The sequence below is a fragment of the Nicotiana sylvestris genome, chromosome 8 (genome assembly GCF_000393655.2).
Source record: "Nicotiana sylvestris chromosome 8, ASM39365v2, whole genome shotgun sequence".
Classification (NCBI taxonomy): Eukaryota; Viridiplantae; Streptophyta; class Magnoliopsida; order Solanales; family Solanaceae; genus Nicotiana; species Nicotiana sylvestris.
Genome location: NC_091064.1, coordinates 219,488,568 through 219,603,070, shown reverse-complemented (window position 1 = coordinate 219,603,070; position 114,503 = coordinate 219,488,568). Strand labels below are relative to the sequence as shown.

Here is a 114,503-nt window from a genome sequence, read left to right as displayed (position 1 = left end):
TTGGTCTAAGTAGGTTTCATCTTCCCTTTAACACTTCTTTTGTTTCATTAGGCACACACTCACTTGACTTTTTAAATCATTTTACTTCTTTCCAAGGGGTTAGAGAGACACACTGTCACTCTTTTTTGTTCATTTCAAATTTTTTCTCCTTTCTCAACTTTCCACACCTTTCATTCTTTGCTTTTATTGAATCCTCTTATTCATTTCTACATTGATCATTCTTTTTGTCTTTTTTTTTTGTTTTTCTTTCTTTTTCATTGCCTTTCCTTTTATTCCTTTTGTAAATTTTTACCACTTTGTTGTAATCCTCGTCTCTCCCCCCAAACTTATACTTTTGTCATATGCTAAGGAAAGATCGGGTGCTAAGAGAGGGTATCTTTAGAACGGGTAAAAGCTTGTATCATGGTTCTTAAAGGAAAAAGGTCTAAGGCTCAAAAGGGTTGACTAGGGATTTTATCATTGGTAGGCTATGAAAGTGTTCAATATATCATTTGGATCAAGGAGAGCCTACAATCATGTCTCAAGTCAAATTATACTTAGGATTTCGCCTAGACAAACATTCAGGCAAGCTCTAGACTAATGGCTCGGGACTTGGGCTTGCAATGCAATTTCTCACCACACAAGCTATGGGATCGCTAAAGACACAGAGTCGGGGGCCCACAACAACCTTAGATTAGATTTGAGCATACAATAGTCCCGAAAAACCACTTGATGATTATCGGCCAACACAAGAGTCTCAAGGTCACAACTTTCACCATCCTATACACAACGATTTGTTTTTTGACCATAGGATCAAAGGCAAATGTGTTAGGCCCAAGTGAAGCTTTGCTCGAGGTACCCTTACCACTAACCACTAAAAAGCAAAAAGAAAAGAAAAATGGACTCAAACCCTTAAGAAGGTTGTCATGCCATCCATCATTGGGAAGAGCCACTCGGTTCACACAAATTCCACCTTTGGAAAGAACCGTGACATTAAGAAAACCAAAGGCTTATTACAAAAACTCAAAACAAGAAGCTACGAGTATAAAATAAGAAGCTAAAAAAAGGAAAAATGCGGAAAGTAGAATGAATATGTACAAGAAGGGATTTAATCGAATATACAATAGGGGAGATGAATATATACAATGAAACGTAACTTTTATATACAGGCCCAAGGTAAAAAGTACGAAAATGTAATGAAATACTGAAATTATATACATACCAAAGATAAAAAGGAAAGAAAGAAATTATAAAATCTGTCATATATATATAGTCATCCAAATCCAAATAGGTCATACCCCCTCAAATGAAAGCTGGCATTATCCTCAATGCCAACTAAGCAAAATAAGCACAAAAATAGAGGAAAGAGGAAAAAGGAACTCCCTATGGGTTGTCCGTCTGCATGGGGTCCTCTCTCTGGGCCCTTGGGTCCTCTCTATGCTCGGGAACCTGAGACTGGCTCCCTGTGATCTGTGGCTCTGCTGCTGGGACTTGGGCTGCATCTTGAGGCTGACTGGAGGAAGTCTCTGGTGGGTCTGCCAACTGAATGACTACATCATCGGACTGAGGGATCACCCTCTTCCTCTTAGGAGGCCTCTCGGACTGCTCTGGCTGGGAATGGGCTGCTGGTGCTGGGTCATGGAGTAGCAAATCCAACGGCAGGTGATCCGCCTTCAATCTCTTAACCTCAACCCGTAACTCCTTCAACGACTCTTTGGAAGCTCGAGTCTTCCTCAACTTTTTTGCCTCCCTAGCAAGCTCCTTGAGAGTCTTTCCGTGTGAATCAAAAAAGTCCGTGAGCAATTTTTGGTTCTCAAGGATCTTCTTCTGGTTGTCCAGAAGATCCTTGAGAGTGTCCTCAATGGACTATGGGACCTGTGGAAGAGGAGGTGCTGACTGAGCTGCCACAGTAGAGATAATACAGATAGCTTAGAAGTAGCTGTCTGCATCCAGTTGTTGATGCCGGTGAGGGCCTAGCTCAAACAGTGGGAAGTCAATGGATAGGCAGTGGTGGAGGGTATCTCTGGATTTGTTGAAGTAGATGGGCCTGGGGTCATGTCTGCTAAAATAGAAGGGGGCTATGGAGTAGTCACTACCACTACTAGCTCGTCAGACTGGCCTGTTGAAGTAGTCGATTTTCCCTTGAAGTGTTTGTTCTTAGGGTTGTCATCACCCTGCAGGCTATACCACGAGAAAGGTACATTTGCCTTCACTTTCACGTCAAATCTGCGCTTCTCCACATTTTTGTCCTTCAGGTACATGGTTAGGAAGTTGGGGAATGGGTAAGACCTGTCACCCTCATTCACTACCCGTGTAATGACCCGAGACATCACATTCCTGACATTGATCGGGTACCCCGCCATGATGGATGCCACTAAGATTGCCCGATGAATTGGGAGTGAGTTGTCATGGGTGGTAGGATTTAGCCTGCTGCACACAAATGTATCCTACCCCTTCGCCTCAAAGTTCAATGTCCTCCTCAATATCTTCACCCCCCGCAGTCAACCACTCAGGGGTGGTACTTGGGATTGCCAAGTACTCCGCCAACCACGGACGAGCTTCTTCACCCAACTTCATTTTGTCCAAGTACAGGGACTCATCCTCCTCCGTGAAGCCCAAATAGTTATTGATGGTCTTTCCATCAAACTTCACTTTCAGATTCCGCACTTTGGTGACCGTGGTACCCTTTTTGATGTGGGCCACATTGGTGTAGAATTCTTTCACCAAGTGCTCATTGGCGTCATACAACTGCCCTATGAAGTAGTCTCGTCCAGCTTTTTCTCTGAATTGCCTCAGCACATTGGGATTGTGAGGCAAAAGATCTCGGGTGATAATTTTTCTCTCAAGTATTAACCTCTTTTCTGGCCACAATTCTCTGAATTTGTGGTAGACAATCTCACTGACGAACCGGTCCTCCCATGCCTTCGGGTTCCTAGTCCGCTCTACCTTACCAACTTGAGGCTCACCCCCTTCTGCTTCTTCCCCTTCTTCTATTATTGCACCCTATTCGGATAATGAAGCTGTAGGAGAGGTGGAGTACTCATCCCCACTACCTTCAACTAAGCCCTTAGATGACTCAGAAGATATATGAACTGAGGCTTGGGCAGTGGGGGATGCTGGAGGTGTATCTCTCAATCGGTTCCTCTCCGGCCAGTCAGGAACATACTTTGGAAAGGAGTCTGAAGATGCCTCCCAGGAGGGCTCATACTCACTCCGCGACTAATCAATTGCTATGTTTGCAACTTTAATGATTTTTCTTGTGTTTTAATGTTTTGTCGGGCTTGTGGGGTTAATTTTATCATTGCTTGCTTCTCACGGCCGGGAGGACTCTCCTCTTCCTGCTTGTTTACCACCTTTTCCTCTTGATCTACCATTGTCTGCAAACAACATTCATTCAGACTTTGTTAGTATCCAGAAAAACAATGAAGTTCACAGTTGCAGAAAAAATGTTGCAGATAGTATGAAAATTGCAGAGCACGGACCGCACAAAATGCAATGCGGCCATAAAGAGGCCATTGAGGACCGCACAAAATCCATTGCGGTCCGCACAGAGGTGGGGTTCAAACTACTCACTCTCTGAATCTATGCACCGCGGACCGCACAAAATTCCATTGCGGGCCGCACAAAAACCAATGCGGCCGCGGTCCTCAAATTTTCAACTTGCGGGACTTTGTCATTGCGGTCCGCACAAAATACCAGTGCAGACGGCACAAGGGAACCACAGACCGCACAAAATCCACCGCGGTCCGCACTGAACGCCCAACAACAATACCAACCTAGGGTTCATATTTTGATCAATTTTAGTCCAATTTTACATCTATTGATGTGTCCCTAGTATTGGTTCAGTGTTTTAACTACCTAATCCTAATTTAAAACAAAAAATTAACTAACCTAAGCTACAAACTTGAAAGAAATACAGACAGGGAAAGGAGAAGAACTAAGGAAAATAAAAATTCAAAGAAAATAAATAAATTAAACAACTAAGAAGAAGTTAATGTTACGAGAGATGAGATGAAATGCTGAGTAATGAACTTGAGCAGTTGATTTCGTGCAGATTAACAAGAGGAATAGTAACTTTTATGTTCTGAGAGTAAAGGAGTCGAAAATTTCGAATGTAGGGCCTCAGGTCCTACTTATAGAAAAAGGTCCTGGGGCCCAGTTTACCTACCCACCGCGGACTGCACAAAATGGCACCGTGGTCCGCGGTGCTGGAAACCAAAGGGAACTGACATATTGGCCACTGTGGACCGCACAAAATGTAATACGGCCACAGTGGACCATTGCGGTCTGCACAAAATGCAATGCGATCGCGGTGGTAAACTTTAAAGAACCCCCACTTTTGTCAAATCATCAGTGTGGTCCGCATTGATTTCTTGCCCCCGCACAATGGTCTTTGTGGTCGCACAAAATGAGTGTGGTCCGCATTGACAACTTTAGAGAATGGTCAGTTTCCAACTTTTTCCTGCACTGCATCAACACAATCCTACAGCATCTCACAACCAGTCAGTCCAAAAATAAGTCTTACACTACAATGAAAATCAAAGAAAAACACATAGTTTGCCTCCCAAGAAGCGCCTGATTTAACGTCGCGGCACGATGCATGTTACCATCAAATCATTTGAGGTGAGGAAGTGCCACTACGTGACTGTCATCAATCTTTCCCAAGTAATGCTTGACCCTGTGCCCATTCACTCTGAAAACTTCCCCATTTTTGTTCTTCAAGTCAAGTGCACCAAACGGGGTCACAAATACCACTTCAAAAGGTCCACTCCAATTTGACTTAAGCTTTCCCGGAAACAAACGTAATCGAGAGTTGAACAAGAGAACCAAATCACATACTTTGAACTCCTTGCTACGAGCATATTTATCATGAACGTACTTCATCTTGTCCTTGTACAAGGACTAACTGGAGTAGGCATGGAATCGAAATTCATCAAGTTCATTAAGCTGCTCCACACGAAGATTTGCTGCTACATCCCATTCAAGATTCAGCTTCCTCAAAGCCCACATGGCCTTGTGATCTAACTCAACTGGTAGATGGAAAGCTTTCCCAAACACTAACCAATACGGAGACATACCAATAGGAGTCTTGTAAGAAGTCCTATAAGCCCATAGAGCAGCATCCAACTTCTTTGACCAATCGGTCCTATTTGCATTGATCGTCTTTGACAATATACTCTTGATTTACTTGTTTGAGACTTCAACTTGGCCACTCGCTTGAGGATGATAAGGAGTAGAAACTTTGTGGTTGACACCATACTTTGCAAACAAAGTGTTAAAAGCTCTATTACAAAAACGAGACCTCACATCAATTATGATTGCACGAGGAGTGCCAACCTTGTAAAAATGCTCTTCTTGAGAAATGCAACAACACTCTGGGCCTCATTGTTGGGTAAAGCCACTGCCTCAATCCACTTTGAAACATAGTCAACCGCCACAAGAATGTATGTGTTCCCACATGAGCTAACAAACGGGCCCATAAAATCAATGTCCCACACATCAAAAATATCAACCTCAAGAATGGTATTGAGAGGCATCTCATCTTTCTTTGAAATTCCACCCGCTCTTTGACATTCGTCACATCTCTTCACAAGTTCACTTGCATCATTGTAAAAAGTTGGCCAATAAAACTCACAACTAAGAACTTTGGAAGCCATCCTCGCCCCGCCATGATGGCCACTATGGGGAGAGGAATGACAACCCTCCAAGATACTCAATTGCTCTTCCTCCGAGACACATCTTCGGATCACACCATCCGTGCAAATCTTGAATAAGTACGGCTCATCCCAATAGAAATCCAAACTATCCCATTTGAGCTTCTTCCTTTGGTTAGAAGAGAGCTCACACGGGATTATACCAGTCACAAGGAAATTAGCAACGTTCGCAAACCATGGCATACAATTCATCGACACTGAAGGGAGTTGTTCATCGGGAAATGAATCATTGATCTCTAGTCCATCACGAGGCCTCTCCTCCTCCTCCAAGCGGGACAAGTGGTCCGCCACTTGATTTTCACTACCCTTCCGGTCCACAATCTCCAAATCAAACTCTTGAAGTAACAAGACATAGTCATCAGTCTAGCTTTGGAATCCTTCTTCGTCATCAAGTACCGGAGTGCGGCATGATCGGTATGAACTATGACCTTGGCACCCATAAGATATGGCTGAAATTTTTCCATTACGAACACAATAGCCAAAAGTTCTTTCTCGTTCACCGTGTAGTTCACTTGAGCATCATTCATTGTCTTGCTTGCATAGTACACCAGATGAAACATTTTGTTCACTCTTTGACCTAAAACCGCCCCAACCGCAACATCGCTCGCATCTCACATGAACTCAAAGGGCAAGCTCCAATTAGGTGCGGTAATGATAGGAGTGGTGGTCAACTTATGCTTGAGAAGTTCAAAGGCTTGCATACATATCTTATCAAACACAAGCTTGACATCCTTTTTCAATAGCTTGCATAAGGGGTTCACTACCTTCGAAAGTCTTTGATAAATCTCCGGTAGAACCCCGCATGCCTAAGAAAACTTCTAACTCTCTTAACAGAGGTCGGGGGAGGGAGCCTTGAAATCACATCAATTTTTGCTTTGTCTACCTCAATACCATGCTTTGAAATTTTATGCCCAAGAATTATGTCTTCTTCCACCATGAAGTGGCATTTCTCCCAATTAAGAACAAGATTGGTTTCTTCACAACAGACCAAAACTCTATCAAGATTTTTCAAACACTCATCAAATAAATCACCCACAACACTGAAGTCGTCCATGAACACCTCTAAAATATCTTCCACCATATCAGTGAAAATGGCCATCATACACCGCTGAAATGTAGCCGGTGCATTACACAACCCAAAAGGCATCCGAGAAAAGGCAAAGGTGCCATATGGACAAGTGAATGTGGTCTTCTCCTAATATTTCGGAGCAATCAAGATTTGGTTTTACCCAGAATACCCATCCAAGAAACAGTAGAAGTCAATCCCAGCAAGTCGATTTAACATCTGGTCAAGAAAAGGCAATGGAAAGTTATCATTGCGGGTCATTTTATTCAACTTGCGGTAGTCCATGCACACCCTCCAACTGGTGATAGTTCTGGTAGAAATCAACTCATTTTGTGAATTTGCAACAACGGTCATGCCACCCTTCTTCAGTACACATTGCATCGGCGAAGTCCAAAAGCTATCAGAGATGGGGTACACAACCCCGACATCCAACCACTTGATCACCTCCTTTTTCACAACTTTTTGCATTGCTTCGTTCAACCTCCTATGATGTTCCAAGGAGGGCTTTGCATCATTTTCCAGAATAATCTTGTGCATACAGAATGCGGGGCTTATCCCCCGAATATCAGCTAAAGTCCATCCAATTGCCTTTTTCCGCTTTTGAAGCACCGTCAATGTGGTATCAACCTGCATGTTAGTAAGACAAGAGGAAAGAATAACTGGCAAAGTGGAACTAGGGCCTAAGAACTCATACCTGAGGTGTGGAGGAAACGACTTCAACTCCAACACCAAAGGCTCCTCAATTGAAGGTTTTGTTGGTGGAGTCTTCCAATTCTCAAGGTCCAAAGATAGTTTTCTAGGCTCATAAGAGTAAGAGCCCATCCCATGTAAAGCATTCACACACTCCACTAGTCCCTCATCATCATTGCCATCAAGATTCAACAATACAGCCTCCAGAGGGTCCTCTACATTGATCATTGCACTGGTATCATCAACTATCACTGCCGTGACAAGGTCCACAAAAGAGCACACCTAGAAACTGTTGGGCTGATTCATTGACTTGCACACATAAAAGACCACGTTTTCATCACCCACCTGGAAGGTGAGTTCTCCTGCTTCCACATCAACTAAGGCCTTCCCAGTAGCAAGGAAAGGTCTCCCCAAAATGATTGGAACTTCATAATCCACCTCACAATCCAAGATCACAAAGTCAGCTGGTAAGATAAATTTGTCCACCCGGACAAGGACATCATCAATAATACCCAATGGTCTCTTCATCGTTCTATCCGCCATTTGCAATCTCATAGAAGTCGGCCTCGGTTGCCCAATACCCAAGGTCTTGAAAACTAAGTATGGCATCAATTTGATACTTTCCCCCAAATCACATAAAGCCTTAGCAAAGTCCGCACTCCCAATGGTGCAAGGAATGGTGAAAGCACCAGGATCTTCAAGCTTTGGGGCCATTGAATGCACTATTGCACTAACTTGGTGGGTCATCTTTATAGTTTCACAATCCATAGATCGTTTCTTTGTCACCAAGTCCTTCATGAAGTTAGCATAGTCCGACATTTGTTCAAGAGCCTCCATCAAAGGCACATTAATGGATAAGCTCTTCATTATATCAATGAACTTTTTAAACTGATTCTTATTTTTCTGCTTCGCAAGCCTTTGAGGATAAGGTGGAGGTGGCTTTGGAAAAGGGGTTTTGGCTTTCGGCACAACTGGCTCTGGCATGTCTATTACGTGTTTCCTAGATGGGTTCACGTTATTTTGAGTTTCCACCTCGACATCTTGAATATCAATCCTCACTTCTTTATTCATATTCTCATCAATCACATTTTCAACCACCAAAGGAACTTCATCTTCTTGCAACTCAACTTCATCACTCAAAATCTGCTTTTGTTTGGAAGCATTCACATCACCACCTCGTCCACTCCTTGTAATTACTGCCATAACATGATTGTTCCCACCCTTCGGGTTTATTACCGTATCACTTGGTAGAGCACCCTTAGGGAAAATATTCAAGGACTGTGAGATTTGGCCTAACTGAACCTCCAAATTTCTAATTGAAGTATTGGGGGGAGACAACTGAGTATCAAAATCCGCACTCTTCTTTATCATCTGTTCGAACATCATTTTAATTCTCCCCATGTCAGGATTAGAAGAACTAGGACCTTGGGATAGAAATGGGGGCGGATTGTTTGGTTGTTGATACATTGGGGGCCTTTGAAAGCCTTGCCCCTGATTTCCTTGATTGCCATTGTTTCACTCACCTTGATTGTCGTTACCACCCCAGTTGTTGTTGTTCCCATTCGAATTACCCTGATTGTTCTGATTATTGTTCTGATTACCCCAGTTGAAGTTTTGGTTGTTGTTCCCCCAATTACCATTGCCTTGTTGTAGTTGATTTCCCCAATTCCCTTGGGGTCTCTATTGTTGTTGGTTGGAAGAATTGCCCCTTTGGCCTTGATAAATGTTCACGTATTGCACCTCTTCATTCTGCCTATCATAACTATCATCTTGGAATCCAACACAATCTTTGTCAAATTGCTCTGAATTCTCTTGGTTCTGTTGACCTCTTTGTCTTCTTTTGTTGACTAGCATGTTGACACCCTCTATGGCATTCACTTGGCGAGGATTTTGAACTTGTTGCAATTGTGTCTTTGCTAGTTCGTTCATTGTAGTTGTCAACTCAGCTATAGCCTGCCCATGATCATGTAACTCCTTGTGCAAATGAGTGACTGTGGGGTCACCCTGGGGCATATTGGCTCTACTTTGCCAAGCAGAAGAAGTGTTAGTCATATCATCAAGAATGTCACAAGCCTCATCATAAGACATCTTCATGAAGTTGCCCCCAGCAAGTTGGTTCACTATGCATTGGTTTGTTGTATTAATGCCCCGGTAGAAAGCTTTGTTGGATCATCGCCTCAATCCATCATTGTTGGGGCATTCCTTTACCATTGTTCTATAGAGCTCTCAAATCTCATGCAAAGGTTCAGTGGGCTCCTGCTTGAAAGCCAAGATCTCATCTCTCAATCCTGTCATATGTTCAGGTGAGAAAATATTTGCAATAAACTTGTCCGCCAACTCATCCCTTTGCAATCAATTGAGATCCCAAATCAATTGGTCTTTTCTTTATATAACTTGGCATTTTCATAAGCATGCAACCGAAACTCATCAAGTTCATTGAGTTGTAGCATTCTTTTTTCTCCAGCTAAGTCCATATTCATATTTAGCTTTTTGATAGCCCAATAAGCTTTATGTTCTATCTCAACAGGCAAATGACATGCTTTTCCATAAACCAACCTGTATGGAGAAGTACCTATTGGAGTCTTGTATGCAGTTCGGTAAGCCCACAATGCATCTTCTAACTTACCGGACCAATCTTTCCTATTTGCGCTCACAGTTTTCTCCAAAATCTGTTTTACCTCCCTGTTTGACACTTCAACTTGACCACTCGTTTGAGGGTGATATGCAGTAGCAACCTTGTGTCTTACACCATATTTTGCTAGAACATTTTTCAACAATTTGTTGCAAAAGTGTGTTCCTCCATCACTTATCAACACCCTTGGAGTTCCAAAGCGTGTGAAAATGTGCTTTTTCACAAAACTTACCACTACCTTCGCATCATTAGTAGGAAGAGCAATGGCCTCAACCCACTTAGACACATAATCCACTACAACCAAAATATATCTGTGCCTATTAGAATACGGAAATGGTCCCATAAAATCTATTCCCCAGACATCAAAGAGCTCTACTGCCAAAATATTTTGTAAAGGCATCTCGTGCTTCTTCGTGATCGTTCCGGTTCTTTGGCACCTGTCACAATTTTTAACAAAAGCATGTGCATCTTTAAATAATTTTGACCAGTAAAAACCTGATTGCAAAACCTTTTGTGCAGTTCTGTCTCCACCATGATGACCTCCATAAAGAGAAGAATGACAGTCATGCAATATTGCATTCATCTCCTCCTCAGGGACACACCTTCTTACCAATTGATCTGCGCATTGCTTGTCTAGAAAAGGCTCGTCCCACATGTAGAATATCACATCATGTAAGAACCTTATTCTATGGTCAGCTGTGAATTCTGGTGGAGCCACCCCACTTGCAATGAAATTCACATAATCCACATACCACGGGGTTTCATCCGAAGTGATGGCAAGCAAATGTTCGTCAGGGAATGTTTCTTTGATTGATTCTCCTTCAGTGACATGGCCTCTATTTTCCAGCCTGGATAAATGATCTGCAACCTGATTCTCTGTTCCCTTTCGATCTCGAATCTCCAAATCAAATTCCTGCAAAAGAAGAACCCATCGAATTAACCTTGGCTTGGCATCTTTCTTTGCAAATAAATACCTTATAGCTGAGTGATCTGTGTAAACTATGACTTTGGTCCCCACTAGATAGGACCTAAACTTATCAAATGCCCATACTACTGCGAGCAACTCTTTTTCAGTAACAGTGTAATTCATTTGAGATGGATTAAGAGTTCTACTCGCATAGTGAATGGAATAAAATATTTTCTCTTTCCGCTACCCCAAAACAGCTCCAATGGCTATATCACTTGCATCACACATCAATTCAAATGGAAGTTTCCAATCTAGAGCAGTGATAATTGGTGCAGTAACTAATCTTCGTTTCAGCTCATCAAATGCTTTCAGACAAGCATCATCAAACTTGAAAGATGTATCTTTCTCTAGAAGCCTGCACAAAGGAGATGAGATTTTTGAAAAATCCTTAATGAAATGACGGTAAAAACCCGCATGGCCTAAAAAACTGTGAATGCCTCTAACTGATGTCGGTGTAGGTAATTTTTCAATTGCTTCCACCTTTGCTTTATCCACCTGCAATCCATTCTTGGACACTTTATGCCCTAGGACTATGCCTTCTCGTACCATAAAATGGCATTTTTCCCAATTTAGTACCAAATTTGTTTCTTCACACCTAGCAAGGACCTTATCAAGATTAATTAAACATTCATCAAAAGAACATCCAAATACAGAAAAATCATCCATAAATACTTCCACAAATCTTTCAACCATATCAGTGAAAATAGCCATCATACACCTTTGAAAAGTCGCAAGTGCATTGCAAAGACCAAATGGCATTCTTTTAAATGCATATGTCCCATAGGGACATGTAAATGTGGTCTTCTCTTGGTCTTCTGGGGCTATAACAATTTGATTATATCCCGAGTAGCCATCCAAAAAACAGTAGTATTCCTGCCTGGCTAATCTATCAAGTATTTGGTCAATAAAGAGAAGGGAAAAATGGTCTTTTCGGGTGGCATTATTCAATTTTCTATAATCTACGCAAATCCTCCACCCAGTAACAGTTCTAATGGGAATCATATCATTGTTTTCATTTGTCACTACGGTCATTCCTCCTTTCTTTGGAACACATTGGATTGGACTTACCCATTTGCTATCAGATATTGGAAATACAATACCTGCATCAAGCCATTTAATCACTTCTTTTCTTACCACCTCTTTCATGTTTGGATTTAGGCGGCGTTATTGTTCTATGCTTGGCCTGTGCCCTTCCTCCATGAGAATTTTATGCATGCAAAAAACTGGACTAATACCGCTTATGTCAGACATTGTCCACCCAATTGCTCTTTTATGCTCACGTAGTACTCTTAACAATTTCTCCTCCTGCAATTCAGACAAGTCAGTAGAAATAATAACAGGTAACGTTTCAGAACTACCCAAATAAGCATAATGAAGGTGAGAAGGTAAAGGCTTTAATTCCAATTTGGGAGCTTCTTCAACTGAGGGCTTCAGAGGAGGACCATATGGCCTGTTCAAAGGTTCAAAGGGATTTAAACCTTTTATATATTCACATGTTGCACTCAAAGTATGTTTCATCTCCTCAACCTCAGCATTAATCTCCAAACTCTCAAACAACACAATTGTTTTTTCTAAAGAATCCTGCAAATATACACTTGGGGTAATAAGTTGTTCATCAATCTCCATGACATATATCATAGACAATTCTTCATAATGCCGAGGAAGTTGAATTGCTTTATATACATTAAAAACAGCTTCCTCGTTGTCAACTCTCATGATCATTTTTCCTTCTCTTACTTTAATTATAGCATCACCTGTAGCCAAGAGAGGTCTTCCCAATATAATAGGAACTTTTTCATCGGCCTGAAAATCCAAGATAATGAAATCAGCCGGGAAAATAAATTTTCCAATTTTCAGTAGCACATCTTCAATCACCCCTTCCGGGTAAGCTATGGACCTGTCTGCTAGTTGCAACATCACCGTGGTGGGTTTTGGAGCCCCCAAACCCAATTGTTTGTACAAAGACAATGGCATCAAATTTATGCTTGCTCCCAAATCACAAAGTGCATGGCCTACATCAACATTGCCTATTCTCACAGGGATAGTAAAGCTGCCAGGGTCCTTAAGCTTTTGAGGAAGCTTATTTTGGACCCTTGAAGTGCACTCTTTAGTAAGTGCAACTGTTTCAAATTCAGTCAGTCTCCTCTTGTTAGCCACAATGTCTTTTATGTATATGGCATATTTTGGAATATCACGAATCGCATCTACCAACGGAATATTCAATTGAATCTGACTCAACATAAAGAGAAATTTGTTGAACATGCGATCGTCATTCTTTTTCTGCAATCTTTGTGGAAAAGGTGGTGGTGGCCTTGGAACATTCGCAGGTGCTGAAATTGTATCATCTTTCTTTACTTCCTGTGTTGCTTTGGGAATCAATTCACCCTTAGGTACAGGCTTGTCTTTTCTCTTCTTTGGAACTTCTTCTAATTCCCTTCCAGTTCTAAGTGTAATTGCACTAACTTGCGGATTTTTCTCTGTATCACTTGGAAGAGCACCTGCAGGCCTAGTATTTTGATTTGCAGCTAGTTGTCCCAATTGTCTTTCAAGATTTCTAAAATCAGTTCTGAGTTGTTGGTTGTCTTGCAACAATTTCTTCAACAAATCATTTGTATTTTCTTCTACCTGCTGGGATGGCCTTTGTGGTTGATTAAAATTTCCTTGGGTTCTATATTGATTCTAATTTGATTGATTTCCACCCTAAGAGAAATTAGGATGATTCCTCCAATTTGCATTGTAAGTGTTCCCATATTGTGCTTGTTGGTTCATCGGACCTCTGCTTTGTTGCCCCACATAATAAATAGATTCAGGATTCGTTGGGCACATGTCACTTGCGTGATTATCGCCACACATTTCACAACAAATCGACATTTGTTGAACATGTTGCATTTGTTGTGTTTGGTTCATTGTCATTCTATTCATTTGATTCGCCAATTTTGCTATATCTGCTCTCATGGCGGAAAAGTCATCAAGTTCAAGTACCCCTACTGCTTTTTGTTTCATTGCTCTCCTTGGTTCTCCCTCACCTTGCCAATTATGATCATTGGCAGTGAAGTTGTTTAGCAAAAGTTGTATTTCACTATATGGCTTCGCCATGCAACTACATCCACAAGCTGAATCAAGATTCATTTTTGAAGTCTCATCTAATCCATCAACAAAAGTATGGCCCAATACCTCATCAGTTTGACAATGATGTGGGCAGTCTCGAGGTAATTTCTTGTATCTTTCCCAATCTTGGCGAAGAGTTTCACCATCTCGTTGTTGAAACCCAAGAATCTGACTCCGCAAAGACTTTGTCTTTTTAGTGGGGAAAAATTTGATTAAGAATTTCTTTGCTAAATCATCCCAAGTATGGATTGAATTAGCAGGCTCCTTCTGCAACCATTCTTTAGCTTCCCCCAGCAATGAAAACGGAAACAAGGTCAGCCTGACATAGTCCTTGGAAACATTTGGATAGTTGTAAGTATCGGTGATTTCCAAAAAATTCTGAATGTGCCTTTGCGGGCCTTTATGAGATAGACCTACATATTGCCCGGTGGACTGAATCAGCTGTACCATTTACTGTTTAAGCTCAAAGTGACCAGTGATATCAGGCTTCACAATAGCCTGAGTCATATTAGCAAGATTTGGCCTTGCAGCTTCTATCACTGGACGCCCTCCATTACCTGCCATCATTGTTGGTTGTGGTTGAACTAAGATATCCAACGCTCTTTCTGTTTTGTATTTAGCTTCCAACTCTTTCCTTGCCTTATGAAGTGTCCTTTCAATTTCAGGATCAAAGAGGGAAGAGATTGCTTGTGCTTCTACTCCTCCGCATTCAAGAGAAGAGCCTGCGTGACACAAACAAAGTGAACTGAAAATTAATGCTTAAACCAATAGCTGATAAAAGCTTAACTCAGTCAAGTAACTAATTTCCAAGTCCACAACAATGGCGCCAAAAACTTGTTGCGACCTAAACACTCACGCAAGTGTACGCGATCGACAAGTAATATAGTAACAAGTAAAGTATCGTTCCCACGAGGACTTGTGATTAACTTATCAACTGATGCAAACTCAAACAATTATCGATTTAAGCTAATTCATTACAAAATACATAAATAACCAACTTAAAACTTAACTGGTAATTTAACAATAATACTACACAAAATTACTACACCACTTATACAATTTTCTTTTAACAATTAAATAAGAGAGATATTCCGGGGTCATGGGCTTGCTAGAGATCATGCTACGCTTTTAGCTTAACAATAATTTATTGAATTATCTAGGTTATTTATTATAGGGTTAATAATACTCATAAGAATCTGTCAATTTCTTATGCGCCTATTCAAGTTAAATTAATACCTATATTTCTATGGTATTAATATTAACTCAAATGCATTTACAAATCCTATTTCTCAACCAAGCAAGGCAATTAAGTATAGTTCTATCTTAATTGCGAATCTTTCACCCGATGCCCAGGATCCGGATCTTGCTCTATTTGATTCTATATGCAATCAAGAATTTCCTTTTTCAAGTTTAACTCAAGATTCGTAAATAGTATTTTACTGTTAGCTACGCAGTAAAATAATTAACAGCAAAATCAAATAAACAACCCATAATGATAAATTCAAGATCATCAATTTAAGCTTCAAACAACATAATCATCTAACACCCATAACCCCAGAATACTTGAGTTTTTAGCTACTCATAATTATACAAATATCAACAATAAAACTCTTAAACATAATATAAATAAATACAAGAAGAAAGTTTAGAAAAACTCTTTTAGTTCTTGCTTCAAGATTGTAATCCCCTTCTTTTCTTCACTTCAAGATTGAGTCTTCTCTTTACTTTCTCTCTCTAAAATTATTTCTTCCTCTAAAATCTGATCAATCCAATAATGGAGTTTTTGCTTTATGTAAATTGAGTGGGATTAAGAAGGAATTCCAATTTTACCCCTAAATAAAGTTTCTCCGGATAGGACACGCGCGAACTATTGCGCGAAGTATGGAGTTCGCGCGATACTTCGCGCGCCTCTTCTGGATTCCAGGCAGAAAAGCTCGCGAACTATTGCGCGAAGTTTGAAAGTTAGCGCAATACTTAGCGCACTTCTTCTGGATTCCAGGCAGAAAAGCTCGTGAACTATTGCGCGAAGTTTGAAAGTTAGTGCAATACTTAGCACACTTCAGTAGCTCGATTTTGTCCATTTTTCCGTCTCGTCCTTGCGCACACTCGACTCCTAGGGGTTGTTCTTGCTCATAAATCATTCCAATCTCCTCTTGAAAGCATCATTTAGGCTCCTCATCCTCCAATGTATACATATCACAATTAGAGCCTATGTTTCATCAATTAACCATAATATGTCATCGGAATATAATCAAGCGGAAGCATAAACAATAGATAAATCACCTAGATTTCGCCTATTATTACAACTCATCCCAACTAGTGATGGAATGGTTGGAAAGTCGCTCAAGCCAATCCAATCCCTTCCCTCTAAGTGAAAATGGGAAGAGTCTCAACTGAAGTACATCCTCGGACACATTTGTTTGCTTTCTCCCCCAACAGGTATCCACGAATTCCTTGAGATGTTTGTAAGCATTTTGATTGGCAGAGCCCGTAAAATACCCACGCGGCTCTAGCAATGTCAGCATCACATTGGTAATTTGAAAATTGGCCGCCCAAATCTGGGGTGGGACAATTGCACTTGCATAGCCTTGGTTTGGAAGCACTCGAGGAGCCACTCTTGGAGGTGGCGGGGAGGGTCTGGAATATTATTATTAGCCTGGCGGCCTCCCCCTTATCCTTGATCGAGGCCAACTCTGCACTACTATTGAGTAGCGAGAGAGGGTCGAAGCAGCTTTTACCCGATTAAGGTCGGGATCGATTTCCACAGAAAGCTAGAAGTTAGAGTCGGGTGTCTATCTAAAGTATAGTTGTGTATGTGTTCCATATTGCACTTCTAAACAATTTTGGGTTTTTTTTACTTCTAATTTTATCAAACTACAATGCTAAATTAAACTAGAATAAGCCAAGAGTAAACTATTGCGAGTTGTTCAAATGATTAAAAGGCATTAGGGTAGTGACATTCGCCTAGGTGGTCAATTGACGGATACTTGAGTCTAAGACATGATTAACATATTTGGGGAGTATGATATAACCGTTGCACGATTTTACCCACTCTACACCTCTTGGTGGTTCGAGTGATTTTGCCCGAATTGACTTTCTCAAGACCAAGTGGGTATGCAAATTTGCACAAGCAATTAAGGTTCAAGTCGGGTATTACTATTTCTAGGTTTAACCCTTTAATTGGGGATATCAATCTCTTGAGTACGCCTCAATTTCTTGTTGGACCAATTTCAGAAACTTAGTCTCTCTTTCTCAAGAAGAACCAAAGTCAACTAAACACAAACTAGTGTTTGCAACCACCAATTCAGCAACTAAACACAAAATTAGCCCAAATATCAAACATTCATAGTCAATCTAGCCCTAAAGCACAAGACCCATCAATTACCCACACTAGGGTTGAGCCACAACCCTAGCTTGTGGGTCTAGATACTCATAATTAAAGAGGAAAACAAAGAAATAGATGAAGAAAAATTCATATTAATTAATTGTTAAGTTAAACTAGAAGATTCAATGTTGAAATGAAGCTAAAATTACTCAAAATAACTAAAATATTTGAAGTCACGAGCGCAGCCCAGTACCAAAACTATATGATGACCTAAAAATAGGAAAAGAAGCTATTTATACTAAGCTGAAAATCTGGACAAAAATATCCCTGCGGGGCTAGTACGGACCGCACAAAAGCATGTGCGGCCACACTAGGGCTCGGAACTTGAAAATCCAACTCTCTGAGCTCGGGCAATGCGGACCGCACAAAATCAAGTGCGGCTGCGGTAGCTTCTAGTGTGGTCCACATGAAATGGAGCGCAGACCGCATTGGGCTTCAAACTCCAAACTGGCACTTCTCTGATCCTTGGTTTTGTGGACCGCACTAAATCGAGTGCGGTCGCAGTGACTCCAATGCAGACTACATTAAATCTCATGTGGCTGCATTGCCTGTTGGCCTGGGAGTCCACCTCTCTGAACCTCACTTGTGCGGACTGCACAGAATGGTGTGCGGCCGCATTAAGCCTGCTTTGCCTGAGCTTGTCTTGTCTTGGTCCTTGTGCAAGTTTCACCCCTTTTGAGCCGATCTTTGAGATCTTGTCACTTTGTTGATCAAACCTGCAATCAAGCACAACTTGTGAGCCTTTTGAGACTATTTTATACAAATTTCTAATCAAAACATAAGCAAGAAGGAGTATAAAATGTATCAAAATCCCTAGTTATCAACTCCCCCAAACTTAATCTTTTGCGTGTCCTCAAGCAAACAAAATAAGACCCACCCTTTAAGAAAAATTCCCAGAAAATTCAGTTGTCCTAAAATGCCCTCATCTAGCATCAATTGGGACTAATAATTGCCCTCAATACAAATGAATCATTAACAAAATTTTACTCTGTGAAACACCATGGATTAAGTGCGACACAAGAGCATCAAGAGTTGACTCAACACATCAAAGAACTCTTTATATTACTTTGGTCATTGTGGAACCCAAACTCACATATTCTCAACTCTCTCTAAGCAAACCTCACCTTTAGAATAGTAGCACTCAGAACGAGGTTAATGGAAAATCACTTATCTCTCTCAAGGAAAAGTCACTAGTCCGGCTCTAAGTACCATATGCTTACCCCTTATGTGAATCACCACTAATGTAAGTTTCATTCAACTCAAGATCATATAGGGCTTTTGTGGAGACATAGTGAAGGCTTTTGGTTTAGGGTAGGTAATGTTTGGTCTAAGTAGGTTCCATCTTCCCTTAAGCACTTCTTTTGTTTCATTTTGGCTCAAATTCACTTGAGTTTTTGAGTCTTTTCACTTCTTTCTAAGGGGTTAGAGAGACACCCTGTCACTATTTCTTATACATTTCAAATCTTTTCTCCTTTCTCAACTTTCCACACCTTTCATTTTTTTTCTTTTCTTGAATCCTTTTTTATTCAATTCTACTTTGAGCATTCTTTTTGTCTTTTTACTTTTCTTTCTTTTTCATTGCCTTTCCTTTTCTTCATTTTGTACCTTTTTACCACTTTGTTGTCATCCTCGTCTCTCCCCCCAAACTTATACTTTTGTCATGTGCTAAAGGAAAGATCGGGTGCCAAGAGAGGGTATCTTTTAGAATGAGTAAAGGCTTGTATCATGGTTCTTTGAAGGAAAAAGGTCTAAGGCTCAAAAGGGTTGACTAGGGATCTTATCATTGGTAGGTTATAGAAGTGTTCAAGCTATCATTTGGACCAAGGAGAGCCTATAATCATGTCTCAAGTCAAAATTCACTTAGGATTTCGCCTCAACAAACATTCAGGGCAAGTTATAGACCAATGGCTCGGGACTTGGACTTACAATGCGATTTCTCACCACACAAGCTACGGGATCACTAAAGGCACAGAGCGGGGGCCCACAACCACCTTAGATAAGATTTGAGCGCACAATGGTCCCGAAAAACTACTTGATAATTATCGGTTAACACAAGAGTCTCAAGGTCACGACTTTCACCATCCTAAACACAACAATTTATTTTTTACCATGAGATCAAAGGCAAATGTGCTAGGCAAAAGTGAATCTTTGCTTGAGGTACCCTTAACCACTAACTACTAAAAGCGAAAAGAAAGACGGACTCAAACCCTTAAGAAGGTTGTCACGCCATCCATTATTGGGAAGAGCCACCCAGTTCACACAAACTTCACCTTTGGAAAGAACCGTGGCATTAAGAGAACCAAAGGCTTATTGAAACTGTTCAAAATAAGAAGCTACGAACATAAAGAAGGATCTACGGAAAAGAAAAGAAAAATGCGGAAAGTAAAATGAATATTTACAATAGGGGATTTAATCGAATATACAATAGATGGGATGAATATGTACAATGTAACATAGCTTTATATACAGACCCAAAGTAAAATAAAAGTATGAGAAATGTAACGAAATGTTAAAATTATATACAAAACAAAGATGAAAAATAAAGAAGGCATAAAAACTGTCAAATATATACAATAATCCAAATCCATAAAAGTAGGGCCTACCCTCTCAAATGAAAGCTGACACTGTCCCCAATGCCAACTAAACCAAATAAGTACCAAAAAGAAAAGGGGAAAAGGATATAGAGACACTCTATGGCCCGTCTGTCTGCATGGGCTTCTGAGTGGTCCCTGGGTCCTCACTATGCTCGGGAATCTCAGACTGGTTCCCTATGGCCTGCTGCTCTACTGCTGGGACCTGGGCCTGGACCTGGAGAGGCTCCTGAGGTGCATCTTGTAGCTGACTGGAGGAGGTCTCCGATGGGTCTGCCAACTAGATGACTGCATCATCTGCTCGGGGAATTATCCTCTTCCTCTTGGGAGGCCTCTAGGACTACTCAGGCTGGGGATGAGCTACTGGTACCGGGTCTTGTATCAATAAGTCCAAAGGTAGATGATATGCCTTCATCCTGTCAACCTCAACCCTCAGCTCCTTTACGGACTCCTTGGAAGCCCGCGTCTTCCTCAACTTCTTGTGCTCCTTAGTAAGCTCCTTGAGAGCCTTGCTGTGTGAATCAACAGCATCCGTGAGCACTTTATGGGTGTCAAGGATTTTCTTTTGGTTGGCCAGAATCTCCTTGAGGGTATTCTCGATAGACTACGAGACCTACGAAGGCGGAGGTGCTGACTGAGCTTTCACTATAGTAATGAGGATAGACAACTTGGATGAAGCTGTCTGCATCCAGTTGTTGATGTTGAGAAGAGCCTGGATCAGTCGGTGTGCAGTCACTGGATAGGATCGGGGAGAGGGTATCTCGGGATCTGCTGAAGTGGATGGACTAGGAGGAATGTCTGCGGAGGTGGAGGTAGGCTGAGTAGGATCCACTACCACAACTGGCTCTTCAGACTGGCCAGTTGGAGCAGTAGCCGTTCCCTTGAAGTTCTTGCTTTTTGGGTTGTCATCACCCTGCATACTGTACCATGAGAACCGGGCCTTCGCTTTTACCTTTATATCAAATGGCCTCTTTTCAACTTTGAGGTCCCTGAAGTACATGGTCAAAAAGCTGGGGAAGGGGTAGTTTCTGTCACCCTCACTGACTACCTGCGTAATTACCCAGGACATTACCTTCCCGATATTAATCGGGTACCCCGCCATGATCGATGCCACCAAAACTGCCCGATGAAGAGGGAGGGAGTTGTCATGAGTAGTGGGGTCCAATCTGCTGCACACAAATGTTTCCCACCCCTTGGCTTCGAAATTTAGACTTCTTCTCAAAATTTTCACTCTCGCATTTAGCCAGTCGGGGTGGTACCTGGGATTGCCAAATACTGTGCCAACCAGGGACGGACCTCCTCGCCCAATTCCATCTTTGCCATATACAGTTCCTCATCCTCCCCATCAAAGCCAAGTTAATCATTTATTGTTTTCCCGTTAAAAAGCACCTTCAGATTTCGCACATTGGTCACTTTTGTGCCCTTTTGATGTGGGCAACATTGGTATAGAATTCCTTGACCAGGTGCTTGTTTGCATCCTCACAGTTGTTTAAGAAATACTCCCAGCCAACTCTCTCCCTAAACTGCCTCCTCACATTGGGATTGTGAGGTAATAAGTCTCTATCTACAAAACTCCTCTCCGGGATCAACTTCCTCATCGGTCACCATTCCTTAAATTTGTGATAAGCTACCTCACTCACATACCGATCTTGCCACACCTCCGGGTTTCTAGTTCGTTCTACCCCACCAATCTGGGGCTCACCCCCTTCTCTTACTACCTCTTCTCCTACTGCATCCTCTCCGGATAATGAAGTTGTGGGAGAGGTGGAGTATTCATCCTCACTGCCTTCAACTGAGCCCTCCGACGACCCAAAAGATATATTTACTGACGCTTGGGCAGCGGGAGAAGGTGGAGGAGTGTCTCTTAGCCTGTTCCTCTCCGGCCAGTCAGGGATGTATTCTGGCACAGAGTCTAACGATATCTCCTGGGAGGGCTCGTACTCACTCCCAGACATGTCAATAGCCCTATAAGCAGCTTTAATCATCTTCCTCATGTTTTTAATGTTTTGTCGGGCTTGAGGAATCAGTCTTATCATTTTTTGTTTCCCTCCCCGGGAGAATTCTCCTTTGCCTGGTTGCTTAGAGCCCTTCCCTCTTTGTTTCACCATTTTCTGCAAACAACATCCATTAGTCTTGTTAGTATTAGTATAAGTAAGTAAGATCAAAGTCGCAGAAAATGTTACAGACAGTTGCAGAAATCACACAGTACGGACCGCACAAAATGGAGTGCAGCCACACAGAGGCCAATGTGGAAGGCATGAAATGGACATGCGATCTTTACAGAGGTAGGTTTCAGACTACCCACTCTTTGTATCCAGGCAATATGGACCACACAAAATGTAGTGGGGCTGCACAGGGACCAATGCGGACCGCACAAAATGTAGTGCGGCCGCAGTCCCTGAAGATTAGATTACAGACAGTCATCAATGCGGTCCGCACAAAATGCCATTGCGAACCACACAGAATCGACTGCGGTCCGCACTAAGTGCCCAGAAGCAACACTAACTTAGGGTTCAATGTATTTTGATTTCAAGTTCAATTTTACACCTATTAAAGGTCCCTAAGTGCTTGCTCAGTGATTTCAACTACCTAATTCTACTTTAATCAAGAAGTCAACTACCCTAACCTAACAATCGAAGAAAATACGGGAAGAACAAAATAATAGACAAGAAAAACAAAAGTAAAGGAGAATAACAAAATTAAAGCAATTAAAAAAGAAGACAAATTACCAGATGTGAGATTTAGTGATGATTTCTCATTCCTAGCAGCTAGTTACGAGCAAAAGGGATGATGAACAGTGTTTTTAGGGGTTCTGAGAGTAAATGATCGAAAAGTGTAACAGGAGGGCCTCAGACCCTATTTATAGAAAAGGACCTAGAGCCCAGCTTACCAACCCAGTGCGAACCGTACAAAATGGACTGTGGTCCGCACCACACAGCATGTTTCAAGTTTGAGAAGGCAACCCACTGCGGTCTGCACAAAATGCCATGGGGCCGCAGTGGTCCACCGCGGACCGCACAAAATGTAATGCGGCCGCGGTGGCAAACTTCAGAGAGTTGGACATTTCATCCTTTATCAGTGCGGTCCGCACTAAATGTAGTGCGCCCGCATTGAAAACTTCAGAGACTTGGACACTTTTTCCACTATGTCTTGCACTGCATCACACAATCCTGTAGCATCTCACAATCAATTAGTCCAAAAATAAATCCTATACTACCATGGAAATCAAAGAAAAACAAGAAGAAAAAACACATGGGTTACCTCCCAAGAAGCGTCTGATTTAGCGTCGCGGCACGACGCAGGTTACCATCAAATCATTTGAGATGAAGAAGTGTCACTACGTGGCTGTCATCAATTTTTCCCAAGTAATGCTTGACCTTATGCCCATCCACTCTAAAAACTTCCCCATTTTTGTTCCTCAAATCAAGAGCACCAAACGGGGTCACACACACCACTTCAAAAGGTCCACTCCATTTTGATTTAAGCTTTCCCGGAAATAGACGTAATCGAGAGTTGAACAAGAGAACCAAATCACCAACTTTGAACTCCTTGCTACAAGCATATTTATCATGAAGGTACTTCATCTTGTCCTTGTACAAGGACGAACTGGAGTAGGCATGTAATCGGAATTCATCAAGTTCATTAAGCTGCTCCACACGAAGATTTGTTGCAACATCCCATTCAAGATTTAGCTTCCTCAAAGCCCACATGACCTTGTGCTCTAACTCGACCGGTAGATGGCATGCTTTCCCAAACACCAACCGATACGGAGACATACCGATCGGAGTCTTGTAAGCAGTCCTATAAGCCCATAGAGCGTCATCCAACTTCTTTGACCAATCGGTGTTATTTGGATTGACCGTCTTTGACAATATGCTTTTGATTTCCCTGTTGGAGACTTCAACTTGATCACTTGCTTGAGGATGATAGGGAGTAGAAACTTTGTGATTGACACCATACTTTGAAAGCAAAGTGTCAAAAGCTCTATTGCAAAAATGAGACCCCCCCATCCATCACTTGTGATTGCACGAGGAGTACCAAACCTTGTAAAGATGTTCTTCTTGAAAAATGCAACAATACTCCGGGCTTCATTGTTGGGCAAATCCACGACATCAACCCACTTTGAAACATAGTCCACCACCACAAGAATGTATGTGTTCCCACACGAGCTAACAAACGGGCCCATAAAATCAATGCCCCACACATCAAAAATATAAACCTCAAGAATGGTATTGAGAGGCATCTCATGTTTTTTCGAAATTCCACCCGCTCTTTGACATTCATCACACCTCTTCACAAGTTCACTTGCATCTTTATACAAAGTTGGCCAATAAAACCCATAACTAAGAACTTTGGAAGCCATCCGCGCCCCTCCATGAAGGCTACCATAGGGAGAGGAATGACAAGCCTCAAAGATACTCAATTGCTCTTCCTCTCGGACACACCTTCGGATCACACCATCCGTGTAAATCTTGAACAAGTATGGCTCATCCCAATAGAAATCCAAACTATCCCGCTTGAGCTTCTTCCTTTGGTTAGAAGAGAGATCACACTGATTATACCAGTCACAAGAAAATTAGCAACATCGGCAAACCATGGCATATCATTCATCGACACCGAAGGAGTTGTTCGTCGGGAAATGAATCATTAATCTCTAGGCCGTCACGAGGCCTCCCCTCTTCCTCCAAGCGGGACAAGTGGTCCGCCACTTGGTTTTCACTACCCTTTCGGTCCACAATCTCCAAATCAAACTCTTGAAGTAACAAGACCCATCGCATCAGTCTAGCTTTGGAATCCTTCTTCGTCATCAAGTACCGGAGTGCGACATGGTCGGTATGAATAATAACCTTAGCACCCATAAGATACGGCCGGAATTTTTCCATTGCAAACACAATAGCCAAGAGTTCTTTCTCGGTCACCGTGCAGTTCACTTGAGCATCATTCATTGTCTTGCTCGCATAGTACACCGGATGAAACATTTTGTTCACTCTTTGACCCAAAACCTCCCCAACCGCAACATCGCTCGCATTACACATGAGCTCAAAGGGCAAGCTCGAATTAGGTGCGGTAATGATAGGAGTGGTGGTCAACTTATGCTTGAGAAGTTAAAAGGCTTGCATACATTTTTCATCAAATACGAACTTGGCATCTTTTTCCAACAACTTGCACAAGGGATTCACTACCTTCGAAAAGTATTTGATAAATCTCTGGTAGAACCCCGCATGCCCAAGAAAATTTCGAACTCCTTTGACAGATGTAGGGGGAGGGAGCCTTGAAATCACATCAATTTTTGCTTTGTCTACCTCAATACCATGCTTCAAAATTTTATGCCCAAGAAATATGCCCTCTTCCACCATAAAGTGGTATTTCTCCCAATTGAGAACAAGATTGGTTTCTTCACAACGGGACAAAACTCTATCAAGATTCTTCAAGCATTCATCAAATGAGTCTCCCACAACACTAAAGTCGTCCATGAATACCTCCAAAATGTCTTCCACCATATAAGTGAAAATGGCCATCATACACCGCTAAAATGTAGCCGGTGCATTACACAACCCAAAAGGCATCCTCGAAAAGGCAAAGGTGCCATATGGACAAGTGAATGTGGTCTTATCCTAATATTCCAGAGCAATCAAGATTTGGTTGTACCCAGAATACCCATCCAAGAAATAGTAGAAGGCACGCCCAGTAAGTCGGTCTAACATCTGATCAAACTTGCGGTAATCCATGCATACCTTCCAACCGGTGACGGTTTTGGTAGGAATCAACTTATTTTGTGAATTTGCAACCACGGTCATGCCACCCTTCTTTGGTACACATTGCACCGGTAAAGTCCAAGAGCTATCAGAGATGGGGTACACAACCCCGACATCCAACCACTTGATCACCTCCTTTTTCACAACTTCTTGCATTTCCTCGTTCAACCTCTTTTGATGCTCCAAGGAGGGCTTTGCATCATCATCCAGAATAATCTTGTGCATACAAAATGCGGGACTTATCCCCCAAATATTAGCTAAAGTCCATCCAATTGCCTTTTTCCGCTTTTGAAGCACCGCCAATTAGGCATCAACCTACATGTTAGTAAGACAAGAGGAAAGAATAACTGGCAAAGTAGAATTTGAGCCTAAGAACTCATACCTGAGGTGTGGAGGTAGTAGTTTCAACTCCAACACCGGAGGCTCCTCAATTGAAGGTTTTGTGGGTGGAGTTTTTTTCTATTCTCGAGGTCCAAAGATAATTTCCTAGGCTCATAAGATTAAGAGCCCATTCCATGTAAAGCATTCATGCACTCCACTCGTCTTGCATCCTCATTGACATCAAGATTCAATAATACGGCCTCCGATGAGTCCTCCACATTGATCATTGTATTGGTATCATCAATTATCACTGTTGTGATGAGGTCCACAAAAGAACACACCTCAGTACTGTTAGGCTGCTTCATTGATTTGCACACATAAAAGACTACTTTCTCGTCACCCACCCAGAAGGTGAGTTCCCCAGCTTCCACATCAACTAAGGCCTTCCGCGTAGCAAGGAAAGGTCTCCCCAAAATAATAGGAACTTCATAATCTACCTCACAATCTAAGATCACAAAGTCAGCTGGCAAGATAAATTTGTCCACCTGGACAAGCACATCATCAATAATATCCAATGGTCTCTTCATCATTCTATCTGCCATTTGTAATCTCATGGAAGTCGGCCTCGGCTGCCCCATACCCAAAGTTTTGAAAATGGAATAGTGCATCAAATTGATACTAGCCCCCAAATCATATAGAGCTTTAGCAAAATCCGCACTCCCAATGGTGCAAGGAATGGTGAAAGCATCGGGATCTTCAAGCTTCGGGGCTATTGAATGCACTATTTCTCTAACTTGGTGAGTCATATTTATAGTTTCACAATACATAGACCACTTCTTTGTTACCAAGTCCTTCATGAATTTAGCATAACCCGACATTTGTTCAAGAGCCTCCACCAAAGGAACATTGATGGATAAGCTCTTCATTATGTCAATGAGCTTTTTAAACTGATTTTCATTTTTCTGCTTCGTGAGCCTTTGAGGATAAGGTGGAGGTGGCCTTGGTAAAGGAGCCTTGGCTTTAGGCACAACCAGCTCTGACATGTCTATTATGTGTTCCCTAGATAGGTTCACATTAGTTTGAGTTTCCACCTCGACATCTTGAATATCAATCCTCACTTCCTCATTCACATTTTCATCAATCACATTTTTAAACACCAAAGGAACTTCATCTTCTTGCAACTCAACATCATCATCCACAATTTGCTTTTGTTTGGAGGCATGCACATCACCGCCTCTCCCACTTCCTGTTGTTACCTCCATAACATGATTGTTCCCACCCTTCAGGTTCACTACCGTATCACTTGGTAGAGCACCCTTAGGGCGAGTATTTAAAGACTGTGAGATTTGGCCTAACTGCACCTCCAAGTTTCTGATAGAGGTATTGTGGGAAGCCAACTAAGCATCCGAGTCCGTATTCTTCTTCATTATCTGTTCGAACATCAATTCAATTCTACCCATATCATTTCTAGAAGAACTAGGACCTTGATATGGAAATGGGGGTGGACTGTTCGGTTGTTGGTACATTGGGGGCCTTTGAAAGCCTTGCCCCAGTTTCCTTGGTTTCTATTGTTCCATCCACATTGATTATTATTTCCACCCCAATTGTTGTTATTACCATTCCAATTTTCTTGGTTGTTTTGATTGTTGTTCTGATTGCCCAGTTGTTGTTTTGGTTGTTGTTCCCCCAATTACCATTGCCTTGTTGTTGATTACCCCAATTGCCTTGGGGTCTCCATTGTTGTTGGTTGGAATAATTGCCTCTTTGGCCTTGATAATTATTCACGTATTGCACCTCTTCACTTTGTTCATCATAACCATCATTTTAAAATCCACCACAATCATTGACAAATTGCTCCAAATTACCTTGGTTCTGTTGACCTCTTATTCTTATTTTGTTGACAAACATGTTAACACCCTCCATGACATTCACTTGGCGAGGATTTTGAACTTGTTGCAATTGTGCCTTTGCTAGTTGGTTCATTGTAGTTATCAATTAAGCTATATCCTGCCCATGATCATGTAATTCCTTATGCAAATAAATAAACGTGGGGTCACCCTGGGGCACATTGGCTCTACTTTGCCAAGCGGAAGAAGTGTCAGCCATCTCATCAATAATGTCACAAACCTCATCATAAGGTAGCTTCATGAAGTTTCCCCCAGCAAGTTGGTTCACTATGCATTGGTTTGTGGTGTTAATACCCCGGTTGAAAGTCTGTTGTATCATCGCCTCGGTCATATCATTGTTGGGGAATTCCTTCACAATTGTTCTATAACGCTTCCAAATCTCATGTAAAGGTTCCGTGGGCACTTGCCTGAACGCCAAGATCTCATCTCTCAATGTAGCCATATGCCCCAGTGAGAAAAATTTTGCAATGAACTTGTCCGTCAACTCATCCCAAGTAGTGGTAGAATGGTTGGGAAGTCGCTCAAGCCAATCCAATGCCTTCCCTCTAAGTGAAAATGGGTAGAGTCTTAACCGAAGAGCATCCTAGGACACATTAGTTTGCTTGCTCCTCCAACATGTATCCACGAACCCCCTGAGATATTTGTAAGCATTTTGATTTGTAGCGCCCGTGAAATACCCACATTTCTCTATTAAAGTCAACATCACATTGGTTATTTGAAAATTGCCCGCCCAGATTCGGGGTGGGACAATAGAACTTGCTAGCCTTGGTTCGGAAGCACTCTAAGAGCCACTCTTGGAGGTGGCGGAGGAGGGTCTGGTATATTGTCATTAACATTAGCATTAGCCTAGCAGCCTCAACGTTGTCCTTGAGGTACAAGAGGCACCTCATCATCTCTGACATCATCTACCTCCTCCCCCGCAATCACATTTCCAAGAGGGTTATTGGCGTTGTTCACTGCCATTTGGTACCTGAGTTGTGACACAAACAAATTAGTAACAAAAAGGAAAGAAGAACAATACACAAAACTATTTAGATAAATAGCCACAACCGTTAGCTCCCCGGCAACGATGCCAAAAAGTGATCGAGGCCAACCCTGCACTACTATTGAGTAGCGAGAGAAGGTCGAAGCAGCTTTTACCCAATTAAGGTCGGGATCGATTTCCACAGGGAGCTAGAAGTTGGAGTCGGGTGCCTATCTAAAGTGGAGTTGTGTATGTGTTCCAAATTACACTTCTAAACATTTTTGGGTTTTTGTTTTACTTCTAATTTTATCAAACTACAATGCTAAATTAAACTAAAATAAGCCAAGAGTAAACTATTATGAGTTGTTCAAATGATTAAAAGGCACAAGGGTAGTGACTTTCGCCTAGGTGGTCAATTGACGGATACTTGAGTCTAAGGCATAATTAACATATTTGGGGAGTATGATATAATCGTTGCACAATTTTACTCACTCTACACCTCTCGGTGGTTCGAGTAATTTTGCACGAATTGATTTTCTCAAGACTAATTGGGTATGCAAATTTGCACAAGCAATTAAGGTTCAAGTTGGGTATTACTATTTCTAGGTTTAACCCTTTAATTGGGGCTATCAATCTCTTGAGTATGCCCTAATTCCTTGTTGGACCAATTTCAGAGACTTAGGTTCTCTTTCTCAAGAATAACCAAAGTCAACTAAATACAAACTAGTGTTTGCAACCACCAATTCAGCAATTAAATACGAAATTAGCCCAAATATCAAACACTCATAGTTAATATAGCCCTAAAACACAAGACCCATCAATTACCCACACTAGGGTTGAGCCACAACCTTAGCTTATGGGTCTAGCTACTCATAATTAGAGAAGAAAACAAAGAAATAGATGAAGAAAAACTCATATTAATTAATTGCTAAGAAAAACTGGAAGATTCAATGTTGAAATGAAGCTAAAATTACTCAAAATAGCTAAAATATTCGAAGTCACGAGCGCAGCCCAGTACCAAAACTATCTGATGACCTAAAAATGGGAAAAGAAACTATTTATACTAAGCTAAAAAATCTGGACAAAAATACCCCTGCGGGGCTAGTGCGGACCGCACAAAATCACGTGCTGCCGCACTAGGGCTTGGAACTTGAAAATTCAACTCTCTGAGCTCGGGCAATGCGGACCAAACAAAATCGAGTGAGGTCATGGTGGCTTCTAGTGCGGTCCGCATGAAATGGAGCGTGGACCGAATTGGGCTTCAAACTCCAACCTAGCACTTCTGTGATCCTTGGTTCTACGGACCACACTAAATCGAGTGCGGCTGCAGTGACTCCAATGCGGACCGCATTAAATCTCATGCGGCTGCATTGCCTGTTGGCCTGGAAGTCCACCTCTCTGAACCTCACTTGTGCGGACCGCACAGAATGGTGTGCGACCGCATTGACCATATTTTGCCTCAGCTTGTCTTGTCTTGGTACTTGTGCAAGTTTCACTCCTTTTTGAGTCGATCTTTGACATCTTGTCACTTTGTTGATCAAACCTGCAATCAAGCACAACGTGTGAGCCTTTTGGGACTATTTTGTACAAATTTATAATCAAAACATAATCAAGAAGGAGTATAAAATGTATCAAAATCCCTAGTTATCAATCCTTGAGGCACAATAGGGACCTCATCTTCAACATTGTCATCTACTTCCTCCCCCGGCGTAAGATCTCCAAGGTGCGTTGTTTAAGTTTGCTGCCATTTTGTACCTGAAGTTGTGACACACACAAATTAGTAATACGGAAGGAAAGAAGAGCAATACACAAAACTATTTAGATAGATAGCCAGAATCGTTAGCTCCTCGGCAACGGTGCCAAAAAGTGATCGAGGCCAACCCTGTACTACTATGAAGTAGCAAGAGAGGTCGAAGCAGCTTTTACCCGAGAATATTGGGATCGATTTCCACAGGGAGCTAGATATTGGAGTTGAATTTCTATCTAAATGAGAGTTGTGTAATTGAACCTAATTGCACTTCTAAATATTATTTGTTTTCATTTTACTTCTAATTTTATATTACTACGATGCTAAATCAAGCTAAGTAAAGCTAAGATTAAACTATTGAGAGTTGATCAAATAGATAAAAGGCACTAGGGTAGTGACTTTCTCCTAGGTGGTTAATTGACGGATTCTTAAGTCTAAGGCTAGATTGTCACATTTGGGGAATATGATATAACCATTGCACGATTTTACTCACTCTATACCTCTTGGTAGTTCGAGTGATTTTGCCCGAATTGACTTTCTCAAGACCAATTGGGTATGCAAATTTGTGCAAGCAATTGAGGTTCAAGTCGGGTATTACTATCTCTAGGTTTAACCCTTTAATTGGGGCTATCAATCTCTTGAATACGCCCCAATTCCTTGTTGGACCAATTTCATGGACTTAGGCTCTCTTTCTCAAGAAGAGCCAAAGTCTACTAGGCATAAACTAGTATTTGCAACCACTAAGTCAACATTAATCTTTGCGGACTGCACAAAATGGTGTGCGGACGCATTGGTCCTGTTTAATTGAGCTTGGTCTTGGTCTTGGTCTTGGTACTTGTGCAAGTTTTACTCCTTTTTAAGCTGGTTTTTGACACCTTATCACCCTGTTGATCAAACCTGCAATCAAATACAACTTGTGAGCCTTTGGGATTATTTTGTACACATTTCTAATCAAAATTCAAGCAAGAAGGAGTGTAAAATGCATCATAATCCCTAGTTATCACTGGCTGTTTTTTTGCACTAAAAAATAACATGTTTTTCTTCCTTGAATTTCGCCTACCCGAAGTTCTCTATTTCCGGTTTTTATTTGGGTAACACAGTAGAAGTCTATGGAAGGTTGTTGAGGTCTTGTAATTCTGGAATTGGAGAAGGATATCGATTTGCTTTGTTCACGCTTCAAGAGGTAACTCGTATAATCTCCGTATGTGCTAATTGTTTAATTTATACGTGAATATGATATTGTGATTGCTTCCGCTATGATATATAATTCAACAATTGGTATCAGAGCCTACTCACGTCTAATTAAATGATTAGGATGACAATAAAATTACTGTCATGATAATATGCAAGTTTTGAATTACCTGCAAAGATTGGTTTTGAATTCTGTAAAACTGCATTGTTCTTAACATGAATATTTGTTCTGAGTATTATGATTTTCTGAAAATTATGTAATATCACCTCAAAGTTTATGATATTTGATTAGAATAATCTGAAAATTACATTGTTCCATGAAAAACGCAAAAGTCACTATTTGGCCGAATTAGGTCAGAAAATCGGAGGTCAACATGTTGATGGACTCCGATTGACCTGAAACTTGGCAGGTCCATGAGAAACAACCCAGTGAGAAATACACATGAGCTTTGTCATGTTGTAAGTCGTTTTTTGGGCTTTCGGGGCCGTTTAGATGGTGTTTTGGACATTTTATTGATTTTCTGAAAAAAATTCAAAAACTTTTTTGAGTTGTTTTTAATCCAGTGGTGGTAGGGATCGTTTACTATGGACTACAAGGTTAAAATACTAGTGATAAAATGTTTTTACACGTTGACGTAGGTCTTCTTCCATATCAGATAAACTCATTATGGATAATCACTAGGTTATACTAGTTGTTGATTACTTGTATTCACTCTCCATCTGAGTATGCATGTTGGTTCAATGGAGCTAGTATATTTATTGAATGTTGATATTCACTTGACTTAAATTAACAGTTTACTCTCCATCTGAGTATGGCCTATCTAAATTCATGGAGTGAATAATCTGTCATTATATATGTATATTGCAAGAATAACCTTTTTCCCATTGAAATTTGTTGTTCAAGGTGCATAGATTATATATATGTAGTGTGTTTTGAGTTTTAGCATTCAAATAAACATGACTGATTTTGATCTATTTAATGAAATTGTCTCCTAGATTAACAATGACTGCTTTCAATCCCCTTACTGCTATTCTTACTCAAAACAAACTTGAGGGTCCGAATTATGTTGATTGAAAATGAAACTTAGACACTGTCCTAATTGATGAAGAGTACAAATTTGTACTCGATGGGGTGTGTCCAGAAAACCCTGGAGATGATGCTATGGATGATGAACAAAAGGTTTACCAGAAATGGGTCAAGGCTGATGAGATGGCGCGGTGTAACATTCTGGCATCTATGTCAAATGTTCTGCAATATCAGCATCAGTCAATGGAGTCTGCTTATGACATTCTGGAAAATCTCAAAGAAATGTTTGGAGATCAGAATCGTGGGGCTAAGCAGACTGCCATGAAAGCTCTTCTAAATACCAAAATGGTTGAAGTTCATCGGTTAGGGATCATGTTCTGAAGATGATGAGTCTTCTGAATGAACTGAAGGTCCTTGGAGCTAACATTGATAAGGATACGCAGGTTGAAATGATCATGCAGACTCTGTCTGCTAGTTTTCAGCAGTTTCGCATAAATTATAACATGAACAAAATGGATTTGTCACTTGCAAAATTGCTGAATGAGTTGCAGTCAGTAGAGACTATTATCAAGCAACAAGCTCCTCCTGTGGCATTGAATTTTGAGGCAGGTTCTGCTTCTAAGTTGAGTGGAGGTCAGAAGAAGAAAAAGACTCAAAAATCCTCTGTTGGTGGCGCAACTGCTGGTGTGAAAAAGGCTAAGGGCAAGTGCTATCACTGCAAGTAGCCTGGGCATCATAAAAAGCAGTGACCGACTTATTTGACCAAACTAAAAAATAAACCGGGGGTTTTAGGTAACGCGGCGGCTAAGTAGAGGAAAAATCAATGTTTATCAAGCAGATGGTTCATCAGCCCCAGCTTTAGCAATAGAAAACATTAGTATTTCGTTTGGTAGTGGTAGAGTTTTAGCTTTAAAAGACACATTATATGTACCTTCCATTAGAAGGAATTTAAATTCGGTTTCTAGCTCTATAAGAGATGGTTATGACATTAATTTTTATGATATTGATAAATGTGTTATTACTCATGATAAATGTTATCTCTCTTCGGCTACATTGATTAATGGTCTTTTGTTGTTGACTTTATTCCTAAACCGTTACAACCTAAAGAACTAGATTATGTTGATTTACCAAGTAAGAGAAAACGTTCTTCTGAATTGAGTGAAACATATTTATGGCACTTGCATTTGAGTCATATAAATCTAAACAGAATTTCAAGGTTGGTCAAGGATGGACCTTTAAGTTCATTGACATTGGAGGCACTACCAACTTGTGAATCTTGAAAAATGACAAAATGAAATTTCCCCTCAAAAGGAAATCGAGCAAGCGATAAATTAGAGTTAATTCATTCTGATTTGTGTGGTCCAATGAATGTCCAAGCAAGAGGTGGTTTTGAGTATTTTATGACTTTCACAGATGATTACTCAAAATATGGATATATTTATTTGTTGCGTCGAAAGTCTGAATGTTTTGAAAAGTTCAAAGAATTTAAGACTGAGACTGAAAAGTGACATAATAAATATATCAAGACACTACGATCTGATCATGGTGGGGAGTACCTCTGCGGATTTTCATTGGTTATTTATCAGAATATGGAATTACATATCAATTATCTGCACCTGGAACTCCACAACAAAATAGTGTAGCTGAAAGAAGAAATAGGACTCTTATGGAAATGGTTAGATCAATGATGAGTTATTCCGATTTGCCTTCGTTTTTTTGGGGACATGCCTTAGAAACAATGAATTACGTTCTAAACTTAGTTCCTTCAAAGTCAGTACCTTTGACACCTACAGAATTATGGACTGGGCGCAAGCCTAGTCTGCGGCATATTCGAGTTTAGGGTTGTCTGACACATGTGCTAAAAGGGAAAACGGATAAATTGGAGGCAAGAATGGATGTATGCGTGTTTGTAGGTTATCCAAAAGGGACGAAAGGTGGTTTATTCTATTGTCCTAAAGAGAAAAGGGTAGTAATTGCTAGCACAAATGCCAAGTTTCTTGAAGAGGATTATTTGATGAATCGTGTTCCTAGAAGTAAACTAGTCTTACCGGAACTTAGCAAAGGAATGGAAACTCAGTCATCTGAAAACAAAACGACAAGATCCAAACCCCAGAAGTTGATTTTGACATACCATTGCATTTTTGTAGTGGGAGAAATATCAATAGACTTAATGTCCCACAAGAACAAGTGCCCGAATTCATACTACCACAAAGTAGTGGGAGTCATGTGGAGTAGACTGCACAACAGGAAGAAGTAGTTGATATCAATGTGGATAGCATGGAGACTCAGGTTCCTGATGATGATGTGGTTCAACCACAAAATCAAAATGATGTAGTTGCAACTGATGTAGTGCGTAGTCATAGTGGGAGAGAAATTAGACAGCCAGTTTGTTATACGCTCTTGGGAGAATCATATGATAGGATCTCTGAGGAGCCTATCTCCGAACCTGTCAATTACAACCAAGCACTATATTATAAGGATGCTGATAAGTGGGTTGCTGCTATGAAATCAGATGTGGAGTCTATGTACTCTAATCAAGTCTGGGATTTTGTAGAACCAGCTGATGAGGTTAAACCCATTGGATGCAAGTCCATCTATAAGAAAAAGAGAGGTGTAGACGGAAAAGTACAAACTTTTAAGGTAATGCTTGTAGCGAAAGGGTTTACTCAGAAAGAAGGGATTGATTATGAGGAAACTTTCTCGATGGTAGCCATGCTTAAGTCTATAAGGATTCTCTTATCCATTGCTGCTCATTATGATGATGAGATTTGGCAAATGGATGTCAAGATAGTTTTCCTTAATGGAAGTCTTGATTAGTGTATCTATATGATGCAACCAGACGGTTTCATGGAAAGTGGCAAGGAACACATGTTGTGTAAGATTAAAAGGTCCATTTACGGACTAAAACAGGCATCTAGGGCATGGAACACTTGTTTTGACAAGGAGATCAAAACTTTTGGTTTTGATCAGTGTCTTAACGAGTCTTGTGTATACAAAAAATGGGATGGGGACAAAGTGGCATTTTTAATCTTGTATGTAGATGACATATTGCTCATAGGAAATAATGTGGGCATGGTGGATTCAGTTAAACAATGGTTGTCCATGCACTTCGATGTGAAAGATTTGGGAGAAGCGGCTCATATCCTTGGGATCAAGCTCTTGCGAGTTAGGCTTATCCCAGGCTCTTTATATTAAAACAATACTCTCCAAGTTTAGCATGCATGATTCCAAGAAAGGATTTCTCCCTTTCAGGCATGGAGTTTCTCTATCTAAAGATCAGTCTCTAAAACTGATGAAGAGATAGAAAAGATGAAGGTGGTCCCCTATGCATCTACTGTAGGGAGTCTGATGTATGCTATGCTATATACTAGACCTGATATCTGTTTTGACATTGGCGTTGTTAGCAGATTTCAGTCTAATCCTGGAAGAAAGCATTGGACAATGATTGAGCATATAATCAAGTACCTGAAAAGGACTAGGGATTACATGCTAGTCTACCATTCAGATGAATTTGTGCCTATTGGGTACACTGATTCAGATTTCCAATCAGATAAAGATTTTAGAAAGTCTACCTCAGGAAATGTGTTTACTCTGGGAGGTGGAGCCATAAGTTGGAGGAGCATCAAGCAAACTTGTGTTGCTGATTCCACCATGGAAGCCAAATATGTGGCTGCCTCTAAGGCAGCCAAAGAGGCGGTTTTGCTCGGGAACTTCCTAAGAGAGTTGAATGTGGTTTCCTCGATTCAAGCACCAATAACACTTTATTGTGATAATAGTGGTGCGGTTGCGAATTCAAAGGAGTCGCAAAGCCATAAAAGAATAAAGCACATTGAGCGTAAATATCATTTAATTCATGAGATAGTACAAAGAGGGGATGTAGTAGTCACCAAGATTGTGTCGGAGAACAACTTGGCGGACCCATTTACTAAGAGCTTACCACAGAAGACTTTTGATAGGCATGTAGACGGAATGGGTGTCAGAATTGTAGACGCATGGTTATGAGTCTAAGTGGGAGATTGTTAGGATATACTATAAACCATGCGTATTGTTATAGTATTCTTTATGGAACAATTGTTTATTTATTTATTCAATAAAGTTTTATTAGATAGATCATGTATTTGTTTGTGTGTCTGTTGCTTATATAGTAGATGATTTAGTGTATAGAGTTTAGCTCATACACAGAAGATTAAATCATCTGTAACGACCCGACTGGTCATTTTATTTTTTTAGAACCTCGTCCCCCTAAATAAAACTTCCCGCGCTTGTTTTAACTAATTTACGACCTGCGGAGATGGTTGGTTCGGGATTTAGAAGAGTTTGGGTTGAAATATGCTCATTTGATTCCTTAAGATTTTCTTAAAAGGCTAAGTTTGACTTTGGTCAATATTTTTAGCAAACGGACCCGGATTTGTGTTTTGATGGTCCCGGAGGGTCCGTAGAAAAATATATGACCTGGGCGTATGCCCGGAATCGAATTCCGAGGTCCCTAGCCCGAGTAATGAATTTTTATTAAAAATTGTTAAACTGAAATTCTAAAGATTTAAAGAAACTAAATAATGATTGATCATGTTGGTATCGGGCTCGTATGTTGGTTTCAGAGCCTAGTACAGGTCCAATACAACATTTAAGACTTGCCCGCAAAATTTGGTATCAATTCGAGTAGTATAAGTACGTTTCGGCACGTTGGAAGTGAATTGAATAATTTGAAGTTCATAAGTTTGATCCAATTGGTTTTAGGGGGTGAATCTCAGATTTAGCGTTGTTTCGGGCATTCCAAAGGTTCGAGCAGGTCCGTTTCATGATTTCAAACTTGTCAGTATGTTCGGGTGGGGCCCGGGATCCCCGAGCGTCAATCGGACGAGGCTCAAGTGAAGTTGAAAATTTTGGGAAGGAGCTGAAGCTCCAGTTATCTGTCATAACTACACCTGCGGTTGGTCAGCCACAGGTGCAAGACCGCAGAAGTGGTCAACCCCTCGCAGATGCAGCCAAGCCAGGCCAGGCCCAAAGCCGCAGAAGCGGAGCCGCAAATACAACTTGCCTCTGGCAGATGCGGCCCAGCGGCCCAGTTGAGATTCCGTAGAAGCGGGCTCCTTTCTGCAGATATGGTGGGCGCAGGTGCGGCCCAGGACCGCAGATGCGGAAATCACTAAAGCAGTGAGCTTCATTTAATATGGGCTCCAGCCATTTTTGCCCATTTTGCACTCGTGTATTGGGCGATTTTGGAGCTCTTGAGAGAAGATTTTCACATAGCACCTTGAGGTAAGTTCATCCCCCTTATTTCTAAGTTTAATACTCGAGTTTTGGGTAGACTAACACATAAAGATTAGGAAAAATCAAGGGGTTAGAGCAAAACGTAGGGTTTTGATAAAACTTAGATTTTACCACGGAATTGGTTATAAAGTGAGGTAGAAATCATATATTATTGATCCTTAGGTTATAAAGAACAACTTTCTTCAAAAAATTTCGGAATCCGGGCACGTGGGCCCGGGGGTCGGATTTTAGGAAACTTGTGTTTAAGGTTGGAAAATTGCTTTAATAGTTAGAATGCGATCTTGTGAGCTTGTATTGACTAGTTCATGACTAGTTCCTACCCCGTTTCACTAGTTTTGGATGGTTCGGCTCCAAATTGAGAGTTCGGGCTCGTTCTTTGTATTGGAAGTACGCTTTGGAGTAAGGTAACTCTCTTTTCTAACCTTGCAAAAGGGAATTGTCCCTATAAATGTAATAATTGAATAATTTGCTACTAAATGCGGGGGCTACATACGCACTAGGTGATGAGAGTCCGTCCGTAGCTACTATTATGTTAATTGTACGGGTAGTTTAGGACCCGTATCATGCCATAATTGCGAATGTCTATATTCTCTTGCTAATGTGATCACTTAGGATATGCTAGAGAATTGGAAAAGAATATAAGTGAACGTATATACTTGTTGAACACTTGTATGAATTTATTTGAATATAAATGCGCCTCCATGTGTTTTCCTGATGATAATTGATAGTTGTGGATCGGGCCGATCGCCTCGGTAAAAATAGATGCATCTATGGTTCACGTCATTCGACCCTCTGGCAGTGCATAGTTTCTTTTCTGTTGGATCGGGTCGTCGACCTCGGCATAATGTGCGCATGATATCTATATGAAACCTTATTCATGACTTGCTTGTTGAGTGTTTTGAAATGTAAATGGCTACTTGTGATATTGTTAAGGACATGAATTATTACTTCTTGCTACAACTGTTAATTATTTGTGACTTCCGTGCCTAGCATAACACCATATTATATTATTTGACCATAGTAAGTATCAAGTCGATCTTTTGTCTCTATTTCTTCGAGATTAGACGGGATACTTACTGGGTACATATTGTTTATTTACTCATACTACACTTCTATAATTAATTGTACAGGATCTGAGGTAGGTACATCTGGCTATCAGTTTGGTGCGCATCCTTAAGCACATTCCGAGATTTCCACAGTGATCTGCTCCCTTCCTGTGCCGTTCAGCAGCTTGATGAAGTCTCTTTTTATGTTTTTTTGCTGTCTATTCTATTTCGGACAGTAGGATAGTTTCATTCTTTTGTATATTCTACTAGTTGCCCACAACTTGTGACACCAGATTTTGGCATACACTTTAGTAGACTATTCTTTTGGGAATTGTATAATTATTTTTGGTACATTACTAGTTATTACTTGTTTTAACTTTAACTTAAGAAATTATTGCAATTATTTTGGTAAAAAGTAAAATGAGAACTTATTTATATTTCCGCGTTGGCTTGCCCAGCAATGGTGTTGGGCGCCATCATGACCTATAATAGAAATGGGTCGTGACAACATGGTATTAGAGTACTAGGTTCACGTAGGTCTCACAAGTCATGGGAAAACCTAATAGAGTCTTGCGGATCGGTAAAGAGACGTCTGTATTTATCTTCGAGAGGCTATTGTGTATTAGGAAAAATACTCTTTATTCATTTCCTATCGTGCAGTGGTTGGTATACTAAATTTCCCTCTTCTATTCTCTTACAGATGGTGAGGACACACACGACTGATGTTCCAGACCTGGGAGGAGCTGATCCCCCCATTGCTAGAGGCCGAGGGAGAGGCCGGGGGAGGGCACCGGCCCGAGTTAGGGGACGAGGGCATCCTAGAGCTGTCCCAGTAGCACCACCAACAGATCTTGCGGGAGATCCTATCGTTGAGGAGCAGGGCAAGGTGCCCACAGCTGAGCCTACCCCCTTCGGACTTTATGACATCACCGGGTTTTTAGGAGGTCATGGCCGTATGCTGCAGTTCATGGACACCATGACTCAGGCTGGTTCATTTCCAGCAGATCTAGCTACATCACATGTAGGAGGGGAAGCACAGACCCCTACTGCTCAGGCTCTTGGTCACGCAGCTGCAGTGTATCAGACTCCGGGTGTACCTCAACCAGTTGTTGTAGTAGTGCCCGAGCCCAGACCAGTTGCGGATGGTGACCCGCAGAAGTTATTGGATAGATGGACTAGACTTCACCCTCCTGTCTTCGGGGGTGAGCGTCATGAGGATGCCCAGGATTCCATCGATAGGTGCAGGGACAAAATGCATAACATGAGGATATTGGAGTCGCATGGGGTTGACTTCACTACTTTCCAGCTGGAGGGCAGGGCCCGTAGATGGTGGCAGTCCTATGTTCTTGGCAGGACAGCAGGTTCTCCTCCCATCACTTGGGGTCAGTTCACACAACTATTCTTGGATAGGTATATCCCACCCTCTAAGAGGGAAGAGTTGCGTACCGGTTTGAGCAGCTTGAGCAAGGTCAGATGTCTGTGACCGACTATGAGGCGAGATTTTTTGAGTTATCCCGCTATGCATTGATGATACTTCCTACTGATGCAGAGAGGGTGCAGAGGTTCGTTACAGGGTTGCATTCTGGCATCAGGGCCAGCATGGCCCGAGAGGTGGAGATGGGGACTCCTTATCAGCTAGTAGTAGAGATTGCTCGGAGGATCGAGGGTTACCGTCTGAGGGGTAGAGAGAAGATGCAGCAGGATAAGAGGGCTAGATTCTCCGGAGAGTTTAGAGGTGCCCCAGCTAGGGGTAGAGGTCAGTTTGGGAGGGGTCAGCCCAGCAGACCCCCATATTCAGCACCACCACCTACTCGGGGTGCTCCAGCGCGCCCCTATTTCAGTGCCATGCCAAAAAGTTCTTCCCGCCCGTCAGCTATTCAGGGTTCCTCCAGTGGGTATTCATGTCCCCAGGGTTCTTCTGGTTCCTATTTCAGTGCTATACCGGAGAGTTCATACCGCCCATCGGCTATCCAGGCTTCTTCCAGTGGGTCTACAGGCCATCAGGGTCAGCCACCATGGCAACAGGTTGCCGCACCGCGGGGTTGTTTTGAGTGCAGAGACCTTGGTCATATAAGGAGATACTGCCCCAGGCTTCGGGCAGGGCAGTACAGCAGGGTCAGCAACCCATGATTTCAGCACTGGTTGCCTAGCCGTCTAGAGGTGGGGGCAGACTGGTAGAGGTCGTCCTAGAGGTAGAGTCCAAACAGGGATAGGTCAGCCAGCTACTGCTCAGTTAAGTGAAAGTCTGAAGGAAGTAATCAATAAATTAAATTGTCAGTAATTTAATTTGATTGGTTAGCGTCTGAATCTTAACATTGGGGAGTTAAACAAGGTTTTATGGAAGAATTTCGAAATTGAACTAAATAGTGCAATTACGAATTTTTAGTGGAATAATTGGTAATTTATTATGTTAGAAATTAATTTCAAAATTTCGAAATTAATAGGAAGCCTTGTTAATTAAATTTTGTGGTCCCTATTGTACCTGAAAAATAGGAAATAAAGAAAACCTTTCCTTAGTGGAAGAAGAAAACCTAACAGGTTTTAGAAAAGGGGTTTTGACTTAAAAAAATGTAGCTATATATACATGGTATATAGCTGGGTTTTTTTTTTTTTTTGCACTGAAAAATAACACATTTTTATTCCTTGAATTTCGCCCACCCGAAGTTCTCTATTTTCGGTTTTTATTTGGGTAACACAGTAGAAGACCGTGGAAGGTTGCTGAGGTCTTGCAATTCTGGAACTGGAGAAGGATATCGATTTTCTTTGTTCACGCTTCAAGAGGTAACTCGTATAATCTCCGTATGTGCTAATTGTTTAATTTACATGTGAATAAGATACTGTGATTGCTTCCGCTGCGATATATAAACACACGCGCACGCACGTCATATTTATGATGAAACCATATTCATCACAAGTTGTAGGATTGGAACTATTAGTGGTACAGTCAGACCTCTTTATATAACAACATACATATATAACAATCATTTTATTATACAACAACAACAACAACAACAAGCTCGATAAGTTTCAACAAGTGAGGTTTGGGGAGGGTAAAATGTAACCTGAAAGGGCAGAGATGATGTTTTCGATATAACAGTCATTTATTATAAAAATCAAATTTTTTTCAGAACTAATTTTTATGTTATATTGTAGTATATATCCTCTGTAACAACATTTCACTATAACAATCAAAATAAATATCGGATCAAACAAGACCGTTATAGAAAGATTTGGCTGTAAATAAATAATTTCTGGAACTTTCTTCTTTTTTTCTAGAATTAAGTGGTAATATAGAATGTAAAGAGAAGACGGACATTTATGTCTCTTTCAAAATTAAGAGCGAAGAATTTCTCTTTTGCCTAAAACCTTTGATAATTTGGTTTCATGTGCTGTGAGTATGGCCATTGAAAGAAACGAATACTGAAAATGTGCCAACATTGGGTGGTTCAAACGTGAAGGGCATAAAAGAATAAAATGGAAGGGGTTGGTCTTCTTTCTGAATTTATGATTATATACACCATAGTATAAAATAAATTCAATTTTAGAATAATTATATAGCATATGATTTGTTCTCTGTTTCAGATACTGCACGGATTGATTTTCTTCTTATCTATATTTTGCACCACTCTTCCCAAAAGGTCCCTTTTTTTCCACGTTCTTCTCCTTTCTGTTTAGACAAAGAACCGACAAATATTACTTTTAGCTCGCATAAAAAGTTATTTGTATTCGTCAACCAAAAAATTATATAAAATTTATATAACTATTGTGTATAACACTCAGAAATATATATATATATATATATATACAACAACAAGAATATAATTTTTGGCTATTATTTTGAGAGCAGCTATACAATGTTATTTTTCCAAAAGAGTTTAAGTACAACATATTTTTATAAATGCATTGGCATACAACAACAACCTAGTAAAATCTCACATGTGGAGTCTGAGCAGGGTAGATTGTACGTTAACTTTACCCCTACCCCAGAGGGGTAGAGAAACTGTTTCCAAGAGACCCTCAAGAAGACGACAATAGACAATAGAATTTGTGACAGCAACAAAAAATCAAAAAAATAATATAAGCATCGTAGGAAACAGAAAATAAATAGAAAAGTAATAACAACAATAAGCGATAACGCCACAGTACTATTAAAAAAACAAAAACAAAAATGAAAAAAATAGTGTGGATACAACATGCACTATTAATATATATGCATTGACATGTAAAAAATATTTAAACAATCAAGTCGCTTGTTAGATAATTACATGCAAATACTTTGATAAGCACTAATTGGTAAGTAACCTACTATCACAGTTAAAATTCACCGACCGTCTTTACACGGTGTATATAACTTAAATCGTAAAAGTAGCTCTTGTTTTTCAATTTCCTAAATATGGTTTCAAAAAGAATATCCGAAAAGGATTGAGGAAATGGACGTCTCCTTGGATATTTTCTTGGCATCGATCTTTTTATTTTCTTTTTAAAGATAGATTTGGTGTTTATATGTCCTCCATATGTTTTGATACTACTAGTATCTATAAACGTGCGTTGCACGTTAATAGTAGCACATGATGGTTTAAATATTTATTTTTTATGAAGGAACAATAGAATTTAATTAATGAGAGAAATTTTATATATAATATTACAACAATCGTCTAAATGCCGAAAAATATTGTTACATTAGCATAAAATGTGAATTCAAAATGAAAGGATATCATCAGAACTTACATAAATGATCAATTTTAGTGATGTTAAGTAGATAAATATGTATTGCGGTATAAAGTTATCTAATGTGATAGTATCTTACCGAACACTTCTTTATATTGATATCTCTCTTGAAAGTGCAAAATATAGTTATTCATGTAAGAAAACATATTGTGGTAAATATAGTTCAATATTTAGGATGTTTGTCCTTGTGCTTTATTTATTATAACTACAAAACATAAACATACTGAAAATTATTTTCAAATAAATTTAAAAGGATATTCTTTAGTTTCGAAAGACGAAAGTTGAATTTCGGGAATAAATACATACTTAGAAGCACATTGACCAGTATCATAAGTTCTGCATGTATGACGTTATTGTAAAACTTCTATATACCATATGTGTACTATTATATAAGCTATTCAGTGAATCTAAGTTTTCAGTAGCATGACAGGCATATTTTTCTTCAAAATCAACCTATATGCAATGGAAGATCAATTTTAACTTAGTCTATTATAGATATGGAGACACTAACATACGTAAGAAATAATGAATTTGATAACAAACATGTATAGTAGAAGGCCATTTAGTATTAAAGTATTTAAGTATTCTTTTTTGTAGTTATTGTTGGTATCATCTTCTCCTAAGTCAGAACTGAAAAATATTTTATTTTTACTATAAAACTTAGCAATCAACATTTTATTTAGTTAATCAACATATTCATTTCTGCTAGCTAAGAAAGCTCTTTAATTTCTATCATGTAATTTGCACAAATTGCATTTTAATCTAATGATGAAAATATTTTCCTTATTAAATGCACTACTATTACCATTGAGGTTGATAACCAAGTGTTCTAGAAGAATCAAATTATATTTTATTGGATGTTCTTCTTCGTTTCCTACACGAAGCAAAAAGTCACTGAATGTTGGATTTGTTCTTACTATTATATTTCTTGTCATTTGAATACTTTTCATTTGAGGTCATAAGTATAATTTTGGCAAGCTAGCTTTACAAATTTTGCTTTGGTCACTTTTCGAACTAGTGATCTTACTTGATAGAAATCACCTCCCAAACTATTATTTTTCCACCAAACGGTTCATCGATATCCATCATATCTCTAAAACTGTGGATGATTGTTTCAATCGTATGACGCTTAACCAAAAGCGCTTCATCCCATATTATCACTTTTGTCTTCCTTATAAATTTAGTATTATTGCTCTGATTTGATATTTATGATGATTAATTCAGTTATTTGAAGAAGTATATCAAATTTGAAGTGAGTTGTACGACCTCATAATAAAATCGTTGTTGGTACACCGCTTGTTCTTATTGCTAACAATATCATGCCTCTTGATCTGGCATTTGCAAGTAATGCATGACATAAAAATATTATTTCGATTCTACTGGAGACATCTACAAAGGATAATCCTACTATACCAGAGTCAATTTTTTATAATATAATCTTGAAAGCTTATACTTGTTTAGGATTTAGCTTAAGTTGTGCTTCCTCAAACACTTGTATGACCTTCTTAATATTATATTAATCTCTTTCACTTTGTGATCTATTTTTTTAATCTCTAATACACTTTTTATGGAAAAAATTTATGTACCCTAAGATTTTTTTAACTTAAAAATTATTTTACTCATATGATGATTTATTAAACAATTTAATTGAATTCTCTTGCTAAATAATTAATTGAAAGATTTGATTGTTTGGTTTTAACATAAAATATAATTTATTTTCTGTTTATTTAGATTTTTAATATTAGTTCATTTCATGTTTGAATATTTAAGCGTGATTATAATTTTATCCACCATAAGTTTTATTTTCAAATAGTAAAAAGATCGATGTCATTCTATGTTTAGATCTTTATGTTTGTAAAATCATTAGTGGTATGAATTCTTACCAACCTTTTTCTTTCTTTTCTCACACATTTATGTTCTTAAAAATTTTCGTAGTTGTTCTTTAATAATTGGGTATATTTTTCTATATTACACGAAAAATTAATAATAAAAATTATTATTTGAGTAGGAAACCATTCAGATATACTATAATAATATATTATCTTGGGAATTTTTTTCTCAATTTCAATGCTTTATGCAGTCCGTTTAGCATTACTTTTTTTTTGGTATTGAATATTAAGAGTGGTAATGTATTATCAATATGGAGGATTCTTATGAATTTGATTTTATTAAACCTTCCTACATATTTTAAATAAGAAGTTAAAAGACAAGATTGTATTAATTTTAAAATCTTAAATATTAAAAAAATTAACATAGAAGTTATTGTAGTCCAAAAAAAAGTTATTACAACTCTGTTTTTCCTTATGAGTTCTTCTGTTTAATAATCGGCCTTTATAATAAAATATACTATCTTGTTTCTACATGGATTTTGGCAATATAACCTTTTTTACTCTTTAAAAATAAAGTTTACATTGGACAAAATTGTAATTTAGTCATTCTCTTAATATTTTGGATTTAGCAATCAACTAAAATTTTATTCATTAAATCTTTCCTTATTTGAACTATGTAATAAATCCTAATATTTAGGACTTTAAAGTTGATTAAGATTTTAACCTTATAAAATTACATCCTTATTAGAACTATGTACGTAATATATAACTATAGTATGTTTCATCTTAACTTGGAAAATCAAACGTGTATATATGCATGTATCTATGTCATTATATAGAATAACTGAAGTCACAAGTCTCTCTCCTAAAGCTACAAAACTACGGAGAAAGTAATTTATGAATTGCAACAATAATTATATTTCGCTAGGACGCACATCTATTTTAATATCTAATATCTATGTCCGAAAATAATTATAATAGTAGGATTCCTAAATGTAATCATGTAAAATTCCTAATGTATATTATTATGTCCTAAAATTAATATGATTACAAGGTTAATGTCTAGAATTTCGATTATATCATTTTATTGTGAGTTATTATGCTTAATATTAAAAGGTTATTTTTGTAATCCAACTTTTTATTCATGTTTTTATAATAATATAGATATAGATATAGAGATAGATAGAGAAAAGTCAATATTTATTATGATAAAAATTAAAGGAGTCAGACCCCACTTCACTTTCATTAGTCACATGCTTTCATCAGTGTTTAGCTCACCCAACAAATTTAGAATATTTTAAAATTTAAAATTATTTAATCATATCCCTTTCTTTTTAATCAATCTTGAAATAATTAAAGACTAAGGTGAAGCAGTCGAGATGCGAGCAATCTTATCGGACAATATTATTCGGATTTCAATTACATATTTCTTCAAAATTGTTAGTACTTATATTATTATTTCAGCATGGGGATTGAATAATTTTAAGTGATAGTGCTTTAATAATGTTAGGTTCATGCAAATATGAATCACTGCATGTCCTGAAAAATAAGTAGATATAAAAAAAATTAAGGTGATATAATAAGAATCAAATTCAATCGAAGTATATTAATGAGTCTTAAACGAGTATGTTGAATTCAAAAATCATAATAAGAGCGGATAAAAAAAAAAGTATTTTAGCTAATCCAAGTGCATGGCCATCTATAGCTTAAAAATTTTCATAATCAATGGCTTAAAACTTTTACTAGTATATTAGAGGCCAAATGTCACTTTAGCTCACGCCAAAAATTATTTATATTCGGTAGTAAAAAAAGTGTATAAATTTTTTAATTTTTGTATATAACATACAGAATGTGTATATATACAAAAAATATACTTTTTTGTTATTATTTTGAGAGCGACTATACAGTATCATTTTCCCTATATTATAGTACCGGTAATGATAAAGTTATCTTCGTGTGACCTATAATGTTACGAGTTTGAGTCGTAGAAGCATCTACTAATGCTTGCAATCAGCAGAGGCGGATCCAAGATTTCAAGAGGATGAATGCACTATTGTGAAGAGGTGAATCTATAATTTACATTGACGGGACCATGAACCCACTACGCTTGTAAAATTATATTCTTTTTGAAATTTTAGTAATTTCACACACACACACACACATATATATATAATCTGTGCCGAAAACAAGACCATTCAGAGTTTTGACCTGCCAATTTCATTTATAGAGGTGCACACAATAATAATTGCACCAGAGGAGTCTTTGAGCATAAGTTCACACACATATATTTAAGTAATTTTGAAGAAATATAATATTATTTTACATGGTTTACAGAGAGAAGTTTGGATTCACGTGAACTCATATTCCTTATCCTAGATCTGTCCTCGTGCATCAAGATATCTTATTTACATCACATCCCTTGAGTTACAACTCATCTCAGAATCCTGTGTGAATACGAGATACTTTACTAATCGAGCTACCCAATCATAGTGCGGGGTCCAAAGGGTGTCATAATTGGAGGCTGTGGGGTCCATGAAAGGCAAAAAAAAAAAAGAGAGAGAGAAAAAAGATGGCAAGGGCACTATGAACGGTCTCGAGATGCTGCCGACTAATGAATGAATGAAATAGAAAAATTTAATAAAGTAATGACACATTAAGGGTTTATTGTTGTACGTTACGTTGTAACATTTGTACGTGTGCGTCAGTGCACCTGCCCTTTCCCTTCGCCGAAGGTAACAGCTAACAGCTATGACCCAACCGCTGCTGTTTCAGCCCACCCTTTTTTTTCTCTTCATTTTTATTCTTTATTTAAAAAATAAATTTGTTGGACTTTTTATTACATGGACCACTTATTTTTCCACGATAAAAGTTGTCAAGCTATGCTATTCTTGATTTTTATCACTATGTGGTTTTTTCTTCGGTTATATTATTTTTCTACTTATTAAATTTTTCGTACTTTTATGTCATAATTGTTTTATTTATATTTTGAGTCGAGGGTCTATCGGAAACAGTCTCTTTACGTTCACAAGGTAAAAGTAATGTCTGTGTATATACTAACTTTCTTATATCTCATTAGTAAAAATATACTGGGTATATTATTATTGTTGAAAAGCTACAAAACTATGCTTGTCATTCATTAGGAGTTGCATGAATATACCAAAATTTTTATAGGTAGAGCTAATGGTTAATTCTCAATTGTAAGATGAATCAAATCCTTTAAGTAAAACTGACTCGTGAATAATAACACATAAAATAATTTTTTAAGTGGAATCTACTCGTGAATAATAACATAAAAAGTAATTTTTAAATGGAATTGACTCGTGAATAATAACAAACAAAATAATTTTTTAAGTGGAATCTACTTGTAAATAATAACAGATAAAATAATCTTTAAGTGGAATCGACTCATGAATAACGAACAGAATAATCTTTTACCAGTAATTTATTTCGAGCTTTAAATTTGAGTGGTATGCTATTACTACTCAATTTCAAGTACTTCCTTTTCCAAATTTCAATTAAGTAAATTTTTTAAATGCTTACTCACTATTTACCAATTAAAATTATTTATTTATGGTTATAAAAAACCTACACCATCAATGGCTGTCTTAATTTCCATTTTCCACACGCAGTTTCCTTTCCCCGCAAAAACACACACACACACACTAACACACGTACCTATACACACATAGCAGCCACATACACAATCACTATATGTCCCTACACACACAGTATTATATATTACACACACATGTTCCCTTTTCTCTCTCTTTTCCTCATCATTTTCCTCATTTTCATTGCCGGCGCACACAATCAGAAAAAAAAAGCCCTAACTCTAACCTCCCCTTTTCTCTCTCTAAAAAAATATAAAATTCCTATCTGGGTTTTGCTCAAAATCCAATCTTTTAAGGTATTTTCTTGGATCTATCATCTCTTTTTTGCACGTTGGATTCTCTTTGATTTTAAGGTTTTTGTAGCTTTTATTGTACAGGATTTAGTTTTTATTGTATGTTCATGATTGCTTATATGTGTTCTTAATTAAGCCCTGTTATCAATTTTTTTTTTGTAAAAGAAAAGGGTGTAAATTACACTAAATTCAATCCTGAAAGGTATTTTCTTTGATATGTTGCATCTCTTTCAGCTGGGTTTTTTATTTTTATATAAGAGTTTGCAATTTGATTTTTCTTTTATGCTTATGATTGTTTTACTTAATACAATGGTTTGTTAATTGAGCACTGTAATCACCAGTCTTTGTAAAAAAAGTTGGAATTGTGGCCCTAAATTCCTTACTTTTTTACTCTCTCTATTAAAATCTGTTGTGGCTTTTGCAAAAAATAATACCTTTAAGGTTTTTTGGTGGATCTATCATTTCTGTTTCTAGATGGGCTCTGTCTGGTTTAAGGTTTTGCAAAAAATTTATTCAAGTTTTGATTTTTATTGTATGTTTTTTTTTGTAGAAGGATTTTTTTATTGTATGTTCATGACTGCTTTACTTAATAGTAGAATGTTTTGTTAGTTGAGCCATGTATTCACCATCTTTTGTGAAAGAAAAAGGTGGGAATTTAGCTTTAGGTTCCCTTCTCCGTCTATCTCTCTAAAAATCCAATCTTGGAATGTATTTTTTTGGATCTTTTAAGGTGGGTTCTTTCTGGTGTTTAAGGTTTGTTTTTTTCTGTTTGCTCATTGATTGCTTGACTTAGTACTATGATTTGTTAATTGAGCCCTGTAATCACCACTTTTTCTAGAAAGAAAAAAGGTGGAAATTTTAGCTGAGTCTGTAATAATTGAATTGAATTCTTGATGATGCAGTTTAAAGCTAGTTCTATTAGTTGCTGGTTTTTAGTTGGATGTAGACATCTTTCAGACTTTCACAGGTTGGGCCTTGAAACATTTTACTGATTACAATGATTTCTTAGTAACACCCTGTAATCACCATTTTTTTATTGTGAAATAAGGAGACAGGAGTTGTGGTTGAATCTGTAATTATCGAATTGAGTTCTTGATGTATAGTTAAAAGCTAGTATCTTTGTTATTACTAGATTTATTATTTTTAGCTAGATTGGACATCCTTGTAAAGTTGGGTGTTGCAAAATTGATGTTTATGTTGCAAATATTTCTTTCTGATATTTGTTATAAAATTGTATCTTCATTAGGTCTAGTTTGGTTGATATCTAATCTGTATATGAGTTGAGTTGTCTGATTCATTTACTCCCTTTTTTGGCCTCGTCATAAGCTCTTATCAAGTCTCTTTCTGTTGTCTTGTTTAGTCAATTAGGAAGGGTGCGCAGAAGGGAATTGTACGTCAAGTATTCTGGTCAGATCTATGATCTCAAAGAAAATTGGATTCACATAATGGATTAACTGAAAGGTACATTTAGCTACATCTCGTTTTAGCTGTATCTTCGAAGAAAATTGACCTTCTTTGAGATTCTACCTGCGGATGTAGATGTTTCATGCTTATTTTTCACTTCTTAGTCAATATCCTTGTACTTCTGTTATCTCTGATGAAAAAGTATCAATCTTTATATGCGAGTCTTAAACCCATGTATTCTTGGTCCTTCATTTCCTTGGTCTATTTCTAGTTTCCGCCAGCTTCAGGTGTTCTTGCCCACTGAAAACTGAAAAGAAAGGCTTACAAATAACCTGGTACCCTGACAAACAAAAAAACTATAGTATTTCAAAAATTAAGTATGGTTAAAGGGGTAATTTTTATGTTCTAGCTTTAATTATGATAAAGATGTAGGTTGTTTCGATGAAAATTATTGAATGGTTAAGAAAACTAACAAAAAAAGAATATCTGCAGCACCTCCAAGAATGAAAATGAACTACAGTACATTTTAGGACGAGCTAAAAAGAAAAGTGAAATAATTTCTAGGAAGATCAGCTTATAAAAACTCATTTATTTTTTTTATAGAAAACCAAAAAGAATTCCATCGACCTTAATGTAAGAAACACCTTCTAGTGGAAGGAATCATTGATTATTAAAGCTACCCTTCTCTCTCTCTCTCTCTCTCTCTCTCTCTCTCTCTCTCTCTCTCTCTCTGTTGGTGTATTCTTTTTTCCCTTTGACATCTGATGTTGAACTAAATTGTTGGACATATAGGCTTAGTGCGGTGAAAAAAAAATTATAGGTTGGTGAAAGAAAAACTTTTTCCGTCTTTTGTAAAGTTCAGCTACTTATTCGCAAAGAAGAAAAATGTTTAGCTTCTAGTGTGTAGCTAAAATAAACATTTCTTTGGAGCTGTTCAAAGCTTTCTCCTACATATATAAGGACAATATAGACCATTTTACAGAAGTTTTAGCTACAAAAATAGAAGAGAGGAAATTTTGAAATTATGAAAATTCGAGAACAGTACCCTGCAAGCTTATAGAGGAAAAAGTTACCTTGAGTGCGGTTAAAATTGTGTACTATTCGAACTGTGCCCCATTAAATCTCGTGGATTTCTCGGTTATAAGAAAAATATCGTGTACTATTTTCAAATAGCTTATTCTTCTGCCCAATAAAATTATTTGGCTTTTTTTTGGGTCTGTTCTGCTCTTGACGTGATCATATCTTCTGTTTGGAAGGAGAGAGACGTACTATTTTGCTTATTATTGTGACTCGATCTGGTGCAGGATGTTGGTCTGTCATGATTTTGCAGTGGTGATTTTGATGTTGCACAAAGTTTTACTTCCTCTCTGCTGATTACAAGAACTTGGAGTAAAATTTGATTGCTAATGGATCGAAAGGATACTTCAGGATTCGTAAGCGGGGGTGCGATGTGCTCTTGTAGACACATCTAACCCTAGTTAAGACTAACTTTTCTTAAGCCCGGAAGTCAGGCGACTGTTCTTTTTCAGTTGAGATTTTGTTCAAATAGGAGTTTTTGTATCAGCTATTAGCTTATGGATCCTAGATTCCGCTATGTGGGGTTTACTGTGAACCCTCAGTTAAATGCATTCAAGAATCTTGGCAAATCCGTCACAGTTGGTGGAGCTGGAGTTGGAGGTGGTCATTGTGCTGATACCACCTTACGGCTTGATTCGATTGGCTCTTCAATTCCTTCTACCCCTGCCACAAAAGGAATCAAGCGGAAATGGAGCTCAATTGGTGGATCTGCTGATCAGCAAATTGGTTCATCTTTGTGCCTACGCTTAGGCCACTCGTCAAGTTCCTCTGATAGTAAGGGGAGCTCAGGCGCTGCGTGCACTTCAATGTCTTCAGCAAGAGAAAATGATGAAGGGTCTTCGATGGACCTGGACTTGGACTTTAGTCTCCATCTTGGTAATGAGAAGATCCCAAGCTCAAAAAAGTCTGCTCACCCCAATTCAAGTAAACTTGACAAAGGGCTTGCAGTTGATCTGGAACTAAGTCTTTCTAGTTGTGCTGCTGAATCTGATGTTACTACTGTTCATTTGCTCTCCACCTCACCACAAAGTATCATGAAGGCGCCACAGGCTATAGCTGGAGCTTTTCACACTGATGAAGTATCAACAGCTACACATTGGAAGGCCAGCAACATTGTCCATCAATTACAAACTCCAAAGGAAGCTGATTCTAGTTACTTCTTGAACCAGACTGCAGCACTAATCAAGCAAGCTCCAGTCTCTCCTGATCTCTCGTCAAGTTTAATCACAAATTCAAAAAGCTCAGTCACCTGTACTTCCGGGTTAACACAACAGCAGCAGCAGCAACAACGTAGCAGTAGTACCAAACAGTGTCAGTTCAAGGGATGTGTAAAAGGAGCAAGAGGTGCTTCTGGCCTTTGCATTGCTCATGGTGGGGGCCGTAGGTGTCAGAAACCAGGCTGCCACAAAGGAGCCGAGGGTCGGACTGCATTTTGCAAAGCCCACGGGGGTGGTCGTCGGTGTGAGTTCCTAGGTTGCACCAAGAGTGCAGAAGGACGCACTGACTTTTGCATTGCTCATGGGGGTGGACGCCGTTGCAGTCAAGATGGGTGCACTCGTGCTGCCAGAGGGAAGTCTGGATTATGCATTCGACATGGCGGTGGCAAAAGATGCCAGAACGAGGGCTGCACCAAAAGCGCAGAAGGTCTCTCTGGCCTCTGCATTTCACATGGAGGTGGCCGGCGCTGTCAGTACCCCCAGTGCACTAAAGGAGCGCAAGGAAGCACCATGTTCTGCAAGGCACATGGTGGTGGTAAACGTTGCACCTTTGAAGGGTGCAACAAGGGTGCAGAGGGGAGCACGCCTTTTTGTAAGGGTCATGGTGGTGGGAAAAGATGTTCATTCCAAGGAGGTGGGGTCTGCCCGAAGAGTGTTCATGGGGGGACACTCTTCTGCGTGGCGCATGGTGGTGGCAAGAGATGTGCCGTGCCGGAGTGTACCAAGAGTGCAAGGGGAAGAACTGATTTTTGTGTACGCCATGGTGGTGGAAGAAGATGCAAAGTCGAAGACTGTGGAAAAAGTGCTCAGGGAAGCACTGATTTCTGCAAGGCCCACGGCGGAGGGAAGAGATGCTCTTGGGGTCAGCCCGATTCTGAATTTGGCCAAGGTGACGGTCCTTGCAACTCATTTGCTAGAGGGAAGACTGGACTTTGTGCATCTCATGGTGCTCTTGTGCAAGACAAACGCGTTCATGGTGGTGCTACTCTAGGGGCTATGGTCCTGGATTCAGCGCCAAACCAGCCCGAGAAGATGAAGGGAATTGTCAACCTAGAAGACATCTGTTTTGATGCCATGAAAATGCAGAGTAATGGTATGACATCCGCCAACGGTTCTGATGTGGAATATTTTGGATTTAAGCAAAATACTAATATGCAAGTTGGAGGCAGCTCATCATCAGTTTCTGAAGGAAGGGTGCATGGAGGAAGTTTGATGGCATTGCTGGCAAGTGGTTCTGGCCGTACCTCAAACAGCAGCAAGGGAACAGTTACTGCATCAGAGCCCGGGAATTCTTTCCTAGTTTCCAAGAACTGGATGTAAGATGTATAGCCACTCTGTATTCTCAAGTTGATTGTAAGACTACAGCGTTTCCACCGCTATGTTATGTCATTTTCGTTTTAGCTTCTTCACTGTTACAGTGACTGTGAAGCTTTTCTTTCTTGTGTTTAGTGGGTCTGAACTAGAACTTCTTACTGTTAAATGTATGTGTTTCAATAAGGGGAACCCACTAGGGTCAAAATTAGCCTTGTGAGGTTGGTCATTGGTATTTGTTCTATGTACATAGCTTTTTTCATGTAACATTTGGTCTTTGTGAATATTCAGTGGAGTATGAGAACTTGTAATAGTAAACCTTCTAGCAGCTTTTTATCCTGACCTTTCATATTTTCCATTTGATTATTGAATATTATGAAGGTTCCAATAGTCATCATCGCGTTGTATTAATTCATACAGTTGAATGCAAGTTTTCATTCATTTCATAGTTTGGTATGAGGAGATATGAATGCATGCATGTCTGTAGCTCTTTGTAATCGTTCCGCTGAGCAGTGAACCTCAGTCAAAGAGATGTTTTTTAGGCTTTGTTGCATGCTGGATACATCTTTGCCCAAAGATCTAACTAGCTCTGCAGCTTGGCTTGTTGCTTCCTCAATCTCTCTGAAATGTTATCCTCAGATTATATGGTGCCTAAAAGTAATCAAGGTGATGAGATGAATGTCCGCCATATATTTCAAGAGTTTTAACTTATGTGCACTGACATTGTACAACTCTTTTATACCATCAAGTTAAGATTACCTAATGCAACAGCTGACTAATATTGTAATTTTGATTTATCACAAATCAGCAAGACATCCTCACTAATTAGGGTTGTGTGTTGACAGGTAATTGAGAGTCTCTTCTGGTCGTGCTAGTCGTATTAGTACTAGTCTTGTATTCTCCTATTCCGAGTTCCTTGTTGTTAGACGACGTGGCATTATTACGAGTAGTTTTCGCACTTATCGTGTAGCTTCGTATTCCTAGATCTTTGCTATTACATGCTGTGATATTTATTTCCGTTATCTTATTTCCTTGCCATTGTTATTGTTTGTCTATTGTGTTCTTTTCATTATTCTTGAGCCGAGGGTCTATCGGAAACAACCTCTAGATAGGGGTAATTACCCTCTCCAGACTCCACGTGTGGGATTTCACTGGGTTTGTTGTTGTTGTTGCTGTGAGACATCCTCAGAAGTGAAAGTCCACCAAATGTTATAGTGTGAACCTCTAGATAGGGGTAATTACCCTCCCCAGACCCCACGTGTGAGATTTCACTGGGTTTGTTGTTGTTGCTGCTGAGAGACATCCTCAGAAGTGAAAGTCCACCAAATGTTACAGTGTGAATCTATAATGAAATAACATAGTTTTGTTTACTACTGTTAAGTAAAACTGAGTACACTTAATATTCTAGATGCTTCTGTTTTTTTCATTATAAACAAGAAGTAGCAATGCAGAAAACATGACTAACAAATGGACCAACTTACTTCCAAACAACAACTGAATCACAAACATTGTGTGTCACTTCCTCCTATAACTCTATGAAATCATACAATTCCAGTTTGATTAATAGCTTAAACATGGAGAAGAGGATCCAACTGATAAGAAGTCAGCTTTTTGTACAACGTCCATACTTGTTTCTTCTTTCAGTAGCCTTTGCTTTCCTTGTTACAGATCCATTCGGTTTAAGTCCAGTCGGAGAAAATGACTTTAGGCCAGTGAAGAATGACATTGCACCATATGAACAAGTCATGGAAAGTTGGCATGGAGACAAGAAAAGCCGGTTAAGCCGCGGAAATTTGGAGTTTGTTAATGAAATTTATGGTCCTGAATCACTAGAATTTGATATTTCAGGCCGTGGACCATATGCTGGACTAGCTGATGGACGCATTGTAAGGTGGCTCGGGGAAGACATTGGCTGGGAAACATTTGCACTTGTCACTCATAACTGGTAAGCATATATTATAATCTTCAAACCATATTTTTGTTTATCCATTGATGTATGTGTACTTTATAAGGTCGGAGAAGCTGTGTGCAAAAGGGAAAGATTCAACGACGTCTAAGCAATGGAAAGTGGAACCACAATGTGGGAGGCCGCTTGGCCTGAGGTTCAACAAGCAGAGCGGCGATTTGTACATAGCAGATGCTTACCATGGACTCCTGGTTGTTGGTCCTGAAGGAGGCGTCGCGACGCCCTTGGCTACACATGTCGAGGGGAAGCCCATACTCTTCGCCAACGACCTTGATATCCATACAAATGGCTCCATCTTCTTCACTGATACTAGCAAGAAATACAACAGAGTGTAAGTTTACGTTAAAAAAGTTATAATCTTTCGAATTTTCCAAATAGTAGTACTAATTCTTTATTATGTGAATGTAGGAACCATTTTCTCATAATGTTAGAAGGAGAAGACAGTGGTAGGATTCTTAGGTATGATATTGCTACAAGAAGTACTCATGTTGTTTTGGATGGATTGGCTTTCCCTAATGGTGTACAATTATCAAAGGATCAATCTTTTCTTCTCTTCACTGAAACAACCAATTGTCGGTATGTATCCCTCTTTTCTACCCTCCGCTCCCCCCCCCCAACCCCCCCCAAAAAAGAAGGGGAAAATAAAGAAGGGTCGCACCTCAAGAGGTGTGACGTAAGCCTACTGTAATAACCCAGCCCACAAGTGATATTATCAGTTTTGAGCCTAGGGCCGCACGACTTTTAAAATGCGTCATTAGAGTCGAATTCCTGTTTACTTATATACCCAGCATTTCTCCTATATTTTGTCGATGTGGGATTCGCCTGGGGTATCACATAGTGGCTCTGATACCATATGTAACAGCTCAACTCACTAGTGAAATTGTCCGCTTTGGGTCTAGGCCCGCACGGCTTTTAAAACGCGCCACTAGAGATTAAGGGCTGTTTACTTATATACTTGGCATCTCTCGTGTTTTATCGATATGAGATTCGCCTAGGGTGTCACACCTACCCTAATACAAGCATTAGTGGCTGCTTCCATAGCTCGAACCTATGACCTACAGGTCACAGGGAAACAATTTTAACGTCGCTTCCAGGCTTCCCTTCTTTAATTCAGAATAGATCGCCTAAATGTTATCTGCTGTTGTTGTCAGGCTAATGAAATTGTGGCTAGAGGGTCAAAAAGCAGGCAATGTTGAGGTTATCGCGAACTTGCCAGGATTTCCCGACAATGTAAGGGCGAACGAGAAAGGTGAGTTTTGGGTGGCGATTGATTGTTGTCGAACAAGATCACAAGAAGTTCTAATTCATAATCCATGGATGAGAAGCATATATTTTAGATTGCCAGTTCAAATGCGTTACTTAGCAAGATTGATGGGAATGAGAATGTACACTGTTATCTCACTCTTCAATGAAAATGGAGAAATTATTGATGTTCTTGAAGATAAGAAAGGTGTAGTTATGAAGTTAGTAAGTGAAGTTAGAGAAATCAATGGGAAGCTATGGATTGGAACTGTTGCTCATAACCATATTGCTACCCTTCATTACCCTTAATTAGAGATTAAATTGGTGTATTTGTAATAATTAGCAAATTCACTTGTTCTTTACTTTATTTAATATAAATCCTTTTTTTCATGCTTTGAGTTATTTTTGTGGAAATAAATGAGACATGCATGTTGCTATCTTATTGTTTGAACAATCCTTTGCTCTTGACTAGAGGCGTACCTATATATAAAATTTTGGGCTCATCGTACTGAGAGAAAAGCCTTGACTTCCCCTTGTTCTGTCCTTCAAATTCGGAGATTGAAGAAGATCACTCTATGCAGCAACAGAGGCAAGATCTCTATATGTTGACAGATATCTGAGAGGCTGAATTCTATAGTCTCACTTATTAAGAAGTATATAAATGACTAATCAGAAGCGCATAGACGAAGAGAGAGGCTTTTTCGAAAGGCTAGAACTTTTACGGACCCCGCAAACTTAGGCAGAAATCTTGTATATGTAATTGTATACTTTGAAGATGATTATATAAATAACTTGATATCATGAATACTAATAACCTTTAGGGGGCACTAGTTCAGCAGAATAGTGTTGGTCTCGTCGCGTTAAAATCTTGGGTTCGCCTGTGGTCTTAGCAAAATGCCAAAGAATATGTGGCATCCAAGATCCTCATCCAACAAGCCTTTGAAGTGTTACCCTTTGCCTTAACTTGCCTTATACAAGTCTACAAGGTACATAACTATTAACTAATGGTATTGATCTCACACGAGACATAGTATAATTGATCATATTTATAAATGGGGTTGAAGAATTTCATGTTTAATTATGGTATCAAACTTTGTAGATACATAAAGGAAAAGACTTCATTATAAAAAATTTCGCGCTTTTATGATTGCAGAGCATTATTCTGCGACCCTGCATTATAATTGCATTGAAGCTAGAGGTCGGTATGGTACGGTACGGTATTTAGACATTTCGATTCGATATTTTCGGTATTCGATTTCTTAAAATGCTATACCAATACCGCACCTAATTAAATTCGGTATGGTTCGGTTTTTCTCCTTTCGGTTTCGGTTTATTCGGTTCGATGACTTCGGTTTATTCGGTTTGAACACTAACTAATGTATAGAGTCATAGACTGTAATATTTTAAATTAAAGTACTCAATAGTACAAAACTAAAAACGTTTGTTGACAAAAGTTTTGTCCAAAACTAGCGAATATCAACCCAGAGAGAAAAAACTATACATAAAGGAATAAATTGATCATTAGAAATGTCTTGTTATGTGCTTAGAGTTAATTGATGAACTTAGAGAATAAAGGAGAGTAAAATTTTAGATTTTTATATTTATGTTATAATAATAATATACGTATTGTGTAATATAATATATATTCGGTACGGTATCGGTATTTCGGTATTTCATTTTAAAATATCAAATACCATACCTAATACTAATATTTTTTTAAAATTTAAACCAAATACCATACCGAATACCAAAATATCGAAAACTAAATACTAAAATTTTTGATTTCCGTACGATAATTCGGTATTTATCAAATTATACACAGCCTTAATTGAAGCAATAAACTTAACCACAATGTTTTCACCTTTTACCCCAATATTTACGTATATGGTTTAATCGACTTTATATTAGCCATATATTAATTGACTTATTAATTATAATCTTTACGTATTTAGTAATAATACCAAAAATGCTACAAAATGTACAAACAATTTTTTTTTTCCAAAAGTACTGCTTCAATAATCTGGTCTAGGTTCATTTTCTCGACTTTTGGCTAGCAAAAAAGCCGAACAATTACGACAAAATGGAGTACCGAAGTGTGAAGATTCTTGGATTTTGGACTACTCTTTTTTTCTTTTGGTACATGGATTTTGGACTACTCACCCTTAAAGCACGGAGAAATTCAAAAATAACCAAATTTACAACCGGTCGTTCAAAAATAGCTCAGTTTCAAAAGTAGTCGAAATTTAGTCACTTTTTATGTAAAGATAAATTTGAGCGAAAACATTATTCAAAAACCGAAAAATACGCCAGTATATTATGCTGGAGTTCCAACATAAGTATACTTGAACTCCATCATATTATACTAGAGTTCCAGGATAAGTATGCTGGAACTCCAGCATAATATGATGGAGTTCCAGTATAAGTACACTAGAGCTCCAGCATAATATACTGGAGTTCCAGCAAGTATACCGGTCCAGCATAATATACTGGAGTTTGGAGCACCGGTGCTCCAGTCTTCAGTATATTATACTGCAGCCAGCAAAGTATACCGGTCCAGCATAATATGCTGGAGTTCATACACATGTGCACCGAACTCCAGTATATTATGCTGGATCGGTCTCTGTTGCAGCAAAATTGTGTCTATTTTTCATTGACTTGGTAAACGCTGGCTATTTTTGAATGACCACTCCGAAAATTGGCTATACCGTGCTATTTTTACCTTAAAGCAAGACAACTCTATATTTATGTACTTTTTTTAAAGGAAAAATGATATTGTATAGCCGCTGTAAAAATAATGTCCAAAAAAATATATAAAATTTGTATATTTTTTGTATGTATATATATATATATATATTCTGTATGTTATATACAAAAATTATACAAGTTTTATACACTTTTTCGGCTTCCCGATATAAATAGTTTCTGGCACGGGCTAAAAGTGATAATAACGTTTTTGTATGTAGGTAACTTGTCATTTTTTTTAGTAATGTTTGATGTGAAACTATACCATTTATATATACAATTCTATAATAATGAATTTATTTGTATGTGTATCACTCACTCCACCAATAGATCCACGTGAATAATATTTTCCTCTTGTCTCAAATATTCCTCATTTACTTATTTCAAAATATTTGACGTTTTAAAAAAAATAAACTATTACTTTTAAACAAATACTTTTATGATTAAAATTATTAAAATATTTTCTTAAGCAATTTAGAACTTTTAAAAGACAAATAATGCGAATAACATGATGTATCAACAAATTACATAAATAGAAATAAGGAAAAGAAGTTCTATAAGCAAACAACAAGCCAGCTTATGCATTAGTTGTTATTAGCAAACAAATTGTGGTCGGTTGCGAATTAAATAACGGGCAAACATCCCTCTTAACCTACGATCGAAATTATTTTACATTCAATAGCCGCAAAAATATATAAAATTTATATATCTTTTGTAATATACAAAAATATTTATTTTCTTGTTGTTGTTGTAAGAAAATATCTATTTTTAATTATTATTTTCGAAACGGCTAAATAATAATTATTTTTCCTTAAATAACATAAAACACTATATTTGTTTTATTAAAAAAAAAAGGAAATACGGAAAGGGACAATATTCCCTACTGTACCAAACGATAATAGAATCCAATAGATTCTCTTCCTCACGTCAACCGTCAAAAACGTCAACTTGCATACCAGACATATCATTTTTTTTTTAAAAAGAAAAATTTACAATCTCAAAATTAATTGAAAACCAACCACTAGGGTTTTTTTTTTTGGTGCTTCGAGGAAGAAGCAAAGTAGATGAAAAATGCACAAATCCAATGTATTCAATTCCTCCATTTGCTAACAAAATTAGAGCTTCATATCTTTACCATAATCAAATTGGTCTCATGCTGAGCTCCAATTATACTCACTCTTTTCCTCAACGCCCTCTTCTTTCAACTTCAGCTCCTAAATTTAGGGTTTCCACATTTTCCCCCAAATCTCTACCCACACTTCCACATAGAATCAAAATCTCTGAACCCCATCACCGGATTTCTACCAAGGTAACATTTTTTGTAGCAATTCAATCTTTTTTTGCCATAAAGTTTCAATCTTTATTATTATTTTGTATCATTGGAGCTCAATTTATTGAATCTTTGTGTTTTTAGTTGTGGGCTTTGGTAATATAGGTAGTGGGCTTATGTTTTTTTCTGTAAATTTCATATTTACTAGCTGTAAAGTTCCAATCTTTATGATTATTATGTATATTTAGAGCTTAATTTACTGTTTGTGTTTTAGTTGTGGGATTTAGTAGTATAGGTAGTTTATGGCTATTATGTATCTTTAGAGTTTAATTTGTTGAATCTTTGTGTTTATAATTGTGGGCGTTGGTAGTAAGGTACTGGGTTTGTATTTTCTGAATCTTTTTTGTACAATTCAATCTTTGCTGGGAATAAGTTTGATTCTTTGCTCATTGTTCTGTATTTCTGGAGTTCAGTTTGTTGATTCTTTGTGTTTGTGGTTATGGGTGTAGGTAATATCGTAGTAGGTAGTGTTTTTTTGTTTGGTAAATCTGGTTTTGTAACATTTGATCTTTACTCGCCATAAAGTTCCGATATTTACTCGTTTTTTTGGGTATTTCTAGAGTTTAGTTATTGATTCTTAGTGTTTATAGTTGTGGCATTAGGTAATATAAGTAGTGGATTTATGATTGGTAGGTCATCCAAGGTAACATACCACACAGTTTCTACCTGTAGGTGTTAATTCTGTATATGAACTTAAATAGTTATCTTCTTGTAACATTTCAGTCTATATGCTTCATACGTTTCAATCTGTACTCATTTGTAGATTTTATTTTGTTAATGCATTGTTTTTATAGTTTTGGGGTAAGGTGAAATAGGTAGTGCGTTTGTTGTCTTACAGGATATCCAAGGTTACCTACCTCAAAGTGTCAACCTTTACTAGTGATTCTATATCTGAACCCAGATAATGATCTTCTTGAACATTCTTTATTCCCCGTAAAGTTCCAACTTTTGTTCATTATTCTGTATTTCCAATGTGTATTTTGTTAATTCTTTGTGCTTTTAGTTGTGGGGAGGGTTTATGTTTACTGGGATGCCCAAGGTTGCCTACCACAAAATTTCAACCTTTACTAACGATTCCGTTCTGCGCGCATTTGGGTGTTTCATCGATAGAGAGTTCATTTCCATTGGACAGATCAGCTGCCACAATTGTTTTTGGATGTTAATAGAGTTGTGCTTTGGTTTCTTGTTCTTATACCGTGATGGTGCTTCAATTTAAGCGAGTTAGGTTGTTGTTTTTGGTTTGTGATGTGGTGTACATGTTCAGCTGTTAAATTACTGCAGTTATCTGTAGTAATTTTTTTGAAGTAATGTGGTACTATGAGTACATTGAATGTAACTTATTTTAAGTATTTATCCAGTACATTCAATGTCTTCTAATGATTTCTTATGCTACTTGGTTATGTACATTTCTAGATTTTAGATACTTAACAATTTTGCAGAGGTGGAAAATTTCATGCTTTAGGAATGAAGAACCGTCTCCAGGTGCCTCCAACCCTGAGTTTATTGATGAAGTTTTACATGAGGAATTGAAGAAGCCAGAAATTGATAAACCAAGCGTTGAGAAAAGAAACTGGATTTCGCGACTTAGAGAGGTAACAAAGGCATCTTCTTCTATTTGCTAGTTTTAGTCTTTTGTCTTTGTCCTTGTAGTCTGCTGAAAAAGGAAAGAGAAAAACATATATTTTTTAATCCCATCTTTTGACAAGCATGCTATCCAAATCCCTTCTGTCCGATGGATAACTGTATGCCATTTTCACCGGAGTGTTGAGTCCATGTGCTGTGCATTAGTTAATTTGGACATAAGGGCCTTCAAGAAGTCAAGTACTATTCTTTTATACTCCCTCTGTTTCAATTTATGTGAATCCATTTGATTGGGCACTGAATTTAAGAAAAGAGAGAAGACTTTTGAACTTGTGGTGTAAAATGAAGTACATATATATTGTGTGGCTATAAGTCATTGCATAAAGGTAAATTATTTCCAAATGGGGAAAATTGTCATTCTTTTTGCCACGGACTAAAAAGGAAATAGGTTCACATAAAATGAAACGGAGGGAATATACTTTAGGCTCATTGCTCCACATCCTTTCAGGAAGACTTTTCTTTGATGAGTATTTGTTAATTATTGACACAGATGATTAATTACTAAAAACAATCTTTTCTCACGTTTAATGAGAGCTTCATGCTTTTCAGGCTGCAGATGTAGTATTTAAGCTGATCGGAAAACCATGGACTGTTCCATGGACAGCTGAGACCATCCTTCAGGTAAAGGGTCTTCCTTCTTAACGATGAGGCCTAACCAAGACTCAGTGTACAATTTTTTCCCTCATCGTGCCGAAGTTATCGTGTCTAAGTTACTGGTGGAGAAGGCATGACTGTAGTTTGTTCATTTGTCAAGTTACTTTGTACCAACGGTTCCCCCCCCCCCCCCCCAAAAAAAAGAAAAGAAAGAGGTTGCCTTATTCAATGATGTGTCAGGAGATCACCTCAGTGGAGGTCATACTCATGATAGTTGCACTTATTTACAAGGAAAAAAAATAACGGAAATCAGAATTATCTATAATTAAAAAAAATAGTTTCGAGTAGTTGTCCAATTTCTGCACAGGCTCTGTGTGTAGGTCTTAAGTAGTCTATCTACCAATGAAACTGGTACATAAAATGCTTATTTCCCTCTTTAAGTTAACTAGGTCGCCTTATCAAAAAAAGTTAACTAGTTCTACTACTTAACCATCCTCAATTTTCTGTTTTCCTACCTTGTTGTCCCCGACTTTGTAAAGCTCGACATAGTTTATACACCTTCAGTGATTGCTAATCATGACTTGAATGTTATATGAGAGACATTGTGCTTCCTTATACATGTTGTTATAAATCATACCTGTTGTTATTTTTCGACCTGCCTATGTTATGTGTATCACGTGGTAACCTCTTACGGACCAGAGCTATGGTTGTGCAGGTTATGCTTCTTTGGATTGTTTCATTTTGGTTTATAGGTTCTTGGATGATTCCCTTTGGAGCCTATATGGTAGGTATTAGCAAAGAATCACTCACATTCAGAGGACAGGCTTTGTTCAGCCTTTTGACCGATGTCACTGAAGGGCTTGCTGGAATTCTAATTCTTAAACGCTGCCTATCCCGTTTTCGTCCCCTTCCATCAGATTGGTTTAAGTTTAGCCTGAAAGGGAACTGGCTCTTCGACGTTCTTCTCGGATGTCTCATGTTCCCATTAGTGAACCGTCTCTCACAGTTCAACCTGGACCTATTGCCCGTTCTCCCTTCAACTCCCGTAACTCTCTCTAGTGTAGAGCAGTCTATATTGGCACGGGATCCAGTGGCGATGGCGCTGTACGCATTGGTACTTGTTGTATGCGCCCCTCTTTGGGAGGAGATTGTATTTAGGGGATTCCTCCTTCCTTCACTGACAAAATACATGCCTGTATGGTGTTCAATTCTTATGAGTTCGGTTGCATTTGCTTTAGCACATTTTAATGTACAAAGGTTGTTACCACTAATTTTTCTAGGGGTTGTAATGGGTGTAATATATGGACGTTCAAGGAATTTATTGCCATCCATCCTCTTGCATAGTCTGTGGAATGGCTTTGTATTCTTAGATTTAATGAAATGAAATAAAACTTATTTCAATTCATGTGATTTAATGAATTTATCTTCATAATATTGTGTTTTATTGTACTGGAAATTTTCATTATTTTGTGCATGCAAGTGTTTCTGATTTTACTACAACAATAAACTCAATGGAATTTTACAAGTGAGGTATGGGGAGGATAGTGTGTATGCAGACATTACCCCCACATCATGAAGATAGAGAGGCTGTTTCTGGTAGACTTCTGCTCAAGAAAAGAAAAGGGAGCGAAAAACAATCAATAGTATCAACAAAGTAATATGACAATGAAAGTAACACAATATGTAATATCAAAGATCTAGTAATATGAAAATACAAGAATAATGCCCAACTACCAGTAAGAATGACACACCATGTAATAACAAGGAACTGAGAATAGTAAAATATAAGACTAGTCCTAACATTGCTGGTTAGATTGGGAGAAATTCTCGACTATCTATCAACACACAATCCTAATACTCGACCTCCACGCCTTCCTATCGAGAGTAAAAAATGATTAGGCGATTTCTTCTCATTTATTTAAATTTTGGTGGGCCGAGTTTCTCGATTTATGCCGAGGAAAGATAATTACTACGTAATGAAATAATTGAGATGAAGGCAAGCCAGTCGGAGATGTGCATGTGTTTGGTTGCAGATGACAAGTTAATTCTAGAACCATAGAACAACAAACATATGTGATGCTTTTACTAAAAACAAGAAATAGTGCAATCATGGAGATATCAATGGTAATTAGTGATGATAAAGAAAGCAAATGTGACACTTACAACTGAGGTACAAATTATTAAAAGGACATAGGACTAAGAGGAGCCACTTGGTCAATGGTTTACTGTCAAGTGGCAAATGGCAGCAATAGAAAGGAAAAGTGATTTAAAAGAAGAAAAATCTATGGGTGGAAATAAAGTGGTATTTGAGCTTAGACCTCCAGTTGTCAACACATTGTGAATTGGGAATTCAATTTTAAATGCTACAAATACGTCTCTATACATTTAATAGGCAAATAAGCATTAGTTTAAATAACAACATCCAATATAATCCCACAAGTGAGGTCTGGGGAGGATAGTATGTACGCAGACCTTACCCCTAACCGACGGGCAGAGGCTGTTTCCAGGCAAATAGGCATTAGTTTGAAGGTGAAAAATAAAATAAGCATCAGAAAATTGTTAAAAAGGAATGTCAGAAGTGGGATTTGAACCCACGCCCTCTCTCGAAGACCAGAACTTGAGTCTGGCGCCTTAGACCACTCGGCCATCCTGACTTATTGGTCAAGATGCTACATTAAATTAATTAGTCCATTTGATAATTCATGTATGGAATTAAATAAAATTAAAAAACGCAAGTTTCCCTATTGTCCCAGACCCCACTTGTAAAAAATTATTAGGCTTGTTGTTATGAGTTTCCCTATTGTGCTAAGAGTGGTATATATAATACAGTAGTATTTTTGCTCCCATTAACTTAAAATTTCAGAATACCATCCGAGGTTCCTGCTCATTATCCATTTTATATTTAACTCTAATAAAGTGTACGTACGTACTATCCTCCCAAGATTCTACTTATAAAATTGCATTGAATTTATTGTTGTTATTGCGTTTGTATTTAACTATGATGCAAACAACTAGGCAATGGGCGTTTTACATTTATAAAATATTTGAACTTATTAAAAAAATAGTCTCCTTTAATTTTGTGGATTAATATCTATACTCATTACAATAAATTTGTAAAAGAACCCAAAGAAAGTTAATACTCTCTCCGTCTCATAATATGTGTCGCGATTCTTTTATGCACACCTCTTAAGAAAGAATAGTTTTTGATTACTTTACCCTTATTAAATATTTTTTCAATTTATGTGTCATCTCTATCAATGACATTATGCATATTTTTACTAAATGTGAATGCAATTGATTATTAAGGGTAAAAAAGAAAAAAATATAATTAATTTTGTCGTGAACTTCTAAAATGACAAATAATTTGAGACAAACATTTTTAGTAACCACGACACATATTATGAGACGAAGGGAGTACTCAGGGGCGGAGCCAGAATTTTCATCAAGGGGTGTCAATATAAATAATTAGATACATCAAAAAGTTAAGGGGAGTCAGCGTATAGTAAATACACATAAAATAAAATAAAAATTATCTAGCAATATAGTGTAACTAGTAAATTAAATATCATTTAATTAATGAATGATACTTTTGTAAAAAAGTAATTTTGCAATAACTATAAACACTTTTAAATTCTCTGTCAAAAAAATAATAATCAACACTAACAACTTTATAACTTCAACTATGTATATTTGCAAAACTTCAATAAAGTAAGCAAAAACTCAAGGAAACTTCACCTAAATTTTGTTATAAATAAAAGAACAAATAAACGGAGAGAGTCGCCACAGTCCAACAACAAAATGCCTAAAGTAACATGGAACTTATATCAGTTTCACAAAATACATTCTGGAGCTTCATGTCATAAAAGTGTATATGCCCAATATTCTTGACATTTTGAAGAATTAGAATAACATGGATTACTTAATTAGTCATAAATCTCTAACCAAAAGTTACTTATGATAAACAAATAAATGTAACTATAATAATTAAGCTTCAATCTCAAGATCGTCCATTTATATTGTTGTTCTATTGTAAGCAAATGCTTCTCTTATTATACTTATATTATAGGGAGAAGGTATGACTTTTTGAGATTTGTTTTCTTCCCACACTAATTTGAATATATCTGTAGGGAAGTTGATCTTAGTATGTTGTTCTATTTTAGTTTTTTTTTTTTTTACCATCCAAATAAAAAACTATTCTACTGCACTAAATGTCACACCAAGAAAACTATTCCTTGTTATCCCAAAATAAAGTAAAAAAGTTATTTTTACTTAGATTTTGATAAATTATAGCATCTAATATTGTTCAAGCTTGGGGATAACCCCACATAGAGCTTTAGATTTGCTTATTAAAAAAAGGTTACTCCTTGCATACAATTTGTTAAAACTAAAGAGGAAGGTTGTAGACTGAATGAAAGGGAGTTGATTTTATTAATGAAGTAGTAGCTCTTTATATAGAGCAAAATTACAACAATGAATCTTCTGAAAGATACAGATACATAAAACCTAGCAAACTCCTAAAGAAAAAGCTAACAAAAAGATACGAATAAGGGTTATGTTAATGGATAAGGTTGAATCAGTTAAGAGTCCTTTACAAAAACTAATCGTAGTTTTAATCTCGACACTAAATAAATGTCAAATCTAAAAAATAAAGTTCCTTCTTTTTATTATATTGCAAAAATATTAGCACCGAAATTGGAAAACAACATGAAACGATCGAGCCAACCCAAAAAAAAAAAAATACCTCGAGAGAACAAAGCCTTTCAAAGTGATTTGATGATCACATGTATCTTTATCCATATTACATCAAGGCAAGGATAACATGCAAATCAGAAAACAGGAAATTATAATTATAATTGAATTATAATAGACAAAGTCAATATTGTTGATGCCTACAACATAGAAAATCAAGAGAATTTTCAGATTGTCAGAGTTGATGAAAAGGCTGAAGGTTAGTAAATCAGTCTTTTTGAATGATTTGTAATTAAGTGATTAGTGTCTTTTATTTCTCCGCATGGAAAAGTTGTAACCCAAAAAAATTATTTAGTCACTATTCGATGTAAAATAAATACTACTAAACTTTTTTCCAACTAAATATATTCCACTTGATATTGCTAAGCATACTTCATTTAAACTTCTTCGGGAGGAAAAATGAGGTTTAAGAGTACATACCTCAAACTTTTCTCTTATTTTTTGATATACCAACCGCATTAACGTCCCAGAACCTGTTTGTTTCAATTGCATCAAATAAATCAATATTTATTCAACTAAAGTTGAATAAAATTGGAGATTATCATCGTATTTCAATGAAAGGAAGACATACTCAGATGTTGTCGTAGATTTGTACATCCTCAAAGGCAGACATCTTTCATCATTATAGTATAAAACAAATTTAAAAGCCTTAATTTCCTAACAGAAATACCAGAGGCATAAAGTACCGAAAGGTTTCAGACAACAAAGGCGAAGAAGTGACAATATCTTCTATAAAGTTGTTAAATATTTTGGTGTATTGTATCCCTCTGCTTATTTCTCATGAATCCATGTCACTACTCCATTGTTCACCATCACATGTAAAACATAGAAAATAAAGATATTGGGAGGAAATTATATATTATAAACAACCAAAGTGAAAAGTTATAAAATTGAAGAATTTTAGATGATTGACGTTACCTAGTCATTTGAACAATTAACCTGGATGAGTGATCTTATGTGAGGGAATTATATAGTTACCACTGCTCTTTAATTAACATGGAATATTAGAAGGCCTGGAAAGAAAAAAAGGAACTAAAACATTACTGTAAATGCTCTTCGACAAATATTTTCCGTCAGAAAACAAAACAGCTTGGAGAAGTTGTAACCGAAAGAATATGTTCAGTTACTTATTTAGAAACGGTGCAAAAGGATAGGAGTATTACTTAACAAAAGAATAAGGCAAAATAAGTGGAAAAGTAGGAAAAATATCAAAAAAATGAGAAAAAAGACAAATGGCAATCCTAGTCTAGGAGAAGTGCCAAGTCATCTCTTTCATTCCCTCTTATATATATATATATATATATATATTATATATATAGATAGATAGATTTTGCAAAGGGGTCTCGCTTGACACCCATTTGTTCCATGTGACTTCGCCACCGGGAGTACTATATAACCGATTATATTCTATTCAGGTAATATATGTTGTTTGCTTTGTGGTTTGAACAAGTTTGTTGTCAGCAACTTGCACAAAAATCGTATGATATACTCATGCTAGAAATTTCTTCAAGGGTATTCAAATTTAAAAGAAGTGAAAAAAATTTCGATAAAAAATGTTAAATATATGTTATATACTTCGAAAACGTAATATTTTACTTATGTAAACAGTGTAATTTTTCGACGTATGTGGCTTCGCCACTGGCTACATGCATGCAAGTAGCTTGAATCCTACCTTCTCTGCAAGTCCCAATGCTTCCCATTTCTCTGTGTTCCCCCAACTAAATTAAGTACTAATTGATGGTTTACTACTCCATCGTCTCAAATTATCTGTTGTGATTTCTAAAAATAATTATCTCAAATTATTTATTATTTTATAAATTTAAAAATAAATTAATTATTTTTGAAAAGTTCAAATATCTTAATTATGAGTAAGCATTAAATGAAAAGAGATTATATCTTTAAATATAAATGAGGATAAAATAGTCAAAAAAAAATTTATGTTTAGTATTTTCTTAACGGGCGTGTAAATAAGAAATATGACAGATAAGTTGAAACGGTGGAGTATCAGCCAAAATATATTAATTTCTTTCTTCTGTTTCTTTTCCTTTAAATTATTTTTCCATGTTTTGCATGTAAGTTTATGGAACAGTCATCAGAGAATCAATCTTTCTCGAAAGATGAAAGATCCTTTTCTTAAAATAAAAATAAAAACTTTATCCCCAACCTTCTTTTTCATTTTGGAAAATTAAAAAAATAAGACGCCGTTCCAAATTACATGACATATTTTTTTAGTTTAGTTTTAAAAAAGAATATATTATTTTTATTTAAAATAATTTGATTTTAAATATTTCATGTTATTTTTAGTTAGATATTTTATAGTCATACAAATATATTACTTGTTCTATATTACAAATAAAAAAGAACAGTCCGACGCACTAAGTTCCTGTTATGTGTGGGATCCGGGAAAGGGCCGGACCATAAAGGTCTATCGTACGCAACATTAACCTATATTTTTATAAGAGGCTGTTCTTACGACTTGAATTCTTGACCTTCTGATCACATAACAACAACTTTACGAGTTACGCCAAAGCTCAACTCCCTTTATCTGTGTTACAAATATTGTTAGTATGTAAATTGAGATGGAGAAGTACCAACATATAGACAAAGTAAAACCACCTGATTCCACAAAGTTGTCCCAAATTCAACGTATACTTGCCAAAAATAGAGTTGTCTCTTATCTTCTTTTTTTTCCCCGTAAGATATTTGTCAATCCACTTGCTCCGATATATACAAAGATAAGGGGCAATCACGCCATTTCATATAAATCCAAGGCTCTTTTTGTAAAATTATTCCTGCTAATCTTTTCGTAACTGAAATTTGACTGGCTAACAATTTCGGCAACATCAGGCACAGCCACGGTTGAATTTAATTTTGTTGCATAGTACCAAGTACAGCGTTCTGACCATTTTATCACAAAGTCCAGAATAAAACTAATAAAAGATTCTCTGTATCGCATCCCTACCATAATCACCTGAGACCCAATGCACCCATCGGGTCACAGAAGGTCATATATCAATTACACAGTTATTTAATACTTTGGTATCTTGATATAATTTTTAGAATTCTGCTTATTTGTTGATGCAGGGCTACATGTTGACACGAAGAAGGCAATAGTTAGTTTATAACTGTTGTTTTTTCTATGCTCGTGGATTCTCGATTTAATTCGTAGAGAAAAGTATAATTGCTTAAACATTTCTAATAGAATAACTGTAGAAAATACGATTTACAATGTCTGTAATAAAAATATATATTCTTTTTTCTGCGAAAGACGGACAAGTTAACAAAAACCTAAAAACAGTTTGAGAAGTGGATATAAAACATGAAGATAATTAACACGTCTTTTGATTTAGATCAAATTATTTTTGTAAATTATATTATAAATAATGTAGTACATTCTTTTGGTTATATTATATCCTTAATGAATTAATAGAAGTTTGTTTTGTGGAGAAAATTATTAAGACAATATTAAAAAAAAAAATAGCAAAATGCGCTGTTATGGCAACGGTCTGAATCGTAGATAATTCCTGCCTTATATTTATCTACAAATACTCACACGTCAGGACCCGAAGCCTGAAAAAGCGGGAACGGAAAATACAGACTTCAGTCTCTCTAACCACCTTTATCTCCTTTCTCATTTCTTTCCTCGTTTATTCTCCGCCGTGAACCACCGCTACTCCGCCACCGGTAATCTACAAAATCTTCACTGTTTCGAGATCCGTCCGTATTGTTCACCATATTATACAGTTAACACGTTATATGCAGTGTATAGGAGAAATATAGGAGATTTTTTTTAATCAGGCAAACACGTTATATTCAGTGTGAGGAATTTGCGCGGACGTAGCAAAAAACAGAGTGCGAGAAAAGTTGATCGTAACGCGTTCTGTTATGAGTGATCTTTGAGAAGAAAACTGATCTATATTCATACTGAGAAAAGTGTTGAATATTTGAATTTCTGTTTGTTTTATCAAACCTTACGGTAAAGTTTGTGTCGATTTCAACGATTTTAAGCACTTTCGGTTCCAAATCTGAGTTTGATATAAGTCCTCTGCTTTTAATCCATTGAAAAGTCGTGATGATTTGCTTCATATTTTGAGAAACGAGTTGTTTCGTTGGCGGTGCTCAACGTACTCTGTTTTGCAAATTTACCAAAGCTACGGTAAAATTTGTGTCGATTTCAGCGATTATAAGTGCTTTCGGCTCCAAATCTGAGTTTAATAAATATCCTCTGCTTTTTATCCATTGAAAAATCGTGATTTACTCTTCATTTGTTTGGTAATTTGAGTCTGGAGAAAAGTTTATTTTGACTATAAAGCGCGATGGAACAGAAGAATATGTTGTTGTCGGCGTTGGGTGTGGGGATAGGAGTTGGAGTTGGGATTGGATTGGCTTCAGGGCAGACGGTTAGCAGATGGACTGGTGGATCCGCCGCCAATGTTATTACACCTCTGATAATGGAGCAAGAGATGCTCAACCTCATTGCTAATGGCAAAGATAGTAAAGTCACCTTCGATGAGTTTCCATACTACTTAAGGTAATCACAACAAGGGAAAACAAACAATGCATGCAACCTTTTCTTTCTATGCCTTCTTTGCTTCATTTATATCTGTTACTCTTTAATGTTATATCTGAAAAATAGTAAGTAGGAATTTTTTTCGAGTTTAAGTTCGGACGTGTAATAAATATTTATACAATTTGGTCATTTGTTAGATAATTATAAATAATGATAAACATTAGTAATAGGTAATCTAGTAAAGATGGTAACGGACTTGCTACCACATGTTACAACTGACTGATAGTGTGAAAAAAAAAAAATTGCACTGTCAGTTTATAGACAACTTTTTTAATAAGCATTAATTGGTAATCTAAGAAAGATGGTAACTGACTTGCTATCACAAGTTAAAACTCACTGATAGTGTAAAAATTTTATACTATTAGTTTATATAACATGAATCCATTTTCTTCTGGAAATGTATTATTGAAGACATTTATTCTTGTGTTTTGAGTGAGTGCAAAGGTGTGGACTTGTTCGAAGGTTAGCAAAGTAGTACTATGTGGCACTTTTAGTGGCCTTTGAGACTAATACAGTCAGGTGCGGATTTAGGGTGGCGGAAGAGTGTTCACCCGAACCCCCTTCGCCGAAAAATTATATTGTATATGTAAGGTAAAATTTGTTTTTTACCTCTATATATTATGTTTTGATTCCCCTTGACATGGCCCAAAAGCATAGCTTAGTAGTCAAGGGAGTTCAAAACCTTTGTATGGTCATTAGTTCTATTCCCATCAGCTACAACCTTTTTAACTTTTTCCTTTTTTTGAACCACTTGGCGGTAATCTTGCATGGCAGACACTGAAGTAGTAGCCCTACTTGTTAGTACCTTCAGGCTATCAGAATTCATAGAGAATGTTCGCCTTGGGAGTTTAAACTGCATGCTGGCTTTCTTCTCAGTATGTTATCATCATGATCAAAGAAAGGAAATTTGAAGACTGTTTCTTGGTATTACACCCTTAATGATTTGAATTTTGGACCGAGATTTGCTTGTGAAAGAGGTCCATTGTTTAGTTAGATTAATGACATGTGTTTTAGACATTGAGAAATAAGCTGAATTGTATAGTGTTTCATATGTTATGCATCCCTTTTATGTACAAGAGCAGCTTGGTTCAAGAACTTATTTTTTCCCCATGAAATCAGTGCTAATGTTAAATTAAGAAATGAAAGAGTTTATACTTACTGATTTTTAAAAATACATCGTATGACAGTGAGCAAACAAGGGTGTTGCTGACAAGTGCTTCTTTTGTTCATTTGACAAATGCCGACTTTGCTAAGCATACTCGCAACCTCTCCCCTGCTAGTCGGACAATTTTGCTGTCAGGGCCTGCTGGTTAGTTTTTTGCATACCAAATGTTGGATTCTGGCTTCAAATTTTCGTTTGTTACCCATTCATTTTCTATTTAGTTGTGATAATTCACATTTTCCAGAACTTTATCAACAAATGCTTGCCAAGGCATTGGCTCATTACTTTAATGCCAAGTTGTTGCTACTGGATGTAACTGATTTTTCGCTGAAGGTATGTGATTAAACAGCTTGGATTTTTGAGATTGTTACACAAATAACTGGTCAGATTCAATGTTTACTTTTTCTAGCCGGTCTACATAGATTATACATTATTTATACACAGTTATACATGTGTTATACACAAATTATACGTATATTATACATTCATCGGCTATTTTTAGTTGAAGAGATTAGGTAGGCGGATATTTGGGTTAATTCTTCTGGATTTTTTCCCCCATATGCAAAGTATTCTGATGACGAGTCTTTTACAGATGCAAAGCAAATACGGAGGAGCATGCAAAGAATATGTAAGTCAAAGCTCTACATCTTCTTCCTATTGCTAACTTTCCTCTAGCACAAGTCCTTCTGTTTGCAGAAATTAATTTTTCTTATAGAAAGATGTTGATGCATAAAGTAAAATCTGTATTGAATGTTGATAACTTCGATTGTTGCAGTCTTTTAAAAGGTCTATATCGGAGACAACGTTGGGACGAATGTCTGGAATGTTTGGATCCTTTTCCATGCTTCAGCCTAAGGAGGAAAACAAAGGTATGAACTAGATTACCCCTGCAGAGAAAAATACCAAGTTCCTAGGAAGCTGGGAGTTCTGTGCAATGAAGATACAAAATAAACTAGATTATAAGTTCTCTTTTCTTCCCACAAAACAACCAAGTCTTCTAAGAAGCTGAGTCTCTGTAATGTTGATACAAAATAAAGTACAGATTATAAGTTTCTGATAACGAATTTTTACTCACCGAGTAAAACTTCTTCTTATTTTATAGAGTCTGAAGCATTGCATGATTCTTTGTACTGCATGTGCAAGTGGGTTGAGATTCAAATGTTGACTAATATTAACTTTGTAGGCATTGAAGCTTTTAGTTTGTTTGCGCTTATTATTGTTGGTGTGGATTATTTTGGTTTACCTGCTTAGATTTTGCAACTTGATGCTACATACTTGATTCTTCATTTCATGTTTTTGTTACAAATGCGTGTAAATCCATTGCTGCAGGCACATTGCGTAGACAAAGCAGTGGAGTAGATATTGGATCAAAGTATGACATCTCTTTATCCTTTGAATATATTAGACTCACTTATTTTTTCTTCCCTTTTTTTTTTCTCAGTCATGATCTGATTGTTCTTTCCTGATATGTTTGCAGAGATGGGTTGTTAAAAGCTACAAATTTGCGTAGGAATGCATCTGCCTCGGCCAATTTGGATAATTTAACTTCATATGGCACATCGGGAAATCCAGGTTTTGACTTGCATCAGTCATGAGATTGCTCTTCTTGAAGCTTACTGAACTAGTTTAATTGCCTTGATCCTTTGAATTGTGGCCTAAGCATTAAGAGATAGTGTTATACATAGCTAATGTTTCATCATATGTCTACTACGGTGTCCTTTTTGCTTCTCTTTTTCCCTTTTTCTGGGGTGAGGAGGTGTACTTTGCTTAAAAAGCAGTTTGACTGTGATTGATTCCCCAACTCTCTCTTCTCCAAGCTGGCTTAAATTCTTCTAAATTTTGTTTAAATGGCGACATCCCAGGGGTAGATTAATTTTCTTAGGTGCTGAGACCTTGTGTGTGGCTAATTATAGTTCTTAAGGGCAAGTATAAGCCAATGAAACAATTCTGTATTTTTCTCTTAATTTACACATGAGATTCTTTAGAGAACTATGAAGTGCTTATTCTTACCTTGAAGTAGGCAGAGATGCTAGCCGGCTTGTCAGCTGGGACTCGACTTGCCGATCAGTGATTGAATGTGCTTCATTATTTTCCTTTGAGAGTCTGCCTAGACTGGATTTATGCTCCACCTGAATGGACAGAAATGTGGTCTTTCATGGAAGAGTTTGTAGGATTCTTTTTGAGATAGAATTTATAGATCCACTTAAGCTTTAACTACTTTATTCTTTCACAGCTCCACTTACGCGCAACAGTAGCTGGTCTTTTGATGAGAAGCTTCTTATACAAACCTTATACAAGGTATTCATTCGAGTTCTATACATTCCAAATTTTTTTGTTTATAATCAGCTTTTGATAATCAAGTATAGGTTGTCCATTATAGCTGTTGCCTGATTTTTCTCTAATATAGTTGTCGGACTAACATTGCTAACTCCACTTACAGGTTCTTGTCAAAGTATCAAAAACCAGTCCCATAGTTCTTTATCTAAGGGATGTCGAGAAGGTCCTTTGTAGATCAGAAAAGATATATGTGTTGTTCCAGAAAATGCTGAAGAAATTGTCTGGAGCTGTTCTGATCCTTGGTTCAAGAATTGTGGACCCTGGAAATGATTATAGGGAAATAGATGAAAGGCTTTCCTCAATATTTCCCTATAACCTTGAAATTAAACCCCCAGAAGATGAAACTCATCTTGTTAGTTGGAAGTCTCAACTAGAAGAGGATATGAAGATGATCCAGTTTCAGGACAACAGAAATCACATAATGGAAGTGCTTTCTGCTAATGATATTGAATGTGAAGATCTAGGTTCAATTTGCATGTCAGACACGATGGTTCTAAGTAACTATATAGAAGAAATTGTGGTATCAGCAATCTCGTACCATCTAATGAACACAAAGGACCCTGAATACAGAAATGGGAAGCTTGTTATTTCATCTTCAAGGTCCTTCTTACGCTCCTCTTTCTCCCTTTTTATGATGATAAGTGTAAAATTTTGCTGAATTCCTGCTTTGAAAAACAACAGCTTGTCCCGTGGATTGGGCGTATTTCAGGAAGGAAAATCTTCTGGGAAGGATACCTTAAAGCTCGAAGCACAAGCTGAAACATCGAAGGTAGGATAAATTTGGTTTCTGTTTCAGAAGTTTGACGGAATTTTGAAATAGTAGGGTTAAGAGTTTGAGTTATTTTCACTCGTTGTAGGATGCTCAGGGCCGAGAAACTAGTATTACAAAACCAGAAGCCAAAGCTGAAGGTATCCTACCAGAAAGCAAAGGTGAAGCTGAAGCTCCTGCTCTACCGGTGAAGGATGGCAACATTTCAACCTCAACGCCTAAAGCTCCTGTGAGTTGGCATTCTGATTGTTTCGCTCTGCGAGAAAATAAGAGAAGCAATATATTTTACTAATAATTTATGATTTGATGAATACAACGTATACCTATTTATAGGTGTTAATCACAAGAAGCATCTGATATTTGCTAATGTGGGAGAATATGTTACGTACTTTCCTACTTTTTTTTTAAACTTCTGTAATATGGGAGCCTGAAGATTTTGATTATACCAGGAAGTTCCTCCGGACAATGAATTTGAGAAGCGCATAAGGCCTGAAGTTATACCAGCAAGTGAAATTGGTGTGACATTTGCTGATATTGGTGCCTTGGATGAACTCAAAGAATCTCTTCAGGAATTGGTGATGTTGCCTCTGAGGAGGCCGGACCTATTCAAAGGTGGACTTTTGAAGCCATGCAGAGGAATACTTCTATTTGGGCCCCCCGGCACAGGGAAGACTATGTTGGCTAAGGCCATTGCCAGTGAAGCTGGAGCAAGTTTCATCAATGTCTCTATGTCTACAATTACTTCAAAATGGTTTGGAGAAGATGAGAAAAATGTCCGTGCCTTGTTCACTCTTGCAGCTAAGGTCTCTCCCACTATTATATTTGTGGACGAAGTTGATAGCATGCTTGGACAGAGATCTCGAGCCGGGGAGCATGAAGCTATGCGGAAAATAAAGAATGAGTTCATGACCCACTGGGATGGGTTACTGACAAAAGCAGGTGAAAGAATTCTTGTTCTTGCTGCTACCAATAGGCCATTTGACCTCGATGAAGCAATTATTAGGCGTTTTGAAAGAAGGTAACATCTGATCTGCCTCTGATGTACTTTAATTTTCTTCGAAACTTGAAGTAGGATGAATATCACTCTGTGGCAAATCCAGCTTCCATGAGCTTATAAACAGTTGAGCTTAGTTAAAAACCGGAATCATAGATATTCCAGGAGCATATAAATTAGATATCTCCTATATTGTTTTTGACATTGGGATAGTTTTTAGTGTTAGAGTACTAAATGTTGGGAATAAACCCCTTGCCAAAATAATATTCACGGTAATAAAGCGGAATAATAATGTAGCACCGAGATACGGTAATTAACAATAATAAAAGAGTAATAATGACACCAAGATTTTTACGTGGAAAACCCTTCTGAATAAGGGAAAAAACCACGACCCCGAGAGGAGCAACTGATATCACTATAGTAAGGAATTTTACACTTTGTAGGTCGGAGATAAATACTCCAAAGACCACTACAACACTCAAAAGAAATAACCCTCTTTTGATATTCCCACCTCACTACAATATCGCTCACTCTCTATTTTCCTCACAGACTATTTTCTTATACCTTGTCTGTGAAACCTCACTCTTTCTTTCTCTCTTTGTTGGTGTGAAGAAATGAGAGTTGAAGCTCTCCTTTTATAGCCAAAGCTTCACCCTCTAAAGCCTACAATATTTGACAATTTACACACACTTTTCACAATTCAACAAAGTTGGCTACCAAACCAAAGAAATTCAACAAGGTTGGCTACCAACCAAACCAAGTCAACAAGGTTGGCTACCAAACCAAAGAAAACTCTTATTAGGCACATGCCTAATACTTCTTCAATGAGATGGACATCATCAATCTCCCCCTCCAGTCTCATTCATCCAGAGGAGGTAGCACTGTCTTCTAGTTTGAATGCATGCCGACAAGTTCTTTGCATAGCTCGAACTTGTTCCTTGGTACCACCTTGGTCAGCATATCTGCGGGATTCTCATTTGTAGAAATCTTCAAGACTTTTAGAGATTCATCATCTACCATTTCTCGAATCCAATGATATCTCACATCAATGTGTTTGGTCCTTGCATGGTACATAGAGTTCTTGCTAAGGTCTATTGCACTTTGACTGTCACAATAGACGACATACTCCTTCTGATGCAATCCAAGCTCTTGAAGGAATCGCTTGAGCCATATCATCTCCTTGCCAGTTTCTGTAGCAGCAATGTACTCTGCTTCAGTTGTTGAAAGTGCAACGCACTTTTGCAACTTAGACTGCCATGATATAGCTCCCCCTGAAAATGTAAACAAATATCCAGTAGTGGATTTTCTGTTGTCAATGTCACCCGCCATATCAGCATCTGTATAGCCCTTCAAGATTGGATCAGATCCTCCAAAGCACAAACAATCTCCCGTGGTACCTCTCAGGTACCTGAGTATCCACTTGACTGCTTCCCAATGTTCCTTTCCAGGATTTTCAAGAAACCTGCTGACAACACCAACTGCGTGAGCAATATCAGGTCTAGTACATACCATTGCATACATCAAGCTTCCGACTGCTGAAGAATAAGGAACTTTAGCCATGTTCCCTTTCTCCTCCACTGTTGTAGGACACATCTTTTTACTCAACTTTAGATGACCAGCAAGAGGTGTGCTGACTGGCTTAGCATTCTTCATGTTGAAGCGTTCTAGTACACGTTCAATGTACTTCTCCTGAGATAGCCACAACTTTCTACTTGTTCTCTCTCGAACTATCTTCATCCCTAGAATTTGTTGTGCTGGGCCCAAGTCCTTCATATCAAATGACTTGGACAGATCTCCTTTCAACTTTGCTATCAACCCCTTGTCTTTTCCTACAATTAACATGTCATCCACATACAACAACAATATAATAAAGTTATTCTCAGAAAATCTTTTGAAGTATACACATGGATCAGAATAGGTCTTTAGGTATGTTTGACTTTTCATGAATGAGTCAAACTTCATGTACCACTGCCTTGGTGCCTGCTTCAATCCATAAAGACTCTTATTCAATTTGCACACCATGTGTTTCTTTCCAGCTACTTCAAATCCTTCTGGCTGCTCCATATAAATCTCCTCTTCCAAATCTCCATGAAGAAATGCAGTTTTCACATCCAACTGCTCCACTTCAAGATCTAGGCTAGTTGCTAAGCTCAAAATTGTTCGAATAGAAGTCATTTTGACAACAGGTGAGAAAATTTCGTCAAAATCAATACCTTTCTTTTGTTCGAAGCCTTTAACCACCAATCGAGCTTTGTATCTGACCAGCTTGCCATTTCCATCTTTCTTGAGTTTAAAGACCCATTTGCATTTGAGTGGTCTTTTACCCTTTGGAAGTTCAACCAGCTTGTATGTGCCATTTTTCTGTAGAGATTCCATCTCTTCTTGCATAGCTTTCATCCACTGGTTCTTTTCTGGATGGGACAACACCTCCTTAAGACTTTCTGGCTCCCCCTCATCACTGATGAGGACATACTCTGTGGAAGGGTACCTGCATGACTCTACCCTTGGCCTCTCTGATCTCCTCAGAGGTTGAGGTTGTCCTTCTCCCTGAGTGGGGTGCTCCACTTCCTCGACACCTTCATCAAGTTGCTCCCCCTGCTCAATAACCTCACCAGGTTGCTCCACCTGCTCGGCAACCTCGTCGGTTGTACTTTCTGCACTTGTGGGATTGTTAGAAGTAGAAGGAATAGTAACAAAGTTAGGAATTATACCATTCTTCGCCTTTTCTAACATATCAGCAGCAGTTCCAACTTCACTTTCTCGGAAGACTACATCTTTGCTTCTGATGACCTTCTTCTTTACAGGATCCCACAGTCTGTACCCGAACTCTTCATCTCCATATCCGATAAATATGCAGGGAACAGATTTATCATCCAGCTTTGTTCTCTGCTCTTTTGGTACATGTGCAAAAGCTCTGCAACCGAACACCTTCAGATGCGAGTAGGACACCTCCTTGTTGGTCCAAACTCTCTCTGGGATTTCAAACGCCAACGGAACTGATGGACTCCTATTGATCAGGTAACAGGCTGTCTGAACTGCTTCACCCCAGAATGACTTAGGCAGTTTAGCCATTCTGAGCATGCTTCTCACCTTCTCCACAATGGTGCGGTTCATCCTCTCGGCTACGCCATTGTGCTGTGGGGTTCCAGGAACTGTCTTTTCATGTCTGATCCCATGACTTGAACAATACTCTTCAAATTCCCTTGAAGTGTACTCACCTCCATTGTCACTTCGGAGGCGCTTTAGCTTTCGACCCGTCTCCCTTTCTACTAGAGCATGAAATTTCTGGAAAACTTGAAACACCTGATCTTTGGTTTTCAAAATATAAACCCATAATTTTCGTGAAGCATCATCAATAAAAGTAACAAAATATTTGTTACCGCCCATTGATTCAATTTCCATTGGGCCGCAAACATCAGAATATACTAAATCAAGTATATTCAATTTTCTTTCAGACGATGTCTGAAATGAGACTCTATGCTGCTTACCAAATAAACAGTAGTCACAAGGTTTTACAGTTGTACCTTTGGCATAAGAAATGAGTGATTTCTTGGCAAGAATCTGCAATCCCTTCTCGCTCATATGACCCATTCTTTTGTGCCATAAATCTACAGAAATCTCATCTTGTGCCGCGTTCAATTCACCTTGGCATATTTCTGCATTTGTCCTGTACAACGTGCCACGAGCAACTCCCTTTGCAATCACCAATGATCCCTTAGTGAGTCTCCACTTTTGATTTGCAAAATAACTCTCGTATCCATCTCGGTCTAAAGCAATTCCCGAGATCAAGTTCATCCGCAAATCAGGTACATGCCGCACATCCTTTAGAACCAATGTGCATCCGACATTTGTCTTGATACAAATGTCACCAATCCCCGCAATCTTTGAGTAACTTGTGTTACCCATTTTCACTGTGCCGAAATCACCTGCTACATATCTGCAAAAAAGATCTCTTACCGGTGTGGCATGGTGAGATGCCGCTGTGTCAACCACCCATTCCGACTCTGGACCTGACAGGTGCATGCATTCCTCTTCCTCATTTATAAAGAGGACAACATTATCATTATTTTGCACCATGGCGGCTGTGTTGTCGTCATTCTTCTGGCCACTGGTTTCACCTTTGCCCTTCCTTGGATTTGGGCAATCTCTTTTGAAGTGACCTGGTTGATTACAGTTGTAGCAATTTCTGACTCTTGATTTGGATCGGTTCTTTGACTTCCCACGAGCTCCGGATCTACCATAGTTGTTCGAACTCCTTTGATAACTCCTGCCTCTACCTTCTGTGATGAGAGCCTGTCCTTGATTTTCAGGCTTCTTTCTCATCTTCTCATTGAGTAGAAGAGCCGATGTGACATCTTTCAACTCAATAGTAGTCTTACCGTGCAGGATGGTTGTTGCCAAATTATCGTACGAAGATGGCAACGAGTTCAATAGCAAGATGGCTTTATCTTCTTCCTCGATTTTCACTCCGAGGTTGGCAAGCTGTGTGATTAGTCCGTTAAACACATTTAAATGTGACAAAAAATTCGTACCTTCACTCATGTGTAGGGCGTATAACTGCTTCTTCAGGTACAATTTATTTGTCAGCGTTTTGGACATGTATAGGCTTTCCAACCTTGTCCAAATTCCACGTGCAGTGTCTTCATCAATGATGTTATTTACCACATCATCTGATAAGTGCAACCTAATTGCACTAGCAGCTCTTTCATCTAAGTCAGCCCAATCCTCAGTTTTCATGGTATCAGGCTTTTTGGAATCAACATCTAGAACCTTGTGTAATCCTTGTTGGATGAGCAGATCTCTCATCCTTCTTTGCCATGTTGAGAAACCGTTATCTCCGTTGAATTTTGCTACCTCGTACTTTACTCCGGACATTTTTATTTTTCACCAAGTATAGTACTACCGACAGTGAATAGTATTTCAGTGAACGAGCAGAACCTGTGCTCTGATACCAGTTGTTGGGAATAAACCCCTTACCAAAATAATATTCACGGTAATAAAGCGGAATAATAATGTAGCACCGAGATACGGTAATTAACAATAATAAAAGAGTAATAATGACACCAAGATTTTTACGTGGAAAACCCTTCTGAATAAGGGAAAAAACCACGACCCCGAGAGGAGCAACTGATATCACTATAGTAAGGAATTTTACACTTTGTAGGTCGGAGATAAATACTCCAAAGACCACTACAACACTCAAAAGAAATAACCCTCTTTTGATATTCCCACCTCACTACAATATCGCTCACTCTCTATTTTCCTCACAGACTATTTTCTTATACCTTGTCTGTGAAACCTCACTCTTTCTTTCTCTCTTTGTTGGTGTGAAGAAATGAGAGTTGAAGCTCTCCTTTTATAGCCAAAGCTTCACCCTCTAAAGCCTACAATATTTGACAATTTACACACACTTTTCACAATTCAACAAAGTTGGCTACCAAACCAAAGAAATTCAACAAGGTTGGCTACCAACCAAACCAAGTCAACAAGGTTGGCTACCAAACCAAAGAAAACTCTTATTAGGCACATGCCTAATACTTCTTCGATGAGATGGACATCATCACTAAACACTACATTCTTTTTCTGTTTTAGATGTCGAATAGTAATCATCCTCTCTCTTAAATGCAGAATTATGGTTGGTTTACCATCAACAGAGAATAGGGAGTTGATCTTGAAGACATTGTTGGCCAAAGAGAAAGTTGATGACGGATTGGACTTCAAGGAGCTGGCAACAATGACTGAAGGATACTCTGGAAGTGATCTCAAGGTTGTATATCTTGTTTCTGATTTTCATATTCCTTAAATCCCACCAACTAAGAAATATTTGGCAATGCTTGGGACAGAATCTGTGCACTACTGCTGCATACCGGCCAGTTAGAGAGTTGATACAGCAAGAAAGACTCAAAGACCTTGTATGTGCCTTGTCTTCCTTAACCAGTTTATATTTCTAACTGATTCTTGCTTGTTCCTGCATTTACTGTTTCCCTCTTATTAATGAACTTCCACTTCTGCAGGAGAAGAAGCGGAGAGCTGAGGAAGCTAAGAGAGCTGGAGTTGCTCCGCCTGCAGATGAAGATACAGAGGATAAGGTGATCACTATCCGGCCTTTGAATATGGAAGACTTCAAACAAGCCAAAAATCAGGTAAAAAGAAATTTCTCAAAATCAGCTTAAGCTTATGAATAGATGGTGAAGTTTCATACAGAATCAATTAATGTTTACTAAGATGAACGACAGAGCAAGAAGGATACAACTCTGACTAGGTAAAGATTGGAGAACTTGAAGTACATAACCTGAGTAACCAAATAGGTAAAACTATAGCACCAACTTGCCAATGACGAGTAATTATCAATTAAGATACTTATTGAACTCCAGGTGTTATAAATTGAAAAATTGCCAATTTCTAAACAACAAACTACCACAATGAGAGCTCGTGGGGAGGGAGAGTTAAAATTGGATCTTGAGTTCAAGGATCTGATTTTTGAGCCAAACGGATTGTTAGAATAAGGTCAATTTCAGCAGGTGTAGAAGCTTCTGAAGTATACATTTATTAGATCAGTTACAAATGGTTCTCAATAGGCATCTGCAAAAATGAATTCTTATTGATGGTTATTACGTCAAAGATGAGTATATTAGTAAGCAGTTCCACCAATGATAACCTAAAGAAACACAATATTTAAAAATAAGGAAAATATGCATGAGAGACTAGTCATTACAGTAAAAGCGTCCAGATTTCTCTGTGAAAATGGAAATTATATATAGTTCAAACAAGAACTCAAGGAGTGCTCTTCTTAATAAGGTCCGACTTTACCCTTTAACTTTGTGTGTCCTTTTATTCAATCAGTTTCATAGTATATTCATGACTGCAACTTCCGTGGACAACTTATTATTAGCAGAACTTGATTTCATTGCGTCTTTTTTGTTTGATGTAACAGGTTGCAGCTAGCTTTGCGGCTGGAGGATCAATAATGAGTGAACTAAAGCAATGGAATGAGTTATACGGGGAAGGAGGATCAAGGAAAAAGGAGCAGTTATCTTACTTCCTGTAGGATAGATTTAATTTCCTCTTCCTGCACCCTTCTCGACGTGCCAAACATTTGGTTTCTTCAGAAACTCGAAATGCTAACACAAGAAAGTTGATGTTAAGAGGTGATGGTAGTAACTTAGTCTAGCTGACCCTGCTTGCTTTGGATTTAATTGTTGTTGTAGGTTTGAAATTGTTGTTTTGTTGCTTCTGTAATATTAACCTGTACACGTCTAAAGGTACTGTATTGGTTGTTTCCTTTTTAACACCAAAGGAAAAGTAGGAGGAAGAGACTTTTTCTTCCGATATTGGTTAGTCTAGTAGTCTTTTTCTTTCCCTTATTTGTAAGGAAACCAACCGCTCGTACCTTTTATTTACAATGTAATGATACCAGAAATGGATTTGATGTGTGGATTGAAGGAATTCTTTAGATAGCTTCCTTTCTGTGCCATGTATTTTCTGCAATTATTTGCTGATAGAAGACGTAAAATCACCCCCCCCCCCCCCACACACATTCATCAGTTGTGAACTGAGTAATCTCTAATTGCACAAGAAAGTTGAACTTGTTTATGTTCAGATAATTAGCTCATGACATTTTTTTCCCGCTTTATGTTTTCTCCAATACAAGAATTAGATCATGCCTTCCATATACCACATTAACTACCTTGTCAAAATAAAATTCGCAGATGGCGAAGAATCCGATAGACAGGTGTGATCCGATTCTTCCCCGAACCCCGCACATATCAGGAACTTAGTACGCGGTGCTGCCCTTAATTTATGGCGCTGACAAACGTCTAAGTCCAAGCACCAATTTGAAACTGTTTAAACTCATCCAAAACCCTAAGAGCTTTTCAACACTAGGAGGAATAGATGTATCACATAATTGTGCCCCCGTTGACAAATGCAAACAAAACACACAACTGCAATATAGCCAGTTAATTATTAACACAAACTCTCTGAAATGAAACTTTAAAGAACTACCTTTGAAATATGGAGTTAAGACATCAAAACTAATAATCTCCTGCGGTGGTTCAAACAAAAATCAATTTCAAAAGAAATGGAACAAATATTGTCGGCATTGGCCCAGTAGCAAGTCCTTATCAGCTTAAGATATTCAGCCCTCATAAATCGTTTTCAATCTATTTGCCCCACCTCTACGATCTTTACCGATTAGAAGAAAAAAAAGGAAGATTAACTCAAACGAATAATTAACAAAATAAAAATAGAAACAGCCAAATAAACAACCATTTAACGAGCATTCCCATGTCATATTATACATCAACATCAATTCCATGGTCTTAAACACAAATCCGTGCAAATATAATCCATGATCAGACGATATAGCTGTAAAAAGATCAATTCAACCACCTCGACACTTGGGATCAGTCAACAGGGTTCCACCATCTTGTATCAAAATTCACGAGGACAATCACAAAATGCATCTACTGTTAACACAACACGTCCCCTTTTCTTCTTCCAAACATAGTGAGAGCCTAAGCTTTCTTCTTATCTCTCAACGGCCCTCGAGGAATTTTACTCAATACCTTTGCATCAAAGACGGCATACTGTTTCTTGAGCTCATGCAAGGCCTTCTCAGCAAAAGAATCGATCTGGTCCTCATATTTCTCATACAGAACAGGCACCGTGTGGAGCACCACAACAACTGTTTCAAGAAGTTGCACAAATCAATATCGAATCACCAAAACTTGCGTCTAAAAATTAAGGCCAACTAATCAAGGGTGAAGAATTTACTTATGTAGAATAGGCTCAAGAAATCACAGCAACTGCCCAAGACTGACAAGATCCACAAGCCACCAATGACCTGGTAAGTTTACAAGATTAACATTGGATATCACACCAAAAAATCCTAGATGTAATGACTAGAAATGAGGTTTTGTAACCAAACAAGTCATTCAGATGAAAGTATCTTAGAACTTAGCATATAAAACAAGACACGCACCATAAGGAACGTCTTTAGATCCCTTCCAGCTGCAATTTCCCTCAGAACTGCAAAGGCACGATTGATCTCATTCCTAAGACCAGTGGCAAACTCCAATACAGGTTTCTCAGGGATGTGAACTTCCGGAATGTGTGGTGCAGATCTAAGTAGGACAAAGAAACCATCAATCAATCAAAAAATCAACCAACTAAGCCTCAATCCCAAACTTGTAAGAGTCTGCTATACCAATCCTCTAATATACATTCCTCTTAAAAGTTGTATATCACTTAAGTATAACAGCAAGATAACTTACTTGTGAATGAAGGCGCTAGCGTTGCTCCACAAAAATAACCCAGCCAGAGCAACTATCAAACCATGACAGAGCAGGGTAAGGAAATGGTATTCTACTACCTCAAAGAGAACCCAGATAGCTGTGGCTCCACCAAGAAATCCTGCAGATATCTTCTTGTTTCTCCACAAGAACACATCAGCAGCTGCACCACCGAACAATACATCGTGTGAATTATGAATTTCCACATCAATCAACTATGCCTAAAAAATACTAATTGGATCAGCTATATAATTATAGAAGCGGATTCAAGATTTGAACTTTATGGTTGAGAGTTCGAAATTCTTTATTTTATTTTTTTTGGTTTAGTTTTGAGAAAGGTTTGAGTTTGGAATTCTACCACAACCAATTTGATTAACTAGGTTCAGAGTCCATTGTGTGTACTTAATTTATCAAATGTTAATGTATATAAAGGTTTAGCGTCAAAGTTATTGGTTGCAATGAACCTTTAACTTCTAAGCTAGGTCTGCTCAATATATGAATTCTCTACATCCAATCCGCTCCATTTGGACTAGATTAAAATGCTATCTGAATGCAATAACAATAACAACTATGCAACAACAACAACTAAGTCTCAATCCCAAAAAAGTTGGGGTCTCACCAACAATGTTATAAACTCGTTTCAGGCTAATATTATACAAAATAAACATAATAATACTAATATTTAAAATATTTCCTCCCCAAAATGTTGATCTAAATACCTCAAAAATATTTTTGCCCTTAAGCTAAAATATCGCAAGGCTTACCGTACACTTGACCAATCCCCCCCCCCCCCCCCAACCACAAAAAAGAATTTTAAAATAAATTATGCTAGTAATTAATCCAAGCAGAAGGGCAAACACCATAATCATCTCAAAGGTAAAAAGGCAACACTCATGCCTAATATTTTGAGCAAAGTGATCCATCAATAGTCACAAGCTATCTGAACCCATTAAACTAAACAAAAAGCCAAAAACTTTTACAATCTTTTTAAAGTTATAATTACACTAATATACAGATCCAGATCTAAAAAACAGCGAACAAGTATATACAATTAAAACCCACAAAAAAAGAATATCTAAAGCGCAAATAGCGTAGCAATCCAAATATGAATCCTTAATCAAATAAAAGTTCCACTCTGTTATTAGTCAACTAAATTAGATTTTTTTTCCTTTTTTTTAAAACAAAGAGCTGAAAAAATTTAGAGTAATTGAAAAAAGCAAAAAAGAGACTCACGTTTACCACCGCCGAAGACTTTGTGAACAGGACGTTCCCTACCAAAAAGCCGACGAACTTTAGACTTAAACGACGACGTTACGGGAGGAGATGACGTCGTTTTCTTATCGTCATCAGAATCAGAAGAAGACGAAGAAGAGTGATGGTTATTATTACTGAGATGAAGTGTTTCAGTGATTTTTTCCATTACAGACTCCTCATGCTCATCCGATTTCTCCACTTTACGCTCCTCGTGTTCCGCCATTATCAGTAAAGTAAAACCCTAATCCTTCAAATTCGGTGAATTTACTGTATCTGAGAAAAAGTTGCAGAGATTCTGAGAGAGAAAAGATGAATCTGTAGCTGCCTTTATACTGGTATGATTTTGCTTTTAGTCCTTCAATTATTAGTCAATTTAATGTTTGATCCTATATACTCTTTCATTATCAAATTTAGCTACCTCTTTTTAATAATGTTGTGTTTGGATATGTTTGTGCACGCTTCGACTAATCTTTCTTATTCTTTCTTGTCAACATAGTAATTTTATCAATAAATACGTAGACATAAATGATGAAATCACATGCTTTTTTACCTCTACCTAAATTTGTATCTAATCTAGCATGATATATTCTTACTTCGTTAACAAGGCATTTTTACGTTTGAATATGCAAACTTTTTAACCTCCAATTGATAAGTTACCATTTTTTATCCTTTACTTAACTTCAACAAACTCAATATAATATTAACGTAAAATAGAAAGTTATATTATTATCCGTCTTTTAGTTTATGTGACTCCTATTTTATAACCTTACATTGTGACTTAGTTTAACAATAATAGTATTCATTTATAAAGTACAATTTTAAAATAACATGCTATTTTAATTATCAAATTGAATTTTCAATTATTATTTTAATTCATTTCAAAGCATAAACATTTTATGCATGTTAGTTGAGTAGTACTTTCTTTCTCTTCATACTAAGTCAAGTGTCATTGCATGAAGGGAAAGGGAAGTAATAATTATATCCTTTTTAAAGGCTAAAGATGAGAAATCACATGTAAATAAATAAATATTAGTTAAATATATGAAAATTTACTTCTCAAACGATAGAAATGAAATAATTTTATGAATTAAAAATCCACTATTTAGTCAAAAACTATAGGGATCAACATTGCTATTTTTACAATACTTGAGGGACTAAAGAAAATTTCCCTTTTTAATTTGTGGAGAATAGAGTGGTGGCGAGATTCTGGTCCTATGTGAAAGCGAGAATCTGAGCCGTTAATTTAATCGGCGTGGCAGCTGATGTATATTGAGCTAAATGGAAGGTACTAGAAGAACGAAAATGTGAAGACAAACGGGGGCGTGATCGTACTGTACCAGATTTGATTTTTTCGAGGTAAATATCTAGCTTCTAGGTAATGTCTTTTACCATTCAATTTACCCTATTTAATTCCACTGTAATTACTGATTTTACTGTTTAAATACAATACTCCAATACAAAGAACAATCAAGAAATTAGTTGTTGGTATTAGTCTACCTCTTGTCCTAAATAATATAAACACTAATATAAGATATAAAACAAAATACTAGTATTCAAATTTGATATAGTTTACAGTCTTGAATTAACACAACGATTTACTATATTAATTCGAATTTAAAGTTATAAAACTTTTTTAAAATACTAATCAAGGAAGTGGTCTAGCAATCTAACAAACATATTTATTCGTAAGAAATAACGGCACTACGTTGAAGACTACTATAAAAGGTAGAGGCGAAGTTAAGATTTGAACTTTATGTGTTCGGGATTATAACTCTTCTAAGTTAATTACTGAGTTTTGAATTAATAATTTGTATATATTTATTAGATTTCTTAATACAAATATAGGGTTTGAACAAAAACTACTGGATCTGACCGAACCCGTAACCAATACTATGACTCTGCCCCTGATAAAAGTAGATTATTTTTGTATGTTAAGAAAGATAATAAATAAAAAAACATACTCTATAATTTCCCTATATTAAGAAAAATATTGAATCGAAACGGATTTGATTGCTTACTTACTAAGGCTTGAAAGAGGAAATTCTTTAAAGATCTCTAAAAATCAGACATAAAGGTCTATATTTAAGTATAACCACGTAGCACTTTTGTGCATCTTAAAAATGCTCCTATTTTTGTGGGCTTTTGGACATAAAAATTGTAAAATTCCAAATAAGGGAGAAAAAAAAATTTCAAGTGAAAATGGTATTTGAAATTTAGTGGGCATTTGGATATAAGAATTGTAAAATTTCAAAACAAAAAAAGTGAAAAAAATTCAAGTGAAAATGGTATTTAAAAATTAGAGTTATGTTTGAACACGAATATAATTTTGAATTATTTTTTAAGTTTCGTGAGTGATCTGAATAAAAAAACTGTTTTTTTGGAGTTTTTTCAAATTTTCAAAAAATTCAAAACTAGTAAGCAAGTAAGAAGAATTGAACTTTATCGATAATTAAATTCAAAAATTCAAAACTAGGAGTTAACTTCAAAACTTTTTTTCACTCTAGTTGGCTATCAGAAATTACATCTATCGATCTTCAACTGTTTAATCACATCACAAATAAAATAAGATAAATTTAAATCTATTTTTGTGGATACCAGATAGCTTGACATGTAAGTAAGAAGAATTGAACTTTATCGATAATTAAATATAGTGGCTTCTAGAACTAATTTGTTTTCTTAATGGAGGAGGTCAAGTTATCAACCTTCCACTCGTAATCATCTAATTCTTAATCAGCTAACTTTTAGGTTATAATTAACTAATCAGGTGCTTTAGAATAATTAATATGAAATTCCATTTGAACATGACATCTCTATTTAGAGAAGACTTCAAATTTATAATTTTATATATCTCAAAAATATAAAATTTTTAGGAGCCATGATCATACAGTGTTTTTTTTCTGAAATACTCTCTCTAATTCACTTAATTGATTTTTTTTGTTGTTTTTACATATATGAAATAATTCACCTTTTAACATTAATTAACAAGAAAATTCATCATATTAATCTTAACCATCTCTTTAATTTGTTCATTGTAAATATAACATATACTCCGAGACTCTTTAATCCAAGCGCAACTTTTAAAAAAAAATTCCTTCTCGGTACCAGGAAAAATCAAATATTATACACATAGTATTAATTACTTATTTCTAATCCTTTTCTCAGATTCAAAAAAAATGTGCATCAAATAATATGGGTATCATGGTAAATTATGCACTTCATTTATTATTTCTTAAGGAGCATGAAAAGTCAAAACGTGCTAAGTAAAAGTGAACGGAGGGAGTATATGAGCTCGTTTGGCCAAGCTGCTAAAATCTGTTTATTTTGAAAAGTACATTTTTTTCATAAGTACTTTTTTCAGAAGTACTTTTGAAAAAAAAAACTGTTTGTGTTTGGCCAATTTACTTAAGAAGTACTTTTTGCAACATTTGGTGAACAAATTGTGTTTAGCCAATCTTTCTAAAAAGTGCTTTTGAGTGTCAAATTACCAAAAAGGATAGTACCAAGGTCTTATAATTCTTTTAAAGAGAAAAATAAACTTAAATATTCATCATAAGATACTTTTATTATTTTTTATTTTTTTTTAATTAAAATATAAAACATAAAGCACAAACGTATTAAAGATTTAAATCAATTTTACATATATAGTTATACCAAAGCATATAATATTATCTAGTATAATTACTAATTGTTACATGATAATTCGAATAATCATAATACATCATTCAGCATAAATTAGAAGTCTTATTTCACAAATTACTATATATTGATAATCCACTATGAAATAATAAATAAAGTTACTTACATATGATAATATTTCTCAACAATTTTATCTCTACTTCTATTGCACAACGCTTCCATATTAGTAGAAGACTTGTCTTGCATTTCTAAAGGAATATTAGAAGGCTTATCTTCTTCCCCAATCTCTGCAGTAATATGTAATACCCTATTTTTTAATAAGGATGTATTGATCATTAGCAAAATAATAATAATACTAAACTATCTATAAAAAATAAACAAATAAACAAAAAAAAGTAAGGAATTTAAAACAAGGGCCAAAGCCCATTAGAAATAAGTGAAAAGGGTTAAAAAGCTTCAAACCCTTTCTCAAAGGAAACAAAGCAGAAGTAAACGGCGAAAAGAAAAAGAAACGAGCAGAGAGAGGGGGGGTGGGGGAGGAAGAGAAGAAGAAGAAGAAAGCTTTGGACAAAGGCCTTAAGAAAAATTGGGAGTTGAAATTGAAAGTATTAAAGCTTTCATTCGATTCAAGAGGTTAACCTTCTTATCCTCATCTGTTGAATTATTTCACTGTATCTATGCAATTTCATGTAATACAAAAGAATTCAATATCAACTTTCTCTTATATAAAAAGAAATATACAATAACTATGGAGATAATAAGGCTATAAAGGTTTGGTTTAAGCATTGATAGGTCTAATTTTAGAGGAATAAATTATACTAAATAGTTTGAAATTGATAGAATTATGGACTAGTTCTATGATTAAATATAAATCCGCAAACTAAGACTCAAACATGAACTCTGATGATTGTGTATTCTAAATTAATGATGGATTTAGCCTAAATGAGGCAATTAACATGAGATCAATATTATATAATTATAGATTGATTTGAGGAATTTGTACGAATTGCTCGAGGTGAAGCATTTGGTATTTCAACACGAGTACTATGAGTAGTAATCTTACCGCAATTTGTGTTTTCATAACTTGCATGATTTACACATAATTTTTAAGATGAATATGTTACCGATTATTTTGAGTTGCATGTGGGACAAGTTTTTTACTCAATATGATACCGAAATAGTTATTTGAGATGGTTACCGTGGTTTTAAATATTTTCGTTGTCACTAGATCTGTTTTACTGTTACTTGAATTTACTGTTATCGAAATGAAATTATATGATTTGATAAGAACTGAAATGCCCTATATTGATTTAAAAGACTTTCTACGAGTATATACGGATTACAAAGACAAGTATAAATTGGAGTAGACATTGAAGAATCCCGTAGCTAACGACGGGTTCGTTAGACCTGGTGCACTTTGTAATTACGGAGTACCATTATAGCCTTCGCTAGTGGGAATGTAGAACTAGCATACCGTTACTGATTTCCCTCGAGTAGGGACTACCGCTATATTTGACTTCTTGCGAAGAACTCCACAGTTATACCGATTACATGATCCGTTCATTGAAACCTCCCAAAATATGAATATTGATATTATACAGTGGTTACCGAGCTTATTACGGAATTGTCAATTGTATTATACTACAAGAAAAACATGATGAGACTGAAAATTGTTTATTGTTTCTGAAAGGGGCATTTTTATGATAATTTCTGTTTAATATACTAGCATGTTCTCTGACTTGTCCCCAAATAAAAACGGTTGTGGTTAAGTGTTATTACTCACTGAGCTAGCGACTCATTCCCCGCTAATTTTTTTTACAGAGATAGCAGTTGACGCGGATGAGAATTTCGTTAATTAGAGCGCACAGGTTGATAGTTCTTGGTGAACCTCGCACTTGTTCGCGTGGGCGGAGATTTTATTTATTGTTATAATTTTTTCTTTGAACTTTAAGAGTCGCTTCATAGTCATTATTTTAATGTCGTGAGTATTCTTTTATTATTATAGTCTTATGTTGAGTATCGTTCTCATTTATCAAAGTTGGAGATAAATTAGTATTTCTAGTGGTTAGTTGGTTGGTTTAGTTATGGTGGAGACTAGTATTGGTTAATTAACAAGTTGTCAATTGTTTGGTATGATATTAGGATGTTTGGTTGTTGATTTGAGACAGGAAAATTTTTGGGATGGTCCAAAAATTGGGGAAACTCTGTCCGATTTTCTATAAAATTTCCGATGAGGCTTACTTGGGAGCACTTACTCCTAAGTGTCGGTCACAATCCTAAATTGGGTCGTGACAAAGTTGGTATCAGAGCTTAGGCTTTAAGTCTTGAGTCATGGAGAAATGTTTAGTAGAGTCTTGTTCATGGGTATGTAGGCGCCCATACTTATGATTTTGAGGCTACTGAACATCTAGGAATGTTTTCCCTTCTTTCATTCTTTGATCGTGCGTTGAGATAACTTGAGATTGACTTTGGAATATTTCTTTCGCAGATGGCTAGGACACGCACACCCTCATATGCTGAACGTGGTGCTGGACGTGGTACTACCTGAGGTGGCGATCAAGTTGGGGTTCATCAAACTAGAAGACAGACTGCTCCTCAACCTGAAGTTGGGAACATGGGTCAACCCTAAGCTACTATGCCAGATCAAGTGCAAGGGCAGGGAGTTCAAGACGCTCCACCACCAATGCCAACTGTTGTACCTATTGTTGCCTTACCTACAGATGTAGTGGCAAGGTTATTGAATGTGTTAAAGGCATTGGTGCCTGCTCAGGGTGGAAGTTCAGCTCCTTAGGCTACTTTACATGCACAAGCACCTGCCCAGACTCAGACTTTCGGAAATAAGGAAGTATCCCTGCGAGAGTTTCTTAAATTGAAATCACCAAAATTCACAGGTTCCGATAATTCAGTAGATCCTCAAATTTTCTTGGATGGGACACTCAAGGCATTATGTGCTTTTGGATGTTCTAGTGAGAGAGTCGTGGAGCTCACAGCATACAAACTAGAGGATATGACCAACACATGGCATGAAACTATATTGCTAGGAAGGACAGCAGGAGTAGCACCACTGACATGAGACAAATTTACTAAGTTGTTCAAGAATCATTTCCTTCCAGACAGCTTGATGCAAAAATATGCTAGATACTTTGAGAGATTGGTTCAGACTCCAGATATGGATGTGTCAAAATATAACGCTAAGTTTTGTAAGCTGGCTATATATGCTCCTTACTTAATGCCTACCGAAGAAGCTCGAGTTCAGAGGTTTGTTGATGGATTGGTTGGTCGTCTATACACTGCAGTAGCCCCACAGATGAAGACTTTATCCTACTCTGATGTAGTCGACCTTGCTAGAAAGATTGAAAACAAGGGAAGTGATGAGCGTGCAGCTAGTGATTTACGTAAGAAGGCCAAGATAGGAGGGGCTTTTAGTGGCAGTTTTAGTGAAAATCAAAGAGAAGGAAATCAGGGACAACAACAATAACATGGTTCTCAGACAGGGACATACATGTCTTCACATTCCACATACATACCACATTACAGATAAGGTAATAGGGGACCATCATCTTTTGGATATCGTAATTCTGGGCAGATATATGCAACTACTCCAGTCTGCTAGACTTGTGGTAGATCACATTTGGGCCAATGTCATGTTCTAACCGGAGAGTGCTTTCGGTGTGGCCAGTTGAGACATCACTTGAGGGATTTCCCTCAGCCTACGAGAAATTTCAATCAAGTTTCTCTTCAGTCAGTTGTACCGACTCAGACTACTCGCAATACTTCAGGTCCTACAGGTACAGGAAATAGAGGTCGAGGTACTGGAGACCGTGCTACTGTGAATCAAGGACAAGGCAATGCTGGTAGAGGTCAGGCGAGAGCTTTTGCATTTACTTGACAGGATGTCCAGGCCTCGAATGTTGTGGTTAAAGGTATTCTTTCTGTCTGTTCATTTGATGCACTTACATTGATTGATCCGGGATCTACTCACTTCTATGTGTCCTCGTACTTTACTTTGAGGTTTAGTAGACAGCCTGAGCTATTGAATGATCCTTTTCTAGTTGCTACTCCTATTGGAGAGTCTCTATTAGCTGAATACGTGTATCATGCTTATCAGATTCGGGTTGAGGGTAGAGATACTCTAGCTGACCTTATTGTACTTGATATGATTGACTTTGACATGCTGATGGAAATGGATTGGTTATCTTCTTGCTATGCTATAGTTGATTGCCATGCAAAGATAGTTAAGTTTGAGATACCAAATGAACCCAGTTTTATTCTAAGAGGGAGTCAGATTACAGAGACTTGCAAAATTATATCTTTTATGAAGGCTCAACGACTTCTGAAGAAAGGTTGCTTGGGTCTCTTAGCTATTGTAAATGACACAAGAAAGGAAACAGTTAGTATAGAAAATGTACGAGTAGTGAGAGAATTTTCTTATGTATTTCCTGAGGATTTACCAGGATTGCCTCAAGTACGAGAAATAGACTTTGGTATTGATTTGCTATCTGATACACAGCCAATATCGGTACCCTCATATCGAGTGGCACCAGCTGAGTTGAGGGAGCTAAAGCAATAGTTACAGAAGGGTTTTATTAGATCTAGTGTATCCTCATGGGGTGCACCAGTACTGTTCGTAAAGAAAAAAGACGGATCCCTGAGAATGTGCATTGACTACAGGTAGTTGAACAAGATAACAATACATAATAAATATCCTTTGCCTCTTATAGATGACATGTTTGATTAGTTACAAGGAGTTGCCCACTTTTCAAAGATTGACCTCCGTTCTACTTATCATCAACTGAGAATCAAAGATGAAGATATTTCTAAGACTGCTTTCAGAACTCGATAAGGGCACTATGAGTTCCTTGTGATGCCTTTCGGACTGACTAATGCTCCAGCTGCATTCATGGATTTAATGAATAGCGTGTTCAAGCCGTTTCTGGATAGATTTGTAATAGTATTTATTGATGATATCCTGATATATTCTCGTAGCCAGGGAGAACAAGAGAATCATCTCAGGACTGTGTTGCAGACATTGCGAGAACATCGGCTTTATGCTAAGTTCTCAAAGTGTGAATTTTGGCTAGACTCAGTAATCATTTCTGGGGCATGTTGTATCCAAAGATGGAATTATGGTAGATCCTAAGAAGGCAAAAGTTGTGTAGAAATGGCCCAGACCTACTTCTCTTACAGAGATTCGTAGCTTTTTAGGCTTAGTAGGCTATTACAGGCGTTTTGTGCAGGATTTCTCTAGAATAGCAACGCCACTAACCAAGCTAACACAGAAAAATGCAAAGTTTTAGTGGACGGAGGAATGTGAGCAAAGCTTTCAAAAACTCAAAACATGTTTGATAACTGCACCAATATTAACCTTACCATCAGGTTCCAGAGCATTTACAGTATTCTGTGACGCCTCGAGGGTGGGATTAGGATGTGTTCTCATGCAAAATGGTTGCGTTATTGCTTATGCTTTGAGACAATTGAAAAAGCACGAGCAAAACTATCCTACACATGATTTGGAGATGGCTGCAGTGGTATTTGCTCTAAAAATTTGGAGACATTATCTATACGGCGAAACTTGTGAGATTTATACTGACCATAAAAGTCTGAAGTATATCTTTCAACAAAGAGATCTAAATCCTCGGCAACGTGGTTGGATGGAACTACTCAAAGACTATGATTGTTCTATTTTATATCATCATGGAAAAGCCAATGTGGTGGCTGATGCATTGAGCAGAAAATCTATGGGGAGTTTGGCACATATAGCTCCGACAAAGAGACTTTTGTCCAAGGATATTCAGAGACTAGAAGATACAAGCATCAAATTTAGTATCGGAAATTCAGAGGCATTGTTGGCTTTTGCTCAAGCTAAGTCTTCATTAGTTGAGCGCGTTAAGGCAACACAATATGAGGATGAGCGATTATGCAAATACAGAGATGAGGCCTTAGCTGGTAAAAGCAAGGATATGATTGTTGAAAGTGATGGTGTGCTTCGAATGGGGGACAAGCTATGTGTAGCAGACGTAGATGGGTTGAGACATTCTATTCTTGAAGAAGCCCACAACTCTAAATACACCATACATTCTGGATCCACAAACATGTACCATGACCTGAAGCAATTTTATTGATGGGAAGGTATGAAGAAAGATATTGCTAACTTTGTTTCTAGTTGTTTGACTTGTCAGCAGGTCAAGGCTGAGCATCAGCGACCCGCATGATTGTTACAACAAATTGAGATTTCAGAGTGGAAATTGGAAAGAATTATTATGGATTTTGTCATAGGGCTACCACGAACCCTTAGAGGTTATGACTCTGTATGGGTGATTGTAGATCGATTGACAAAATCAGCACACTTTTGACCAGTGAAGACTACATATGGTGGAGTGAGGTATGCACAGATATTTATGAACGAAATTGTCCGACTTCACGGAGTTCCAGTATCCATCATCTCTAATAGAGGATCACAGTTCACTTCACGCTTTTGGAAATCTTTTCAAGAAGCATTGGGTACACAAGTAGATCTTAGTACTGTATTTCATCCACAGACAGATGGGTAGTCTGAACATACTATACAGATCTTGGAGGATATGTTGAGAGCTTGCATTCTTGATTTTGCATGTAGCTGGGATGCTTATCTACCTTTAGCTGAATTTTCTTATAACAATAGCTTCCACTCCAGTATTCAAATGGCACCATACGAAGCATTATATGGTAGAAGATGTCGTTCTCTTATTGGATGGTTTGAAGTTGGTGAGACTAACTTATTGGAACCCGACCTAGTACAAAAAGTTGTGGACAAAGTCCAGTTGATCGGACAGAGATTGCTTACAGCTCAAAGCAGACAAAAGTCTTATACGAATAAGAGAAAAAGAGATTTAGTGTCCACAATTGGGACAAAATGTTCCTATGAGTCTCTCCTATGAAAGGGGTGACGCAGTTTGGGAAAAGAGGCAAGCTGAGCCCCAGGTTTATAGGACCGTATGAGATATTAGACCGAGTGGAAACGGTGGCTTATCGTTTGGCACTTCCTCCTGAATTGTCCTTTATTCATCCAGTTTTTCATGCCTCAATGCTAAGAAAATGTATATCAGACTCATCTTAGGTGCTTGAAGCACCTGCTATACCGCTTGATGAAAAGATGTCTTACAAGGAGGAGCCGATGACAATTGTTGATAGACAAGTAAGAAAGCTACGGTCAAAAGAAATTGTGTTCGTTAAAGTTTTAAGGAGAAATCATACCGTTGAAGAAGCTACTTGGGAAATGGAAAAAGATATGCAAACGAAGTATCCCTATTTGTTTCAGTCTACACGTACGAACTTAAGTTAAATTCGGGGACCGAATTTCATAAGGAGGAGAGGATATAATACCCTATATTTTAATAAGAGTGTATTGGTCATTAGCAAAATAATAATAATAATAATAAACTATCTATAAAAAAAAAAGAACTAAACTAATAAACAAAACAAAAAAAAGATAAGGAATTTAAAACAATGGCCAAAGCCCATTAGAAATAAGTGAAAAGGGTTAAAAAGCTTCAAACCCCTTTTTGGAGGAAATAAAGCAGAAGTAAACGGCAAAAAGAAAAAGAAATGAGTTGAGAGAAGAGAAGAAGAAGAAGAAGAAGAAGAAGAAGAAGAAGAAGAAGAAGAAGAAGAAGAAGAAGAAAGCTTTGGACAAAGGCCTTTAGAAGAATTGAGAGTTCAAATTGAAAGTATTAAAGCTTTCCTTCGACTCAAGAGGTTAACCTTCTTCTCCTCATCTGTTGAATTATTTCACTGTATCTATGCAATTTCATGTAATACAAAAGAATTCAATATCAACTTTCTCTTATATAAAAGAAATATACAATTACTATAAAGATAATAAGGCTATAAAGGTTTGGTTTAAGCATTGATAGGTCTAATTTTAGAGGAATAAATTATACTAAATAGTTTGAAATTGATAGAATTATGGACTAGTTCTATGATTAAATATAAATCCGCAAACTAAGACTCAAACATGAACCCTGATGATTGTGTATTCTAAATTAATGATGGATTTAGCCTAAATGAGGCAATTAACATGAGATCAATATTATATAATTATAGATTGATTTGAGGAATTTGTACGAATTGCTCGAGGTGAAGCATTTGGTATTTCAACACGAGTACTATGAGTAGTAATCTTACCGCAATTTGTGTTTTCATAACTTGCATGATTTATACATGATTTTTAAGATGAATACGTTACCGATTTTTTTGAGTTGCATGTGGGACAAGTCTTTTACTCAATATGATAGCGAAATAGTTATTTGAGATGGTTACCGTGGTTTTAAATATTTTCGTTGTCACTAGATCAGTTTTACTGTTACTTGAATTTACTGTTATCGAAATGAAATTATATGATTTGATAAGAACTGAAATGCCCTATATTGATTTAAAAGATTTTCTACGAGTATATACGGATTACAAAGACAAGTATAAATAGGAGTAGACATTGAAGAATCTCGCAGCTAACGACGGGTTCGTTAGACCTGGTGCACTTTGTAATTACGGAGTACCATTATAGCCTTCGCTAGTGGGAAGGTAGAACTAGCATACCGTTACTGATTTCCCTCGAGTAGGGACTACCGTTATATTTGACTTCTTGAGAAGAACTCCACAGTTATACCGATTACATGATCCGTTCATTGAAACCTCCCAAAATATGAATATTGATATTATACAGTGGTTACCGAGCTTATTATGGAATTATCAATCGTATTATACTACAAGAAAAACATCATGAGACTGAATTTTTTTTATTGTTTTTGAAATGGGCATTTTTATGATAATTTCTGTTTAATATACTAGCATGTTTTCTGACTTGTCTCCAAATAAAAACAGTTGTGGTTAAGTGTTATTACTCACTGAGCTAGCGACTCATTCCCCGCTAATTTTTTTTACATAGATAGCAATTGACGCGGACGAGAATTTCGTTAATTAGAGCGCATAGGTTGATAGTTCTTGGTGAACCTCGCACTTGTTCGCGTGGGCGGAGATTTTATTTATTGTTATAATCTTTTCTTTGAACTCTTAGAGTCGCTCCATAGTTATTATTTTAGTGTCATGAGTATTCTTTTGTTATTATAGTCTTATGTTGGTTAGAGATAAATTAGTATTTCTAGTGGTTAGTTGGTGGTTTAGTTATGGTGGAGACTTGTATTGGTTAATTGACAAGTTGTCAATTGTTTGGTATGATAATAGGATGTTTGGTTGTTGATTTGAGACAGAAAATTTTTTGGGATGGTCCAAAAATTGGGGAAACTCTGTCCGATTTTCTGTAAAATTACTGATGAGGCTTACTTGGGAGCACTTGCTCCTAAACACCGGTCACAATCCTAAATTGGGATGTGACATAATATCTTCATTAGCATAAGAGTTGAATTCCAATGTTGTCTGATGAAATTATGTATAGCCATTGTTGTTGTAACTAGATGATTCTGAGTATCAAACTTGAAAGATGGCATTGAGCGTAAATTAATAATAATTTTAAATATATATAAAGATTCGTAAAAAATAGTTAAGTATGTTTAAATTTAAATCCAAAAAGTGTAGCTAATTATTAATAACACACAATGTATAATTTTTTTTTTAAAATTTAAATTCAAAAAGAAACTAATGATTGCATAACCTTACTAACTTTGTCCTAAATTGCCAAGTGACCTATTGTGAGGCCACCGCTTGGCTTAATGGATGTTTTTTCTTCTTCTTTTGATAATATTTAGGGATAATGCATAAAATCCTCCCCGACCTATGACCATATTACCAACTACACACCTTTTCTTTTCGGGGGTCCTATTACCCCCCTGAACTTTTTTTAAGTAATATTATTTACCCCTTAAAAAGCAACAACCAGATGCGTGCAAGGTGGTGAAATACACGCGCCTAAAATGTGTATTTCTTACTTAAAAACTTTTTTTCACCGTTTTCTTCTTCTTCTTCTTCTTCCTTATTTTCTATTTGCAGGCCTTCATTACCATATCCTGCCAAAAGGCAAAAACCTCATTTAATGAGTTTTATATAATACTTGTTTGATATTGTCAGATCTGGCCGGAGAACGAAACTCCGACGAAGACCCTTGCTCCAACGAAACTCCAGTGAACGAAATCGTTTTGACTGTTCGTAGGTTCTTACTGAATCATGCTCGTTGCTCCCTCTAGTTGTAGCTCTGTTTCTATTATTAAACATATCTGCTTTTGATTTCTGGTTTAATTTTGCGTTGTATTAGATTTTTGCTCCGACATTTCACCGTTGAAACGATGTCCCCCTTGTTCGTGCGAGAAAAGGTTTAGAAGCGAAGGAAACTAATTAATTTGATGTAATTAATTCTGTAATGTCCCATCAAAAGATGACACTTGTACTTGTTAATCAATTTTAAAATTATTTTTGTAACTTTCACTTGCCTTTAAGAGAGTGTGCACACTCTCTATGCCATGTCAGCACTTAAGGTGGTGTTTATTATACTTTAAAATAGTTCAGGGGGTAATAGGACCCCGAAAAGAAAAGGTGTGTAGTTGGTAATATGGTCATAGGCCGGGGAGGATTTTATGCATTATCCCTAATATTTAGATGGATTATGCGATGCAATTGCAAATTTATTACCGGTTTATACATAATTTTCAGAAATTAGATTTGATGACTGTTTTGAAGATTCAGGAACTAATAATATATAATAGAAGAAATTATAAATAGTTATTTGTAGAAAAAGAATTGATATCAAAAGAAGGGTGCAAATAATTTGCTTTAGTATGAAAAAAGAAGAAGATAATTTGTAAAGTTACAAGACATTACACCAAGAAAAAATCAAAAATAAGAAAAGTCAATAAAGAATTTGGAAAGTTACAATATGATTCATGTATAATAATTTTAAAAGAATGGTAAAAGCTAAAAACAAAAATGAAAAGAAAAAAAACTTAAATTAGTAAGGGTACGGTGAGGATAGTTATGTCTTGAATAAATTAATTTTCTACATTTTTGCTTCTGCTTCTTGGAAGAAGCTAAAATTTTTTGTTTCTTCCCAAAAGTAGAAAAATTACTTCTGCTGCTGATCAAAAGTACTTCTCTGTATTAGCCAAACAGTTTAAATTTTTTAAAAAGTACTTTTTTGAAAAAAAAAATATTTTTGACCTCGGAGAAGCTTGGACAAACATGCTCTATATTTTAGTTACATCTACATATGCGCAAATACTTAATGCTTCTCGGAAACCTGAAAAAGAGAGAGAAATACGCCCATTTTAAAAAAATAAAAAAAAATAAATCCTTTTCCTTGTTTGATTCGAGGGGAGAAACTAAAAAGAGATATACATTTACGGTTCAATAAATATTTATGGTGAGATTACCCATCAATTCCTTAATTGATAAATATTAATTTCATAGGAAGTAATACAAATCGTAATAATTTTCTTAGGCGTACTTTAAAATATTTGAAAATTTGTGATATTAAGCGGTTGAATTTACTTCCAACATGATAATATATAGTAGTATTTTTTTTAAGGACAATTTCGAACTCACAATTATCTATTCAGATTTGCATATCTGGAATTTTCTTTTCTTTCTTTACTTTAGCATATTGTAGGTTCAATAAATAAATTGGAAATGTAGTACTACCATTTATTTCCGTCCAAACCGACCATAGGAAGATGATAAAAGTGGGAGAATCAAAGCTTCGTAATTAAGAAAGAGAAAGAGAGATTGCTTAAGGTACTTCATTGTTCCTTTTCCACCCGGTGTTCGGTATCCGTATTGAAGTTTAACTATATTCGGATTCGCACCACATAAGGTTCCATTTGGAAAAAACGCTCTCTACCAAGAATTTTTTCATACTCAGGGTTCGAACCCAAAACCTCTAATTAAGAAAAATATCCAAAACCTCTGATTAAGGAAAGATCAATCTCATCCACTGCACCACATTCTTTGGTGGTAGGTACTTCATTGTCCCACCACTAATATTTCGAAATTTAGAGCCTCACATTCTCATAAGAATCTCATTGGCTATGAGTTATGACATGCCATTTTAAGAGAAAAAATAATACTATTCCCTCCAATTCACAATAAGTGTCCAATTTGCTTTTTCATTTTGGTTCAAAATAAGTGTCCAGTTATGTAATCAAGAAAGAATTCAATTTGTTTTTACAAAATAACCCCTATGTATATATCCCTAAAAAAGTTTCTTACTCCTCACATTAAATGTTTAATTAGGGGTAGTTTAGTCATACTAGGTATTTTTGTATAGAATTTAATATTTTCTTAATGGACGTGCTAAAAGCAAATTGGTCACTTATTGTGAACTGAAAGGAGTAATAATTTCAGGTCTATTTTTAGACATAAGGTTCTATATTTCAGCTATTCATAATAAAAATACAAAATTCAGGGCTCAAAGAAAACCTGTCTAACAAATATGCTGTTTATTTTTTAAATTCTACAAAAATACGAAACTAAAGAGTGAAATTATTAAAAATTGTTATATACACTTCAAATATAGTTTTATATAGGGGTGTAAGTAGGTCGGGTTCGTTCGGGTTTTGCAATTACCAAATCAAACTAATTGTGTCAGGTTATTAAATCTAAAGATCAAATCAAACCAATAAAACTCGGTTTTTCAATTTTGATTTTTCTCAGGTTTTCGGGTTATTTGGGTTTTTTCGGATTTTTCCCAGTAAAATCTTCGTAGCACAAAAACATAAAATTTGTGATTAAAATATTTCTTTAATTCTAGTCAGATACAACTATATAAGGTATTTTCAAGAAAATAATACAAAATATGTGTCATGCATTATCCTAAAATATTCAACAATATAAAGACAATAAAATTATGTAATGTAAATATTGTTAATTAAAAAGTCATAATAAAAATAAACATAATCTAAAAGTACTAAGTCATGCTAAAATAGTAGACTAATAAGGAAGTATTAATTACATGACTAAACGCTAAAGAAAAAATAAAAATAAGTTATGCATTTTTATCTAAATCATTGCAAAACAAAAATAGATATTCAATACATTGTTTTAATTTTGGTTTGGGCTTTTGCTAGCATTATTTAAGTTACTAATATTAATCGCTATAAAACTTATTGGAATATTCAAAAGTTCTAAGTCCAACCTTAAAATAATAATGTCTTAAGAGATAAAATTATAAAAAAGTTTAAGAAATATTTATAAATTACATCACAATAAGTATATTTGTATATTAAATATATCTAAAATTTCTATATATGTAATGTCGGGTTGGTTTGATTTCGGTTTGACTTTCTTTAGTTAAAACCAAACCAAACCAAACCAATTATGGTCGGGTTTTTTTTCTAACACCAAATCATAGTTGGATTTTTTTCCCCGATTTGACTCGGATTATCGGGTTGATATGATTTGTCGGTTTTCTTTGTACATCCCTAAACTTTTATATACTTGTTACCCTCAAGCGAGATGTAATATACACCACAAATGCACTCATTGTTTTCTTCTTATATATTTTAATAACATTTGTATTTTTGGTACAAAAGGTAGTAGTTATAGACTTATAGTAGTACCCTTTAAATAGATAATTTCTCTCTAGATGTATTGCGCGCTTAGAAAATAAATAGTCGACAAAATTCTTCTGAAGAGTAGACATAATAACATTTAACATAATTGACTTGGTAATAGTAAGAGTAGCCCACAAGGGTAACCATTTAAATTTGTGCTATTTGTATATTATGGCCTTTTATAATTTTGAATTTAAGAAAATGATCTTTTTAGATCTTTTATGTGTAAAAGACAAATCTCTTACGCGTAAAAGTAAATCTCTCATGTGTAAAAAAAAAAGAAGAGGTAGAGTCATAAAACTAAAAACAACTTTGTAAAAAGCCAAAAAACCAATTGAACCGTAATGATTTTGGAAATAAATAAAACAAGAAGAAGAATATAGAGCCATTTATTTACCATTACAGGCAGCTAAACCTAATATATGCAGAGAAGTCACTTGGTGGCCTGAATCCAACTTCAGTGGGCTTTGTTTCTTAATTATTCTAGTCCATATTGTACAAAAGTATATGGAAATCTACACACTATAACCGGGTAAAAACTTACTCGCTCTGGGTGTTTACACTAAACCAATAGATATATGACATGTGTCTTGCATATGAACTTCAATCATTTAACCATGGTAAATTACGTGTATTCTCATCTAATTAAATTAATTAACCATAGTGAGTTAATATAGTTTGTTGTAAACACCTGATGTGAGTAAGTATTTACCCTATAACCGTCAAGAGAATAGAAGTTGGGGTGTTGTGGTATATTATACATGGAAAATTAGGAATTAGAAGTTGTTTAAGGGAATAACCGTACATAATCAGGCGGTGTTTTTCGCAGATAAAATAGGAAATTGTATAAAGAATTAGTATACTTGAGATGTCTAAACGGAGTGTAGGTAGGCTCGAGCTAAGATTCTGCTTGTGAGCGTAATGGTATAAGTTTGCCCGACTGTAATACCGACTGGTCAAACAGAGATGAAAGTAGGTCATAGTGATCCGTAGGAGTGGGCGTTCGGGCAATTCGGATTGGATAAGAAAATTTCGGTTTGGATTTTCGGTTATCGGATTGAATAAATGACAATCCAAATCAAATCTAGATAAATTTGGATTTGATCGGATTTTTTAAGTTTGGTTTCGAATTAATCAGTTTGGATATTATGAATTTTCGGTTTTGAGCGTATAAGTTGAGATGTTTCTACTTTTTACAAAATGAATATCCAAATGAAGTACTCATGTTAAATTGCTTAAAAAATTTCTCATTTTTGCCGCAATCATCCAAATAAAGTATTCAAGTAATGAAATTATTATTAAAAAACTACAACATTGACATTAATAGGGGCGATAGTAAAATCATATCTAAATAAAAAGTATTTTGATAATAACTTAGTAATTAATATTGAATATACGAGATAATATCTAATGAGTAAAATATTGAACTTATTACTATTCTCATATGGATAATGGACTAAATACAAAGTGCAAAAATTTCGAATTTTTAGATATCCAAAAATTCAAAATATCAAATCCAATATCCAAATATTTTAAAAATTAAATCCAAAATGCAAACTTAAAATTCAAAAAATTCGGATTTGCCCACATTATGCCCACCCCTAGATGGACCTGATGATTGTGCTCTTGTTTTGGAACGGTTCTTTGCTTAGTGACCTAAAGCTGACAAATTATTTCCAATTGAAAGAAAAGATCACCAACAATGGAGTGGAAAAGATGCAACTAACAGAAAGAAAAGGAAGAAATAAATGAGGAAGTGAAAATTAGGGTTTGGATTTTGGGCTTAAATTAGAGACTTCATTAAGGATATATTCGGAATTACACATACAATTACCGTTTATAACTATTTGGGATGGGTAGACAACGGGCGTCTCCGAAAGTGTATTACACGCGAGGTGAGTTGACTGGGTCAGATGTTTACTTAATCTATTTAATAGTCACTTGAAGTGTCAAAATAAAAAAGGACTCAATTAAGGTTTTCATTTGATTGTTAGTGACAACTTAAAGAGTCTATTTATGTATTTTGCCTTCCCGTTTCTATATTTCTTTTTAACATTCCAAAGGTCCTTGCCCCATGTTCCGTATGATACCATGATAATACGAACCTCTTTCATTATACTTATACAAGAGTATACAAGTACAAAAAATAAGGTATGTGCTAAGGAAGTTTGCACACACAAATCTAAAACTAATATAGTAACATTTGCAACTTCATTATTCATGACTAAGACATAACATCAAGACTTCCGATTTTATAGTTGTGGTTGTTGGCTTGTCAATATATAATAATGTTATTAAATGGCTAATTTCTCGAGTCGAGGTCTTTCGAAAATAGCCTTTCTACCTTTCAAGATAGGGGGTAAGTTCTGCACACATATTGACCTCCCAAAACCTTACTTTGTGGGACTATATTAAGTATGTTGTTGTTGTTGTTATTAAATGGCCAACTATAGTGGAATAGGGATAACTCGTAAAGGAATTGATCTTGCCAGTGTAAGGCCAAACTTTTCTTCCACATCCAAATGTTCTGGTGCAATATCCCCTTCAGCTTTCCAATCAAATGAATTCAACAATGAACCCAACATTACAGACAATGTCCTGGCTGCCAAAGGTAACCCCGGGCAAATTCTCCGACCAACACCAAAAGGAATGAGTTCAAAATCCTGGCCACGAACGTCTATTTTCGAACCCCAAAACCTCTCAGGCTTAAATACTAAAGGCTCTTCCCATATAGTTGGGTCGCGACCAATTGACCATAGGTGCACTATGACTTGAGAGTCTTTTGGAATAAAATAGCCACATGCCTCAACGTTTTGATCTACCTTGCGAATCAAAAGGGGAACTGTTGGATGTATTCGCAAGGTTTCTTTAACTATGCACTGCAAATAAGGGAGATGAATAACATCGGCTTCTTCTATTACCTTGCCTTTGCCAATAACTTCAGCAAGCTCGGCTTTAGCTTTGTCCATTATGTATGGTTTTCTCATGATCTCTACCATTGCCCATTCTAATGTATTGGAAGTTGTATCAGTTCCAGCAATGAAAAGGTCCTGCAATATATAAGGGATGCACAAATTAATAAATCATGGTGATATACTAGTCTAAATTGATTGTGCTATTGATTCTTTTCTTTATAATTTAGCTTTTATAAGGTAGTAAATATATAATAGATACTCCCATAATTCTGAGGCAGTAAATAATGTGTATCATTTTTTCAACATAAATAGAATAATTTGGCATATGACTATTAGTTCGTCCCCTATTATCCATATAAACTTTCTATGACGAATAAATTGCTGCAATTTGTCCAAAGAGGAAGGGGGAGAAATTAAAAAATAACCAGATTTACAAGTGATCATTCAAAAATAGCCACAGTTTCAAAAGTAATCGAAATTTAGTCACTTTTCATGTAAAGATAAATCTGAACGAAAACACCGTTCAAAATCCGGAAAATACTCCAGCATAATATACTGGAGTTCCAGTATAATATACCGATCCAGTATAATATGCTGGAAGTTCATACATAGGTGTTCCAATCATCAGTATATTATGTTGGAACTTTCCGCGTGTTGGAGTTCCAGCATAATATGTTGGAAGTTCATACACAAGTGTATCGATCTCCAGTATATTATACTGGACCGGTCTCTGTTGCAACAAAATAGTGGCTATTTTTCAATGACGTTGCAAACGCTGACTATTTTTGAATGATCAATCCGAAAACTGACTAGCCCGTGCTATTTTTACGTAAATTATGTCAGTAATATAGGCTAATAAAAGTCAATCACAAATATTACCCGACTTCCAGCTAATTGTCAAATAACACTAATTCTACTTAAATTCCAAGCTTGAAGCTGAAGAAATTTTTTCAAGCAAATATTCCAGTAAATCAAGTGTGCATAGAATACTTGACTTTTTCACGAAAAAAATCCCCCCTAAAGCTCAACTCTGCTAAGCTCTCTAGGTTAGCTTTCTTTCTCTTCTTGTTGGTCTGATTGATACGTAATCGATCCATACGTCCATTTCGTTTTAGCTCATGAAGTCAAGTTAATACGTCGGCTTTGACAGGAGAAATGAAAAAGAATCCCTATCTTTAAAAATATACTTGATTAGTTGACTTGTATAAAGAAGGAAGAAAAAAAAAGGAACCTAATGAAAGCATATATGGGGAATAAGGAACTTAATGAAGAAGTTGAAAACGTACCAAACATAACCGTTCTATGTGATTTCTGTCAATAGCCTGTGGATCTTCTTGGCTAATATTTAACAAAACATCAAGAACATCTGTGCTATTACTAGTTGACGATTTCCTCCTTTGCTCCAACCGTTCATCAATCAATCCCTCAATCTGCTCCAACAATATATTCAAATGCTTGCTTAAGCGTCGCCTTATTCCTTGCGGATCTATCCTTTTCAGCACGGGATAATAATCAGCCAAGTTGGGTTTACCAGATTCTTCCGATATTTTGCACACCAAATCCTTGAATTCTTTACCTAAATTTGCATAATGATCCACTACATCCTTGGAAAAAATTATACTTGAAAGTATATTCATAGAGGTCTCAAAAGCAACTTGGCCTATACTCACTGCGTCCCTTGTTTGGCTACACCGATGGCAATAAGCTATTAAATCTTGGATCTTTTGAGACCTGAGATTACAAGTTGCAAAATCAACATTTTTTCAGTAACCTGCCAAGTCATTCAGGTTTAAGCATATTGGATTATGATATGACTTTGCTAATAATTTGATTTAGTTAAACCCGAAACGATCTACTAAATCAACAACAACAACAACAATAACCCAGTAAAATTCTACTACTAGGGTCTGGGGAGGGTAGTGTGTACGCAGTCCTTACCCCTAACTCCAAAAGAGTGAAGAGGTTGTTTTCGAAAGACCCTCGACTCAAAAAAAAAACAAAAAGATAAAAAGAGACAATATTAGTATCACCACGGAAATCATAGGAAAAAATAGGAACATAAAATCAAGAAGAAAAATGCAAAACAAAACAGATAGCTAGTAGTCCTGCACTAAAAATGAAATAGTAAGACATAAAATTGTCAGAAGCTATCTTAGACAAAAATCCTACCAGACTAGTCTCACAAAGGTACGAAGTAAGGTAAGACTCGACTACTTCCTAACCTACAACCCTAATACTCGACCTCCACATCTCCCTATCAAGTGCTATGTCCTCGGAAATCTGAAGTCTCGTCATATCCTGCCTAATCACCTCTACCCAATACTTTTTAAGCCGCCCTCTATATCTTCTCGTGTCCTCCACAACCAGCCACTCAGACCTCCTTACCAAAGCATTTGGGCTTCTCCTCTGAACATGCCCGAACCATCTGAGCCTCGCTTCCCACGCCTTGTCATCAATGGAAGCCACGTGCATCTTCTCCTGAATATCATCGGTCCTAATCTTATCCATCCTAGTGTGCCCGTACATGCACCTCAACAACCTCATTTCTGCTACTTAGATCTACTAAATCATTGGGTCAAAACGGATCAAAATACGGTAACTCCACATATAAAAATGTAATCTAAACCCAAATACACAAATAAACCACTTTTCAAAATAAGAAATTTTGGAAGCTTGGGGGCTAGTCTATGAGATTGTTTTTTGATTTGATATATACCTGAGATGCTGATTTGCGTCAAGCTTGTTGCCGGAGAAGATATAAGTATTCATAATTTTCCGGAGGCTTCTCCACCGTGTATCAACAGGCAGCCATATAACAGAGAATTGATATTGATTAATGGCATGGATTGCATCTGGAATTGTTCTACTGCTAAAGGCCAAGTCTTGCTTTTGAATAATTTCTTTTGCCACGGCTGATGAAGATATTACCACCGTCGTTATTTGGCCTAATTTGAGGCTGATTATTGGGCCAAATTTGTCAGCTAGCTTCGCCAGGGACTGATGGGGTTGACCACCAAGAATGTTGTGAAGATTTCCGATCAATGGTAGGGGAATTGGACCTGGTGGAAGTTTTTTGTTACTTCTGTTGGTTACTAAAAGGCAAGAAATGCATTGAAACAAAGTCCAAGCAAGTAGTAATACACCCACAATGGCTAAGTAATTCATGGCTTACTTCTGTCTTCTTCGCCACAAAACAATTAGCTAGTGGTTAAATACTGTGTTATCCAATAAGTTGAAGGTGTCAATGTTTGACCGCAGAAACAAAAAAAAGTGACCTGGTTGGTTGTTATTCAAAGTTTCCGCTTGCTCCTTCTCATTTTGATAGGAGTAAGGTGCTTGCACCTCTCTCGCTATCTACTAAATGAGCCTTCACCGCTCGCCTGGTCCCTATATTTAAATAAAGTGAAGTCAAATCAATTAAGTGATTGAGCAACAATTATTGATTGACCAACCTATTAAAATATATTTTTAAGTGTATTTTTTGTCAAAAAGTATTTTTGGGAGAAACTTTTCAAAAACTTCTACTTAAAACTATTTTTTTTCCTTCAAAAAACTTGACCAAACACCTTGACTTTGAAGAAAAAAACAATTTTAACAAAAAAAAAAAAAAATCATTTTTGGCCAAGAAAAAAGCTCGGCCAAACAAGCTACTCCCTTCGTTCCAATTTATGTGAATATATTTGACTGAGTACGGAGTTTAAGAAAAAATGAAAGACTTTTGAAATCTGTGGTCCTAAACAATTTAAAAAAGGGCCTAGAGTATTTGTGTGGTTATAAAAACTTCTCATTAAGGATAAAATTGTAAGTTCAAGCTAAATTGTTACCAAATTTAAAAATGGGTTATTCTTTTTGAAACGGACTAAAGAGTAAATAAGTTCACATAAACTGGAACAGAGGGAATAATAGTTTGGACATTATGGGTTGAAGTTGATAAAGAGTATTTAGATGGGTAGCGGCTCCTCCCATCAGAATTTTCTCCGGTAAATGTTCGATATAGATTTGGGTAAGTAACATGTATTCTTGTTAATTTTGAAAGGATGAGATTTGTTTTTAAAATTATTTCTCTATACTTATTAACTAGTATTAAAACTCGCGCGATGCGCGGATGGTACTTTTGAAGCATTACCCACCAGCAACTTAAGTGTAATCCCCTTTTAAATCTTCACAATTGTATTAATCGTTAGTGTTCCAGGTAAAGAACAATCCTTCCTCATTTAAAGACACTGACATAATTATCAAGCTATCAATGACCTCATCGGGTATTTCATGGAAATAAACCTTGCAATTAAACACCGAAATAAGTTATACTATATATAAAATACTCATGTCAGCAGCAAAATGTCAGTAAGAAGGTTTGAGAACAAATCAAATAGCAGAACACCATCAAGAAAGAACTTTTCCAAGCCAGTATCAAAATGAGGGGCTTGTACAATAGCACATTGTGAATCCCAGCATAATGTTTTACTAAGCAGGGAAGTATTTGGGGCATCTTTATATAATGGGAAAAGTATATCACTACAAGTCTACAACCAATTTTCCCTAACTGAATCCTGATAATCTAACCAAGAGTATTAGACACAATTTTGCATTAACGCCACAACTACTGTGTGCCGGCACTTCATGTAAAAACAAATAATCATTACTTACAAAGTCTAAATATGCCCAATATGTTATAAACATATTATATTATGGATGTTCATTTAGTACTCCGTTGTAAATAAGTTTCCTGAAAAAACTTATCCATATGAGACTCCACCGTAAATATGTTTATCTATTTAAGTACTCTATTGGAAATAAGCTTCCTGAAGAAGCTTATCACTTCGATACCCGGTTATGGATAAACATTACCCCCGGTAGAAGATTATCCATACCGGGTATAATAAGCTTATCCTTTCAGTACTCCGTTATGGATAAACATTGCTCTCAGTAGAAGATTATCCATATC

The 114,503-nt window shown here is 37.0% G+C and overlaps 10 protein-coding genes and 1 non-coding gene across 13 annotated transcripts; 8 read left to right on the top strand and 3 right to left on the bottom strand.

The window, feature by feature from the left end:
- The first annotated feature begins 33,021 nt into the window (after positions 1-33,021).
- Positions 33,022-33,426, top strand: LOC104243242 (uncharacterized). Its single transcript, XM_070155301.1, has 2 exons — positions 33,022-33,073; positions 33,161-33,426. Exons 1-2 carry the CDS (start codon positions 33,022-33,024, stop codon positions 33,424-33,426), a joined length of 318 nt encoding a protein of 105 aa, XP_070011402.1.
- A 2,928-nt stretch (positions 33,427-36,354) lies between these two features.
- On the top strand, positions 36,355-37,047 carry LOC138876388 (secreted RxLR effector protein 161-like). Its single transcript, XM_070155299.1, has one exon. The coding sequence runs from the start codon at positions 36,355-36,357 to the stop codon at positions 37,045-37,047; it is 693 nt and encodes a 230-aa protein (XP_070011400.1).
- Positions 37,048-49,591: 12,544 nt separating this feature from the next.
- LOC104243241 (uncharacterized) lies at positions 49,592-55,174 on the top strand. Of its 2 annotated transcripts, none has more exons than XM_009798402.2 (3): positions 49,592-49,826; positions 51,184-51,284; positions 52,532-55,174. In XM_009798402.2, exon 3 carries the CDS (start codon positions 52,802-52,804, stop codon positions 54,839-54,841), a length of 2,040 nt encoding a protein of 679 aa, XP_009796704.1. In that variant the 5' UTR covers positions 49,592-49,826; positions 51,184-51,284; positions 52,532-52,801; the 3' UTR covers positions 54,842-55,174. The 2 variants fall into 2 exon arrangements, with proteins under 2 accessions (XP_009796704.1, XP_009796705.1); XM_009798403.2 differs by lacking the exon at positions 49,592-49,826 and adding an exon at positions 50,766-50,790.
- Positions 55,175-56,327: 1,153 nt separating this feature from the next.
- LOC104243240 (protein STRICTOSIDINE SYNTHASE-LIKE 13) lies at positions 56,328-58,430 on the top strand. The gene is made up of 4 exons (XM_009798401.2): positions 56,328-56,777; positions 56,845-57,129; positions 57,207-57,374; positions 57,950-58,430. Exons 1-4 carry the CDS (start codon positions 56,368-56,370, stop codon positions 58,347-58,349), a joined length of 1,263 nt encoding a protein of 420 aa, XP_009796703.1. The 5' UTR covers positions 56,328-56,367; the 3' UTR covers positions 58,350-58,430.
- A 3,313-nt stretch (positions 58,431-61,743) lies between these two features.
- LOC104243239 (uncharacterized) lies at positions 61,744-65,748 on the top strand. The gene is made up of 4 exons (XM_009798400.2): positions 61,744-62,091; positions 63,552-63,704; positions 64,303-64,374; positions 65,063-65,748. Exons 1-4 carry the CDS (start codon positions 61,867-61,869, stop codon positions 65,729-65,731), a joined length of 1,119 nt encoding a protein of 372 aa, XP_009796702.1. The 5' UTR covers positions 61,744-61,866; the 3' UTR covers positions 65,732-65,748.
- A 1,169-nt stretch (positions 65,749-66,917) lies between these two features.
- TRNAL-CAA (transfer RNA leucine (anticodon CAA)) lies at positions 66,918-67,001 on the bottom strand. The gene has a single exon. It is a non-coding gene; the product is annotated as a tRNA-Leu (tRNA).
- Positions 67,002-72,676: 5,675 nt separating this feature from the next.
- On the top strand, positions 72,677-86,385 carry LOC104243238 (uncharacterized). Of its 2 annotated transcripts, XM_070155604.1 has the most exons (17): positions 72,682-72,780; positions 73,422-73,627; positions 74,854-74,975; positions 75,073-75,161; positions 75,421-75,456; positions 75,604-75,697; positions 76,158-76,200; positions 76,306-76,400; positions 77,062-77,126; positions 77,269-77,765; positions 77,847-77,934; positions 78,023-78,163; positions 78,384-78,952; positions 84,557-84,695; positions 84,772-84,840; positions 84,943-85,071; positions 85,863-86,385. In XM_070155604.1, the coding sequence occupies exons 2-17, from the start codon at positions 73,428-73,430 to the stop codon at positions 85,974-85,976; spliced, it is 2,490 nt and encodes an 829-aa protein (XP_070011705.1). In that variant the 5' UTR covers positions 72,682-72,780; positions 73,422-73,427; the 3' UTR covers positions 85,977-86,385. The 2 variants fall into 2 exon arrangements, with proteins under 2 accessions (XP_070011704.1, XP_070011705.1); XM_070155603.1 differs by having other exon boundaries at positions 72,677-73,627.
- Positions 86,386-87,174: 789 nt separating this feature from the next.
- LOC104240415 (reticulon-like protein B4) lies at positions 87,175-89,785 on the bottom strand. The gene is made up of 5 exons (XM_009795256.2): positions 89,455-89,785; positions 88,204-88,384; positions 87,912-88,053; positions 87,704-87,773; positions 87,175-87,614 (listed from the first exon to the last, which is right to left on the bottom strand). Exons 1-5 carry the CDS (start codon positions 89,696-89,698, stop codon positions 87,445-87,447), a joined length of 807 nt encoding a protein of 268 aa, XP_009793558.1. The 5' UTR covers positions 89,699-89,785; the 3' UTR covers positions 87,175-87,444.
- Positions 89,786-96,590: 6,805 nt separating this feature from the next.
- LOC138876387 (uncharacterized) lies at positions 96,591-97,681 on the top strand. The gene is made up of 3 exons (XM_070155298.1): positions 96,591-96,653; positions 96,791-96,940; positions 97,004-97,681. Exons 1-3 carry the CDS (start codon positions 96,591-96,593, stop codon positions 97,679-97,681), a joined length of 891 nt encoding a protein of 296 aa, XP_070011399.1.
- Positions 97,682-98,762: 1,081 nt separating this feature from the next.
- LOC138876385 (uncharacterized) lies at positions 98,763-99,233 on the top strand. The gene has a single exon (XM_070155297.1). It carries the CDS (start codon positions 98,763-98,765, stop codon positions 99,231-99,233), a length of 471 nt encoding a protein of 156 aa, XP_070011398.1.
- A 9,497-nt stretch (positions 99,234-108,730) lies between these two features.
- LOC104240414 (geraniol 8-hydroxylase-like) lies at positions 108,731-112,853 on the bottom strand. Its single transcript, XM_009795255.2, has 3 exons — positions 112,275-112,853; positions 110,845-111,289; positions 108,731-109,693 (listed from the first exon to the last, which is right to left on the bottom strand). Exons 1-3 carry the CDS (start codon positions 112,721-112,723, stop codon positions 109,091-109,093), a joined length of 1,497 nt encoding a protein of 498 aa, XP_009793557.1. The 5' UTR covers positions 112,724-112,853; the 3' UTR covers positions 108,731-109,090.
- Between the last annotated feature and the right edge of the window lie 1,650 nt (positions 112,854-114,503).

Bases quoted from the DNA above. Each gene is read 5' to 3' on its own strand.
- LOC104243242 (XM_070155301.1), top strand. From the start codon at position 33,022: ATGACTGCTTTCAATCCCCTTACTGCTATTCTTACTCAAAACAAACTT. The intron at 33,074-33,160 runs GTCCGAATTATG...GGGTGTGTCCAG, and splicing joins TACTCAAAACAAACTTGAGG to AAAACCCTGGAGATGATGCT.
- LOC138876388 (XM_070155299.1), top strand. From the start codon at position 36,355: ATGAAGGTGGTCCCCTATGCATCTACTGTAGGGAGTCTGATGTATGCT.
- LOC104243241 (XM_009798402.2), top strand. From the start codon at position 52,802: ATGGATCCTAGATTCCGCTATGTGGGGTTTACTGTGAACCCTCAGTTA.
- LOC104243240 (XM_009798401.2), top strand. From the start codon at position 56,368: ATGAAATCATACAATTCCAGTTTGATTAATAGCTTAAACATGGAGAAG. The intron at 56,778-56,844 runs GTAAGCATATAT...GTACTTTATAAG, and splicing joins GCACTTGTCACTCATAACTG to GTCGGAGAAGCTGTGTGCAA. The intron at 57,130-57,206 runs GTAAGTTTACGT...ATGTGAATGTAG, and splicing joins AGCAAGAAATACAACAGAGT to GAACCATTTTCTCATAATGT.
- LOC104243239 (XM_009798400.2), top strand. From the start codon at position 61,867: ATGTATTCAATTCCTCCATTTGCTAACAAAATTAGAGCTTCATATCTT. The intron at 63,705-64,302 runs GTAACAAAGGCA...CATGCTTTTCAG, and splicing joins GGATTTCGCGACTTAGAGAG to GCTGCAGATGTAGTATTTAA. The intron at 64,375-65,062 runs GTAAAGGGTCTT...ATGGTTGTGCAG, and splicing joins CAGCTGAGACCATCCTTCAG to GTTATGCTTCTTTGGATTGT.
- LOC104243238 (XM_070155603.1), top strand. From the start codon at position 73,413: ATGGAACAGAAGAATATGTTGTTGTCGGCGTTGGGTGTGGGGATAGGA. The intron at 75,457-75,603 runs GTAAGTCAAAGC...CGATTGTTGCAG, and splicing joins GAGGAGCATGCAAAGAATAT to TCTTTTAAAAGGTCTATATC. The intron at 85,072-85,862 runs GTAAAAAGAAAT...TTGATGTAACAG, and splicing joins TCAAACAAGCCAAAAATCAG to GTTGCAGCTAGCTTTGCGGC.
- LOC104240415 (XM_009795256.2), bottom strand. From the start codon at position 89,698: ATGGCGGAACACGAGGAGCGTAAAGTGGAGAAATCGGATGAGCATGAG. The intron at 88,385-89,454 runs GTGAGTCTCTTT...TCGGTGGTGCAG, and splicing joins AGTCTTCGGCGGTGGTAAAC to CTGCTGATGTGTTCTTGTGG. The intron at 87,774-87,911 runs GTGCGTGTCTTG...TAAACTTACCAG, and splicing joins ATCTAAAGACGTTCCTTATG to GTCATTGGTGGCTTGTGGAT.
- LOC138876387 (XM_070155298.1), top strand. From the start codon at position 96,591: ATGGTTCTCAGACAGGGACATACATGTCTTCACATTCCACATACATAC. The intron at 96,654-96,790 runs GTAATAGGGGAC...CGGTGTGGCCAG, and splicing joins CATACCACATTACAGATAAG to TTGAGACATCACTTGAGGGA. The intron at 96,941-97,003 runs GTGAATCAAGGA...TTTACTTGACAG, and splicing joins GTACTGGAGACCGTGCTACT to GATGTCCAGGCCTCGAATGT.
- LOC138876385 (XM_070155297.1), top strand. From the start codon at position 98,763: ATGGAACTACTCAAAGACTATGATTGTTCTATTTTATATCATCATGGA.
- LOC104240414 (XM_009795255.2), bottom strand. From the start codon at position 112,723: ATGAATTACTTAGCCATTGTGGGTGTATTACTACTTGCTTGGACTTTG. The intron at 111,290-112,274 runs GTATATATCAAA...TTGTAATCTCAG, and splicing joins GACGCAAATCAGCATCTCAG to GTCTCAAAAGATCCAAGATT. The intron at 109,694-110,844 runs GTACGTTTTCAA...TATATATTGCAG, and splicing joins ACATAGAACGGTTATGTTTG to GACCTTTTCATTGCTGGAAC.